Source organism: Monodelphis domestica, chromosome 1, assembly GCF_027887165.1.
Source record: "Monodelphis domestica isolate mMonDom1 chromosome 1, mMonDom1.pri, whole genome shotgun sequence".
NCBI classification, from domain to species: Eukaryota; Metazoa; Chordata; class Mammalia; order Didelphimorphia; family Didelphidae; genus Monodelphis; species Monodelphis domestica.
The window spans coordinates 169,234,105-169,378,283 of NC_077227.1; the positions used below are offsets into that span (position 1 = coordinate 169,234,105).

The 144,179-nt window shown below is 36.8% G+C and overlaps 1 long non-coding RNA gene across 1 annotated transcript; it reads right to left on the bottom strand.

Annotated features, from left to right (window-relative positions):
• Positions 1-51,135: 51,135 nt before the first annotated feature.
• Positions 51,136-108,998, bottom strand: LOC103099395 (uncharacterized). Its single transcript, XR_008914684.1, has 3 exons — positions 108,664-108,998; positions 76,144-76,238; positions 51,136-53,118 (listed from the first exon to the last, which is right to left on the bottom strand). It is a non-coding gene; the product is annotated as an uncharacterized LOC103099395 (long non-coding RNA).
• Between the last annotated feature and the right edge of the window lie 35,181 nt (positions 108,999-144,179).

Sequence of the window (144,179 nt, forward strand, 5' to 3'; positions counted from 1 at the left end):
ATTTTCTTCAGAACAACCCTGTAGTCTTGTGAGGCATAGACACATCATTTAGGGGGTTGATTTTGGAGAAAACGATTCAGTCTTGAAGCACAGAAGAAATTTAGTTCTAAGAGAAAGGACCCAACCTGGAAAAGGACTAGAGGTGGAAGAGTAGGGGAGCACCTCTATTAGAGGGAAAAATTAAGGAACCCTACCTTCTTGGCTAAGGAAAGAATCGCCATGTTAATGAAGTTTCACTATTTGGCACAAGTACATTTTGAAGCTATCCCTACTTCATCGTGACTTTCAATTTTTCTTAAAAGAAACATCCATTTTGGGAAAGTCAGAATAGTTGGTCTCTTGAAAAATACATCTTAAAAGCAATCAACCTAATCTCTGTTTCACTGTAAAACAGAGAAGAAGAAATGACAAGATTAAATGGAATTGTATAACGTTGCTCCTATGATGTCTAAATAAACCTAATTAAAATATTTAGTGGATAGCCTATGTTGTAGCTCATCAAACAATTTCCCGGAATCTACCGAATTAAACAGTCATTTTGTTTAAGGTGAATACTGCCATCTAGCAAGCAGAACAGGTGGTCTCCAAGTCATTCAAGTTTCCAAAGAAGAGGGAAAATTTTTCACAATTCTTGGGATGGATAATGATTTCAAATTTATATTCTATAATCAACTTCTGCTCTATTTTTTAAAATTCCTGTATACTATCACACCAGCTGGTCTTCCCTCCTGGAAACCCACAATTGTCATAATCAGGAAGAGAAAGAGTGAAATTCCCCAAAGGCATACTTCAAAAGTGTCAGGATTCCAAATTCCATTTAGAAATTTGGGGATGGATTAACTCTTTTGTTTCCTCTGCTATCTAAATGCTGCCAAGTGAGCAATCCCCCTCCATAGCACCAAAATGCCACTCAATTCATTTTATTTCAAGAAACATTCATTGAGCATTTACTAGAGAATGACCTTGTAAACTATGAAAGGTCAGAAGATTTTGGGCTTCCAATGGACATCCTGGTTATGTCCCCAGGAAAGGAGTGTCAGATATCATAGTCTACATCAAGAGTCAAGGACACACTAGGCACACTGAGGAAAGGCATCTTCAGGGGGCCCAGCAGAAAGAAATACCATGAGTTAGGGGAAATTCTATAAGGACTCTATGAAGGGGAGAAAATGTCATCTTAGAAACCAGGACTTATGAGACATCCATTTGCCATATAAGTTCTCTAATCTTGGGCCCTCCTTCCCTTAGACTCTATACTTAATGGAAAGTGTGCCTAAAGTTTTTATATCAACTGTTTTTGCTACATCAACTTAATAAAGACTTGTTTCTAAAAACTAATTAGATCTAGCTGGCTAATTTATATCAGCTGATAATCAATGGAGAGAGCCTTCCTTTGAGGACTCCATAGCTCCAGTTCTAGAAAACTTCTCTACTCCTATAGTCCTGAGAAAAGAAAAAAGCAGATACCCTTTGGAGATTCATACTAGTGCCAATGGAGGTTTGGGTTAGTAATCCCAGACACATTGTGCTAGACACTGAAAATAGAAAGACAAAAATAAAAGTCTCTGATCTCAAGGAGATTACATTCTCCTTGGAAGTAGGGGTGGGAGGGAGTGGAACAACATGTAAACAGAATAACAATATTCAAAATAGATAGATATAGAATAGATACAAAGCAATTTCAATGGAAAGAACTAAAAACTGGGAGATCAGGAAAGATTTCCTCTAAGAGTGTAGTGGAACTGTACTTTTTTTATTGTTTGAATTTTTTATTTAATTAGATGATTTAGAATATTTTTCCATGGTTACAAGACTTATGTTCTTTCCCTCCCTTTCCCCCACAAAACCTCTCCCTCCCATATCTGATGTGCAATTCCACTGGATTTTACATGTGTCATTGAACAAGGCCTATTTCTATATTATTGACATTTGCACAGGGTGATCATTTAGAGTCTACTTCCCTAGGGAGCAGTTTGGTAGCTCAGTGGATTGAGAGCCAGGCGTAGAGACGGGAGGTCCTAGGTTCAAATCTGGCCTCAGACACTTCCCAGCTATGTGACCCTGGGCAAGTCACTTAACCCCCATTGCCTAGCCCTTACCACTCTTCTGCCTTGGAGTCAATATTGACTCCAAGATGGAAGGTAAGGGTTTAAAAAAAAAAAAAAGAATCTACTTCCCCTAGTCATATCCCCCTCAATCTATGTGATCAAGCAGTTGTTTTTCTTCTGTGTTTCTACTTCCACAGTTCTTCCTCTGGATGTGGATAGTGTTCTTTCTCATAAATCCCTCCAAATAGTTCTAGATCATTGCATTGCTGCTAGTAGAGAACTCCATTACATTTGATTGTACCACAGTGTATCAGTCTCTGTGTACAATGTTTTCTGGTTCTGCTCCTCTCACTCTGCATCACTTCCTGGAGGTCGTTCCACTCCCCATGGAATTCCTCCACTTTATTATTCCTTTGACCACAATAGTATTTCATCATCAACATATACCACAATTTGTTCAGCCATTCCTGAATTAAAGGGCATCCCCTCACTTTCCAATTTTTTACCACCACAAAGAGCACAGCTATGAATATTCTTGTACATGTCTTTTTCCTTGTTATCTCTTTGGGGTACAAACCCAGCAGTGCTATGGCTGGATCAAAGGGCAGACAGTCTTTTAGTGCCCTTTAGGCATAGGAACTGTACTTTTAAGAATGTTAAAGATTTTATAAAGCAAAGAAAGTAGAATACTAAGCATGGGAAATAGTTATGGGTAAAGATATGGAAAGTAGTATACAGGGTCAAGTTGTCTGGAACAAAGGAGAAAACTGAGGTAGACAGGTTAAAATCAGTTTAGAGAACTAAGTTGAAATTATTATTCATTAAAATAAATTAAAGACCAAATTATGAAGGTCTTTAAATGCCAAAAAGAGAGGAGGTTGTGTTTTATCCTCCAGACCATAGAGAACCTATGAAGTTTCTTGATCAGGACAATGACATGGGCATAACTGTTTGAGGAACTGCATCTGTGAAGTGGTATGAAAGACAGATTGTAGGGAAACTGGAGATGAGACAAATTGGAAGGCTGTTTAAATAATAGTCCATAAGTATTGTGCTAGTAGGAGCTAGGCAATTTATTGAGGATATAAAGAATGGTAAAAGACAATCTCTGTCCTCAAGGAGCTCATAGTCTAATGGGGGAGACATCAAGAAAACAAACAACATACAGGAAATAATTAATAGAGAGAAGGGATAAGAATGAAGAGTGATTAGGAAAGATTCCCTGAAGAAGGTGAGATTTTAGTTGGGACTTGTGGGAAATCAGGAGGCAAAGAAGAGAGAGAGCAATCCAAACAATTAATTTTATGTTCCAAGAAACTTGACCCTGTATTTACTTTACACATGCCTTTGTTGCCCATGCTTAGAATGTTCTACCTCCTTTCCTTTACCTTCTAGAATCTTTAGATATATAGAATGATAGTGACTTCCCAACTGTGTGACCCTGGACAAGTCACTTAACTCCCATTGCCTACCCCTTACCACTCTTCTGCCTTGGAGCCAATACACAGTATTGACTCCAAGATGGAAGGTAAGGGTTTTAAAAAAAAAAAAAAAAGAATGATAGTGAGCAAGAATGGATAGATCAGGTAAGTTTTTGTTTGTTTGTTTTTTGACAATGAGGGAAGAAGCCAGAAGATAAAAAAGAGATTGAAGATAAGTGAGAAAATGTATATGACAGAGTGGAGAATTTATTGGAGGAGATGAGATGGAATGGATTAGTGCAAGAAGAGGGATTTCCCTTGGCAAGACATAGAGCTACTTCTTCCTGTAAGACAAGGGGGAAGGAGGAGATAGTAGCTCTCCTCTGTTCTAGGCAACCCATCTCATTTCCAAAAAGACTTTCTTCCAAGTTAATCTTTCAACCATACCCTTACATCACACACTTACATCAAATTACTTGTTTTATGGTTTAAATGGGTACATTGAGGCCATTCAGTAAGCTTCTTCCATTTATCAAAACTTTTCACCTACTCTTTCCTCTTTCCTTCCTATCTCAAAAGAAGACTTATTCCTGTTCCTTTTTGGTTACATATTCTTTGATCCTGTCATTCATATCTCTAAATAATTGATAAAAAACATATCATCTCCACCAAGCTCTATAAAGGCAAGACATTTATTACATTTTTGAGAAAAACTAAACTTTGGAAACTTACCTGAAGCTTAACAAGTTAGTTATTGAATCAGAATGAAAATTCAAAACTTTAGATTCCACTCTTGGGCTCCCACTTTTTCTATAAGATGTTTTTGTAAATGCCCAGTTAAAAATAATTATCAACAACTTAATAAAGTTAATGAAGCCATTGAAGAGAGGAAGCCTAGTAACAAAACCTCATGTCCATAAAATAGTCAGTAAATGCTTCTGACAAGGTCTATGAGCAACAAAGACATCTTAATATAGAATCAGAATTTTTTCAACATACCATTGATCAAAAATATTTCTTACAAAATGATATGCATATTCTATAGGGAATAATAGAACCACAATATTTGTTTAAGTTAGTCACTTTTGTAAGAGCAGAAATATGCATATTCATTCATTATAATGCTACTCTGTGCCATAAATACCTAAGAAATGTTCATATACATTCAACTCTCAATTATCTTTAGTAGTGCCACACTTAGGGATATGGTGAGTAAGAAGTTTGTGATTTAAGGGACTTCAGAGGTTGCCCCTCAAGATATACTCCCCCAGCTCACCATAGAGCCAAGCATCCCTCTATTACATCTTTTCCTACATATTATTCACCTAGTAGCTAGATGGGTTTGTCACATTTGCTATTCACTTAGCCTGGGAGGACTTGAGAGAATGAAATACATATAAGCTTGTGGGGAAAGAGAATAAAGAAAGGGAAGTAATATATATAGAAAGAAAAATTGGAAAAAGATCTGTCAGGGAAATATAAGCCCAGGACCACATATAATTATTTAGCCTCTTTGAGGAAGGGGAAAGGACATCAAAGACAAAAGGTCTACACAGTTTTGCCAAGGACCTGACTGTCCACATTAATGGAGTATCAGATAAACTAAAAAGGGGCTTATGACTAAAAAATAGCAATAGCTAATAAAGCTAGAATTTATAAATCACTTTAAATACTGCAAAATGCCTTACCAATATTATTTTATCCTAACAGCAACCCTGAGGGGTAGGTGGTATTATTATCCCCATTTTACAGATGAGGAAACTGAGTTTGAGAGAAGTGGCTTGCCCAAGGTCACACAGCTAGTAAATGACTAAGGCCAGAATTGAATTTCCTGACACCAGGTCCCTTAATCTATGTACTTACTATCTAACTATATTTCCATTTGCCTGGGAAATAGACTTTTAAATTTACACAGCATATAGGTATATCTGATGTTCTAGGGATTCATGTTAGATGAAATAACTGTAGAGACCCTAATCCAAAGGATCTAGAAAACTACCTACTCCTCCCTGATTCTTATTGCCATGCAAATCTACTTCATGCTGGGAGATTTATGGTTTTCCCTCAAAATATTATGTGTTTCTCTATTTGATAGCCTCTTTGGAGAACACAGAATTAGTAAAAGTTTGTGTTTCAAAGGGCTACTCAGCAAGGGAGCAAAGCAGAATAAACTTCAATATTAACAAAAATACTTATAAACCCATTAAGTGTTAACTCTGTAGTAAGTGCTCAAGAAGATATCAAAATAAGTAAAAAAAGAGTAGTTGCTATTAGTAAATTTCAAATTAATATTTCCTATTAAAAAGCAAAATTCTGGACAACCCAACCATGGGAAAAAATTTAAGAATTTGATACTTAAAGTATATTTGAGAAAAACTAAGTAAACAAACAAAAAAGCAATAATAAAATATAGATAACATTATTTCAAAAAACTAAATCAATATATAACCCCCAGGGATCTTCATGTTTTGATTCGTAACCACATTTCTATTAAATACTGATAATCTAAATTTCCAATACATCTCATCCTCCCCAGAAGGAGACATCTTAGAGATGATAGAGACAGAAAGTAAGTTTTTCTAAGGAAAATTTTTAAATAAAAAGGGCTATGGAGTAGCATCATATATCAGGAAGGCATATTCTTTGTAACAAAATTTTTAAAGAGGGAGGAAAAAAGAATTCAGAAAAATTAATCAACATATTGAAAATAATCTAACATTTTATACAATATTTCACATTATAGTCCTCCATCTCTGCAAAGAAGCAGAGGAAGGCATGTTTTCATATTTCTTCTTTGGAACCAAGAGTAATCCTTACAATTTTAAAGCATTTTATTTTGATTTTTTTAATTTTTCTTCTTTACTTTTATATAATAGTAGTCATTTTGTATGTTGTTTTCCTAGTTCTACTTACTTCACTTTGCATCAATTCATATAAGTCTTCCAGTGATTCTTTGTATGCATTATAATCATCACTTCTTACAATAAAATATTTTTTGTTGTTGTCCATTGTTTGTCATGCCCGACTCTTTGTGATGTCATTTGGGTTTTTCTTGACAAAGATATTGTAGTGGTTAGCCATTTCCTTCTTCAGCTTATTTTACAGATGAGTAGTTAAGGCAAACAGGGTTAAGTGAATAAGGAATAATGACAGTGGAACTAGCAGGAAAAAATTTGAAAAGGACAGACAGTCTTTATTCCTATTACTTCAGAGAGGACAAACAGTTTCAAACTCTCTTCTGGGAGAGAGCTCTGCAGAGAAAACCAAAAAGAAAAGCTTTAATAACAGATACATATATAGAGAAGCCAACAATTCTGGCTAGGTCCATGACTCCCAGTTTGCCTCCCTAGAGATATGGAGGAATTTCCCCTGAGATCATATTGAGGCTTCTTTCATGGTTGAGCTGAGATGTCTCACTCCCACTGAGATCACTTATTTGCTTGTGTCTTTTCTGGTAAATTCCAATCTGTATAACTTCTCTTGACTTCTGTTTTCTTTTTGCATAGGTAAATGGATTTACTTGCCACACACTATTTCAATAGTCTTTTGTGCAACTAGCATTGGATGGGAAGTAATCAAGCCTGCAGATTTAAATTTAGGAACATTCCTTCCCCTTGAGAAGGTGAAAACCAAGAAAGTGACTTGAACTTAAAAATAATTGTGGCTCTCAACCAGCAATTGGGGGGGGGGGGGGCAGGGAGAGTTGAATATAACTCTTATCTGGTATGCCCTCTCTTAGAGGACAAAAGAGTGGCCAGCCTTATCTTTTGCCTTGTACCAAGCCAGGCAAGAATAAAAATCTCCTTTGGAGAAAGGTGGATAAATTCTAGATATATCTATCCATGTCTCCCCAGGAGCTACATTTAGACAACCCATGTAGACACACATAGAGACTATGTAACCTGCATAGCCCACAAACCCCTAAGTACTGATGAAATTAAGAGGGTATAACTCATGGTTGGAATGTAACTAAACAAAGAAATACCTAATTGAAAAGGAATAGAGGGGCAGCTAGGTACCCCAGTGGATAGAGTGCCACAGACTTGGAATTAGGAGGACCTGGGTTCAAATTTGACCTCAGATACTTCCCAGTTGTGTGACCCTGGACAAGTCAATTAATTCCATTTGCCTAGCCCATGCCACTCTCCTGTCTTAGCGACGATAGAGACAGAAAGTAAGTTTTTTTAAGGGAAATTTTTAAATAAAAAGGGCTATGGAGTAGCATCATATATCAAGAAGACATATTGAAAAGGGAAGTATGATGGAGAACATTTGTTGAAGGAAGGAGGAAGACAGAAGCAATATTGTGATAGGATTCTGCTACATCCAGAAGCAGGAAATAGATAGGTATTTGGAAAAAAGATTACAAACGTGGTACAGAGGTATATTATATCATTAATATAGTAGTGATGAGAAACCTCAATTATTGGGACATTTGTTAAAGCTTTCTCATGTAAGTATAGTATAGTATAAGTAGTATAAGTATATATACTCATATAAGTAGTATAGCTGATAACTTACTAGCTTTAAGGACAATTATATCCTCAAAAAAGTAGAAGGGAAATAAAATGGAATGAAGCTGTTACCTTGGACCTGATTGTGACCAATAACAAGAGGTTGGTTGTTGAAGAATTGGGGACAGCTAGGTGACTCAGTGGGAAGAGAGCCAGGCATGGAATAGGGAGGAGCGGGTTTCAAACTAGCCTCCCATCCTAGGCAAGTCACTTAACCTCAGTTGCCTAGTCCTTATCATTCTTTTGCCTTAGAACCAATACTTAGTATTGATTCTAGGAGGGTAAGAATTTTTAAAAAGAAAAAGAAGTGAAGAAAATGTTGGAAGAAAGTGGCCAGACCACAGAGTATTCCTGGTCCTTGAGGGGAAAGAAAACAGGGCATAGTCTGATGGGAATCTCTAATTTGAAGATAAAGAATTTCAAAGAGTTTATTTGCAGGAAAGATTTCAGTAATCTAAGATTTTTACAGAAGAAATCAGCTTAAGAGGGATAGAATTCTTCTAAGAACAAAATCCTAATAACATAAATATAAATTATCCTGATGAGAAAAAATAAAGGTTAAGTTCTCTAAAATAACTTTGACATGTATAAATATGAGTTTTGATTACTAGGAAAAGAGAACTTACAGACCAACTTAAATTTTTTAAAAGATATATACTGAAGAAGGAAGCAAGGGTAGGAATGTGAAAATGAGCAACAAAAAAAAAGTGGCATTGGCTTTTAAGAAAATAGTCAAGAATGCTGGATCCCAGAGTGAACTAAGGCTAATGATGAATATCAAAAATAATAAAAATATCTGTGTTTGTTTGTTTTTAACTTTGTTGGAGGCAGCAGAAAATCAAAGATAGGATAAGACCATTGCTCAAGTTAATGGAATAAAGACATCAATGATAGAAAGAAGACAGGATGAATTATTCTGTTTCTGCTTTCTCTACCAAAAAGAATCAGAATCAGCCTGGGAAAAAGGACAAAGTATTGAGCTCCAAAGTATAATGATTAATGGACTGGTGTCAGCTTAGATTGAGATCTGGAATAGAACACTCTAGGGCACTGTCCTGGGCCAATTTTGTTCAACATTTTTACCAACATCTTGAATAAAGGCATAGATGGCATGTTTATGAAATATGCTGATGACATGAAGTTGTACAGGATAATGAACATAATGGATGACAGAATTAGGATCCAAAAAGATCTTGATAAACTAGAACAATAAAATATGATGAAACTTAATCAGAATAAATTTAAAATCTTACACTTGGGTTGAAAAATCAATTGTACAAATAAATACAAGATGAGGCAGTCATGCTTCATAAGGAAAAACCCTAAGGGGTTAGTAAACTAAGAGCTCAATATGAATCAATAGTGTAATGTGGCAGACAAAAAAGGTTTAGTGGTTCTAGGATGCATTTACAGAGGCTTTTTGGGGGCCACTAGATGATAATAAATTTGAATTTAGTGTTTCCTTCTAACTGTCCCACATATTAATATAAATAAACCCAAAACCTAAAACAATATTTCTAGGTGTAGCTATCATGAGAGAATTCAGAAGGAACTAGAACATTCCTCCTGCTCTTTCAGGATCCCCTTACTTCCAAAGGAACAGGGACACTTCTAGACTTAATTAATTCCCCTCCCTCATCCTAAATCATGAGCAGTATGACTCAGATAAACTCTGGACATTGTTTTCTGATGATGTGAACTATAAAGACCCATTAATTATGACTGAAAAATTAAGATTAAGATGACATTACAAATAGTAAGGTACTTTTTTTATTCAAAGAGGCAAAATACCTAAAGGAGATGCTTAGGAATATGTAGAGAACATTTTAATGCAAATATAACTTGAGTCAGAGAAGATGGTAGAATGAAGGGTTAAATTTGGGGAAGGACAGTGTCCGTTGTCCTTTGCTGGAATTTCCACTCAGAAACTTGGGGAAAATCTCACAGAATTAGAGAATTCTAAAGGTTAAAGGGTCCTCAGTAGCTCAACTTGGAAAAGCGTTCTAATACAGCATACTTTGAAAATGGTCATCCCTCTCTGCTTGAAATCCACAGATGAATGGGGCAAACTGCATCTAGAGACAGGCTATCCCACTTAAGTTCAGCTCTCAGAGTTGAGTAGTTTTTGCTGATATCAATTCCCTTAATTAGGTAGGCCAGTACACCAAGACCAATTCCATACTTTGTATGCATAGGTGATATGGCATCAAAGAAAGATTTATTATTAGAGAAAGAAAACCCAAGGAATATTTTATATTATCCATATAAATCAAAGTATTCCTTGCTTCCACAAAGCGGTATACTGAGTCCCTGAATCCCAGGCTGAGGAATGATGGTTATTTTTGATCCCATCTAAAGTGATGGATTGTGAAAGATCTTTAATCCCTTTTTAAAAATTACTTTTTAATTCTTCAGCAGCAACTATCTATTGCCCTCTCACCCTTTTCTGATGACTATTTTCATTACATTCTACTCACCATTGTTCTCTTACAGGTGTCCTCTCATTCTAAGCCTTTGGGGGAACTATTAATTCTCAAGGAGTTTTCAAGGAGAAAGGATGAGCCTAAAGAGTTCATCTCCTGGGTTGGCTGTGGTTCCAGTTCTTTGTGGTAGTGCTCATTAATTTGTAAATAGTCAAATCAGAGATTTCCAGGAAGACCAAAAAAGAGGGGCTCAGTATCATATACCAAAGGATCAACTAACTCTCACTCCTGAGAACTTTACCTTAAAACCCTTTTCTCTACTGATGTAGCACAAACTTCATGTTCGGACTGAGTGAAAAAATTCCCTAAAGTTCTTAACCCTTTCTAACAGTAGGGATGAGTATCTTCCATTCAAGGAAAATTTTCTGCTTATTCAGAGATTTTAAAAGCTTCTTATTTGTACCAATTTACCATCCTTAAGCATTTAGGTCTTCCATGCCCACCTTGGTGCTTCACTTCAATATAGAGGTGACCCTGAAGTCTCAAAAGTTATATGACAATGAAGTACATGCTCTGATATGTCTTGTCAAGCTGGAAATTCCTACTAAGCACATCCCTGATGCCCCTAAATCTTTTAATACTCCTAAATACTATCTCCTACTTAGTAGCTTCTCTGCTGTCTTGCAAGGCACTGCACTCCCACGATTCTCTTGCTATCTCTCAGAATCCTCTGCTGACTCCTTATCTTTTTCTCATCTCATCTCTTGAATTGGGGTTTTATCCTCAGACCTCATCTATTTTTCTCTTTATATATCCTCTTTCTTGGTGATCACATTCTCCTCCATGACCTCAACAGCATTTCTACATAGATGGTACCTAAATTTTTGCCTCTTTTCCTAAAATCTACTCCTAATTTCCCTATGTCTGCTGAAGGCATCCTAGTCACCCAGGCTGATACTTGCAAAGTTATGTCTCTTCTCTCTCTCCTTCACTTCTTGCATTTTGCCAAGTCCTGTTGATTTTAACTCTTATTCTGTTTCTACAATACCTTTTGTCTGTCCTTTCTATTGCAACCACCCTTAATCAGCCTCCTGTTACCTCTTAACTGGAATATAGGCTCCAATGACTGAAAGAGCTCTTTAATTGACATTCTTGCTTCAGATGTAGACTCTTTCCAATCCTTCCTTCAAAACATTTCCTGAATATTCTTACTAATGCACCACTTGATCAATTAATCCTCTCCTCAAAAATTTAGTAGCTATTCATTGTATAGTAAATAAAGTATAAGTTGATTCTGGCAAGGGTAAAAAAATGAGGTATGAAAAGATGTAGAGAGAAATACAAAAATAACAAGATTTTAACATTCCACTTTCAGTTTTTGATAAATGTAATAGAAAAAGAAATAAAGGGGTAAATATTGAATTGAACAGATTGTTGTAGAGAGAGCTAAAAGATTTATGGTGTCTTTTAAAGGGAACTGCTAAAAATTGCAGATATTTCTCAGCACCATGTGGAATTTTTACCTGCCCAAAATCATAGAGATTTTAAAAATAAATATAAAAAGGAAGAAATAGTGAACATATCAATACTATATCATAATACTCTCTAGACCATACCCCAATAAAAAATAGTCATCACTTCAGAAAGACACAGACCCAAATGGAGACTTGACAATGAAGCCCTAAATAATAAATGGGCAAGAAAGAAATCATGGAAATGAAAATGATGTGAAAAAATTATAATACTGCAACAACATGCTAAAATTTTCTGAGATACAGATAAAATAGTTTTCAGGAGAAAAATCTAAAAGCATACGTTAACCAAAAAAAGGAGAAGATTAGTGAACTAAATGTGAATTTTAAAAATTAGAAAGGCAACAAACATATGAACTGAAAATAGCACAAAAGAAGAGATATTGAAATTTTTAGGAGAAATGGGAAACCAAAAAGACCATAGAAATTGTTTTTAATCTCAAAAGTTTTTTCTTTGAAAAGACTAACAAAATTGATAAACCTTTAACAATCATGATTAAAAAGGAGTCAGAAAAAACTAAATCAGAAAAATAACAAATGAACAAGGTAAAGTCAGAAAAAAGAAATAAAAATGAATTATTATAAAATTTCTACACAAGTTACATAACAAAACTGCAAAAAAAAAAAGAAATAGAGGAATATCTTCAAAAATATAAAATACTCAAACTAACAGAAGACCAAACATTGCTAGTAATGATATGCTAGTAACAAAATTATTTTACTTGGGGGGAAAATAGAACTAGCCATAATTTGTAATTAAAGAAACTACTAAAACTATAGTGGAACTGATAGATTCACAGGAGACTTCAATCAAACTTTTAAATAACTATGAGAAGAGGAATCTGGCTCAGTGGGTTGAGAAAATTAGTACTATGGAAAGGATAAAATAAAGAAAGAGAATTATAGGCCAATATAACTAAGGAATACAAATTCAAAATTTTTAAATAAAATCCTGTGAAAACAAACTTCAATCTAGCCAAGAAAGCATGAACCAAATCGGATTTATACCAAGATGCATGATTCAACATTAAGAAAACAATCAACCCTTACCTTCCATCTTAGAACTAATTCTGTGTGTTGATTCTAAGGCAGAAGAGTGATAAAGGCTAAGCAATTGTGATTAAGTGACTTTCCCAGAGTCAAGCAGCTAGGAAGTGTCTGAGGCTACATTTGAACCCAGATCCTCCCCATTCCAGGCCTTGCTCTTCAGTCCACTGAGTCACTAACTGTGCTGGGAAAATTTTTTAGAATCACAAAAAATATGTATCTCAAATCAAAAGCATATAATGCAATGGACATACATTAGAAGCTTTCCTAATATATTTTGGGGTAAAGCAAAGATGCCCACTCTCCCATTATTTAATACAGCTTTGGAAATGCACTAGAAATTAAAGGCATAAAGCCAGAAAAAGTGAGATAAAACTATCCCTGTTTGCTTATGTCATGTTTTACTTTTAAAAGCCTAGAGATTTAGCAAAATACAGAGATAATTAATAGCTTCAACAGAATTGCAAGTTACACAATAAGCCCACAAAATCAACAGCATTTTAACATCATCATCATCATCATCATAATACAAGAGGCAATAATAGAATGGGAAGCCATGTTCAAACTAATTACAAAATGCATAAACTATCTGGGGATTTAGTCTACCAAAGCATGCTAAGTAATTGTACAGATTCAATTACAAAATACTCCCTGAAAAAATAAAGAACAATTTAAATAGCTGGAGGAATATTCCATGCCCATGACTAAGACGTGCCAAAATAATACTGCAAAAGTTAATTTATGGCTTTATTTCTAGATAAATCAAGATAATTCAGGAATAGTTTAAAGAACTTGTTAAACTAATGACAAAATTTATTTGGGAAAACAAAATTTCCAGAATATGTAGTGACATATTGAAAAAAGTTAGGAATGATGGAGAAATGGCACTTCCAAACCTCAAAGTGTATTTTACAATAATAGTCATCAAAATAATTTTATATTGGATAAAAAAAAATAGAGAAGTAGATCAATGGAACAGACTAGATAAAGGAGATCCAGAAATGATACAACTCAACAACTCAGTGTTTGATAAATCAGAAAAAAAATTACAGTCAAAAATTCCTCATTAAAAACTGCCGGTGAAGTTGGAAAGCAGTCTGATAGAAATTAGGATTAAACCAATATTTTATGTCACATTTCACAATGAATTAAAATGCTTATGTAATCATATTACTAGGTATCATAACATAATAAATTCAGAAGAAAGGTAAATCAAATGCCACTATGAGTAGGAGATATGTTCTTAAACAAAGCAAGAGGTAATTATAAATGATAAAATATATAATTTTCATCACATGAAACAGAAGAGTTTCTATATAAATCAAATAATGCATCAAAATTAAGAAAGGAAAAGGTCAAATGAGAAAAAAATCTTTGTATCAAATTTCTCAAATAAGGATTTGGTTGGCAAGATCTGTATAGATAAGACACAGGCACATATATCAGATACATTGCATATATGAATGTGTATGTATGTAAGATCTACATGTATGTGCATATATATATATATATGAACAAGAGCATTCAACAAAAGTTTAGTGGTCCAAAGTTATGAATGGTTTTCAAAAGAATTGCAAACTGTCAATAACTATATGAAAGAATGTTCCATCCAACTAATAATAAGAGAAATACAAAGCAAAACAAGCCCAAGGTTCTACTTCATAGCCTCCAGTTTGACAAAGATGACAAAACATGAGAATAATCAATATTGAGGGGTTGTGGAAAGATAGTCATACTACCACATTTGTAGTAGAATTATGAACCAGGACAAATATTTTAGAAAAAAGTTCTTAAACAAAGCGACTAAAATATAAATGCCTCTTGAACTAGATATTCTACTTCTAAGTTTATACCAAGGAATTCATTAATACAAGAAAGTCTCTATATATATCAAAATATTTATGGGAACACTTTTTTAGTAGTGGTGGTGGTGGTGGTAGTGGCAACAGCTACAGCAGCAAAGAACTTAATTCCAATTAGTTGGGGAATTGCTAAATCAATTGTAGTAATATGGATATAATGGAATATTGCTGTGCTTAGAGATTTAAGGACTATGATGAATAACTTGAATGAATAAGAGAAGCTTGGAAAGATTTAGAATGAAGTAAAAAAGAACAAAAAACTGCATAGGATGACCACAACAACATAAGTAGAAAGAACTACAAGATAACATAAATAAATGTATCAAAATTACAAAAAACAAGCATGGACTCAAAGAAAAGATACGAGAAGACATTTTTCTACTCCTTTGTAAAGACAGGACTGCATTTATTTTTACACTTTTTCAGTATATTGATAGGTTTACACTTTTCAGTATTGGTTTTGCTGATTTTTTTTCCTTTTCTTCTTGTTTTTTCCTTTTAAATATATTCTTTGTTATATGAGATGGTCCTCTGAAAGGGATAAGTGAATATATAATTGGAGAAATTTTGACTAGGTAAAGATAAATGATATCAATAAAATTTTTAAATTTTGATTTTGTGATTCAGAACCCTCCACAATCAATTCCTAATCATCACCTCTAACTTTATCTCACTCTACTCCTTTTTACAAATTCTTCATTTCCACACGATTGACTTATTCTCTATCCCCTCTCTTCATTGTGCTTTCTCCTATCTCTGTGCCTTTTTTTAAGATACTGTCTAAACCCAGAATTGACTTCTTTTCCTTTCTTCCTTTCCCCAACCCATTTTGGTTTGCTTAAATTTCTCCCTTCCTTTAAGATACAACTAAGATGGTACCTCCTTCATGAAGCCTTTGCTATCATCCTCAGTTAGTATCATCCTCCTTCCTAAAATTTCTTATAGTAAATGACCTAGAGTTCTCTTTTCTATTCATCTACTCATGTGTATACATGTCATTTCCTTGCATTAGACTGCACACTCATTGAGAGCAGAGTATGTCATAGCTTTCTTTGCACATTATTTTTTTAATCCTTACTTTCTGATTTATTAGAACAGAAAGGCAAAGGCTAGGCAAACAGGGTTAAGTTACTCTTGGTATATTATTTTATCTAGGCTCATGATTACATTAGATAAGGAACTTGCAAGAAGGAAACTCCCTTTACCAATGAAGAGACCAGCTTGTGTTCCATAACTTAGAATCTTGGGCACTGAAAAGTTAAGTGACTTATCCAGAGCTACAGAGGCAGTAGGTAGAAAAAAGTAGGAACTGGACCTAGATTTTCCTCACTTAGAGGTCAGCTCTCTTTACTACTCCCATATGTCCTTGCATTTAGTAAGCATTTCATAAATGTTTTAATGGGGTGTCTCTTTTGCTCTCTGTGTTATATTCACTCTCCTAAACCCTGCTTGAAAGGGAGTAGATGGCAAGGGAGGAACGATCCCAGATTGTACCAACAGCACCTCTTTAGGATATATTTCTTGTAGATATAGAATTTTCTGTTACAAACTAATTCCTTATTTTTAAACATTGGCAGGATTTAGACTGGCTAACCCAATTTAAATTCAACAAGGAGGAATTAGTCTTTGTTCTAATATTTATTTCTTACTTATATAATTTTCTTTGTTAGAAATATATTTATTCATTCTTTCCCTCTCTACTGCCATAGACATACACATGTACAGGCACACACACACACACACACAGATATTTACACACAGACACACATGTACCCTTGTGGGTGCTGTGCTATTAAAAATCTGGTTAGTTAGCAAGTCAAAATGTCAAACTCCTCAGTCAGTGGCAGGTATGAAAAGCGGTATGCCTGTCATCGCTGTGCCAAACCACTTGCCGAATATTCCATATGTCAGGTGCTTAATTTAGGTTGGATCAGGACAGAAAGAAAGTTCAAAAACACATTCCTTTCTCATTGCTCTTTATAGAGTTTCTTTCCTTTACAAGCAGATGCAGCAGTCTCTTGCAAAATACTTCTGATGCTAGAAGCAAGACATCATTTCAATTTATTCACCCAACCACTTAAATAAACAGAGCTATTGGGGAAAGTTTATTGTTCTGCTGAGAATAAGGGTTGTGGCTGGACTTGGATTGATGGAATTTAATGGCATTCCATGGCAGTGCTGACAAATTGGGATAAAATATTTGGCATTTGTACTTTATCCAGGGACAAATGACCAACTTGCTTTATAGCCTTTCTCGGCAGCTAGACAGTGGGTGGCCTGGCCAGGATTTACATCTTTTTTCATTGTTTTCATATAATATTTCAAATGTAGTGCTTCCCGTTTTACAATACATCTGACAAAACCCTGTTTGTCTCATAAAATTTTCAAAACTTCTATGTTCCTAAAATTCCTGATAGTCTGGTATTTGGTACCTCTTTGACCTCTCAATTTGTGTATAAAATTCATTATTTTGACAAGCTAAGGAACAAAATATATGCCAAATAATTTGCCGACCAAAGATCTGTTGATAGTTATATTAGAAGTACTATATCATCTTTAATCAAGTTACCATCCAAATTCCATACTAAATCTTTCCTAGCATTTAGCATTTTTGTCTATCTTAACATATCAGAAATAAGTTGTGTCTGGCAGTGTGGGGTAACACCGATTGCTCCATCTATGGGAGGCAACTAGGTTGTATTGTAGATAGGCTGCTGAGTCTGGGGTCCAGAAGACCCGAGTTCAAATTCATCCCTAGATTCTTACTAGTTGTGTGACCTTGGTCAAGTCACTTAACCTGTTTTTGCCTTGGTTTCCTCAACTGTAAAATGTCACCTACCTTAGAGGGTCATTGTAAAGATCAAATGAGATAACATATATATATATATGTATATTTTTTTTAATGCTTAACACAGTGTCTGGCACATAGTATGCACTAGATAAATGATTAGTTACTTCTTCCTCTTGTGTGTTCCTCCTGACTCCATGCTAACTTCTCATTAGACTTCAGACTCTACTCCTTTCCCCTTTTTTGCCCATTAGATTTGGCATTCCCAGTGAACTTAGTTTGACTTGGCATGCCTTCTGGTTTTATTCTCTCACCATAGTTTGGACCATAATGCTTTTCCTCAGGAGGAGCCCTCCCTTGAGCTCTATGATTGCCCTTAATTATCATTATGTGTCTATCTCCCTTTTCCTGGCCTCCCTACGGAATGGAAACCTGGCAGTCAACTATTATTATTACTCCCAAGAAAATCTGGTGACTAAATAGGCCAAAAGGGAATATAACAATCACTGGTTGCTGTTGAAGTGAAGAAGCCCAATGTCAGGGATAAAGGGGAAAAAAATGACATATAACATACATATAAAAACACAGAACTTGCAGAGCTATCAAACTGAGAGCTGGAAGAAACTAAAGTCACCCAGTCAGACATCACACTTAATGTAGGAATCTCCTCTATATCATTCCTGATGAGTGACTATCCAGCCTCTGCTCAAGCATCTCAGAGAGTGACAGATATCTCACTACTTTTGAAAGCAGGCAGCTGGGTGGCTCAGTGGATTGAGAATCATACCCAGAGATGGGAGGTCCTGGGTTCAAATCTGACCTCAGAAACTTCCCAGCTGTGTGACCCTGGGCAAGTCACTTAACCCTCCTTGCTTAGCCCTTGCCACTCTTCTACCTGGGAACCAATACACAGTATTGATTCTAAGACAGAAGGGAAGAGTTGATTTTTATATAAGTGATCCTGGTTCAAAAGTCTGCTTTTGACAAAAGCAGTTTATGAAATTGTGTCTGCCTTTTCAGTTCACTTGTAAGGGGTATAGTTCTGCTTGCATTACCCTTATATTGAGTTTCCCATAATATATATACCAATAGATATTTCCAGAGAATATTGGATAAACCCCTTCTCCATCACCAAGTCATGTGTAACATTTACCTCCTCTCTATACCCTCAAATCTGGTCCTGTTGGTTGCCTTTAACCTCTTGGTAGTATTCAATTCTCTTTTCCCAGAAAATGGGAATTTCCTGTTTTTCCATATTTTTAAGTCCCTCATATTTATCATTTTAATGGTATTTTGGTACTCCATCACATTAGTAAACCACAGTTGTGGGAGTCACCCACAAACTGTTGTACATTGTGTCGTCTTTGCTGAGCTGCTATTTTAGATTATGCAACTGTAAATATTTGTGTGCAGTCTTTGTATTTCTTTTAGTTTCATCCTTTGATATTTTCCCAGGACAATGGAGAGACTTGCCAGTGGGAGCCCAGTTCTTAGAGCATTGTCAGATATATGCTATTTAGTGCCTGCACAGTATGCATAGATATTCTCTATCTGGTTCCAGTCCAACATACATGAAACTTGAGAAGCTCATTTCTAATCAAATATGACTGAGGCACTGGTACAGTTGATGAAGTCTTTTAATTGATTGCAGCCAGGAAAACTGATGACTCACAAGGTACTGAGCCAGAATTGAGTGTAAATACAAAAGGGACAACCTAATGCTCTCTCGGGTTCTTTTCCTGACATAGCAGTAAGTGAGGTCATGACGTTTGTGAATGGTAAAATAGGGGAAGAGCATATACCTGCCTCCTTGGCACATTTATTATATATCTATGGCACCTTTGTTGTTTTTTTTCTTTTAAAATCTAACATGAATAAGTACTCTGAGAGGAATACTCCTTCCCTGTGTGAGTGCCATCAGATCCATAACAGGTCCTATTGGTTGGGACAGCTACGTGGCTCAGTGGATAGAGTGCCAGGCCTGAATCAGAAAGACCTGGGTTCAAATTTGGCCTCAGTCACTTCCTAGCTGTGTGATCCTGGGCAAGTCACTTACCTTGTTTATCTAGCCCTTGCTCTTCTCTCTTGGAGTTGTTACTAAAACAGAAAGTGAGGTGGTTGTTTTTTTTAAGTCTTACTGGCAACTAGAGTTGGTAAGAGTCCACCAGAGGCAATGCCAGTGGCTCTGGGATGATGGTGGCCAATATCAAAAGATAGATGTGGAAAGACAGATATCCTCAGACAACTGTGGCATCAGGAATCATGAACCTTTATGATAGTAAGAAGTGATAGTGATGGGCTATAGAACAGGGGAACTTATGAGGACTCCACCAAGGGAGAGAGAGCCATCCAGTGGCAGAATTCTCAAGGTATCTCATTGCCATGCATACTATCCATACGTATGGTTCGCTCTTCTACTTTAAGTTTGAGCCCACTCTCCTCAGGAATCTTGTATGCAATGGGGGAGAATACAGCCTAAGTTTGGGGTGGAATATTATATATCAACTCTTCTTGCAATACGCCTTAGTAAATACCATTTCTATAAATTAATCACAATTAATAATAATCATTAATCATTAATTAGCTGACCGATATCAAAAGGAATAACCAGTAAGGGCTCGTGAGTGGCAATACTAGCTTCCCTGGGCTTTGAGATTTACTCCTAGAACCTTGAGAACAGAAGTAGTCAGCGATTCTCTGTAGATCCAGCTCATCAATGCCAACAGGAGCTGGAGTTATCTCACAGAGAATATGTAATCCTAATAAAAAAAATCTTTAGGTAAAAACTTATCATCATTTATGTAATCTTTGTTATATTATTATTCTTCAAAAAGTACATAGATTTATAATTCCATTAGCGATGTAAAGGTATACACCACCCCAATACCTACAACCATACCATCCATTAACCACCAATTACTGAGTTTTGTTAGAATTTTTGCCATTCTATGTGTGGCTGTGAGGTGGTACTTCAAAGTTGAATTAATTTATATTTATTTGATTACCAATGAATGTTTTTAAAAATAATAAACATTTTTGCAAAAGATTTTGCTTAATTTGTATATTGTTTCTTATTAACTTCTGTTCATGTCCTCTGATCATTTATCCCTTCGTATTAGGATATCGCCAGCATAACACATCGGCTATGTATCTGTTATTCCTCACTCCTAATATGTGACCAATTCACCTCTTCTTCAGATTGTATATCTCTCTGATCATATCTTTCACATGGCTTCCATGATTTATAGCCATAGAGCATCACTGGAAGAATATCAGTGTTAAGAAATGTGGAATTTTCCAATGGAATTGCTTGTTGGCTTTGGGAGGGAAGAGGGAAGAGGCGAGGGAAAGAAAATGAATCATGTCAACACAGGAAAAAAATATTTTTAAAGTGAATTAATTAATTGAAAAGGAAAAAAACAAAGGATGAACAACAACATCCTCAAATAGCAAAAAAAAAATGGAGTTTTGTTTCAGGGAGAAGTTTGAATCATTGAATCACTTTCTTTAAAAACAAACAAACAAACAACTGGCCAACATGCTCACTTCCTCCTCTTCAATCTTGGACCCCACTCATTGACCATCTGAAGCTTCTCCCTAAGACATGGGTATTAATGGATTGCTTCTATGTGTTGTCCATCCAAATGCACATCACAGTATGCATGACAAGCGTTCTTCATTCTCTAGCCATGTGTTTGTTCTATGTAGTTAGGCCAAACTCTTGCTCTCACTTAAGAAACTCTGAAATTTCTTACAAGGTTGATGGCTCTAACAAAATTTTATCTCCAGGAGCAGCTGAATGGCTCAGTGGATAGAGTGCCAGGCCTGGAGACAGGTGGTCCTGAGTTCAAATCTGTACTCAAATACTTCCTAGCTATGTGACCCTGGGCAAGTCACTAAACCCCAATTGTTTCTCTTCTGCCTTGGAACAATTACTTGGTATCAATTCTAAGACAGAAGATCTTTAAAAAAAAAGGAATAATCTCCAAATAACTCCCTCCTCAAGAACATCACCATTTTAACTTGAATTCTGCTGAATCTTCTCTGTGACAGCGATGAACTCCTTTGGCAAGCACACAACTCTCCATTTTAGGCCTCATTTACTATTAAATAATGACAGAGATGTGATCAGAGATTAGATCTCTGGTTTTATTGGTACAGGGCACTCCTAGAGAAGGAAACTCCCTCCATTAATAAATATGGATACCATCTCTGCAAACTTATAATCTAGAGCGTTACCTGGACCAAAGGGATTGGGTGAGAGTCATACAACTAGCTGTTGTTAAAGGAAAGACTAAAATCCAGGTATTCTTGGATCTGAGGCCAGCCCTCAATCCACTATATGATCCTGTTCTTTACCCCTTTCACAAATACACATTTTAACAATCGTGGAGTGATCAAAGTTATCCCTATAATAATATCTTTCAGGGCATCTTCCCGAGTTCAAATCTTACCTCAGACACATACTAGCTGTATGACTCTAGGCAATTCACATAACCCTGTTTGCCTCAGTTTCCCCATATGTCAAATGTGCTAGAAAAGGAAAGGGGAAACCATTCCAGTATCTTTGCTAAGTAAACCAGAAATGGGTCACAAAAAGACAGACAAAACTGAACAACAATGATACCAATCTATATCAAGGGATATGTGAACTTGTGGATTTGCTCAAACTAGCCCTTGACCACCCCCTTCCTTCTGAACTTGCTATACTTTGGAAAGCTCTAGTCACAGTATTTTGTCATAAGGGAGATGACCCTCAATACAAACAAACAAACAAGACTGCTGCATGCAGCATTTATCCAGCATAGTGACAATAAATAAAAATGAACAATAAAAAATAATGAGAAAATAATGAATAAAAAAATCTGAAAAACAACTGTGAACTGTGGCAGTGAGGTGGAATAATAAATAGATGGAGTGTCAGATCTGGAATCAGAAGGACCTGGATTCAAATATGACCTTAGCCACATCCTACCTGTGTAGCCCTAGACAAGTCACTTAACCTTTTACCATTCTTCTACCTTGAAACTCATATTGATCTTAAGGCAGCAGGGAAGGGTTTAAAAAGCAAACTGTGAGCCCGCCCACTCCCTCAGACTCCAATAGTATCTAGGAATAGCATTGAAGCCAGGAGTTTTTTTTTTCTCAAATGCATAGTACAGCATCTTAGTACTCCATGCTCATGCCCTATGTAAGTGGGCAAAGGAGGATGTACCTGGTGCTTGATCTATGACTTCAGCAGATCTAGTTATCAGAGAAGACAAATTGGGGAAACTATGAACCTGGACATGGGATCTGAGGAGACTTGAGAAAAAATTAAAGCTCCTATAATAATATAATAATATAATAAAGCTCCTATATACTGTTCTCATTTTCAGCTATCTTATCCCCAGCAAGGACTATCATCTGGGAACAACTAATTAATTGCTTATAGAGCAAGGTGACTGGGTCCAAAAGTTTATCTGAGAGCATTTTCTGACCTTTTCTTGATGCCCCTATACTACAATTGTGTCATCCTACTTTCTCTCTTGTTCCTTACCCCCAAAAGCTTCTGAGATCTAATCAGAAATAGAAAATGGCAGCTAAAGAGAATGGGGAATTGCTTCTGGAAGATATCTTTTTTGGAGATGGGTTATTAAGGTAGATTTCTGCACCAAATCCCCATTTGTGAGTAAATGTCTCTGATCCTTATACTTCAATTGATTGAAAACAGAAGATCATTTAGCTGAGATACATGATATCTATTGTTGCATCTTGAAAGTTTGGATGATAGTAACATGTGTGGGAGACAACATATTGGAGCATTTAGCTCTAACAAATCAGGTTCTTTTTCTAAGGTGAAGGTACTCTATATTCCCTTCCCAAAGCAGATAAATATATTACTTCTGTTTGCATTTTTCAGTGTTCAATATCACATGGGTTCTAAGAGTCAGAAGTAAAGTAATGATCTTCCAGGATGCCCCAAACCTGAACAGTTTCTGCTTACAAACCTCCACAGAATGAGGAACACCTCTACCTACTGAGACAAACCCAGTGACTCTATGAACATAATTATAGCTTTTCACACAAATAAAAGTAGACCTAAACAACTGGAGAAATATTAATTGCTCATAGGTAGGCTAAGCCAATATAATAATAATGACAATCCATAACTGTCAAATGGACAAAACTAAGTTAACTTACTTCTTCAGAGCCAAACCAATCAAACTGCTAAATAATTATTTTATAGAGCCTGAAAAATAATAACAGAATTCATCTGGAAGGAAAAAAGGCCAAGACTGTCAAGTGAATCAATGAAAAAATGAGAAGGAAGGTAGCCTAGCAATATCAGATTTCAAACAAAGCAATGATCATCAAAACAATCTGGTACTGGGTAAGAAACAGAATGGTGGTTCAGTGGAATGGTTTAGGTACACAATTTTTGTTGTTCAATCATGTCTGACTCTTTGAGACCACATTTAGGGTTTTCCTGGCAAAGGCACTGGAGTGGTTTACTATTCCCTTCTCCTGTACATTTTACAGATGAGGAAAATGAGGCAAACAGTTAATTAAGTGACTTGCCCAGAGTCACACAGCTAATATGTGTCTGAAGCCAGATTTGCACTCAGGATGGGTCTTCCTGACTTCATGCCCAGCACTCTATACACTGCATCATCTGGCTTTCTTTAGGTACATAGTACCCAGTGGTAAAGGACCATAACAATCTAATGTTTAGTAAACCAAAAGATTCAAGCTTTGGGGGCAAGAACTCACTATTTGATAATAAACTGGAAATCAGTTTAAGAGAAACTAGGTTTAGGACAACATCTTATACCATATACAAAGAAACGGTCAAAATGGATTCACGATTTAGCCATAAAATATGATACAAGCAAATTGGGGGAACATGGAAACTTTTACCTATCATATCTATGTATAAGGGAATAATTTATGACCAAAGACAAGGTAGAGAATATTATGAAATATAAAATGGATCCTTTTGATTACATTAAATTAAAAAGAGTTTGCACAAATAAAGCCAATACAGTTAAAATGAGAAGAAAATCAGGAAACTGGAGGGAAATTTTTATAGTAAGTTTTCCTAGAAAGACTTCCTTTCTCAAAGATACAGGAAACTAAGTCAAATTTATAAGAATGTAGAAAGGCAGTTTTCAGAAGAAGATATCAAAGCTATTTATAGTCATCTGAAAAATGCTCTAAATTGCTATTGATTAGAGAAATGCAAAAATGAAAACAATTCTGCCATACCACTCCCTACCATGTGCTCAATTAAACATTTGATCCTCACAACTTGGGGAGGTAGATGCTATTATCTCCATTTTATAGCTGGAGAAACTGAGGCAGACAGGAGTTAAGTGCCACAGTTACAAAGCTACTAAGTGTCTAAGGCTTGATTTGAACTCAGGTCTTCTTGACACCAGGTCCAGCCCTCTATCTGTTGCACCACCTAGTCCATTCCACTTAAGGATAAATCTAATTGTTAAGGATTTCTTTACACAGACTTGAAATCAATCTGACTGTGATTTTTTGTTCCTACTTCTATCCTCTGAGGCCAAATGAACAAATTTAATCCCTTGCTAGAGAGGTGGGCTTCCAAGACTTTAGTATCAATAGATACTTCGTAGCTGTTTGACCCTAAGTGAGTCACCTAACTGCCTCAAATCCTGGTTCCTCATTTGTGAAATCAAAGGGGTAGATTTAGTGATCTTTGAAGTCCCTCCCAATTCTAAATCTATGAGTCTAAGATAGACAGAAAATCAGATTAAAGAAATTATTCAGTTATTTCATTGACTATCACAAAAGTCCAACTTTCGGGCAATAATATTCTCTTAATAATGGTATATGACTGAATCATAGAGCTACACATCTTCAAAGAAACAAACCTCCAAATATCCAAAAGCCCATGGAAAGATAATGGATGTAAACATAATGCCAATGATGACTTGTATCATGTGCCATAAAAGGAATTATCAAGGACATATATGACTAGAAAAGGAGACAAATCCATTACATATAAGGAATGATGGATAACAGAGAATGGGCCTGAGCACCAAATATTAAAAGGTTTCCAGTGTTTGGGAGAGATCCTCCAGGTATGGATTTACAAAGAGACATGAACCGTAATTATATATGCTGAGAAGACATGTATCAATGGAGAGAGTAGAGAGTATAAATTCATACCAATGAGGTAAAGAATTTTTCAAAATGCCTAAGAGTGGTACAATATATGATACTTAATTTATTCTTTGCCACATTGTAACATAGTTTCCCCAGTTATATTTTTTGAATAATGACTCCTTTACCCAGTTTTTAATATCCATAAACTGATCAAACACCAAAAAACTTTTCCTGTGCCCATGTCAAGGTGAATTTCCTGGTTAGATGTAATAACATTGATATCTTTGTTATGTTATTAAAATTAAACAAGACCTAGAACAAGGTGATGTCCTCCCCAAGGTGTTTGCTGCTAAAATTAAAGATGCCCAGGTTGGAGTACATCAGAAGAGGGATTCCATACAGACTCTGAGGTCCCCCAAATGCTCTTTTTTGTGAATGATGTTATGCTGATTGCATCAAGTCTGCAGTACTGCCAAAAGCCGTGATCACTTCACAGAGTTTTGTCTTAACTAATCAGGGAGGAAATGAATGAAGACTGTCTATTATCCAGACTATAATATCTGGTTGGATGGACAACCCTTAGACCTTGTCCATGGGTATAAGTATATTGGACAGAGACTACAGATGGATGATCTGTGTCTAGAATTGAACAGATGAAGCAGAGAAGAATAAATTGACTTTGGGAAATTGTAAAGTATTTCAATGACCTCTAAACTTCTCCCAGAAACAAAAGCCCATCTTTCTAACACTAGTATTTGTCCATTGATGGGGTGCAGCTACAAGTAATAGAATATTAAGGTTTCTCAAGAGCTAAAATTGAGTTTTTTGGACATGGCCAAAATGGACATTTGTTTTGCTTCAAATGCATTTTTGTTGGGGTAAATAGGTGATGTGGTGGATAGAGTACTCAACATAAAGTTGGGAAGATTCATCTTCCTGAGTTAAAATCAGGCCTCAGGAATTTACTAGCTGTATGACCCTGGGCAAGTCATTTAACCCTGTTTGTCTCAACTTCTCATCTGTAAAATGAGTTGAAGAAGAAAATGCCAAACAACTCTAGTATCTTTGGCAAGAACACCCCAAATGGGATCCCAGAGACAGCTATGATTGAAAATGCCTGAAAAAAAAATATTTGTTACAAACTGCCAAGAGTCCTACGTTCTAATCTACCTTGTACTACTTTGTGTGTGTGTGTATATATATATACACACACAATCATATATTTATAGGTATACTCGTGTATTTGTGTATACTTATATATTTATTTCTGTGTATGCATATATCTATTAATGATTTATTTATATTTTTATGTAATATATTTATATTTATGTTGATTTATATTTCTGCTGTATGTAATTTTGTATGTAAATGTTCTCTCCCTCATTAGAGTGTTAAGTTAATCAGAAGTGGGATCCTTTGTATTTGTATGCTCAGAGCCTATTGCAGTATATTGTACATCATAGGAGCTTAATATGTTCTTGTTGATTGATTGACTTTTCTCTTCTTTTTCCAATGCGAGTAAAAATTAATACTCATTAATTGAAAATAAATTCAATGTATTTTTAAAAAATGAATCAAAGTCAGGGATCACCCAAAAACTCATGATGGATAATAGCAAACAGCTCCATATAACAACAGAAGGATTGCTGAGGAGGAATAGTTTAAAGGAGAAATATATGACTAGAAGAGGAGAAAAGCCGTCACTGAATGAATCAGGAATAACCAGACTGCAGCCCTTGCATTCCACTGATAGCTACACAATGCCAAAAGAGTGAGAAGGCCCCAACCATATGATTATACTAATCATAATAGATACATTCATAACAGTGCTTTCAGGATTGCAAAGCGCTGTGTAAAATTAATTTGTTTGATTCTTACAATAACCCTGTGAGGTAGGTGCATTATTTGTGCCATTTTGCAGATCAGAAAATAGACAAACAGGGGCAGCTGGGTGGCTCAGTGGATTGAGAGTCAGGCCCAGAGATGGGAGGTCCTGGGTTCAAATCTGGCCTCAGACACTTCCCAGCTGTATGACCCTGGGCAAGTCACTTGACCCCCATTGCTTAGCCCTTACCACTCTTCTGCCTTGGAACCAATACACAGTATTGATTCCAAGACGGAAGGTAAAGGTTTAAAGAAAATAGACAGATAGGAAATGACTTGCTCTGGGTCATATACTGTGTCTGAACAAGATTTAAACTTATTTTTTCCTTACTCAAAGTCCAATATTATATTCTTAGGCCACCAAAGGAATTCCTACACCTATGAATTCACACATCGATTGGAAGACTAAAGTACTTACACTGTAAAAAACACTGCCAATATTTTTCTCACAACAACACTATGAAGTAGGTGATAAAGTATTATCCTTATTTTACAGATGAGGAAACTGAGGCTGGGGGTGGAGTTAAGTGACTTACCCATAGTTGCACAGTTAGTAAATATCAGAGCTGGATATAAAATCTAGGTCTTCTCTCTCTCCACCACAGAGGTGACAGTGGAGGCAGGAAGCAATTAACTCAAGAGTGTGTGTGTGTGTGTGTGTGTGTGTGTGTGTGTGTGTGTGTGTGTGTGTGTACGCATGTGTGTGTGTGTGTGTGTCTGTCTGTCTGTGTTGTGGGGATTGAGGTCAGGTATGGGAAATGTTAGCCTTGGAAAGGAGAGACACTTCCTTCTCTGAGACAGGAAGTAGCCCGGCAAAGATAACAATTGCTCATATTTATTGACTGCTTTCAACTTTGCAAAGCCTATGACTTACAAAATTGCTGTTGAGTTTTGTATTTGCTAATGTTTTTACCCCATATTTTCTAGATGTGGCTCTGCATGGTTAAATAACTTCTTTAGGATTACAGTCCTCCAAGTATTAGAATTAGAATTGGAATCCAGCTCTCCCAACTCTAAGTTCGATATTTTCTACTCTGTTGTGAAACTGCTAGGTGGTCTAGAGGATGACGTAAATACCCTGGAGTCAGCAAGATCCAAGTTTAATTTCAGCCTCAGATACTTACTAGCTGTGTGACCCTGGGCAAGTCACTTAATTTCTGTTTGCTTAGTTTCCTCACCTGCAGAATGGGGATAATAACAGTATCTATCTTCCATAATTATTCTGTGATCATCAAATGAGATGATATTTATAAAGGGGTTATTAGCTCAATGCCTGAGGTTCTATATAAATTCTTCTTTCCACCCCTTGTTGCTTACAAAAATATACAGATATTTTGGATAGTAAGTAGGCAGCGGATTCGAGGGTAGCATAGAAAGCAGCTTTCTAGACTGAGGAAGAGTTTGAATGACTTCTTTTGTTATCCACCATCTTTCACAGATCACTGATAGTGGCTCAGCAATCACATCTGCTGGTTCTTTTAGTATGTGGAATGTAATTTGTCAGGGTCTGGTGACCAGAACTTATCAAGGTCAGCTATACACTCTCTTATCATCATTATACTTACTCTCAGTTTTAACTCCTTGTTATCCATTTTTGTTTTAATTCATGCCATCTCAAGATTTTTTTTCCGGTTAGCAGAAAAAATAGAAGCAAAATAAAAATTGAGAGAGGAAATGGGATAGAAGCTGGGCTGGGAATCAGGAAAATCAGGGTTCATGGCCACCAGATAACTAGGACTAAATTACAGACCAGTATCTGTAGTAGTAGTTCTGTTAAGTTCCCAGAATTTCAAAAATGTACTTGGCAAATTTTCTATTCTAAGAGCTCAACAATAAGCCTCTGAAATCCATGTGACTCTTACCTTAAACTCCTCACTATTTGGTTCCAAAAGTAACTGGAGTCAAGGAGTCTATGAACTCACACAATCTTTCATACCCTGAGCTCCAGGTAACTTTATTTTCCTCACCTACAAACTTCCTCTCTCTCTTCCTGGACTCACTGTATTCCTTCACAAAGACTTTGAGGAACTCATTAATTCATTGATTTGGACAAGTGGTATAAGGTCATATCTAATTAATCTTATCATTACTCCCCATACTAGCATCAGCTCTGTGTGGGTCAATGAGAACACTAGGACCCAACTTCTCCATACCTTCCTAGTCCTTACACCAGTAATAGAGAACCTTTTAGAGACCAAGTGCCCAAACTGCAACTCTCATGCTGCATGTGAGCCCCACCCAGACAAGGGAGGGAGAAAGCACTCCCATTGTGCTGCTGGACAGAGGGGTAGGTGATGAGAGAAATGTCCTCAGGTGCACGTGGAGAGGGGAAGAGGAGCAGCCTCTTCAGGCATGTGTGCCATAGGTTTGCCATTATGGCCTTACACTTAATCCCCTTCCTGGATTCTACAATCCAGCTATAATTGCTTTCTTGCTGTTTCTAAAACACTAGATTCCATCCCCATGAAAGTCATAGGATCGTAGATTTAGGTCAGGAAGAACTTAGAATCCATCAAGTCCAACATCCTCATTTTACAAAGGAGGAAACTGAAGCTGAGAAATATTAAGTGATTTACCTAGGGTAACACTGCTAAGTTAGTGTCTAAAGCAGAATTCAAATTAGGTCTTCCAAAAAATATATATATAATATATATATATATATGCATATATATATATATATATCTTCCTTATTCTAAGTCTAGAGTCCTATTCACTACGTCAGTGACTTGCCCAAGATCCCAGAGGTGGTAAGCATGAGAGATTGGGTTTGAACCCAAGTCCTCTCATTCCAGAGACATCTTCTTTCCACTGTACCATTATACCTCCATTCATATTGTTGTTGTTGAGTTGTTTCCAATTGCATTCAACTCTTTGTGATCCCATTTGGAGTTTTCTTGGCAAAGATACTGGAATGATTTGACATTTTCTTCTATTTTACAGATAAGGAAACTGAGACAAACTTTTAAGTGACTTGTCCAGGGTCACACAGCAAGAGTTTGAGGCCAGATTTGAACTCATAAAATGAGTCTTCCTGATTCCAGGCCTGATATTCTCATTCATGGGAATAGATCAAGTAACAAAACAAGACAGTGTAGAAATGAGAACTTTGGTGAATGTCCACATTCAGGTAGTGAATAGATGATAATGAACTAGCAAAAGAGGCCAAAAAAAAAACCATAAAATGAGATTCATTTGAGAGAAATACTATGTAATCCAAGGAATAAGAGAGCTTTCAAAAAGAGAATGATTAACCTTGCTGAATGCTATAGAAAGGCCAAGGTGAATGAGAATCAAGAAGGATCACTGGACTTCAAATTAAGAGATCCCTGTGGAAACAGCTAAGTGGCTCTGTAAATTGAGAGCCAGGCCTAGAGACAGAAGGTCCTGAGTTCAAATTTGGATTCAGATACGTCCTAGCTGTGTGACCCTGGACAAGTCACTTAACCCCCATTGACTAACCCTTACCCTCTTCTGTCTTGGAACCAATATACAGTATTGATTCTAACATGGAAGGTAAGGGTTTTATAAAAAGAGAGAGATCATTGTTAGCCTTTGAAATTAAGAGAGTGTTGTTGGCTTTTCCAAGTAAGAGATAGTTGTTAGGTTTTGAGTAGTTTCAGTAGAATTGGTAATTAGATTGCAAGGGATTAAAAAAGTAGAAACTTTGAACATAAACTAGTCTTCTAACAATTAGCTGTGAGAGGGAAGAAAGGTAATAGCTTGAGGGAGCAGCAGAATAGTATAGGAGAGGTATGAATATGCTTATAGGCAGTAAGGAAGAAGGCAGTTGAGAAAGTCTGAAGACAGAGAGGAAGAGAGATGGTAGAGACGACTCCAAGAGAAGACAGTAGGGTATGGTATCAAGGATAAGAGTTGAAGGGTTAGTCTTGGCAAGAACCTCTGATACCTGGGCAAAGGACAAGATGGATGAAGAGGTAAAACTAAGGTTCTCAGGTGTGGAGGAGGAGAAATGAAAGAGTTCCTCCCAACTTGGCAGAAGGTCTTCTACCTCTCCCCACCACCCACCACAGCTAGTGTCTTCCCTCAGAGACTACCACCTTTTTCCACAAGATATATCTTGTATGTCTTTAGTGTAAATTCCATATACCTAATTGATTCTCATAGAATGCTGTCACTGATTTTTGCTAAACTCTATGCCAACCTATGGTCCAATTCAATCATGATTTGGCAAATGGGATTGTATCTCAATCTGCTAACTCTTTTCTCAATAAATTTATTGCCATTCAATCTGATGTGATTGACTGTCAAACTATTTCTTACCATCATACAAATTATATTCATTAAACAGAAACTTCTTTCAGCTTCAGCATACCTGATTTCAATAGGATTATAATCTTCTTAGCTTTTGATATAGTCAAGGGATTGGAACATTGTTTGAGTCTACATTATTATCTACAAAACCCTGAAGATCATTCAATTTCATGCTTTAAAATTTCCCTTAAATGATATGATTTTTTTTTACCAGCTTTCCATGGTGAAGCTAGTTCTTCATAAGGATAAATCAAAATAATTTAAAATGCTTTCATCATTGTTTCTGTTCAATAGAAGACATATGTTTCTGTGCTGAATTCTATTTTTTAATAATATATTCATGGGAAGAACATTAGTTTTATTATTTTTATTAAATGGAATAACTTGAAGCTTATCTATTTTAATCAAATCTTCAAATTTAGATGTGTGCATTACCTATACCAATATTTAAGTTTTTTGAAGCTCTTATAGTACATTTGATTAATTTTGGGGCTTTCTGAATGTTAGTTGATCTTAGCTGTAAAGCAATTGAAAATAACAAAAATTCTTCAACAGTTTTAATCATTAAAGCAATCTTGCATGAGAGCAATGCTAGCTGATCTCTTTGCCAAAACAGGATAAGAAGAATGAGAAAAATGCATATATAATTCAGGATGTGCCCACCATAAAGCAGTAACAGCTTGTAAACTACGTGTTGCCCATCTTAGTCCTAGTACTTAACTTAATTGAATAATTTCTATTTCAGATTCTTTAGCTAAAGTCTCTAGCTTGTTTTAATTTTTATTAGATTGCTGATGAATAGAATACATTTTAATCCAGAATTATTTTAAATAATTAAACTGTTTTAGACATTGAGTCTCCAAATGGTAATTGTAATTAATGATTTGTTGTTGTTTGGTCATTTCAGTCATATTCAACTCTTTATATAGAAAACCCTTTTGGGGGTTTTCTGAGCAAGGATACTGGAATGATTTGCCATTTCCTTCTTCAGCTCACTTGACAGATAAGGAAACTGAGGCAAACAGGGTTAAGTGACTTATCCAGGGTCACACAACTAGTAAGTGTTTGAGGCTGGATTTGAACCCAGAAAGATGGGTCTTTCTGATTCCAAGGCCAGAACTCTATCCACTGTGCTATCTAGATGCAAATTAATGATTTAAAGAATGCCAAATAATGATTTTAAGACAGCATTTTAACAACTTTGTAGCAACTCTAGACCTTCTTCACAACATTGTATTAGTATCATCAGAACAAAATTTGATTAAGTTTACTCTGCTGTGGTTGATCACAGTTCTTTTTAAAAGAATGTAACTGGTGCAGGAGTTGATTAAACTGCATGCTGGATATGTTTAATAACCAACTTGAAAATTCCTGAAATTTTAACCATCAGCTCTAATAATGATATATTATATGATATATCTAAAACCACATAATATATATATTATATACCTAATAGGAGCCAGCTCCAGCACAGCACTATCTGTAATATTAAAATATAGTAATATGAAGAAAGCTGAAAGAAACCAAGCCATGGTGTGTTACTGGGGGACAGAAAGTAGGGAAAAGTTCATAGCTTGTTGTGCCTTTTCTAGATAGCATAGTCACTTTTATTTGCATAGAACAGAGTATGATGGATGAAGGTAGGATAGGATGTTAGGTTAGGAGTCAGGAAGACCTGAGATCAAATTCAGCACCAGACACTTAGTAGCTATATGCCCCTGAGCATGATTTTGACCAATAATCTCAAGTTTCTCAGCTGTAAAATGGGTATAATTATAGCACCTGCCTCGTTGGATTGCTCTGAGAATCAAATGAATTACCATTCTAGTAGATTGCAAGCTCTTTGAGGGCAGGGACTGTCTTTTGCCTCACTTTGCTTCCCTACTGCTTAATAACTCCTTACGGATTGAAGGTTAAAATTTTTCCCCATTATGGGATCACTTGGCTTCATTTCTGCTTAAGGAAGCAGGATCCTGGAAGTAATTGCCAGCCAGGGGGAAACACTACTACCTGAGAACTAAAATGGTTATCTACCATAAGGTGAAGCCAATTTAATGCAGAAAGAGGACTCATGAGAGGCAGTAAAGGAAAAAAAGGGTCAAAGTTTAGAGTTCAGTATAGAGAAAAGCCAAACAGTAGGTCAAAGAAGAGTTTAAAGAGCACACCTGCTCCGAGAGGGCTTCTATCACTATTTTTTTTAAAAATCTTTACTTTCTGTCCTAGTAAAAACACTAAGGCAGAAGGGCAGATGCTAGACGAATGGGGTGAAGTGATTTTCCCAAGGTCACACAGCAAGGAAGTATCTGAGGCTAGTGTCCACTAGGTTATCTAGCTGACTCTCCTATCATGTGTTAGTACAACCTAGCTGGACTTCACAGATCCTGGTTGAAAAGACTTCATAATCTTGTCTGAGAGGGTTGCCCAAGGGGAGTCATAGACTTCCTCTTCAAGAGAAGAGCTTCCTGATCGCAGCATCTCTAGTAGCCAGAGGAAAAAGCAATCAGTTGCCCCTAAGGCAGCACTTAGATGGAGATTAGAGCTGAGTCACAGTAATGGGCTAACAGGGAGCAGCTAGGTGGCTTAATGGCTAGAGCACTGGACCCAGAGTCAGAACGACCTGACTTCAAATCGAGCCTCAGATACTCACTAGCTGTGTGACCCTAGGCAAGTCACTTAACTTATGTTTGCCTTAATCTACTGCAGAAGGAAGTGGCAAATTACTACATTATCTTTGCCAAGAGAACCTTGTTGGGCAGTATGGTCCATGGAGGCAAAAAGAGTTGGACCCAACACTGTTGTTCAGTAACAGAAACACTGGCAAAAAGGGCAGACTGATACAGCTGTAGCCCTTTCATTAAGGAGGAAAGGCTTATCACCTGTGTCACTCCCTAGCAGAGAAGACCCAAAGAACTGGTAAGGGGGCAGCTGGGTAGCTCAGTGGATTGAGAGCCAGGCTTAGAGGCAGGGAGGTCCTAGGTTCAAATCTGACCTCAGACTCTTCCTAGCTGTGTGACTCTGGGCAAGTCAATTAACCCCCATTGCCCAGCTCTTACCACTCTTCTGCCTTGTGACCAATAGATAATATTGACTCCAAGACAGAAAGTAAGGGTTTTTTTAAAAATCACATCTCTGAATCAGAGAAAGCAGTTTTGGGGCAGCTAAGTGGATCAGTGGATTGAAAACCCAACCCAGAGATGGGAAGTCCTGGGTTCAAATATGGCCCAGACATTTCCTAGCAGTGTGACCCTGTGCAAGTCACTTATAGCCCTTACTACTCTCCTGCCTAAGAACCAATCAGTACTGATTCTAAGATGAAAGGTAAGGATTTTTAAAAACACCATTTTTAATAACAGCTGATTTTGTTGCATCTGTACGTAAGCAATCTTTAACTTGAGTCAATATATCTTTTGTTCCTGAAGGTAAGATACTTCAGCTAGTTTTTCCTTTGACGAGAGGAAAAATGGTTCTCTGATGAACTACTTCAAGAAATAGTCTTTGAGTCTGGAGTACCATGACGGTTTTATTCTGTACAATTTGTGGCCATTAATAGAGTGAGAAACTACATGCAGGTGGTGCTGGATTTCTGGGTTCCTTGCCACTCTTTAAATATCACAGATGTTTCATTTACCCGTGCAGTGTAATGAAATCCTCCCGCAGTTCATGCGCATGGAAGGAAGGAAAAGTGCCCCCAAAGGTCGCCCTACCAGGAGGGAGAAGGAGAAGCTGGGATTGTTCCTGGAATCCTTGAGAACTTGATGTATTTCTGCTCAAAATGTGCTTAGCCCGTGAACTCGTGAATTTGTAACCCCAAAACACAACCCAAATTTCGTTACTTTTAAACAAGACTTGGACAAACTGGGTTGTTTGTCTTTGTGGCCCCTTTGAGTGTCTGCTACAAAACGTCCCGTGAACGAGGAATTAAACTCTGCCGTGGCACTCTCCCCGTTCACGGTTTGCACTCTCCCCGTTCACGGTTTGCGCTCGCGCTCTCCTGTGGCTCTTGTGGCCGGCGTGATTCACTTTGGCACTCAAATGCTGCCTTTTCGCTGTTGCTTAACCATTTCAAGTGTGTTAAGTTGTTGCCTTCCCAGATGACTTCTAGTACCTGGGGGTCGCTGCTGCTTGTATGTCTCTGTGGCCTCCACCGTGCCTTGCAGGCAAATAATAAGCGATGTGCTGTATTGACTTCTTATGCTCTAGCAAGCACTGAGTACATTTTGAATGAGTGAATGAATGAATATCACTCTGAGCAAGAACTAAGATCTGCCAGGAGGCAACTAGGTAGTGCAATGGAGAGAATGCTCAATCTGGAGTCAAGAAGACCTGAATTCAAATCCAGGCAGCCTCAGATATGCTGGCTATATAGCTCTCAGCAATCACTTCACTGCTTCCTGACTCAGTTTTCTCATCTGTAAAATGGAGCGAATAATAGTACTCTCAGTGTTGTTTCCAGGAACAAATGAGTCAATGTTTATAAAATGTTTTGAGGGGCAGCTGGGTAGCACAGTGGATAGAGTGCCAGGCCTGGAGTCAAGGGGTCCTGGATTAAAATCTGGCCTTAGACACTTCCTAGCTGTGTGATCTTGGTCAAGCCACTTAACCCTGCTTGCCTAGCTGTTGCCACTCTTCTGTCTGAGAATTGAAACTCAGGCCAAATGTACGGGTTTTTGAAAAAATATTTTGCAAACCTTAAAGTATATGAATATTAGCTATTATGTAGATGCTAGCTATTATTAACCATTTGGGGTTCAAATCTGATTGATGCCAGTTGGAAATGAGAGTGGATAACCGCTCTCTGGGCAAATATCTTTCTCTTATTCCTTAATACAGTCATCTATAAGGTGCTTTTTTGCCAACCATATATTCAAGTGAAAGACAGAAATGTGGTTAGACAGGAAAAAGATGTGACCTTGCTCATCCCCCACCCTGGCTTACTTTTGTTCCTGTGATTTGGCCCCCTCCTATTATTATTTTTTATAACCTTTACCTTCTGTCTTGGAATCAATACTGTGTATTGGCTCCAAGGCAGAAGAGCGGTAAGGGCTAGGCAATGGGGGTCAAGTGACTTGCCCAGGGTCACACAGCTGGGAAGTGTCTGAGGTCACATTTGAACCCAGGACCTCACATCTCTAGGCCTGGCTCTCAATTCACTGAGGTACCCAGCTACTCCCCCCAATCCCATTATTTAAATTAAAGACTCCAAAGAATTTGGGGGCTGAGAAAAGTAAAGGACCCGGAACTTAGAGAGCACTTAGTAGCTTTAGCTTGTTAGAAGCTGGTATTGATGGTGTACATTTGAATATATGGAGATTAAGCAGGAAGACATGAGAAATGTCTAACCCCAAGTCAGAATGAGGCTTCTGCCCTTACTGACCAAGAAGTTGAGGTTTAAAAATGGACTTTTCTGTGGGCACTAGTTAGCCAGGAACAATTCTGTATTCCAGTGAGTTTGGAGTCTAGGGGTAAGAAATTCCCTTCTGAATAGGATCATGCCCCTTTCTGCCATGACTATTAGAATAAGCATCCTCTCCTTTGGGCGAAAAAAATGACTGATGGCTTTCCCTAAGTTTAAGTGCCTGAGCCTGGGGGTACCCTACTTCTGTAAAACTGCCTTGGCTGAAAACCTCTGAGGTTTAAATTAAAATCTTTCAAAGATAAGATAAGCCACTCTTCTTTTTGTTGGAAAGAGGTTTCCACCAGCTGTGGACTCCAGTTGAAGTTAGAAACTGGAAATTTAGAGGCATTCTTCATGGTCGGCAGTGAAGAGTAGGGATTTTCCATCTAAAAGAGTACCTTCAAGTGTCAAGCACCCACTAAGTGGTGCAGGGGCCAGAGTTAAATTTATTCAGAGTTAGGAAGACCTGAGGTCAAATCCTGTCTCAGATATTTAATGACAGATGACTATGAGGTTCAGTTTCTTCATCTGTAAAATGGAGCCAATAATAGCATCTACTTCCAAGGTTGAGATAATACATGTATTATCTTTGTATACTTTAAAGTGCTGTGTAAATGCTAGCAATAATTATTACTAATCTGAAGGTTTGTATTAAATTCTTTATAGAATTTCTCTATCTCTTCAAGCTCATTAGGTGCGACAATCTTTATGTCATTCTTTTTGCAAATACTGATGGTCACTGACAGCCATCCTGCTACTTGGCTGGAACTTCTTTCCTCTGATTTCATTTATAACAAGAATGTCAAGATAGAGATGTTTTAGCTCCTCTAACAGGATGTTAGCTCATTGCTAATGAGAGAAGAGTCTAGCATTATAGACGTTCTACAAATGGTCTTAATACCTTTTGGTCCCTTCTTACTCTCCTACCATGGATATGTGGGTGGGAGTAGGTAATATTGAGGACTGTTTTGTATTGTTCTTTGTTTTATGGGTTGTGATGGCAGAAGAATTTATCATCAAGTGGTCGGTCTACTGGTGATTAGCCTCTCCATAGTAATCTAAGCTGGTCCCTACAAATTAGACACCATCTGTTGTTGGAACCATACTTGAAGTCTTTCCAGTATAACCCAGCAGATATCAATTACTGTGGAGGGAAGTTTGGCCAAGGATCACATTTTCTCTCCCCTTTTCAGAGAAAGAGAAAGTAGAGTTGATTCTCCTTGATTTGTCTGTTTCCTTCCACTGTAGTGGGCTTGGATCAAGACATGACCTCTGGAAGTCTCCACTCTACTCCTTTTCCTTCTTTCCCTTCGTTGTTTATCTGCCTCAGTGGATTAAGCCCAAAGGCTCCTAGTGTAGAGATTACCAAATTAGTTTGGGAGGTTTCTAACCCAGGGGGAAGGGTTCCTAGTTAGCTTCTTTTTTTCTTCAAAGTTAGAAAGCTTAAAAATATAAATGATTAATAAAATTTATAAAAGTTCTAAGTCCTCAATAAATCTTTTAATCACAAGGCTAGAAATTAGGTCTTCCAGTCAATCAAATTTTGGATAATTATCTACTGTCCTTCCCCTTCATCTACACACACACCATAGCAAAACACTAATTCAGGATGCAATAAAAATTATCTTTATCTAGAAAGAAACATCAAAAATAAAAACAAGTAAGCAAATTTAAAAGATCAGAGAAGTATTTGGCAGTAAGTAATGATGATCATGTGTAAACATGGGGAAAAGTGGGGAAAGGGAAGAGAGAGAGAAGTAAATTCACTGTTGTCCCAGCAGTGTCTTGAGGGTAAACACCATTTAATCTCTCTCATACAAATTCTTTCCTAATGAAAAAATTAGATCCCTCTATTGAGTATATCAACATGAAAAGAAAAGACTCCAGCCACTTCAATACTATCAAACAAAAAAGGATTGATACAAATATTTTACTCCACTGTTTCTTAGGCTCATGTCTGCCAGAAACAGTTTTATTTAATTTAGCATTAATCAATATCTAAGTCACTTCTAACTTGGAGAAAGAGAAAGATGTCCAAATTGCTATAGTCTCCCATTCCCTCCAACATTACTCTGTCCCAATATCAATTTGAGTAACATTTATAGTATTCCCCGGGGAAGAAAAAAATCATATCAATTATAGTTAGAATTCCAGAATTATTGAGTAACTATCTCTTTCCTCCTGGACTATTGTTCCTGAGGAATCAAAAGTGGCCCTTCCAAAGATTTATATAAGAATATAAACTTCCTTAAAAGGAAATGGGACTACTCTAGGTTATGATGGTAGGGAAGATAATTATCTTATCTAAATAAAAGTTCAGTTTGATTACCCACCATTAATCCATTTCCCTAAGAAAGACTTTTTTGTCTTCACCACCTTTCTTAGTTGTTTGTTTTTTTTCCTCTCAGTAGTATGGAAAATGCTTTGGATAAAAATATTATTTCTTAATATTTCTAGAGAATCTTAAAAGGAAGTTTTTAATGTATTTCCATGATGCTTTGGATCAATAATGCTACATAGCATTCTCCCATTGCTGCTATCCTGCTATTATAGCTGTTATTCTTCTTTCCTCTCTCCTCCTCATAGACTACTTTAAAAACTTCCTAAATTGGTGTGATCTCAGTTTAATAGTTCTTTCTCTTTTCATTTTCTAGGAAAATGCCATGAATCACCAGTTTGATCCTTGTCTCAATGTTATAATAGCATGATAAAACCTGATTCCACCAGCACATAGCCTTCTAGGACCCAGGGTCACCTCTGTGCTACAATTAACTTAAGATGAGTAGCTCCATTTTGCTTTAAGTGTCCATCTGGTGACTAGGTAGTTATGTAAGCTTTTTTTCTGCAGCAAAATAAACAGTTGAGTGGTATAGTTTGGCAATGAAGTATATATATGCTCTCCAAATTTGGTAAACAACTACTAATAGTGTGTATGTATCCCTCTTCCCAAAAAATCTGGTAGACAACTGATAAATACTTGCTAATGGTATTAGTTCTGATTGGTAGCTTTCTTTTGTCATAAGCTTAAGTAATCAATCACCAGTCAGATCCCATTGGGGACCCTCTTCCAAGTGACGATTAGGATAGAAATCCTAGGTTCTTTGTATCTGAAAATGTGAAATATCCTATGTTCACTCAAGAGCAGTGCTAATTGACAGAGACTTGCCAGAATGCCACCTTGGAAGGGATTGGGTAGAGAGGATATCTGGTCCTGAGTACCAGTATGAGACATGCTTACAGAGCTTTGAGGAGTCAGGGTGTTGATTTATTCCTGGAAGATTTGTATTATTGAAAATTCCATTAAGTTATAATGCATGCATTCATGAGTATACATCTTAATAATATACTCTCAGTCCTAATAAGCAAACACTATAGCAAATTGGTTTTACAAATATATATTATACATACACAATTTGTGCATTACACATGGGAGTAGAATAAGGCGGAAAGGCTATAGATTGAAAAAAAATACTTAAGTTGTTATTGGCCCAATAGAATTCTGCCAACATAATTCCAAAAAGGCTAACCAGGGAAGCACATGAACTATCTAGATTCTCCTTAGAGCATTATATCTTAGAACACTGCTTAGAAATAATCTAAGTGACAAGGACTAGTGGAGAGTGATAATTTGGTTCTTATACACTACACAATCTTAAAGAATATATGATTTTATTGGTATAGATTCTGTCTCAATATAATTTGCAATTATTCGGTCCTAATTGCTCTTTAGGAGTTGCTATAACTAAAAAAGATTCATTATTTATTGGCCAATCTTCTCTAACGATGTCTCTCTAAACTTATTGAAGCTGTTCTTTACAAATCACAGACATATGATCTACATCTAGTTCTATAACTGAAGTCTAAAAAACTGGAAGGATATTGCAGAACATGTGTGCACTGGTGACACTTTGAACCTCCATGGTCACCTCTATTCTATTATGAGACTTTGGAGTAGGCCCTTGATGAAGGCAGCTCCTTTTATATTTAATTTCATTCCTTTACTACCTTACCTTGACCACAAACTACAGTAGAATGTGTTTTCCTATTTTCTCCTTTCCCCCACCTTCTTTTATTTCATGTGTTCCTCTCGCCTTTTCCTCCTCTGCTACCCTCTTCAAAGCTTGAGACTGAGAGGATATAATAAAAAAAATATATGTCATAGGGATGGAGAACCAGACAGGGGAAGAATGAGACAGTAGTTCTCCAGACCCTACCTTAAGCTTTGATTGTAACAGAACAACTTCTGTATCATGTAACTAATGAGATAGAAGACTAGACATTTCCTCTGATCTTATGACCTCTTACATTTCTCTTTAATGAGAATTTTTAGTATGAGATTAAGCAATTTTTAGCTATCTCCAGAGTTTGGGACCTCAAGAACCCTAACAAAGAAACAATTTAGTAAATTAACAAGAAGAGAAGGCTAATCATTAATTCCTAACATAGACACTCAATACCTCTTCCCTCATCACCTAACATGTTAGAACATAAAGGGCTGCACAGGAGGTAGCTAGCTGGCACAGAGGATAGAGCACTATCCCTGAAGTCAGGAAGACCTGAATCTGAACCTGGTCTCAGATAATTACTAGTTATGTGACCATAAGCAAGTCACTTAACTTCTGTCTGGCTTAGTTTCCTCATGTGTAAAATATGGATAATAATAGTAGTACCTCATAAGAATACTGTGAAGATCAAATGAGATAATATTTGTAGAACACTTAACTCTACAAATGTGCCTACTCTATTCCTGACACATAATAGATGCCATGTATATATATTCTTATTCCTTTCCCTCCCTAAGAACTGGTAGGAGAACTAAACCCTACCTGTTTCCCCCTCCCTAGAAGCAGAAACTTTCTTGAGCTAGAATAGCATCCTAGCAGCTCTATGCTACAGGAAAGCTGAGCCAGAGAACTAAAGAACAGAAAACTGGGGCAGGGTTCATTTATGTGGCTTTGCAGGGACTGACACCTGTGAAACATGAATTGATAATCATGGGAAGAGGCTGAGAAACTTTTGAGGTTTAGCCTCCAAAGAAACTACCATCAAAGGGGAAGGAGTCAGAAAGTGATCAATAGAATACAGCATGAGAGCATAAGAGATAAGAGACTGAAATTATCAAAGTTCTCAGAAGGAAGAAAACTTAAAGATCTTGAGCATAATCAGATAAAATCAATAAGGAAGATACTAATGGCAGAAGGGGAAATAACCTTCAGATTAGCTAAACAAATGTTGTAAAGCATAAATAAATAAATATTGCAAAACAAAGGAAAATTAATTAACACCTGATAAGGCAAAGGACTCTGAATCTCAAGAGGGATCAAATCAATGAAGAATGTTCCTAAATAGTTTAAAAGAGAAATAATGATTGCAAAAGCAAAATTTATGACCATTACAGCAGAAATATTAGGCAGAATTGAAAAACTTGGATCCATGATGGCAAATTTCTCCAAAGAAATAAAAGAGAGGGTAAAAAATTGGGAATATAAATATGAAGAAGTAAAAGACAATCTGGAAGAAGAGAAACAAAGGTCAAAAAGAGCATGATCTCTATACAGGTAATACATATTGCTCTCAAATACAGGATGCATAGAGACAACTTCAGGATTATAAAATTCCTAAAAGAACACAATTCAAAAAATGTGAACACCATAAAAAACAGTATAAGACTTCTGAATATAGACAATAAAGTATCAATCACCAAGATAAGTTCAAAAATGGATGCTTAATCAAATAAAGGGGGGATACTATAAACAAATTAGGGGAACATGGAAAAGTTTACCTGTCAGACTTATGGATAAGGGAAGAATTTATGATAAGACATAAAGAACATTATGAAAAATGTAATGGATAATTTTTACTATGTTAAATTAGAAAGTTCTGTACAAACAAAACCAATGTGATTAGAAGGGAAACAATAAATTGTCGGAGGTGGGGATTTTTATAGCAAACATCTCTGACAAAGGCATCATTAAAAATACAAAGCATTCCTCAATTCTTAGATATTCAAAAGATATGAACAGGGGGAGTAGCTGGGTGGCTCAGTGGATTGAGAGCCAGGCCTAGAGACAGGTTCAAATCTGACCTCAGACACTTCCTAGCTTTGTGACCCTGGGCAAGTCACTTAACCCCCATTGCCTAGCCCTTACCGTTCTTCTGCCTTGGAACCAATACACAGTATTGATTCCAAGATGAAAGGTCAGGGTTTAAAAAAAAGATATGAACAAGTAGTTCTCAGATGAAGAAATTGTAAATATAATCATATGAGGAAATAGTCTAAATCACAAGCAATTAGAGAAATGTAAATTAAAACAATTCTGAGATATTACTTCACAACTATCAATTTTAACATGACCAAAAAGAAAATAATAAATGTTGGAGGGGATGTGGGAAAATTGGGACACTAATGCACTGCTGGTAGAACTGTGAACTGATACAACCAATCTGGAGAACTATATGGAACCATGCCCAAAGGTTCAGAAAACTATGCCTTTGACCCAGTGATACCACTGCAGGGTCTGTATCCCAAAGAGATCAGAGATGGGGGGAAAGACCTACCTGCACCAAAAAATATCTTCAGCAGTTCTCTTTGGCATGGCAAAGAACTGAAAACTAAAAGGATGTCCATCAATTAGGGAATGGCTGAACAAGTAAGTGTTGTATATGGTTGTAATAAAAAACTATCATGCCATAAGAAATGATAAACAAGATAAATTCAGAAAAACCTGGAAAGACTTCTATGAAGTGATGCAAAGTGAAGTGAGTATAACCAGGAGAGTAGCATATACAGTAACAGAAACATTGTAAAATGATCAACTGTTAAGTACTAACCTATTATAAGCAAAACAAAGTGCTAAGAACACCCCAAGGGACTCATGATAAAAAGAAGTGATATCCTCAGTCAAATATAGAACTGCTGGAATCTGTTTACCAATCAAAGCATAAAATCCTTCACATTATTTCCTTCATGAGTTTTTTATTGTATATGTGATAGGTGTCTTCAGTCACTCATGGAGAATATGGAAATATGTATTGCAGGAAAGCACTAATGTAACCTATATCAGACTATTTACCGTTTCAGGGAGGGGTGGGGTGAGAGAGGGAGGGAGAGAAACTGAATCATAAAATGTCAGAAAACAATGGTCAAAAATTGTTTCTACATGTAATTGAAAAAAATTCCATAAAAAATAAAGTATCAATCAAAAGAACACACAGATCACCTCCAGGAAAAACATGGTTAAATTAAAAGCTTAAAATGGTTAAATTTAACAACTCAAAAGAAAAAACATCAAATTCTTCAAGTGACTAGGAGAAAAACCTTCAAATATAAGATAAAAGGAAATTCAAATAACACAAGACTATTCTGTACTTACCAGAAACTGCAGGAAGGATTGGAATAATGTGTTTTGAAAAGCAAATGAGCCTGGGGGCAGTAAGGGATTCAGTGGATTAAGGGATTAAGACAGCAGGTCCTGAGTCCAAATCTGACCTCAGGCATTTCCTAGCTGAGTGACCCTGGGCAAGTCACTTACCCCCCTATTACCTAGCTCTTACCACTCTTCTGCCTTGGAACCAATACAAAGTATTAATTCTAAGCTGGAAGGCAAAGGTTGAAAAAAAGAGAAAAAAGCAAAGAAAAGGTGCCGAAAATGCAACCCAAGGAGATATTCCTGTAAAGCTGAGTCTAAACATTAATTTTAAAAGATGGATATTCAACCAAAAAAAAAAAAAGATTAGAGGCATTCCTAGAAAGAAAACAGGACCTGAAGAAACAATTTGCTTTTCAAATACCCCAGACAACAGAAATAGAAGAAAAGTAAACAAATACAGCAGCCAAAAAAATAAAATAATAACAGAGAGACCATTAATAGATTTCTTTCTAAAAGTGCACAAGGAAATAAGGTCAAGCACTCAAGTCAAATAGAAGTGATGATAAGCAGACCTAAAACATCATGGATTATACCTCATACTACCTCAGCTAGGTAAAACAAGATAAATTGTATATATAATAAAGAATGATATCCCAAAACAAGAAGATGAGGAATAGAAACTTAATGTGACATCAAGAATATGGGGAAGTCCTAAAGAGACTTTTCTTGCTACTCATCTAGGATAGACCCAAAATTCATATTGTAGCTGTCTCATTTCATCATACCATAATTTATTTTACTTTAAAACTAACAGATTATCTCTAAGTCCCCTACACAGGAGTACTACATAGCTGCTTTCTTTTCCTCTCAGTGAGAGAATTTATAAGGATTCATTGTTCAGAATTCACAATCAATCTCCAACTCCATCACACAGGCGATTGGGAGCCAGGGGCAGAACAAAGATGGAAGGGGTCATCTAGTTTATGCCACTATATCCAGGCAAGTCTCCACAGAAAATGTCCCAGACAGATGATATCTTTATGGGTCTTATCTTCATGGAAGGAGAGCTTAAAATATTCCTCAGAAAGAGTTTTGAAAGCTCCAGGGGAACATTTTTTGACAATTTTGGTACTCATAATTTACATAAACCATTGTGAAAAGAATGAGCTATTCAGCTAAGATCAGGCATAGGAAACTAATCACCAAAATCAGGCTTTCACAGTACATCTCTGAGCATTGAACAGATGACTTAGTTTTTAGTGCTAAAAATCTCCCTGTGTTAGGAATTAATCACACTTGTATCGAGAGGCTCCAGATGTACTGGCTTGGACCAGTGCACTTGTTGAGGAAGGAATTCAAAATCAAAATATTGTGGTAAGGAATGCAGATGTAGAAAATTACCTCAATATTAAGGTTCTGTTGCCTGATCTCCGTGTTTAGGAGTGGAAAGTCTCTGGATTGTTAGGGTTGGTGGGGTTTTTTTTTCCCCCATAAAGCATTCTGGTTAAATAATTTCCTTCCTCAGTATAATGGAGGCAAAACAAGAGATGACTATCTTTTGGAGCTGAAGGCACAGCATAACCCTGTATGATATATTTAATCTGCCATCAGTTTTTTTATTTATTATACACTGCAGTTTCCAAAATGGCCCTGATAGCATTTTACAGAGCATCTACATTAGGACCTTTTCAAGAACTTACCATGTGACTAATTATACCCCAGACCAGTTCCCAGGTAGATTTTCCTGCTTCTTGACTAGTTTTTCAAGAAGTAAGAGCTAAAATGTCAAGGGATCAAGGGCTTTTCCTCCCAAGACTTTCCCCCTGGGATCCTAGATCTCCCTCTCCTACTGTATCACTCTAGCTACCAGGACCACTCTAGCGTAGCACAGGCAGCCATCCATTTAAAGTGCCCAGAATATTTTACTATACAGCAAAGGAAGGAGTTTATAGCCTATACAGACAGCATCTGAATCCCAGACCCGTGATCTCTATGTCCTCCATACAAAGCAATATACTCTGCCTCCCCTTCTGTTCTCCTCCTCACCCCCATTCCCCATTCCCACTCCCAGGCAACTTGTTCCAGACAGGAACCAAGCTGATTTAACAAATTTTCTTCCCTAACCAATTTATTCCCCAAGGGAGATTTTGCAAGTTCCATACATTCCCCTTCCAGCCGTCTTTCAATGTTCCCAGCTCAGGTAATTCCCACCCCAGACAGTCTCCTTCTTACATGTTATGTATGGTGGTGAGGTTCCTAGACTAGCCCTCAAGATCTGATTTAGCCCATAACGTGACTGAAATTTGGGTCAGCTACAGTCAATAGGAATACATGAAGGATCTGAGACTTTGTCTGTGTAAAGAACTCAGGCAGGGGAAATTCTTCTATCAACACATATCATAGCCTGTCTTTGAGAGAAAATAATAACAACAGCTGATATATACCAAATAAGAAGCAGTGGGCTGTGCTGGATGGAAAATAGACCTCAGAGCCACGGTTTATCACCTCTGATTTCCTTGGCTTCATGACCCTGGGCAAGTCACTTAAACCTTTTAGGCAGCTCTCTAGGCCTGCAAATTGCAGAGTTGATACTGATTCCCTTTGACAGAGGGACTTTCCTCATGTGTCAATTCCCCAAATCAAAGAAATCATAGGTTCATTCCCTTTCCTTATTTAACTAGACCTTTCAGGTTAGCAAAAGCACTTTATACACATTTTCTCATCTGATTCTCACTACAACTCCAGGAAGCAAGTAGCTATTTTTATCCCTATTTTTACTGATGCGGAAACTAAGGTTTAGAGAGTTTAAATGAGAAAGTGTCAATCTGGACAAGACCCTCCACATTCTTGATTCTAAACCTAGCATTCCATCAAAAATGCCAGTCTGCTTCAGCCACTGCAAAGAGAAAAATAACAGAAAACAATGCTTTTTCAGTATTCATCTGGGACTGGACTTTGGGATTCCACTGATACAAAGAATTTTTTGTGAACATTTCTTCTACACCTATCAGATTTGCTAAAATGATAAAAGGACAAAATGGCAAATGTTGGAGGGGATATGGAAAAATGGGGACGCTAATACACTGTTGGTGGAACTGTGAACTGATTCAACCATTTTGGAGAACAATCTGAAATTGTGCCCAGAGAGTTATAAAACTGTGTGAACCCTTTGACTTAACAATGCCACATTTAGTTCTGTTTCCCATAGTGATCAGGAAAGAAGGAAAAGAACCTATATGCTCTAAAATATGCATAGCAGCTTGCTTTGTGGTAGCCCAAAACTGGAAACTGGAGGAAACCTCATCAATTGGGGAATGACTAAACAAGTTCTGGCATATGATAGTGATGAAATACTACTGAACTATAGAAATGATGAACAGGTTAATTTAAAAAAAATGGAAAGGGGCAGCTAGGTAGCACAGTAAATAGATCCAGGCATGTAGTCAGGAGAACCTGGGTTCAAATCTCACCTCAGATACTTTCTAGCTATGTGACCTTGGGTATGTCACTTAATCCCAATTCCCTAGCCCTTGCTGCTCTTCCTTCTTAGAAATGATACTAAGATGGAAGATAAGAGTTAAAAAAAAAAACAACAACCTGGAAAGACCTATGTGGAATTATGCAAAGTGAAATGACCAGAACCAAGAGAATATTACAAACATACAGCTACAGAATCAATGTTTGAAGAATAACTTGTGAATATCCACCTCCAGAGAAATAACTGATAAATATAAACATGAAAGGCAGTTTATTTATACTGTTTTGTTATTGTTGCTCAAATGATGCCTTCTCTAGTGAGAGGAGGGAGAGAGAAAGAAATATACCTGGAAATTTTAGTGTAAGCAACAAATGAATACATATAAAAATTTTTTTTAAATAAATCCCTTTTACTAATGAAGATTTCACTGATTGTGTTAATGGCAGCAATGAGAAGTTAAATGACTGGTACATAATCTCATAGCTTAGTGGGTGTCAGAAGTAGAACCCAGAATTTCCTAAATCCGAGGCTGACCCTGCTGTCTTTGCTGCAACACTAACTTTATGAGATATAGCACACATATTATGAATGTTACTTGGTGTTTGTGGAAAAACATGTTTAATTGGAGATCGATTAAGAGGTGGAGGTTCAGAAGTGATTTTGACACACTTTTAGGGTGTCAAAGTTTGATAGTACTGATTCCAATTTGAAACTTCTCTTTTCCTCAGTGGAGTTTATTTACTGGTGCTATAATTATGTTTATTCATGTTGAAGGTCACCCACAAATGAAAAATAAAAATAATAACTGACATTTATAGACTTCTTCTCCTATATCTCATGTGAGTCTCAAAGAGACAAAAGGTATTATACTATTATTGTTATTATTATTATTGTTCTCCTCCTTTTACAGGTTTTTTTTAAACCCTTACCTTCTGTCATAGTTACAATACTGACACAGAAGAGTGTTAAGAGCTAGGAAGTCAGGGTTAAGTGACTTGCCCAGGATCACGTGGCTAGAATATACCTTTAAATCCAGGTCCTCCCATCCTCCAGGTCTGGCTCTGGGGTATCCACTGAGGCACCTAGCTGTTCCAATTCTATAGGATTACAGAGGAAACCAATTATATTGAAATGCAGTTACCAAAGCATATTTTTTAAAAAAAGAAGAAACCAAGTTCATAGGCCCCAAGTTAAGGACCTCTGCTCTAGTCTGGGACAGTCCTGAAAGATTTATAATGGGGAATGCTATCCACCTCCAGAGAAAGAACTGCTGGAGTAATCTTCCACATCAGTGCATTTCTGGTTTTATTTGGGGGGTTTGGTTATGTCTGAGTGTGCTCGTAAAACAGTGACCAATGTGGAAATTGTTTTGCTTGAGAAAGAAAAGAAAAGAAAAGAAAAGAAAAGAAAAGAAAAGAAAAGAAAAGAAAAGAAAAGAAAAGAAAAGAAAAGAAAAGAAAAGAAAAGAAAAGAAAGGGGGGGAGAGAAGAGAAGAGAAGAGAAGAGAAGAGAAGAGAAGAGAAGAGAAGAGAAGAGAAGAGAAGAGAAGAGAAGAGAAGAGAAGAGAAGAGAAGAGAAGAGAAGAGAAGAGAAGAGTCTTTGCTCTTAATGAATATAGTACCACTAATTCCCAGTCTCATACTAAGCATTTTCCATATCACTTAGAGTCCTAATGGGGGTTCCACTCTCACCTTTCAGATGACCTCAGTGGCAGCTCTTTTCTGCCCCCAGCTGGTGTGTCCTCTTATTGCAGCTTCTTACCAAGGTCTTTCCATGGGTGTCCTCTCACATCTGCCTTCTGATAATGATTAGGGGTCCATTATTCTCCCTGAGTGCCCTTGGCACTATCCAAAATCAGCCTGAGAAGGTGGTATCTTAGTCTGGCTAAAGGTACAGGTCTCCCTGGAAGAGAACATAGGTCTAGCAAAAGGACATCAGAACAGAGATTTCCACATACCTTAGAACTCTCCCTTGGAATTCTTATATCGCCTAATCTGGCTATATGAATATCCTCAGCAAAGTACAAAGTAAAGGCAGAACAACCTAAAACCATGCTATATCTCCAGGAGCCTCATATCCTTTATGGATACCAGAGATGGTTCTTGTCCATACAGGTAATATAACATTATCAAGGATGTGTTGGCAAATGGTCAACAACCAGCTCTCCAGGATTAAAAAAAAAAAAAAATATATATATATATATATATATGCCCATGACATACTTTTAAATTTAATCTACATCAATAACATATTCCCTATCACTTTGTTAAACCTAAAGGATCAACAAAATAAATGAATCAAGCTCTGCTTTGTAGCCTTTGTTGATTTCAGGTGTATAAATACACTAAAAATATAATCATTGGTTCTGCTAGTTGAGTTTACTTTTCTAGGAATTGATCAGGAATCAGGATTGATTCTTCTTAAATTCTTAGGTAGTTTTATTCAAATCATCAATGTCTGATAACTAGGGAAACTAGCTGTAGTCCCTATCCCACATAATGCATTAGCAATTCCTAAAGCATGTAGACATGGCTTCAAAGAAAGAAAGATTCTGTCTCAGATTAAGTTAATATCTCTTAAATGGATCTATAATCTCCTTGTTGTGGGTATTGAGTCAACAAGCTTTAGAAAGATATTTCCTACAATACCTGCAATCCATATAAGATTATAGAACTAGAAGGGACCTCAGAGGCCATTTTGTCCCATACCTACATTTTACAAATGAATAAACTGAAGCCCAAGAAAGTAAAATGACTTAAAATAAGATTATTGTTCGGTCATATCTTACTCTTCATGACCCTATTTGGGGTTTCTTGGCAAAGAATGGTTTGCCATTTCATCTCCATTTTATAGATGAGAAAACTGAGGCAAAGAAGGTTAAGGTTACCCATAGTTACACAGCTAGGGAGCATCTTGGGCCAGATTTGAACTCAAAAAGATCAGTCTTTCTGATTTCAGGTTCAACTCTCTATCCATTGTGCTTCCTAGCTGCCCTAAAAATACAATCATAGGTAGCAAATACCAGAAGTGAGATTTGAACTTGGGTGATCCTCTGACTCCAGAGTTGGAACTCTTTCCACTGTACAATGCTTGTCAGTGTCTACAAGCAGTTTACTACATGGGGTCACTGAATTTGTGAGAGGACTTCTTTGATTTCTCTTGACACTGAAAATACCATTCCCTCTCTCTATGTGACTAACCTATATTATTTTTCAATCACACATTCCTTTGATAACATGCTTTATTCTAATTCCTCATGGTTCTCTATTTAGTATTTAGGGCAGCTTGCTGTCAGTTATCATATGTCCATACCCTCTGAATAAAAATTATTTTTAATTTTAGGAAACTCTGGTATCTGATGACTTACAACTAACTCTTCAACAATTCTGGTAAAATGTCAGTATTAGAAATATGGATCTTTGTTTTAGGGAGAAGCCTATGATCATGAAAAGAGTGTTGCAGTCTTGTAAGGAAATCTAGACTTCTCTTGTATTTTAAAATTTATTTTCCATTTTCAATGTCTTTCCCAAAAAGATAGATAGATAGATAGATAGATAGATAGATAGATAGATAGATAGATAGATTGATTGATAGATAGATAGATAGTGGATAGATGCTGGACCTGAAGTCAGGAAGACTCATCTTCCTGAGTTCAAATCTTGCCTATATATACAGTATTGATTCTAAGATGGAAGGTAAGAGTGTTTAAAAAAAGGGAAAAAAATTAGTAGAAATTGTTTCTTTGCTAGGAAGACCTCCATGAACTGATGCAGAGTGAAATAAGCAGAACCAAGAGAACATTCTACACAGTAACAATATTGTGGAATGATCAAATGTGATACATTTTGCTACTAACAGCAATACAATGAACCAGAACAATTCTGAGGGACTTATGAAGAAGAATGTTATACACCTCCAGAGAAAGAACTGTGGGAGTAGGAATACAGAGGAAACCATATGATCACCTGTTTATTTGAGTATATGATTTTGGGTTTTTAAGATAATTCACTTATAAAAATGAACAATATGGAAATGTAGTTTTTTTAATTTTTTAATTTTTTTTTTATTTTTAAACCCTTACCTTCCATCTTGGAATCAATACTGGGTATTGGTTCTAAGAGAAGAGCAGTAAGTGTTAAGTGACTTGCTCAGGGTCACACAGCTAGGAAGTGTCTGGGGTCAAATTTGAACCCAGGACCTCCCATCTCTGGGCCTGACTCTCAATCCACTGAGCCACCCAGATGCCCCCTGTAAATGTATTTTGCATGATAATACATGTATAACCCAGATTAAATTGCTTGCCAGCTCTGGAAGAGGGGAGGGAAGAAGGGAAGGAGACAATTTGGACCATATAATTTCAAAGAACTTATGTGGAAATTTGTTGTTAAAATAAAAATAATTCTTTAAAAGTTTTTTAAAAGAAAGTTGCCTTTTTGCCTATTAAGTCAACCTTGTCATTTTGGACCAAGAAAAATTGAAAAGTGGGTGTTGATGCCACATAGTGCTCTACTGCAGAGTAGAAAATAAGTATTTGTGATTTTGGATTAATACTTCAATGAATCTGAGAGTTCATCCATGTTGGCTCTCCCTCTAGTGGTGTAGAAAGCAGCCTATTCACATCTTCTCACAATATTCAAATTTTGTCCTCATTCTCCAATAAAGCTTCTACTGTGAGATCCATCCAAAGTCTTGGAAGTCTTGTTCTAGAACCCTGGATATTACTGGTTACCAGTACAGCCCACAGACTTCTTTTGTTAGCCTTCATTCTTATTGCACAACAAGGCAACTTCCATTTCTGGTCATGAATTTCTTTGCTGATATCTTCTATGTAATTTTTGAGGCAGCTAGGTAACTGAGTGGATAGAAAGCCAGGCCTGGAGACGAAGGTCCTAGCTGTGTGACCCTAGGCAAGCCACTTAACATCAATCGCCCACTCTTCTGCCTTGGAACTAATACTCATCATCAACTATAAAACAAAAGGAAAGAGGTTTTTAAAAAGCCATTCATTTTTGACAATATCTGTAGCCCTATTTACATATGCCACTACATTCCATCCAACCAGTCAGTCTATCAACAAATATTTATTAAGCATTTCCAGGCACTGTGCTAGGTAGTGGAGATACAAAAATAAAACAAAACAAAAAAACAACAACAGTGCCTGCCCTCTAGGAACTTAAATTTTATTGGGAGAAAATGGCCTGTGTATATATGTAGTAGAGGAGTATAAGAAAATCTCTGACTTGCTGGACTGAGCCATCTCTCATGGAAGTGGACATGCTTTTGCTGGACCTGTGCTCTGGCCCATTGGTAAAGGTCATGGACCTTACTGGATCCCATAGAAAGGAGTTAGAGGGCATGTCTAGCTCCATGAGAGATGCCCCAATCCAACAAATCAGGGACTCGCCTGAACACTTATCCAACATAAGTAAGTAAATACAGGATTCTGTAAGATAAAAACAGAATCCACAAGAGCAACTTCTAAGATAATTATTAGAGTTCAGAGTGTTGATCTGGCTTCTCAGAATCCTTTTACAACAAATTATCTTGTACAATAAATGCTTTCTCCTGCCTATGTAACACTTTATAAGGAAACATTGGCTGATGTTTGTAATGCACATTTCATTTGCAAATTCCCAGTGAAAATTAAACAGTCTGAGAGGAGTGGAAGGCTCTTTTGTTCTAGAAAAAAAAAATCCCTTCCAAATCCTCTTATTTCTCCCCAGTTTAAACATTTCAAACACCCACTAAAAACCAAATGGTACACATGAGAAGATCTGGGAACTGAGATAAGGAAAAAAGTGGGAGGCTCGTCAGAGTGCTTCTTTTTCATTGCTAAGGTATTGTCATTTCAGAGACCAGAAGACTATCTTTGATTCACTTTGGCCTCACTAACAGGGGAAAACCAAAAAGTGCTTTCTTCCAGTATTCTTATTTACATGCGGTTGTATGTGTATACATATATGGGAAAGAAAGGAAGGGAGAGAAGAAGAAGGAAGGAATAATTGTTGTTGTTTTGTCATTTAATCATTTTTAGTCACATTCAACTCGTTGTGACCCCTTTTGGGCTTTTCTTGGTAAAGAATCTGGAATGGTTTGCCATTTCCTTCTCCAGCTCATTTTACAGATGAGGAAACCAAGGGAGAAAAGGTTAAGTAATTGCCCAGGGTCACATAGCTAGTATGGGTGTCTGAGGCCATATTTAAGATTAGGTCTTCCTGACACCAGTCCTGGTACACAGTACTGCCTAACTGTCATTGCTAACATTTATATAGCATTTACTATGTACCAGGCACTGGGCTAAGCACTTTACAATTATTATCTCATTTGATCCTTACAACAACTCTGGGACATAATTGTTATTACTATCCTCATTCTACAGATGAAGAATTTGAGGTAACTAGAAGTGAAATGACTTGCCCAGAATCTCACATCTAGTAAGAGTCTAAGAAAAAATTTGAACTCTGGTATTCCTGGCCATTCTTTGGGTCCCACAGCTTAGAAGTGTTTGAGGCCATATTTGAACTCAGGACCTCCTGTCTCTAGGCTTGGCTTTCAATCTACTGAGCTGCCCAGCTGCCCCTTCGATGAGTCTTTCTAACTGTGTGTCCAGCCTTCTATCCATTGCACCACCTAGCTGCCCCCCAAACAGCGAGCTACAATGTAGATATTTTAAATTTCTGCATATATAGTATAAAAAATTATTCTATATTTTTTGTTATATTTGTACATGACAATTGCAATCTTGATGGTTTTTTAATGAAAAAAATCTATTTTTCTATATTGTATGTAAAGTATTTTGTTTATTCCTACATACTTGTACCAGAGCAATCTTCACATTTTCATCATCACATTTTCAAGTTATTGCCTTCCTACTCAAGAATCTATAATGGTTTCCTACTGGCTGCTGTGTCAACTGAAAGCATAAAGTCTAAAAAACAGAGAATCCTATTTAACTTCCAAATTCTAGTCATAAGCAATCTCTAACAATTAGGTTTCTTTCATGAAATACCATAGAAATTATACCATAGATGACATTGCCTTTGAAAATCTATGTATAAATATGTTTTGCATGATTTCACATGTATAATTGATAAAGAATTTCTTGCATTCTCAATAGGTTGGGGAGGAGTGGAGGGAGAAAGAAAATTTATAACTCAACTTTTAAAAAAATAAATGTCTAAACAAAGTCAAGGTGTGGCTTTTTTCCTTTCACAATGTCTCCTTAAAAAAAAATCAGATCATATTTTGGAGACTGGTCAGATTGGAAGGTGGAGAAAGGTCTGCAAGATTCTAATGTGTTCCTACCCCCCACCCCCATAGGTGAAGGGGAAGAATATATGAATATACATGTCATCTCCAGAGAAAAGGCATTTATTCAAATAAGTAAATTCAGTTCAGTTCAAGAAACATTCATTGAGAGCTTGCTATGTGCAAGGTGATGAACCAGAACATGATATAAAGACAAAGAAGAAATAGTTCCTGCCCTAAACAAGCTTACATTCTTTTGAAAGAAGAGATACAACTTAAATTTTGATCACTAATATAAAATAATGTCAACAGTGAAGTATTAACTAGGGAAAACCAAGAAGGGCCTTTATGAAAGAAGTAGTACCATGGCCATGCTTTGAAGGCAGCAAGATGGTGCAGTGGATAGAGTGCTGAGCCTGAAGTTAGGAAGAGTCATCTTTTTTCATTCAAATCTGACCTCAGACACTTGCTAGCTGGGTGACCTTGGGAAAGTCACTTAACCCTGTTTGCCTCAGTTTCCTCATCTATAAAATGAACTGGGGAAGAAAATGGCAAACTATTCCAGTATTTTTGCCAAGAAAACTCTAAAAGGAGACATAAAGAGTGGAATATGACTGAAATGACTGAATAGCAGCAAAATATTCTAAAAGACAGAGGTGAGGAGGGGATACTTTCCAGACCTGGAAGATAGCCTGTACAAAAATATGGAGGGGGGTAGTGAAATATTATATAGAAAGAGCTGGCAGACCAGTCTAATTGGAATGGAAAGTACATGAAAGAAAGTAAAATTTTATAAAATGGAGAGGCAGATGGGAGCCATATAGTAGAGGGTTTTGAAAACCTATTCTCTGCAATATTTACCAAAAAAATTGTTTTTTATAGTAAGTCTAAAAATATGTCATTATTGGTCTTCTGAAAATAAGCTCTGAACTAGAATTGTATGAATCCCAAAGATGTTCTTCAAAAGCAATCATCTCTTTCACAAGTTGTAGTTCACAAATGTCATTGTTAGGATACTCATCCATGCTGAGGGGTCATTTATAAATGTCCGGTTATAATAAGAATACTTTGCTTTTCACTAGATTGCTCTAAGTCTCTAATAGATCCATTTTACTTCTACTGTGCCTTTCGAAAACTCAGTCATATTTTGATTTATATCAGTTGATTTGGGATTAAAAACAAGAACCTTTCCCAAATGAGTGCAATATTTTCCCTAAAATCAATCAATCACTACATATTTGTGCACCCACTATGTGCCTAGCACTGTATTCAGCAGAAAGAGAATCCAGTTGAGAGAGTGGTTATGTGCTAAGCAGTTGAGAGAAATAAAGTTACATAAGAACAGGTATGACTGGCCCCAAAAGCCAAGTAGAGGAGCAATAAGCATAAGGAGTCGGTTTAGGATTGTGAGCAAGGCCATGGCATGATGGAAGAGGTATAGTGACTGAACCTCAGTTCAAATCCTACCACTGCCACTTGTGTGATCTGGGATGAGATGTTTATCTTCTCTGGTCTCAATTTCCTCACCCATAATACGAGGAAGATAAACTGGATGATCTCTAAGGTTCCTTCTGACTCTGTGTTAAATAACTCTCTCTCTATATATATATATATATATCCTGCGATGTATGGCTTATTCAGTTAGAACTATCACCCCTGTTGTGAGGACTTGCTTAGCCTTTCTCAGAGCTGCTCTTCCACCTTTGGTTTCTACCTTTTACCCAACTCACACCTGTGGCTCCAAGAATCGGTAGCAAGTTCAGTGGCCACATCCCAGGAAACCATCTCAGCAGGTAGGCTAAACCAGGTTGATACTAACAAACATGCCACAAACCCATTGTGGAGTTAGGGGGTATCTATCCCAAGTATGTGAAGATTTCGCCTCATAAAAAGGATGGTTGAGAACAATTTGTTCCGAAGCCCATGAAGATGGCTCGAGAAAGCATTGTGAAACACTTAAGAGTTTGGTCAGACATCAAAGATGCCAAGATTGTCCCCAGCCATCAGCAGTCATTCTACTTTTGTCTTTCCACTGAAGTTTGAAGACTGGAAAAGAGGGGGAAACCAAAGACTTTGTGCAATTCAGCTTCACTTAAATCTAAGTCATGCTAGAGTCAAGACATTAGCCCGTGATACCATTGGTCCTCTGTGATAGAGACATGAAAAGAGAGAGGTTTTGAAGGACAAACCAAGATGCAAGAACCAAGGCTGGGGACCTGTCTGTCAATCAAGAAGAAGGTTCCAAACGAAATGTTCCCAGGAGGAAAGGCAGTTGAACCTGGTTGAAGGTCCCTTGTGGGGCTGGTTTGGCTTTGGGCTCTCTGACCAAAGGAGAAACCTCTGCTCTCTCCCTGGTGTGGACTGACCAAGAAAGGACAGAGAAACCTCCGCTCTGACCAAAGGAGGCAAGCCTAGCTGTAGGAGGAAGAAACTGAACTGATATTTGTAGCTTTTGTCCCAGTTGAAGGACCCTTGGGGGGGGGGGGGGGCTTCTGAAATTAGGCTGAGAGACCTTGGTGGCTTTGTGAAGAAGAAAGAAGATTTTAAACAGTTGTCCTCCATCTCTCTAACTATCCCTCTGAGTCACAATTGTGACAAGACTGACAATTTCCATAATCTTCATAACCCTTCCTTGTAGGACTAGGGGCACCCTCATCCCATTCATCACCCCAATTCCCCATCCTGTTTGTTTCCAATAAACCCCTTACCTGAGAAAGGGGGTGGGGAGGAGCCAAAGGCTTCAAGAAGTGGGTGGTTAAGAGAGGGAGTGAGGGAGGAGGAGGTTAGGAAATAGATTGATCCATTAGCCTCACATAGGGACCAGTAGGCAGACCCCAGAGCATTCCCCTGTGGCAGCATCTTTCAGCACCTCTCTATCTCTATAGTACTATCTCCATTGCAAATAGGCAGGTGTGTCCCCATCATTGCAAATAGGCAGGTGTGTCCCCATACTTGTAGCAGCTCTCTCTAGTCTCAAGCTATATACCAGTCACAACAGCAAGAAATAGTGTCACAGATTAACATTTCCATTTCACCTCTTCAAAAACAGAAAACAAATAATAGCATTTATTATCCTATGATTCTATAAAGTGGTACTTTGGCAGGTTTAGCCTGGTAGGAGTATACAGAAATCATCAAGGACTTCCGGTTAAGATGGCGGCTTAGAGAAAGCTAAAGCTCAGATCTCCTGAAAACCCTTCCCGACCGATCTCAAACGATAAGCTCCTAAGGCGCCGAAATTCAAAACGATCAACAGCACAGACCCTGGGAACCCTCCTCCTGGACCTGGACCCGGATCAAAAGGTACGGCTCCCCTTAAAAGCCAGAACCCGAGATCCCTCGGACCTCAGGGGTAGGAGCGCAGAGTCCAAGGCTCCCGGAAGCCGCAGCCCAGCCGGGCTCAGAGAGCAGAACCCTCAGGGCCTTCTACAGTCCCGGTGAAAGTTACTGCCTGGGGCTTCCGCTGCAGAGAGCTGGGCGAAACAACAGCAACCCTCAGGGCGGGCAAGACAGCCTCACGGGCTGGATCCTGCTATCCAAGTCTCAGTGAAAGTCCTCGCCCTCGGAGCTTGGGCTAGCTGCAGCCCATCCCCCCGCAGGCCGACGAAACAGCCTCACGGCCAGCGATTCTGAAGGCAACTTCCGGAAAGCGAGCCGGGGGGAGAGTGTGGCCTCGTGGTCCGACCCTTCCATTCCAGTTCCAGTGAGGCATATTCAGTTTAACCCAGGGAAAGCTCATAGAACCATCTGCCCAGGACTAAAGCCTCTGAACACCAGACAGAGACAAGAAAAACTAATCCTCCACATTCAGAAATGGCAAACTCCACAGAACCACAGAAGCCCCAAAATACCAAGAAAAATAAGAAGAAAGGGGCGACTTTGGACACATTCTATGGAGCCAAAATACAAAATACAGAGCAGACAGAAGATAATATAAAAGAAAATGCTCCAAAACCTTCCAAAGGAAATGGAAACTCTCCACAAACCTATGAAGAATTTGAATCAGAAATGACCAAAAAGATGGAAGCCTTCTGGGAGGAAAAGTTGGAAATAATGCAAAAGAAATTCACGCATCTACAAAACCAGTTTGACCAAACTGTAAAAGAAAACCAGGCTTTAAAGGCCAGAATCAGGCAGCTGGAAGACAACGATCGTGTAAAAGAGCAAGAATCAATAAAGCAAAGCCAAAATACCAAGAAATTAGAAGAGAACATAAAATATCTCACCGACAAGGTGATAGACCTGGAAAATAGGGGGAGAAGGGATAATTTAAGAATAATTGGACTCCCAGAAAAGCCAGAAATAAACACCAAACTGGACATGGTGATACAAGATATAATCAAAGAAAATTGCCCAGAGATTCTAGAACAAGGGGGCAATACAGCCACTGACAGAGCTCACAGAACACCTTCTACACTAAACCCCCAAAAGACAACTCCCAGGAATGTAATTGCCAAATTCCAAAGCTATCAAACAAAAGAAAAAATCCTACAGGAAGCCAGAAAAAGACAATTTAGATATAAAGGAATGCCAATCAGGGTCACCCAAGACCTTGCAAGTTCTACTCTGAATGATCGTAAGGCATGGAACATGATCTTCAGAAAGGCAAGAGAGCTGGGTCTCCAACCAAGAATCAGCTACCCAGCAAAACTGACTATATACTTCCAAGGGAAAGTATGGGCATTCAACAAAATAGAAGACTTCCAACTTTTTGCAAAGAAAAGACCAGAGCTCTGTGGAAAGTTTGATACCGAAAATCAAAGAGCAAGGAATACCTGAAAAGGTAAATATTAAGGAAAGGGGAAAATGTTATCTTCTTCTTTTACTCAAACTCTCTTCTATAAGGACTACATTTATATCAACCTATGTATACTAACATGTGGGGAAAATGTAATGTATAAATAGGGGGTAAAGAAAGACCAAATAGAATAATCATTCTCACACAAAGATTCACATGGGAAGGGGAGGGGAAGAAAACTCCTATAAGAAGGAGAGGAAGAGAGGGGGGGGGGGTACTTAAACCTCAATCTCAGGGAAATCAGCTCTGAGAGGGAAAAACATCCAGATCCATTGGGATCTTGAATTCTATCTTACCCAACAAGGGTAAGGAGAAGGGAAAACCAAGGGGGGGAGGGGGAGAGGGAGAACAAAAAGGGAGGGAAAGAGAGGGGGGAGGGGGAGGGAACAAAAAGGGAGGGACTAAAAAGGGAAACATCAAGGGAGGGGACAAGGGGGACTGTTTCAAAGTAAATCACTGGACTAAAAGGTAGAGCCGAAGAAGAAAAGGTTAGAATTAGGGAAGGCAATCAAAATGCCAGGGAGTCCACAAATGACAATCATAACTTTGAACGTGAATGGGATGAACTCACCCATAAAACGTAGACGAATAGCAGAATGGATTAGAATCCAAAACCCTACCATATGTTGTCTTCAAGAAACACACATGAGGCGGGTTGACACCCACAAGGTCAGAATTAAAGGATGGAGTAAGACCTTCTGGGCTTCAACTGATAGAAAGAAGGCAGGAGTGGTAATCATGATATCTGATAAAGCCAATGCAAAAATAGACCTGATCAAAAGGGATAGGGAAGGTAATTATATTTTGTTAAAAGGGACTATAGACAATGAGGAAATATCATTAATCAATATGTATGCACCAAATAATATAGCACCCAAATTTCTAATGGAGAAACTAGGAGAATTGAAGGAAGAAATAGACAATAAAACCATACTAGTGGGAGACTTAAACCAACCATTATCAAATTTAGATAAATCAAATCAAAAAATAAATAAGAAAGAGGTAAAAGAAGTGAATGAAATCTTAGAAAAATTAGAATTAATAGACATATGGAGAAAAATAAATAGGGATAAAAAGGAATACACCTTCTTCTCAGCACCACATGGCACATTCACAAAAATTGACCATACATTAGGTCACAGAAACATAGCACACAAATGCAGAAAAGCAGAAATAATGAATGCAGCCTTCTCAGATCACAAGGCAATAAAAATAATGATTAGTAATGGTACATGGAAAACCAAATCTAAAACCAATTGGAAATTAAACAATATGATACTCCAAAACCGTTTAGTTAAAGAAGAAATCATAGAAACAATTAATAATTTCATCGAGGAAAATGACAATGGCGAAACATCCTTTCAAACCTTTTGGGATGCAGCCAAAGCGGTAATCAGAGGTAAATTCATATCCCTGAATGCTTATATTAACAAACAAGGGAGAGCAGAGATCAATCAATTGGAAATGCAAATGAAAAAACTGGAAAGCGATCAAATTAAAAACCCCCAGCAGAAAACCAAATTAGAAATCCTAAAAATTAAGGGAGAAATTAATAAAATCGAAAGTGATAGAACTATTGATTTAATAAATGAGACAAGAAGCTGGTACTTTGAAAAAACAAACAAAATAGACAAGGTACTGGTCAATCTAGTTAAAAAAAGGAAGGAAGAAAAGCAAATTCACAGCATTAAAGATGAAAAGGGGGACAGCACCTCCAATGAGGAGGAAATTAAGGCAATCATTAGAAATTACTTTGCCCAATTATATGGCAATAAATACACCAATTTAGGAGAAATGGATGAATATATACAAAAATACAAACTGCCTAGACTAACAGAAGAGGAAATAGAATTCCTAAATAATCCCATATCAGAAATTGAAATCCAACAAGCCATCAAAGAACTTCCTAAGAAAAAGTCCCCAGGGCCTGATGGATTCACCTGTGAAATTTATCAAACATTCAGAGAACAGTTAATCCCAATACTATACAAACTATTTGACATAATAAGCAAAGAGGGAGTTCTACCAAACTCCTTTTACGACACAAACATGGTACTGATTCCAAAACCAGGCAGGTCAAAAACAGAGAAAGAAAACTATAGGCCAATCTCCCTAATGAATATAGATGCAAAAATCTTAAATAGGATACTAGCAAAAAGACTCCAGCAAGTGATCAGAAGGATCATTCACCATGATCAAGTAGGATTCATACCAGGGATGCAGGGCTGGTTCAACATTAGGAAAACCATCCACATAATTGACCACATCAACAAGCAAACTAGCAAGAATCACATGATTATTTCAATAGATGCAGAAAAAGCCTTTGATAAAATACAACACCCATTCCTATTAAAAACACTAGAAAGCATAGGAATAGAAGGGTCATTCCTAAAAATGATAAACAGTATATATCTAAAACCAACAGCTAATATCATCTGCAATGGGGATAAACTAGATGCATTCCCAATAAGATCAGGAGTGAAACAAGGATGCCCATTATCACCTCTACTATTTGACATTGTACTAGAAACACTAGCAGTAGCAATTAGAGAAGATAAAGGAATTGAAGGCATCAAAATAGGCAAGGAGGAGACCAAGTTATCACTCTTTGCGGATGACATGATGGTCTACTTAAAGAATCCTAGAGATTCAACCAAAAAGCTAATTGAAATAATCAACAACTTTAGCAAAGTTGCAGGATACAAAATAAACCCACATAAATCATCAGCTTTTCTATATATCTCCAACACAGCTCAGCAGCAAGAACTAGAAAGAGAAATCCCATTCAAAATCACCTTAGACAAAATAAAATACCTAGGAATCTACCTCCCAAGACAAACACAGGAACTATATGAACACAACTACAAAACACTCGCCACACAACTAAAACTAGACTTGAACAAATGGAAAAACATTAACTGCTCATGGATAGGACGAGCCAATATAATAAAAATGACCATCCTACCCAAACTTATTTATCTATTTAGTGCCATACCCACTGAACTACCAAAATACTTCTTCACTGATTTAGAAAAAACCATAACAAAGTTCATTTGGAAGAACAAAAGATCAAGGATATCCAGGGAAATAATGAAAAAAAACACATATGATGGGGGCCTTGCAGTCCCTGACCTAAAACTATATTACAAAGCAGCAGTCATCAAAACAATTTGGTACTGGCTAAGAAACAGAAAGGAAGATCAGTGGAATAGACTGGGGGAAAGCGACCTCAGCAAGACAGTATACGATAAACCCAAAGATCCCAGCTTTTGGGACAAAAATCCACTATTCGATAAAAACTGCTGGGAAAATTGGAAGACAGTGTGGGAGAGACTAGGAATAGATCAACACCTCACACCCTACACCAAGATAAATTCAAAATGGGTGAGTGACTTAAACATAAAGAAGGAAACCATAAGTAAATTGGGTAAACACAGAATAGTATACATGTCAGACCTTTGGGAGGGGAAAGGCTTTAAAACCAAGCAAGATATAGAAAGAATCACAAAATGTAAAATAAATAATTTTGACTACATCAAACTAAAAAGCTTTTGTACAAACAAAACCAATATAACTAAAATCAGAAGGGAAACAACAAATTGGGAAAAAATCTTCATAGAAACCTCTGACAAAGGTTTAATTACTCATATTTATAATGAGCTAAATCAATTGTACAAAAAATCAAGCCATTCTCCAATTGATAAATGGGCAAGGGAAATGGATAGGCAGTTCTCAGATAAAGAAATCAAAACTATTAACAAGCACATGAAGAAGTGTTCTACATCTCTTATAATCAGAGAGATGCAAATCAAAACAACTCTGAGGTATCACCTCACACCTAGCAGATTGGCTAACATAACAGCAAAGGAAAGTAATGAATGCTGGAGGGGGTGTGGCAAAATAGGGACATTAATTCATTGCTGGTGGAGCTGTGAACTGATCCAACCATTCTGGAGGGCAATTTGGAACTATGCCCAAAGGGTGCTAAAAGAATATCTACCCTTTGACCCAGCCATAGCACTGCTGGGTCTGTACCCCAAAGAGATAATGGACACAAAGACTTGTACAAAAATATTCATAGCTGCGCTCTTTGTGGTGGCCCAAAACTGGAAAATGAGGGGATGCCCATCAATTGGGGAATGGCTGAACAAACTGTGGTATATGTTGGTGATGGAGTACTATTGTGCTAAAAGGAATAATAAAGTGGAGAAGTTCCATGGAGACTGGAACAACCTCCAGGAAGTGATGCAGAGCGAGAGGAGCAGAACCAGGAGAACATTGTACACAGAGACTAATACACTGTGGTATAATCGAACGTAATGGACTTCTCCATTAGTGGCGGTGTAATGTCCCTGAACAACTTACAGGGATCCAGGAGGAAAAAACACCATTCATAAGCAAAGGACAAACTATGGGAGTGGAAACACTGAGAAAAAGCAACTGCCTGAATACAGAGGTTGAGGGGACATGACAGAGGATAGACTCTAAATGAACACTCTAATGCAAATACTATCAACAAAGCAATGGGTTCAAATCAAGAAAACATCTAATGCCCAGTGGACTTACGCGTTGGCTATGGGGGGTGGGGGGGGGAGGAAAAGAAAATGATCTATGTCTTTAACGAATAATGCTTGGAAATGATCAAATAAAATATATTTTAAAAAAAAAATAAAAAAAAAAGAAATCATCAAAACAAGTCCTTCTGAGAATGTAAAGCTCTCTCTAGGAGACCACAAACATTGTGTCCAAAGAACACAAGATAAATGTAACACTTGGAGAAAAGTAATGAGATTCACAATGGTGAGGTAAGTACATGGACATATGCTAGTCTGTGATGAAAGAGATACGGATTGTTAGATGAGGAACAACTTTCCTGAAAACCTGTACAAACAGATATAATCCGAAGTTATCGTTTTTAGTTAGATAGAAAAATAAAATTTTAGTCTATGTTCCAAATCTCTTATTACTAAAAAATCTCAAAAGCAAAGATTTTATATATTCTAATATTTATCCCAAGGCCACTGCTCTCTGAGATACCTGCTGGCACCCAGTTTAAAACATTTATTGGTTAGTTAGCTTTTTTTCTACATGAAATTTGGATCTTAAAATGGTAACCTTGAATCTTTATCTTATGTCTCATCTCTATTCTGATAAATATTCATTTTAAGTTTTGGAACATCATTATCAACATCATGACTAGAATTTATATACCTCTAAGGTTTGCAGAATGTTTTACAAATTTTCTCTCAATTGATCCTTACAACAGTTTTGGAAAGTAAATGCTATTATGCACATTTTACAAGTGAGGAAACTGAGGCAAATAGAGGTTAAGTGCATTGTCCAGGGTTAAAACAGCTAGTAAGTAGCTGAGGCTGAATTTGAATTCAGGTCCTCCTGACTTTAAGTTCAATATACCAACTACCTGCTATCATATCAATGATCTAATTGATAAAAGAATACTTAAAATTATATATAGACATATAAATGTCATTATGTGCATGACACTGTGTGATTGATTCATTACTGGAAATACAAAGAAGCATAAGACTTAATTCTCTCTGGATTCAAGGAGCTTACAGTCTACTTGGGAAGACTGGACATAGATGATAAAGTTAGCATTTTCCTTGATGCAGTTTTCTTCTTCCCATCCATAACATGAAGAAGCTTTGTCTAACTGAAGACAAAGCTGCCCCAAAGACTTGACTGAGCCCTGGTTCCCTGACATAGACTCCTAGTTATCTAAGGGCATAAAAAATCCTAATCATCAATTCTGAGGGACTTATAACAAAGGATGCTATCCACTTCCAGAGAAAGAACTGTTGGGATCGGAACACCCATGAAACATGCTATTTTTCACAGTTTATTTCGGTTTAGCTTTGGGGGTTTTGGTTTTATTATATGTGATTATTCACTTACAAAAATGAAAAATATGGAAATGTGTTTTACATGATAATACATAGGACAGATTGAATTTGCTTGCTGGGAGGGGGAAGGGAAGGAAGGGAGAGAGAATTTGGATCATATAACTTCAGAAAACGTATGTGGAAATTTTTTATGTTATTATTATTATTATTATGTTATTATATTATATTATAATTTGTAATTGATAGATTAAGTAAATTAAAAAAAATAAGTCCTGATCATAAGAAGTCAAGGTCTCTAAGACTTGATGGATTTCTAAAGACCATGCAAGTCACAATATCATTGACCCTATCCTGCCCCAGTGGCCTAAGTGCCACTGTCTCCTTGTTGCTATTAAGATAAATCAAGCCCCTTTTATTTACTGTTTAATGACTCATTTTTGTTCTATCATAGAACCTAAACTAAGAGATTGCTGGTATTAAAACTGCCTCTAGCAACACGTAGATATAAGGAGATAGAAAGTGAATCAATCATGTGGCAAGAGAAAGGTCTACCTGAGGGATGGTCCACATGCCATGTCGTTACCCATGTAGTGTCGTCGAACTGAAGGCCCTCATGAAAAATTACAATGATAAGAATTCTATAGAATAAAGAATGGATGAAAACTTTGAAGGAAAGGAAGGAATTGGGGAAGGATTTTTGGAATAGTTATAGGAATCCACTGAAGTGACAATAGGATAAATGTCAAATGAGTATAGAATTGGAGCTATAGAAGTTCAGAGTGAATACATGGGGATTGAGGTAGTCAGGAAAAGAAAAGGTGGACCATGTGTAGAATTGAGGTCATCTGTGACAGGAGAGGGGGCACATTCCAGACGAAGTAAGTAGCATAAACAAACGTAAAAATTGTTCAGAGGAAATTAGATTATTGTGGCTAGGGTAGAGGTTTTGAATAAGGAAAAATTGGCAAGAAACCTAGAAAGGTAGGTAGGGGGCAGATTATGGAGGATTACAAATGCAAGTTTACATTGAAGTAAAAACAGCATCCTTGAAGGTTTTGGAGTGTTTGGGAGGGATATGATCACTGTGTTTCTGGAAATTCAAATTCTTTTCCCGTGGTTTAAAAGTTTTACCATTGAACATTAATATAACATATTAAACTTGCTCAGTAATCATTCACATTTAAATGAATTTTTTCAGTGCATAGCTATCTTAGTGATTTTTTAGTTATTTCATCTAGGTTCTCATCATATGTCCTCTGTCGACTTTTAAAAAATAACCCTTACCTTCTGACTTAAAATCAATACTAAATATTGTTCTGAGGCAAGTGATAAGGCTAGGCAATTGGAATTGTGACTTGCCTAAAGTATCTGAGACCAGATGCAAACCCAGGACCTCTTGTCTCCAAGCTTGGTTCTCTATCCACTGAACTACACATCTGCTTCTGTCCATTATTTCTTACTCACTTTTCCTCTTTTGCGAAAACTATAGCACATTATTCTGGTTCCCTTTTTATCATTTTGAATTTTTTCATGTCTTTATAGATTTCTTTGCTTTTCTTATAACTTTGTATTAGTGGTGTTATTTTCTTACATTAGTGCACTACAATTTATTTAACTATTCTCCTATTGTTATATATTTAGGTTGTTTTCAGATTTCTTTTGATGATTATCTATAATTTGTCACTGACAATCTTTTAACAGATAAATCTAACAGCTTTCTGTTTGGTTGGCTTTTTTATAGGATCTTTAGGATGTAATCCAAAAATGGATTCTGGGTCAAAGGATATGGTTACATATAATGAAATTCTGGAAACTTTACAAAACCATTTCCTTAAAAATAAAATAATTCTGCCCACCCAAACAAACTTTTACTCTTGCTTATAGCTCTTAGTAACTTTGACTGAAGCAAAAGTGAGACAGCTTTCAACTGAAGTTTTTATGTGGCCATAATTAAAGAAGAAAAAAGGGAAAAAGAAGGAAGGAAGGAAGGAAGGAAGGAAGGAAGGAAGGAAGGAAGGAAGGAAGGAAGGAAGGAAGGAAGGAAGGAAGGAAGGAAGGAAGGAAGGAAGGAAGGAAGGAAGGAAGGAAGGAAGGAAGGAAGGAAGGAAGGAAGGAAGGAAGAAAGGAAGAAAGGAAGGGAGGGAGGGAGGGAGGGAGAGAGGAAAGAAAGAAAGAAAGAAAGAAAGAAAGAAAGAAAGAAAGAAAGAAAGAAAGAAAGAAAGAAAGAAAGAAAGAAAGAAAGAAAGAAAGAAAGAAAGAAAGAAAGAAAGAAAGAAAGAAAGAAAGAAAGAAAGAAAGAAAGAGAAAGAAAGAAAAAGAAAGAGAGAGAGAGAGAGAGAGAGAGAGAGAGAGAGAGAGAGAGAGAGAGAGAGAGAGAGAGAGAGAGAGAGAGAGAGAGAGAGAGAGAGAGAAGGGAGGGTTGGAGGGAGGGAAGGAAGAAATTCCAACATGTACTTGTCAAAACTGTGTTCTATCCAATTATGGAATTTCAAGGACTAGGCTTAGAGTTACAATAAGAATCTTCATAGAATCATAGCCATAGAACTTAGTCCAACTCTCTCATTTTACAGTTGAAGAAACTAGGGCCCAGAGAAATGAAATGACTTGCCCAAGGTCACATAGGTAGTGAATGATTGATATGGGATTAGAATCCAAGAAATAAGATTCTTGGTCCAGGTCTCTTTTCTATTCTGCCTCTCTTCAACATTTCATTGCCATAGATACTAAAATCAGTTCTTAAGCAGGTACTAAACTTCATGACTAGTTCCCTACTCAGAATTTTTTCTCAGATACTCTGATTCAATTTCTCCAAGAGGTAGAGAATAACCAACTCTAATAAGAATAATTCCTTTTCCTTGGCCCACTTTACCCTTCCTAATAAAAGAGAGGTATCAGTGATACTTCATTGCCAAACTAGGCTATTTCTCACTGTCTTCACTAAAAGTGAACTGGACAATTGGCCTAGTCACTCTGTGCTGGTGGAGATTCTACTATTATTTTTTTCATTTTATTCTTTGTATTTGGAACCATACTTGAAGTTTTGGGGGAAGCAATTCTGACCATTGAATATTCATGAACAGTTCAGGAGAACAGGCCATCTTTGCTCAAAATAGGTAAATTTTGTTTGGGAGAAAATAATAATTGAATGTTTAAAAAATGAAAAGAAAATACTACTTAATATGTGTTATTCATTATCTACTTGAGAGATGTTGTTTGATCACTTTTTTCCTAAACAAATTCTACTTTGTAAACCATAAAGTATCATAAGAATATTAATTATTATTCTAGTGATATGCAAGACAGGCTCCATTTCATTAGCTCTTATGGTTCTTTTTGTACTTGCTCAAAAATCAGAATAAAACTAATTTTAGGCAAAAAAGTGAAAAGGACATTATCCGATGATTCCTTATATGAAATCAACTGGATTAATTGTCATATCCATGCCTGGGAACTCAACCTAACCTATTGCTTATTTCTTAATGAATTAACTCTAATATTTTATTCTTGTTGAATAAGGTGAATAGGGGGCAAATTATGAAGGATTCCAAATGTCAGGCTACATTTAAGTAACCATATGTAATGGGGAGACCATGAAAATTTTGGAGTATGGGAGGAATGTGCTCATTGTGTTTGGGGAAATTCAAATATTTTTTAGGTTTTGTTAAAAGCTTAACCTTTGGTGGCAGCTAGGTAGCTCAGTGGATTGAGAGCCACGCCTAGAGATGGGAGGTCCTAGGTTCAAAAATCTGGCCTCAGACACTTCCCAGCTGTGTGACCCTGGGAAAGTCACTTAACCTCCATTTCCCAGCCCTTACTGCTCTTCTGCCTTAGAACCAATACACAGTATTGATTCCAAGATGGAAGGTAAGAGTTTTTATAAGAAAAAAAAAAGAAGACGCTTAACCTTGTCTATTAATATTACTGATTAAATCTGCTTACTAACTATTGTAACTTGTCTTTGGGTTAAATGTTTTAGAATGACTTTTACTGGAAAAATCTCTGGCCTGGGCCTATTTTTAGGAAAGGTAATCGAGTAGCAGAGCATAGGGTAGGTTAGAAGGAGAGTGTTGTTTTTGTTTACATTATTGTACTTGTATATTTTTTTGGTTCTTCTTACTTTGACCTACAAAAACCCATATGGTTCTTTCCATGTTTCTCTGAATTCCTCGTATTTGTTGTTTCTCAATGGTGCAATAATGACATATTATGGTTAATTGTGGTAATGTTCCATTAACCATTTCCTAACCAACATGGAGCCACTTTAAAATGACCTTTAAAGCAACTGCTTGACTACAGGAGTGGAGGGGATATGACTGAGGAGAGACTCTAAATGAACACTCTAATGCAAATACCAACAACACGGAAATGGGTTCGAGTCAAGAACACATGTGATACCCAGTGGAATCATGCGTGGGCTATGGGAGAGGTGGGGGGGGGGGGAGGGAAGAAAAGAAAATGATCTTTGTTTCCAATGAATAATGTTTGGAAATGACCAAATAAAAATTAAAAATAGAAATAAAAATAAAAAATAGAAAAAATAAACAAAAAAATAAAAAATAAAATAAAATGACCTTTAACTGGACTACAACATTCAATTAGAAAACCAGTTTCTTGACTGAGCAAATATATCTTGGATAAACACTGGTAATAGACAAGGTGAAGAACAAGCTGGTTTGCTTTTGGGAAATTATGCAATGGTTCCAATAATCCCAAATTGTTCCCTGACGCCTCACAAAATCTTATTTTTTAAAACACTAATATTTTCCAGATGATACTGTATAGTTCTGAATTAAGAACCAACATTGCTAGTGACTGAAAGTATTGAGATGCATAATGGGCATAAGTAGACTACAACAGGTTAGCAACAATGGCTATAACAAATGGGACATCATCTTATGTAAGATTGGAAAAGTAGGTGGTTTACTCATATAGTTAGAGCTAGTGAAAGTGTATGAATAGCCCACATGCTAAACTGAGATTCACAAAGTACTTTTAAAAAAATCTAGAAGAAAGTCTCCAATGCTTTGGGTAGATCATCTATGAGGAATTTAGGGGAGGACATAGATAATAATAACAAAGAGTAAGAGTAAATGGATATAGAGCAATTAGGTGGCTCAATGGAAAGAGAGAGAAAGGAAGTCCTGGATCCAAATCTGACCTCAGACACTTTCTAACTGTGTGACCCTGGGCAAGTCACTTAACCCCAACTACCTAGCCTTTACCACTCTTCTGCCTTGGAACCAGTACAAAGTATTCATTCTAAGATGAAAGGTAAGGATTTTTTTTTAAAGGAGAGAGGGGGTGGAGAGAGAGAGAAAGAGAGAAGGAGAGGGGTGGGGGGAGGGAAATGGATGGTCTGTTCTGCACCATTGTGAATATCCACACTGATGGAATCAAAGATTGATGGAATTACTGAAATATGAAATATTTGTCTTCATTGCTAATTTGTTGGTGTTTCTTGTGAATATTACATTTAAAATATTTTTATGTAAGAATTCTTACTCATACTTCAAGACCCAAATCAAATCCTACATGATCCCATAAGACCTTCTCTAACAATTCCAGTCCACAGTGATCTCTCCCTTTCCTGATCTTCTATAGCACTTTCATTTCATGGGAAAGTGGAATGACATTCATTGGAAATGTTCTGCTCCCTTGTGTTGAATGTGCTTTTCTAGTCTGCAACTGGCATTGGTTGGCAATAGTCCATTAACCACATTGGTGAAAAGGAGCCTTTTTGATGGGCTTTGGAGTTAAAACTAGAGTACATACAAAAGGAAATAGGAACAAGATCTTCTGAGCTTTCTGACTCAAGCTAGTCCCTTGGTTAGCTTAGGTTCAATATTGGAACAAGATGCTCAGAGGTCACTCAAATGTTCACAAAAGGAGATTTGTTTAGCTATTGCAGGGGAAGAATATTGAACAAGGATGGGCACTGAGGACACCTTGAGTTGATTCAGCTGTGTAAAGCTCCCATGCCTGAGCTGCCTATTGTGATCTCCCAGTCAAGCCTCAGAACATACACGGAGCTCCTAGGGGTCATTTTGTACTCAAGGAAAGAAGAAGGGATATTGACCGCCTGAACATTTAGTCCCCTGAGCTCACCAAATCTCCAGGATGTTCTCAAAGCCTTTAAAGGAAAAACAAAACTAACTTCATGAGGCCAAGATTTCGAATATTGTTGCTCCTACTTTGGGCTAGTCTCTTGTCCCTGGCTCTTTCCAGTCTAACTGGCTTTGCCTTTTGAATGTGCCCCAATGCTGACTTCAAAGCCAATCAGAAAGGCTCCTCTTCGCCATATGGTCTGAGGAACAGAAACAGTCATAGAAAATCGTTGCCTGTCCCAAACTAGGGATTGGATGACTTCTCTTCTATATCTTCATGCCTTTCTGGAAGCAGTCTCAACAGTCTCTTCCACATGAGGATTTCCCTTCATTACATATGTATAGAATTCTTATCTACCCATTTAAAGAACAAACACTTTGAAGAAAGGGACTGTCACATGTTTTCTGCATTACAGTAAGACAAAATAACTGCTTCTAGAATTGAATTATATAATTTAATGTTCCAAAAGCTGGAAGAGACAATATATGATAGTGCAACTCCAAGGCTAAAACTTACTATTGTGTAGCAGAGCAGTGACCTCTCTCACAATTCTTTATCCATTTGAAACCATTTTAAGAAAATTTGATCTGTGAAGGTCCTCTCAGATTGCACGCTGGTCCAAAAGGCAAGAGAAGGTGGTGCTGGCATCTGGGGACATTCCCAGCCAGCACTAGGAGAAAATAAAGAAGATGGAAAACTGTTTACTCTGAGTAATTTTAGTTTTGGAAATATACCAATGACAGCTTGAGAACATTGGGCAGATTTACCGCATTGCTGCCGCCAGCTCTGCCAATTTGGAGATTAAGCAATGCTGTTCAACTGTCTCTTGGCTCTGAAATGAAGCAAGGGAGGACACCTGCAGGCACAGTGAGAGAGGAAGTTCAAGAAGGAAAGGTGTAGAAAATGGCTCATATCTAACACTTTGGGCTGATTATTTATCCCTGCCGAGGCCCTAGGTTTTGCCCTCTGCCTCTCTCAATTAATTCAATCCAATCCATGATGGGAACACACTAAGCTCAACTCTCCACTAGATACTTTAATGTTTAGTCATTTTTCATTTGTGTCTGACTTTTTGTGACCTCATTTGGGGTTTTCTTGGCAAAGATGTTGAAGTAGCTTGTCATTTCTTTCTGTAGCTCATTTGACAGATGAGGAAACTGAGGCCAATGACTGTAAGGGCTAGGCAATTGGGGTTAAGTGACTTGTCCGGGGTAATACAACTAATGAGAAAAGTGAGTTACTGCCTCCATGTAGATATGAAATGACCATAGTCAGGTAGCTAAAAGTCATCTACAGCAAAATGTATTGCCTCTGAGTAAAGTTAATTTGGATAACAATGAAAAGTGAATGGAGGAAGGGTGAGATAGCTAGGTGGCTCAGTGGATTGAGAGCCAGGTTTAGAGACAGAAAGTCCTTAATTCAAATCTGGCCACAGACACTTCCTAGATATGTGACCCTGAGCAAGTCACTTAACATCCACTGCCTAGCCTTACCATTCTTCTACCTTAGAACCAAAACACAGTATTGCTTCTAAGATAGAAGGTAAGGGTTTTAAGTTTTTTTTTAAGTAGATAAAGTGACAGTTAGCACAGTAGATAAAGCACCAGCTCTGGAATTGGGAGGTCCTGGGTTTAAATCTAGCCTCAGACACTTCCTAGTTATATGGCCCTGGGCAAGTCATTTAACCCCAATTGCCTAGTCCTTACAGTTCTTCTGGCTTAGAGTCAATATTTAGTGTCTGAAGACAGAAGGTAGGGTTTAAAAAAGGAAAAGCGTATGGAGCAAATGGACCTGAAGTAATTTTTGTTTCTTGAAATGGTCCTTGATCTCCAAAACTTTGAGGAGATAAGTAGTCTGTTGTTACTCATATACTTTTAAAAAATTATTGGCAGGTTTTGCTTTTATATTACAAACATTTATAGATTACTTTGACTTAGTGACAGACCCCATGTAACAAAGTAATACAATTAATTAAGACTATTAATTCAGTATTGAAATAAAATAGATAATCTGTGTGACACTATTTCTTGTTGCTGCATGTATGTACTCTGGCTGACTAGAGAGAGCTGCTAGTATGGGGGCACACCTGAGGGTACCTAGTTACAATGGGGATAGGTGTACTTTGAGTGACACTGAGAGATACTGCTGCAGATATAGGGATGCTACCACAGAGGAATGCTCTGGGGTTTGCCTATTGATCCCTATTTGATGACTAATGGATCAATCTATTTCCTAATCTCCTCCTACCCTCTTCCTCCCTCACTCCCTCCCTTAACCACCTGCTTCTTGAAGCCTTTTGGCTTCCTTCCTCTCCCCTGAGTGGACTATAAAATACTCTTGTATTTCTCAGGTAAGCAGTTTATTGGGATAACAGGATAAGGAAACTAAGGAAAGAGAGATGAGGGTTTCCCTAATCTAGAATAAGAATTTAGGAAGGTTATGGAAATATTCAATCTTGTCACAATTGTGACTCAGAGGGACAGTTAGAGAGATGGAGGACAACAGTTAAAATCTTCTTTCTTCTTCACAAAGCCACCAAGGTCTTTCAGCCTAATTTCAGAAGCCCCCCCCTCAAGGGTCCTTCAGCTTGGGACAGAAGCTAGTAAGATCAGTTCTGCTTCTTCTCTCTACAGCTAGGCTTGCCTCCTGTCTTGGTCAGTCACCCCCCCAGAAAGAGAGAGAGAATCAGATGTCCCACTTTCTCCCCTGGTCAGCTTCAACTCCCAGAACCAGAGAATCAGTTCCTCCATTGGTCAGAGCCAAAAAGCCCAGTCAGCCCCCCAAGGGTCCTTCAGCCAGGTTCAACTGCCTCTCCTCCTGGGAACATTCTGTTTGGAACCTTCTTCTTAATTGACAGACAGGTCCCCAGCCTTGTTTCTTGCATCTTGACTTGTCCTGCAGAACCTCTCTCTCTTCAAGTCTCTATCACAATACCTCATTTGAAAATACATGCAATGCTTCATATCTATAGCATCTCCATTCTATTTAAAAATGAAACTAAACTAAAAGAAATCTAACTTCTGTCCCTCCCACCCTCCACTCTGGGAAAAAAATTAAAAAGCAAAACTATTTTTTCTTGTAATATGCAAAATTGGGGCATCTAGGTGACTGGTAGATAGAGAGACAGGCTTAGAGACAGGACATCCTGACTTCAAATAAGGCCTTAGATACTTCCTCACTATGTGACCCTGGGCAAGTTACTTAACCCCCATTGTCCAGCCCTTACCAATTGTCTGCCTTAGAACCAATACTAAGATATTAAAAGTTTAAAATAAAAACCAAAACAAACAAATAGGAAAAGTCAAACAAAAAGTATTTCCTCTATGAAAGTATACAAGAATATATTTTTCATTCTGTATCTATCCTCAGTCCATCATCTGTTACAGATTGCTATTGTTCAGTACTGTCTGATTTTTCATGCCCCATTTGGAGTTTTCTTGGCAAAAATATTGGACTGGTTTGCATTTCCTTCTCTAGTTCATTTACAAATGAGGAAACTGAGGCAAACAGGATTAAATGAGTTATCCAGGGTCACATAGCTAATAAGTGTCTGAGGCCAGATTTGAACTCAGGAAGATGTCTTCCTGACTCCATGCCTGGCATTCTATCCACTGTACATCTAGCTACCCTTCAGATAGTGTTTTTCATTATATCAATCCTTTGGAATCATGAATGATTACCATATTGATCATAGTTCTGAGAAATAACAGAGAAAAGATCCAAGTAGGATAGTCTTAGAACCAATAGCATGACAGCAATCCTATTAATTAATGTTTCTCATTGACAATAGGTCTGAACTAAGGACTAATCTGTTTGTTCCTTTTTAATACATTGATGGGTCTTGGACAGGTAGATCCATTCACTCTATTGCTCTTTTTAAAAAAAATCCTTACTTTCTTTCTTAGAATCAATTCTAAATATCAGTTCCAAGCTAGAAAAGCGGTAAGAGTTAGGCAATGAGGGTTAAGGGACTCACCCAAGGTCACACAATTGGGAAGTATTCAGTGTCACATTTGAACCCAAGACCTCCCATCTCATTCTGTGGTTCTTAAATCACAATCAGACTCCATCCTAAAGAAAAAATGAGAAGGCATTAATAGAATAGAAATAGGAAAAGAGGAAGCATACCTCCTTTTCTAGCATGATATAAAAGAATTCATAGGATAAATTTACTTCACAGCAAATGAATTTAACTTGATATTGGGGGAAATGTAGAAATAATGTATGTGTCATCAACAATTTTTTTTCAGCACTTAGTTTATTAGCAGGGGGAAATGGTGAGATTTCCTAGGGAATGAAACTGTTATAAATAGATATTCAGTTCAAGTAGATACAGAGAGTAACTTAGTTTCATAATAGTACATATTTAGAGTATACAATTTTGCATAATTTATCAGAGAGAACTTTTAAGAATCCTGGATAAATAGATTCTCTTTGTGACAAATTATGCAAAATTGTATACACTAAAGGCATTTATTGAAGTTATTCCTCTACAATGAAAAAATAGAGAGAGGTAGACTAAATGATGAAAGGCAGTTAGGTGAATTTTACAAAGGCAGAATGATGAGACCCTAAGTGTTTATTAATGGTTCCATGTCAACTCAAAGGAGATCTGGGAAGGACATTAGAGATCATTGGAAATCCAACTATTTTATAGATGAGGACCCTGAGACCCAAAGAAGCCAAATTGCACCTCCAAGGTCACATAAAGATGACTCAATCAGTATTTACCAAACATTTACTAATGGCCAGCATCCTACTAGGCGCTTAGGACACAAAACCAACACTAGTCCCTGCCCTAGTGGACAGCATGACAGGGAAGGAGGGGAAGAGAAATACAAATAATAGAGACAAAGATATCTCTAGTGGATTGCCAAAGAAATCTATAATAAGCTTTATTCTATTCAACGTTTTATCAACGCTTTAGGTAAGAGCATAGATGGCATGCTTGTCAAATTTTCCAGTAGTACAAACTTGGGAAGGATAGCTAACTCATTGGATATAATAATGAATTCAAAAATATTTCAAAAAGGACTCAATAATTGGAAAGATATTTAATGCTTATACTTGGGCTGACCTAATATTATAATGATTTCTGTACTTTCCCAATTAATCTATAGGCCTAACTATATGCTAATCAAAATGCCAATGATATAAATAATATAATTAGACCAAAAAATTACAAAACACATAGAAAGAACAAAAGATCAAGAATATCAAGGAAAATTATGAAAAATAAAAATGAGGGAAGAAGACTTGAGTGACTAGATTTAAAATTATTTGCAACATATAGATTATCAAAACTCTCTGGTATTGCATTAAAAAAAGATTAGTGCAGTAATTCAGACAGTAATGAGGGCTAGTATTTATGGAGTAATTTAATGTCCAATAAACCTAAAAATCGCAAAAGGCTGGGCAAAGTATTAGTACCTGAAAATTGTTGTGACACCAAATCTACATGGGGAGACTTTCTTCCTTATACGAATTCATATCTTATTAGAGTTGGAAGGGACCTGAGAAATCATTTATTCTGATTCACTTTATTTTATAAGTGAGGAAAATGTGATCCAGAGAATTGGTCCAGCTAGTTGGTGGTACAGTCGGAATTGAAGAGGTCCCCTGACTTCTCATCCAATGCTCTTTTCCAGAGTGGTACAACTATTGCTTCTCAGCCTTTTGGCTAAGATCAAGTGTAGTGTCCAGTGTGGTACTGCTACCCCTGGAAGAAGTCATTCTATAGGAAAATTGCTCTCTCCAACTTCCCCCTGTCTTAATCCCTTATTTCCCCTTCCCCAACAGACGCACCTTTCTCAAAATTTTTCCTGGACTCAGTCTTGCAAGATCATAGACTTGGGAACTCAGAGGTCCTCTTATCCACCTCTCTCTTAGATGAGGAAAATGATGCCCAGGGTGTTTAAGTGACCTAAGGTCAAAGAGGTTTAAGTAGCAGCTCTGGTATGTGAATACTAACATTCTTTCTGCTTCTGCCTTCCTCCTGGTATAGAATAAAGAATTCTCCTATACCTAATAAGAAAAATAGCTAGCATTTATATAGTGCTTTAGAAATATTGTCTCATCTGATCCTTACAACAACCTGCGGGGAAGATCCTTTTATTATCCCCATTTTATAGATGAGGAAACTGATACTCAGAGAGATTAAATAATTTGTTCATTGATCCATAGCTAAGAAATATAAAAAGTGGAATTCAAACTCGTCTCGACTTCAAGTTCAATGTTTTTTCCACTATATTTCACTACATCCCTCATTTCTTTTTTTTAAATATTTTTTCTAAACCTTCTCCCATTGTATTCTTCTTTGTAAGAGAGAAAACCATTGACCACAAACCACTGATACACTGACTGCATCCTTGACAATACATACCAATTTCCATACCCACAGCTCCCCACAAAGAGCAAGGAGATACATTTTAGTATCAGTTCTCCCAGTATAATCATTGCACTGCCTTACTCTTGAAGGAACATCATTTATCATCATCACCATCATTAAGTCTGGCAAAGAACTTCACAACTATAATCTCATTTGATCCTCACAACAATCCTGGAAGGTAGGTACTACTGTTATCCCCATTTTATAGATGAAGAAACTAAGGTAAGCAGAGGTTTAAGTGACTTACTCAGGAATCACACAGCTAAAAAGGGTCTGAGGCTGGATTTTAACTCAGGTCTCCAAATACAGCCTAAGATATTTCCCATCTGTGTGACTTAACCTCTGATTGCCTGATGAAAGGATCCACTGGAGAAGACAATGGCAAACCACTACAGTATTCTTGCCAAGAAAATACCATGAATAGCTATAGTCCATAGGGTCATGAAGAATCAGACACAACTGAGCGACTAAACAACTTCCTGACTCTAGGCCAAGTGCTCTATCTACTGCGCCACAGAGATAAAATTGTGCTTTAGGACAGATAATAGGGAAAAAGAGATTTCTATTCTGGAAGATCTTTTTTCCCCCCACTCCTAGCTTTTTGGTTACTCTACTCAGTGACTGAATTGCTGGAACACAATGTAATTCAGAGGAATGAATCAGGGCATTATGTTGCCAACAAAATCTATTTATCTTAGAATACGGAATTTGGAAATAAGATATGACTAAGGTAAATTAATATGAAAAGAAAAACACACTGGAAGGTATATAAATGCTTTAATTTGATTTAAAAAAAAAAAAAAAGAACTTCCTTGGCCTGAACTTTGGGGAGTATTTAGTTCTCAGATTTGAAATACATTATTCTAAACATATGCCTTCAAGTTAAATAGGAATTCATTTTCTAGAGCATTCCAAAGAATTTGTTTTCCTAAGTAAGGTGTGACTGTAAAGTAATGAGACTGGGAAAGGGTACCATTTTTGTGGTCCTGCTTTTGGGAAAGTCCATACAAAAAGCTATAAGCAAGAATTGTTTGGAATGAGAAGGCAAAGGCATTGATGGGTTGAGATTTCCAGCCACGGAGAATATTCACATTGATTCAGTCACACAAATCCATAGAAATCCTGAATTACTCATCCAAACCAATCCAAACTAATTCAACCCAACAAGCATCTATTAAAAGTCTGCTAGCGGAAAGAGGGGTCAGCAGGGTGGCTCACTGGACTGAAAGTAGGCCCAGAGATGGGAGGTCCTGGGTTCAAATGTGGCCTCAGATGCTTCCTAACTGTGTGACTCTGGGCAAGTCACTTAACCCCCACTGCCTAGCCCTTATTGCTTTTCTTCCTTGGAACTAATACACAATATTGATTCTAAGATGGGTAGTAAGGATTTTTTCAAGTCTCCTAGATGTAAGGCAATTATTGGGCTTAGGGAACACATTGCAAAAGAAAAAACAATCTCTGTCCTTAAGGAGCATGTATTCTCCTGGGAGGGGTAGAATACTTAACAGAAAAGTATATCCTAATCATTTGAAGAGTAAGCACTAACAACTGCCTGGATCAGGGAAGACTTCCCATGGCATAAGAAATGCCACAAGATCACAACCTTGAAGGAAGATAGAGATTTTAAAAGGTAGAAGTAAGGATCTCACCTCTGATCAGGCATGAGGACCATTTTGTGTGAAGGCACAGAGGCAGGAGATGGGTTGACAAATTTGGGGAACAACAAGGAAGTTAGAATATGGAGTACAATAATGGGAATGATAAGCAAAAGTAGGATGGAGATAAAATTGTGAAGGACTTTAAATGATAAGGTAAAGATTTTGTACTTTATTCTAGAGATAATAGGGAGTCACTAAATTTTCTTGACAGGAAATGTCCTGGTTAAATTTATGTTTTAAGGAAATAATGTTGGCAGATATGGAGGATGGATTACAGAAGGAAGAGAGTGGAAGTCTAAAGTCCAATTATGAACCTTTATACCTTCATCAACAATGTTGTCATTGGTTGAAATGTTTTTGGAATATTTTGTGTGTTATTATACTGAGTTTATGAGCCACATAAGAAAACAAGGCTTATTGCTTTATAGTCAAACCTCATTTTGTTCCCCAAACAGTAATAACCTGCTTGATCAACCACTTTTTTTTCATAAGACTTGGCTCCAAATTACTTTCATCTATGTCCAAAAATCCATTCTCAAAGTATTTTTGGTTCTCCTTTTATGTAACTGCCTTCGGTGACAGTTTGCAAGTCACAGAAGAAAATTAGTCTTATTACTTTCCAGGCTCAAGTGATTACTACTTTCATATTTTCCTTCTTTTTGGTCAAGGTTTTTGGCCATGCTTTTATTGCCATTGGTGATATTAGATGGAATGTGCTACAAGAACTGAAGACTAATCCAGAATACATCCCCCAAAAGACTCTTTCCTTCCCCACTCTTGGCTTTTAAGAACTGATAGTTAAGTCACTGTAAAAGATTTAGAGCCAACAGGAAAATGGGTACCATGACAGTATAAGAAAGATAACAGTAAGCAAGAGAGCATCCAGAACGGAACAACAAGGATAATTGATTATAGTATTTACAATGATGAGAATAATGACTTTGATGATGATGGTAGCTAGAATTTAGAGAGCTTTAAGGTCTGCAAAGTGCCATACATCTGTTATCTCATTTAATCCTCATAAACAACCAGATGAGGTAGGTGCTATTAATATGATGAAAGACCTCAAATTCATGTCATATGAGGAAAGGATGAAAGAATTCCAGATTACTTTGCATTCATTCTCCATGTAAGATGTGAATACTTATCTCAGTGTATATTATTTTCCTCCAGTAGTATTAATCAGTATGCATTTAAGCACCTACTATAGAATGGAGGTTCCCTAGGAGAGGAAGTGGTTCTTTTTGGTGAAATGGGAGGGCAAGGTTGTACCCCCAGTGCCTAACACAGTGTCTAGAACATGGTTGTTGTTTGTTGTCTTTTTATAAAGAGGACCAATGACATCACAGGGTGGTACCTTGACTTGCTCATGAAATAGATATGTGAGGCAGAGTTGCACTAAGTCATCCGCCTTTCTCTCTCTTCCAGAGTGATCAAAATCCAATGACAAAAGTCAGGATGACTTGTGATGGCCTAGGATACAATGGATGACCTTGGCATCTTCAATGCCTGGCCAAGCTCTAAGCGCTCCACGGGACCTATTTTGGCTACCTTCGTAGTTGTTGGAATGAATTGTTCTCATCTGCCCATTCTGTTGTCATGCTTGGTGTCGACAGCCCCTTAACTCACATGGGAGTTGGACTAGATAGTCCCAAGGTTCCTTTTAGTCAGGAACATACTGGAGCCAGTTCTTATGAAAGTTAATTGTTGGAATTTCAGGGTGAGTATTTATACCTTGAAAATAAGCAAACCCTACAAATATATGCTTGATTCATTGTTTTGTTGACTGTCTAGACTTAAGAAAAAATGCTAATAACATAAATTAAACTTAAAAGTATGTCATATATACATTTTGAGAGCAGGTTACTAAACATTTACCAACATATTCCTGCTTTCAACTAAATCTTTGATACTATATACTAAAAGCAGAAGATGGAAGCTTCAGAGAGGCAAAATGGAGTTTAATGCAAGGGTTAATTTTGTAATAATTAGAGCTATCCCCCAAATGAATGAACCACCTCAAAAAGTGATGGGTTCTCCCTCATGGGATGACTTTAAGCAGAGGCTGGATAGTCATTTATTAGCCACTTAAAGAGATTCTTTTGGGGGATATGTGCTTGACCAGATGGTCCTTTCTAATTCTGAAACTCTGAGTCTGTGAAGGACTCATTACTTTATCAGTCAATGGACCACAGAAGTTAGACCCATAGATTCTTGGTGTTGGGAAGGTCCTTAGAGGTCATTTAGTCCAACCTCCTACCCAACACAGCAACTCAGGGCTGAGGGTTTAATCCTGCCCTTTTTGCTGGTTAACCTATTTTATGGTTAATTGTTTATTCATCATATGAAACTGAATAAGAACCATTTAATATGATTATCTTCTCCATTAAAGCTGTCATCATAATTAGAGCCCAGAGTGAACTGTTTGCCAGGAATCACAGCTTCTGCCAAGAAAAACTTGGGTGTCATTTTAGAAAAATTCCTAGGTGGGGGAGGAAAAGATCAAGACCATCTGTGTAAGGATCCAAAGCTACAGAATGATGAAGCACTAGTCCTTCCCTAGTTGCCTGCCAACCCCTGGACAACCCTCCAGCTAGAAGTTGCCAAGGACTTGGGTGTGAACCAGCTTTCAAGGTAATCCAAAGAACACACCCCTTCCCAAGGGAAGAAGGCCTTTGGAGAATGACCAATTTAGGAAGAGAAAGAGACTACAGCAAGGAAAAACTCAGCTCCCTAGAAGTTCTTCCAAATGATTTTGTTTGCCACCCTTCTGTTTCCAGGGCAACCACCTAAGCCAGGGCAGAAGTACTGAGAGACATGAGGCTGGAATGGGACCACCCACTACAATCCTTGTTTTATCCCAACAGCAATAATCTCCGGCATTTACCAGAAGTTAGTGTCAGGACAGGGAGGGGCTGTTCAACTTTACCCCCAAAACAGAAAACACTTAGAATGACCTGATTGAAATGTCACAGATTCAGCCCCAAAACATTAAGGTGCTCTAGAAATGGGACAAATGGATAGAGTTTGCACTCTACTGCTAAGAGAGACTTGGTTACATCTTTCTGGAATCAAATGATGGAAATGAACAATGGATAAAATACTTTGGACTTCTAAGGCAACTTTTCTCAGTACATCACTGAGAAAGACAGGAGGTAATTAACAGCTTTCTTAGGCAAAAGTCAAGGTACAAAGAAAGATAAACGTATGTTTAGGATACAGCTTAGATTAATGTCTCAAAAGATTACTGCGCAGACTGACACTTTTTAATTAGCACAACATATGAGTTTGCCTTAGAGATGCAGTTTAGTGGGAAAATCAGAGGACCTGGATCTGAATCCTAGTTTTGTGACCTTAGGCAAATCATTTCAACCTTTTCAAAGCAATTTCTTCCTCTGTAAAATGAGGAAGTTGAACCAATGTTCTTTAAGGCCTATTCTACCTTTAAATCAAAGCTCTAATGTGGAATTAAATAAAATAGAAACAAATGTGAGTCCTAGAGATACTCAGTTTTCTTTAATGGAATTTCTTAAACAACTTTCAAATATTAAAAAAATATTATAAAACATTAAACATTTCTAATACCTATTCTATCTAATGTGATCTGATCTGATCTGATCTCCCACTCTAACCCTCTGGTAGTCAAGACCTGAGATCAAATCCTGGTTGCAATTACTAAATTTTATGAATATAGGCAGGTCATTTAATCTCTCTAGGTCTCCATTTTCTTACCTGTAAAAGGAGAAATCAAGATTACTAGGTCATCTCTAAGTTTCCTTACAGTTCTAAATCTATTATCTGTAGTTATTTTATTTTTCACTTAAAAAATTAATATTTTACTTTTCCAGGTTACATGTCAATTCAATTTTAATCATCATTTTCTGATATTTTGTAATAGATGTTCTTTCCCTCCCATCTGAGGCACCCCTCCCTCCCCAAGAGGACAGGTAGTATTATATAGGTTGTACATATGTTATCATATAATACATATTTTCATGTTCCTCCTATTGTGAAATGACATATTGCTTATGATAGAGAAAAATTCATTGAGGAAATAAAGTGAAGAATGGTATGCTCTAATAGGCATGTGGACTCCATCTGTTCCTCATATGGCAATAAATACTTTTTAATCATGAGTCCCTTGGAATTGTCCTGGTTCCTTGTCTTGCTGATATTACTTATAATTGTTAAGTTATAATAGTTATGTCATTCACAGTTGATCATCATACACATTTGTTGTTACTGTGTACAACATTCTCCTGGTTCTGCTCAGGTTGTTTTGCATCACTTCATGTAAATCTTTCCATTTTTTTGTGATCATCTTATTTGTCATTTCTTATGGCACAATAGAATTCCACTACAGCCATACCACAATTTGTTCAGCCATTCCCCAATTGATGGACATTCTTTCAGTTTCCAATTATTTACCACCACAAAAAGAGATGCTATAAATATTTTTGTACAAGTAGGTCCTTTCCCCCTATCTTTCATCTCTTTGGGATACAGACCTAGGAGTGGTATTGCTAAGTCAAAGGGTATGTACAGTTTTAAGGCCCTTTGGTTCAAGATAGCTCTCCAGAATAGTTATCAGTTGACAGCTCCACCAACAATTCACACATCCCCTCTAACATTTGTCATTTTCCTTTCTTGTTATATGAGCAGTCTAATAGGTATAAAGTGGTACCTCAGAACTGTTTTAACTTGCATTTCTCTAATTAATAGTGATACTCCATTTTGCCTGAAACAAAAGGTGGGAGTACACCCAAAATAAACCTCTTCCAAGTCACTGAAAGCTGACTCAGAAAACCTCAGTCACGAAGAGAGCTTGGTAGATTCTTCGATTTGTGAAATGGAGTATTAAATATTTGTGTCTATTTTCCCAGACACCTTCTCTTACACCAAGAGTTTTAAACCTGGAATGTTTAAAAGATATAAATCCCCATGTTAAAATTCCTTAAGTAAAACAACTCCATACAAATCATCAGTATGTCTATATATTACCAACAAAGTCCAGCAGGAAGAGAAAAAAAGAGAAATTCTACTTAAAATAACTGCAAACAAAATAAGATTTGGGGGAATCTACCTGCCTAGACAAATCCAGGAACTATATGAACACAATTGCAAAACACTTTTCATACAAATCCCACTGGGGAAATATTAATTGTTTATGGGTAGACTAAGCCAATATGATAAAAATTACAAATTTTCCCAAAATAATTTACTTATTCAGTGTCATGCCAATAAAATTACCCAAAAAAATTTGATTTTTAGAGCTAGGTGGCACAGTGGATAGAGTTCTGGACCTACAGAGGGTAATATCTCATTTCAAATCCAGTCTCAGACACTTAATACCTATGTGATTCTGGGCAAGTAACTTAACCCTGTTGGCCTCAGTTTCCTCATCCGTAAAATAAGCTATGGAAGGAAATGGAAAACCAATCCAATAACTGCCAAAAAAGAACTCCAAAGGGTCATGAAGAGTTGCACATGACAAAAAAACAAGAAGAAATAATAGCAAAATTCATGTGGAAGAACAAAACGTTAAGAATGCTAAGCTAATCAATGGGGGAGAAATGCGAAGGTGGGTCACATAGCAGTACCAAATCTCAAATTAGATTATAAAGAAGTAATCATAAAATATCTGGTATTGACTAAGAAATAGACTGCTGGATTAGTGGAACAGATTAGGTATAGGACACAATACACATTAATGAATGACAAAAGAAATTTAATGTTTGATAAACCCAAAGATCCAAGATTTTGAGACAAGAACTCACTATTTGACAAAAATTGCTGGGAAAACTAAACAGCAACTTGGCAAAAACTAACCAATATCTCACAATATATACCAATATGAGGCCAAAATGGATTCATGATTCAGATATAAAGTGTGATATCATAAGCAAATTAGGGGATCAGGAAAAATTTTACCTGCCATATCTACGGACAAGGAAAGAATTTATAGAAAACAAAGGACAGGCAGTTTTCAGAAGAAAAAATCAAAGCTACCTATAGTCATATAAAAAATGTCCTAAATCACTATTGATTAGAAAAATACAAATTAAAACAACTTTGAGATATCATCATCTCATACCTATCAGATTGGCTAATATGAAAAAAAAGAAAAATGACAAATGTTGGAGGGGGTTTGGGGAAATGGGGACACTAAAATGCTGTTGATGGAGTTGTGAACTGATCCAACTATTCTAGAGAATAATTTGAAACTATGCCCAAAGACCTATAAAACTGTGCACATACCCTTTGATTCAGCAATATCATAACGAGGTCTGTATCTCAAAGTGATCAAAGAAAAACAAAAAGGACCTACTTATACAAACATATTTATAGCAACTCTTTTTTTATGGTGGCAAAATATTGGAAATTGAAGGGATGCCCATCAATTTGGAACTGGCTGAACAAGTTGTAGAATATAATTGTGATGGAATACATAAGAAACAATAAGAAATAATGCCATAAGGAATAATGAGCAGGACAGTTTCAGAAAAACCTGAGAAGACTTATATGAACTTATGTAAAGTGAAGTGGGCAGAATCAGGAGAACAATAACAATATTATTATGATGATCACCTGTGAATAACTTAGTTATTCTGAGCAATACAATGATTCAAGACAATTCCAAAGGATTTATGTTGAAAAATGTTATCTACTTCCAGAAAAAGAACTGATGGATCTGAGTGCACATAGAAGTGAGCTTCTTTTACTTTATTTCTGTTGTGGGATTGGGTTTTTGTGTGTTTTCTCTTATAGTCCGGCTAATATGGAAACATTTATTGCATGGTTTTATATGTATAATCTATATAAAATTTCTTGCCTTCTTGAGGAGTGGAATGGGAAAAAAGGGAGGGAATCTTAAACTCAAAATTTTTTTAAACAAATGTTAAAAAATTTACATGTAATTAAGAACAATAAAATTAGAAAGACTTTAAAACATTTAACAACCATATCTCTAGGAAATAAAACATATGTATAACATACTTTTAAGTTTAATCTAAAGTATTACCATTTTCTCCAAAACTATCTTGAATCCAGAAAATCAATAAAACAATAAAAACTTTAAAACTAAAAGGACTTGGATTTATGAGACATATTCATATCCTGACTGAACTTTTTATTTGTGAGATTCTAGGCAGTCTCCTTAGTTTATTTACCTGTGAAATAAGGACTATTATACTTTGTATAAGGTCCTACAAGTCTGAAAAATGCTCCCTCCTCACCTCTAACTTTATAATCCCCAGTCCTTCAAAGCAAGTGCCACCTCCTACATGGTGTAAATCTTAAAATTTCTCAGACTTGTGAATGTTAAAAATTTCCACATTTGAGGAATCCTCCATTGGAACAAATTCCCTACTGGAAACATTCCCCATTTTGATGTGAGAACTCGCCAGGATCAGAAATGGGAGGACCTCTACTCCACCCGTACTTAAGTCGGCTTGGCTTCTGACCCAACACAATCAACTCTAAGTTCACACCCTACCCATACTTCTGATCTTAATCCCTCTACTTCATACCTTACTGATTCCTCCAATCCAAACACCTCTGTATCCTTTCACACTTCTTCCTTGGCTCCTCCTTCTCATCCTACACAATCTACTTTAAGTTCACATTCCAACCTAAATTCACATCCTACCTCTGAATTTTCTGGCACAATGGGACAACAAATCCTTCCTTTTAATGTGCCCAACTCTTCTATTTCTCAGACTTACCCAATTGAAAATGGAGCAAAACCAAATAACTTAGATAGCTTATTTCCTTTAAGGGAAATACTCACTTTTAATAAGAATGAAAACTTGGTATCTGTAAGACATCATACACTTTTTACCTCTGAGGATTTAAAAAAATTAAAGGAAGATATGCCATCATTTGAGGACAAACCAATATCTAATTATAAAAAACTTAGAGAACATATTCAGAACTTTTGACCCCACTTGGTTGGATGTTGAGAATATATTAGAAGCATTATTGACAAAGAGAGAGAAAAATAATATCTTCTCTCTGGCTAATGAAAAGCAAGGTAGAAGAGGACATTATTGGCCAACTGAAGATCCACATTGGAACCCCAATGTTGAACTAGATTACACAAAACTAAACCAGGCCAGAGAAGCATTATTGACAGCCATGAGAGCTTTCTCTGATAGACCTGAAAAATGGTCAAAATTTGAAAAAAAACGACAACATATTGATGAAACACCCTCCCAGTTTATGGACAGACTTATTGATGTAGGGAATACATATATGGACCTTCATTTATCCAGAGAAAGAGACATAAGACAAATACGTAGTCAATTTGTTAAGAATTGTTGTTCAGTGGTAAAAGACCACTTTAGAACTAGCTGTCCTAATTGGGACTCTATGGACCTCAATGAACTAAGGAGAGTAGCAACCTATGTTTATAAAGGTCATGTAAAAAGACCTGAGGAAGACGATACATCAGTGGAAGATTTAAAGAAAGAAATTGAAATGTTAAAGAGACAATTGAAAAATAAGGGAGAGACTATGGCCCCTTTGCGGGAATTCACAAATAAATCAGTAACTTGCCACTTCTGTGAGAAGAAGGGCCACAAAATGATGGAATGTAGAACCTTTCTTAAGGTGATTGGAAGAAATACACAGTTTAATAATAATTTTAGAAATAATAACTATAGAAATGATGATGATGGTCATAGAAACCAGAACAACTATAGAGATGATAATGGTCATAGAAACCAGAATTTTAGAAATTTTAGAAATTATAATAATGATTATGGAAATAACTATAATGAATATAGAAATAAGAACTTTAGAAACCAGAATTATAGAAATAGGAACTGGGAAAATAATGACAATGCTCCAAATGAAGAAAATGATAATGACCAACAACAAAATATAAGAAATGGAGCTTGTCCAAAAAATAGTCGAGGTGCCCTTTCGGGGGGTGCCCAAGGAATATCCCAAACACAATGATGGTGTCGGGGGGTGGGGGGGCTGGGGCACAGGAATCAGAGGATACAACCTTTGATTTTCCGGACCCTGATGTCTTACTACCTGTTGTCCCTATCCACTGCCCTCCCCATACTAATGAACCCCATGTTACTTTAAAGGTGGGTAACACTTATTATGATTGTCTATTAGACACTGGAGCTACCAGGTCTGTATTGAAGAATGTACCAGATTTAAATTGTTATTCCATTGATTCACAAAGTGTAGTGGGAGTATCAGGAATACCCCAAAGAGTTGAAAAACTTGCCCCTAGAATGGTGTCTGTAGGACCCCTAGAGGTACAACATTCCTTTCTTTTGATGCCTGACTCTCATTTTAAATTTGCTGGGGAGAGACCTTCTATGCAAACTCAGAGCCACAATAACTTGTTCACCAGATGGTTCTTTATCATTGGAAGTACCAGAGGAATCTTTAAATTTACTCCCTGTACTTCTCTCGGAAAACCAGGAGGCAAAAGAGCCTTTCACTTTTGAAATACCTAAAGATATACCGGAGTCTCTTTGGGCCACATCTTCTTCCGATGTAGGCTTACTTAAATCTGCTGTTCCTGTGCAGATAAAAACTAAATCTAGCCCACCTCCTTCCATCCCTCAGTATCCCCTCAAAGGAGGCAATTGAGGGTATTACACCAGTTATTAACTCATTAATAGAACAGGGAATAATAATCCCTTGCAAATCTGAATACAACACACCCATCCTCCAGTTAAAAAACCAAAAAGAGGGCCCAATGGCAAGCACCTCTATAGATTCGTGCAGGATCTGAGGGCAGTGAATAATCACGTTATAAAAAGACACTCCGTAGTTTCTAACATAAATACTATTATTTCCTCTATTCCTAGCACAGCTACATACTTTACAGTAGTATACTTGTGTTCAGATTTCTTTTCCATACCTATACATGAGAACTTCAGGCATATTTTTGCTTTCACCTGGAAGGGCTCACAATATACATGGAGTCGGCTGCCACATGGTTATGTGGAAAGTCCGATTTTATTTGAGCAAATTTTGAGCCAAGACACAGACAATATAACATTTAAAAATACCAAATTAATAAAATATGTAGATGATCTACTCTTGGCTTCAACAGATGCAGAAACATGTCAAGATGATAGCAAACACCTTCTTTTGGAATTGCACAAAAGAGGACATAAAATCTCAAAGGATAAAGTTCAGTGGTGTCTCCCTAAAGTAGAATATTTGGGATTCATCCTGACTGTGGGTGCTCGTTATATTTCTCCAAAATGAATTGAGAATATTCAAAATTTAAGCACTCCTACTACTAAGAAACAGTTGAGAGCAATTTTAGGAGCAACAGGGTTTTGCAGACAATGGATTCCTTGCTATGGGAAAATTACTAAACCCCTTATAGCATTAACAAAGGATTTGGTTCCTGAACCCCTCAAATTAGAGCCTGAACACTTGTCAGCTCTATCAGATCTAAAAAAGGCTATCATGTCTGCCCCTGCTCTAGGCATCCCAGATTACAACAAGCCATTTACTTTGTATGTGCATGAGCGAAGAGGAGTAGCTTCTGGTGTGTTAACTCAGACTTTGGGACCTTCTAAGCACCCAATTGCTTATTATTCTGCTCAACTGGACCCAGTAGCAGCAGGAGCACCACCATGTCTTAGAGGAATAGTTGCTACAGCCTTACTAGTAACAAAAACCGTTGATTTAGTATTGAGATGTCCATTAACAATAATGTGCCCACATGAGGTAGAAGCATTGTTGATAAAACATAGAACACAGACATTCTCGGATCAGAGAATTACAAGATATGAAATAACCTTATTAAATAGTGAAAACATTACTTTAAAACGTTGTACTACTCTTAACCCTGCCACCTTGCTTCCAGATTTACCAACTTCAGGAGAACCATTACACAATTGTGAAACATTAGTGTCCATGGCAGAAAAGCCTCGAGATAATCTCTTGGACACTCCCGTAGACAATGCAGATCTGATTTTATTTACCCATGGTTCCTCTTTTATGAGGGATGACATACATTATACTGGAGCTGCCTTAGTCTCAGAATTTGCCACTGAATGGTCAGCTTCACTACCTTCTAACATTAGCGCTCAAGGAGCAGAACTCATAGCTCTGAAGCAAGCTTGTATAATTGCCAAGGATAAAAAGGCAATAATTTATACGGATTCTAGATATGCTTTTGGCATTTGTCACTCAGTCGGAATGTTATGACTCCAGAGAGGATTCTTAACCTCAGCTGGAAAATCTATAGCTAATGCAGAAATTATTCATGAAGTTCTTTCTGCTCTCCAGCTTCCTGAAGCCCTAGCTGTAGTTCATTGATCTGCCCATACAGGTAGCACTGACCCTGTCTCTAGAGGAAATGATCGAGCAGATGCCGCTGCAAAGCTAGCAGCCATAGAAGGACCGGAATTAATTTTAACATTAACAACCACTAATGATTTAAATCTACCACTTTCCTATAATGAAAAGGAAGTGGGAAAATGGAAACAAAAATTCAAAGCAAAACAGATTAATGGAGTATGGGTGTCATCTGAAGGAAAACCCCTGCTCCCTAGAAGTTTCTATAACCAAATTTGCCAATCTATTCATAAAAATGGTCATTTTGGCACCTAGGGCATCGTGGACTCTGTCAAGACAGTATGGATAGCCCCTGGTATAACTACTATAGCCTCTAAAGTATGTTCAGCCTGCTCTACCTGCCAGGCATATAACCAACATGCATTTCATGGAAAAGCCTTTGGTGGACATCCTCTGGCTTACACACCTTTTGAACATCTACAGATAGATTTCGTAACAATGCCAAAGGCTGGACATTATAAATTTTGTCTAGTAATTGTAGATCAACTAACCAGATGGCTGGAAGCATTTCCTGCGACCCGAGCCACAGCGGATTTTGTTGCAAAGGTACTTTTAAAAGAAATTATTCCTTGTTTTGGCCTGCCAGCACATATTGACTCCGATAGAGGAAGTCATTTTACCAATTCTGTCTTAAACCAAATATATTCTTGCTTGGGGATAACTCCCAAATTCCATGTTCCATATCATCCCCAGAGCTCAGGCCAAGTTGAGAGGATGAATAAAGAACTTAAAACTATGATTGGCAAATTATGCACTGAGACCCATTTAAAATGGCCTGAAATTCTCCCTCTGGCCCTATTTTATCTTAGAAGCAGGCCTAGAGGAGACTTACATATTTCATCATTTGAGATGCTTTTTGGACATCCACCTATACAGGCTAAACCTTTTTCCCCTGCATATACCTCACTATTAGGGGGAGATACTACTATTGCTTCCTATATATACAGGAATTACAGCACAAACTACATGAACTTCATGAATCTGGAGCTGCAGTATAAGCCGGACCACTAGACTTTTCTCTGCATGACCTGAACCCAGAAGACAAAGTTTATATTAAGAATTTCAAGCGTACTGGAGCAACTCAGCCTTCGTGGGAAGGACCATTCCAAATATTGTTAACTACTCCAACATCTATAAAGATTGGAGAAAAGGACTCTTGGATTCACTGCTCACATGTGAAGAAAGCATCTTCTGCTGAGACTAATTGACTCTATCCTATCATATGAATTGGAGATAATAATCCATAGACAAATGGATGCTGTTTTTTGAGAACACATTGAATTACTGATTTTTTCCTTATTTTTATTATTGCTTTTCTTTTATTTTTTATTAGAATATTTTATTTTTTCTCATTTCTTGTACTAAAGGTACACATAAATAATATTTTTCCTGCAGTAATAGAAGTTTAATATATATATATACACATATATATATATTCTTGATATAATATCAATGTCAATGCAAAAGCTTTAAACTATGGGAACCTGCCATTTATTGATAAAATATTATAGGACTGTGATTAATGTTTTTATCTGATTCTAAAGAAAATGCGATAAAAACAAGGAGCACAGACTTAACCTGAAAAGTGCCAAAAAGAGCACACAAGAAATACTAATGTGAGACTCAAGGTTGCGACACTTGACATATGTTAAGTCGTAGGACTTCCTTGTATCTACACTCTTTACGAAGTACTCATACAAGTACAAAATTTGACTATCATGCTGGCTCCCTATATCCCTGAGAATGACAAAAAAATCAGACGAGAGAATGACGCTTCCCTATCAAAATAGAATTCTAATTCTTCTCTTCTTATATTATGGCAACTTCCTGTAGTCTTGGCTACAAATGACTAAGTGAAATATTACTGCATTCTGTCCTACATACTTGTGGGATAGAAATTACTTTAAATTGGACCTATACAAGGACCTATTTTGAATTTTTCCTTATGTTTTTGATTATTTTTCTCTTCTTTTGATAATTGACTCATATAACCCCATAACTGAACATTGCATTCTGAGCTAAACTTGATATTTTTTAACACCTACTTCAGGGGGGATTGTATTTTATTTTAAAATCTAAGAATTTTTGAATTTTTTTTGTTTGAGATTGTATTTTTATAAAAATCCAAGAATTGTGATTTTTTATTTGATTGTACTTTTATAAAAATTCAAGATTTTGATTTTGTTCAAGAAAAGATCTTCAAGAAAGAAGCTTGAAACTTTTATATCCAGAGAATGAACTGTTGCAGAAAGATGCCAGAAAACCTACACTTCATCAAGAAGATCAAGAATGAACTTTGGATATGATTGATTGAATTGAACTTTGATTGAACATTTATTGTAAATGTACACATTTATGCCAAAAGGGACTGCCCCTAATTTGGCTTTCTGTCAATGCGCCTAGCAAAACATTGGTTTTGCTTTCTTTTCTTTTCTATTTCCTCCCTCACTATTCTAATTCCTCTTAGAAATTTGAATATCGTGTATATCTATAGTTAGAAGTGCATTTAGGATTAGAAATTGATTATGTTAAATGATCAATGGGAAGACTAGTCTCCCAATGATCATCAGGGGGAATTGTAAATCTTGAAATTTCTCAGACTTGTGAATGTTAAAAATTTCCACATTTGAGGAATCCTCCATTGGAACAAATTCCCTACTGGAAACATTCCCCATTTTGATGTGAGAACTCGCCAGGATCAGAAATGGGAGGACCTCTACTCCACCCATACTTAAGACTGCTTTAGGGGAGAAAACTCCTTGCTATGGGAGGACCTCTACTCCACCCATACTTAAGTCTGCTTTAGGGGAGAAAACTCCTTGCTAAACAATGAAAGTACTTGGACCCATGCTTATGATGAGGCAGGGAGATCTTTGAGCCATGCCTGTTTTTAGAATTGATACAATGGGATGCTAGGTACCTCTAAAGGTAGGTTTGGGCAGGTTTTCTCTTGATGGGATTAGTCAACTCAGCTGTGTTTTCTCTAGTTCAGACTTACTGAGGGGATTAGTAGACTTAGCTGGAATTCAGATGGGCTGTCTTTTAGAAAACATCTATGGTGATTGGTAGATGGAAGAACTTAGGGGAGGTGACATAGGAAAAAAAACCCCTATATAAGAAAAGGAATCTCTTGAGCAAGGGAGGCTTGGAGATAGGATCCTTGGAGATAGATCCTTTTGGAGGAGGCCCTTTGAAGATCTCTTGAGAAGAAGTCCCTTGGGAGGCTGACTCTGGCTGGAACTCCCTCTGGGGAGACTCTGTTCCCCAGACATCCTTGCTTAAGACAAATTTTGTGGTGAGTGATAACTGACTGGTTTCTCTCTTAAGGCTTAGGCCTGGGTTGGCCAGGCCTGCCCTGGGCCGACCTATTCTTTTCTCATTAATTCCTTTTCTCTCTCCTTCTCCTTTTCTTTAATTCCACATTTGTATTATTAATTAAATTCTCTATAAAACCCAGCTGACTTGGGCATATTCATAATTTGGGAATATATTCCCTGGCGACCACCTTATATTTGATTTAAAAACCAAGACACTGTAGTGAAACATATTTTCAGCAGTCAAATTTACTCACCCTCTCTTATATCTATCATAATTTATATCTTCCACCATTTTATCTATCACAATTTAAGGCTCCCACTCTTTTAACTATAACAATGGTCTTCCCTTATCTCCACAATTATTAGCACTCTCCTTCTGAAAATTATTTTGTTTATAGTTTGTATTGTGTACATGCTTTATTCCTTTAGGAGAATAGAAGCTTCTTGAAGGAGAGAATCATTGTTTTTATCTTTATATCCTTGGTATTGTCTTGAACATAGGTTGTTCAATGAATAGGGCTTAGGGCATAGAGTATGGAAGACCTGAGTTCAAATCTACCTTCAGACTCTTACTAGCTGTGTAACTCTGGGCAAGTCACTTACTGCTGTCTACTTCAATTTCCTCATTTGTTAAATAGGAATTATCACAGTACCTACCTCTAGGATTGTTATAAAGATCAAATGAGATAATATTTGTAAAGTACTTTCTAAAACTTAAAGTATTGAAAAATTCTATTATTGTTAATAATAAATATTTATTGAGTTTAATTGAAACTTTTACTACCTATCTTATAGAGATGCTATGAACAAAGCACTTTGTGAAAACCATTGAATTGTCATAATTGAGAGATGGCAGTAGTGGTAGTAGTAGTAGTAACAACAGTAGACACCTAATTCTGGTGGTAGTGATAGTATAACAAAGATAGTGCCAGCAAGAACCTAAGTATAAAAGCAGAGACTATCTGGATTTGTAAATTTTGGGGTAGGGGAGGAGTGTGGAAAATGGATAAACAGTCTTTCTTATTACTCTAACACTTAACCATAGAGAAGTTTAGTCAAAGACTGTCAATTTCTTATAATTCCCAGTGATAAAGGTAATAATTTCACTCTCCAGTTATATTTAAGTTACTTCAAGAAGAACTGAAAATTGCCTCTTGACTGAGGTTCCAGTGTCTCATCCTTGTTTTTGGAAAGGCTAATGTTATAGTACAGTAAGTGTATTACCTATTATTGGAAAATCCATGATTAACAAGGACACACAGGATACAGATAAAAAACTGTTTGCTAAAATTTACTCCCTTTCCAATCCCCTTTTGAATCTTTTCCCTTGAAAAGCAGGAAATAGGATTTTCCCCAAACCCATCTCATTTATCAAAATCCAACCTCAAGCTACCAATGTATAGCATAGAGACTGGATCTGTGATTTTGTTGCTAGAGAATTGATGAATGAGGAAATTGCTTCTACCAATACATCAATACTCTACAACTTCTGGTCTTAAAAGAGATGCATTGAAGTAATGTTAAATGCTTTGCCCAGGATCCTACAACTAATACATTTAAGCAGTGCGACCTGAAATTTAGATTTTTGGGTTTCAGTCAGCTCTCTCTCCAATATGTAACATTGACTCTTTCATTCTGGAGGATAGAGATGAAACCAAAGAACTATCAAGAGTTAGTTTTGGAAGCAGCTAGGTGACTCATTGGATAGAATGTCAAGCCTGGAATTAGCAGAATCTAGCTTCAAATTTTACCTCAGACACTTCATATCTGTGTGACTCTGAGCAAGTCATTTAACCTCAGTTGCTTACCCCTCGCCCTTCTGTCTTAAGCTGTTAAAAAGACAAAAACAAAGAGTTTAAAAAATCGTTTGGGTGGAATGAAGGGAAGAATCAGTTTGGGAAGCTAGGGGCTTTTCTGACAGCAAAGACTTTCATCTTATTTTGCCAGGGGAAAATTCTTCAAGAAATACATAGTTATCAAGCTTCTATCTTCCCATAGTCTTAGCAAAACTAAACAGAAGGTGTTAGGTTTGTTTTTCTAGAAGACAAACCACTGTAAAGAGTAGCATGGTATCTATTTCTTTCAGTTACATTTACCCCACTATTTAAAATATTTGGCTCCTTGAATTTGTTTTCTCATTTTCTTCTTTTTTTTTCTGGCATCCTGTTGATTTCCTGTCTGCAAACAGTGCATGACACAGTTGCAGTATTTTAAAAGAGAAATGACCACACAAGAACAACCTGGGAGATTATAATGAATATAGTGAATCATATTCATTAGCTTTTTCCCTTTGGTGATTTATTTCCCTATACCACAATCTCATTTTGCAAGAGTCACTCCTTATGACCTCATTGAAAATATGAAAGGGAATTTTTAAACTCCCTTTGTTTATTTTAAATTAATCAATCAAGAACTTGGAGTGCCCTTTCTTTCATATTTAGTCAATTAGGCACTTGAAGAACTTTTTACTAGAAAAGGAAGTTCACACCCTCAAAGATATGAAGTGGATCCCACAAGCACTGCTCCCCCCCACTAGATAAATTAAGGAACTATGATTGGTTCCTGAGATGTGAAGTGGGAGAAGTGGTAGAGAAAAGTGCTTATAAGGTGAGACCCAGCAATAAGTCAGGGATTCTTATTTTGGATTCTCATTTTGGATTCAGCTTCTGATTTTGACTTCCTGATTCAGACTTTGGATTCTGATGAACATTCAGTTTCAGATTCCTGAGTTGGTGACTCGGTCTGAAGAGAAATGCTTACTCTGGTGAGACTCTTGCCTCCTTGGCATTAGAGACTGCCTTTTCTGGCTCATCCTCTTTGGCATCAGGCTTTTGGTTGGTGAAACACTTGGCTGGAGACACTCTTGTGGGCTGGTGAGATTTGCATTTCAATTTGCAATCATGTTCTGGAGGCACTTGGATCTGAACTTAGGGTATTTAGCGAGGCTATATTTTCTACTTCCTTCCTATATTTACCTCTCTTTACTATCTCTACCTTGCTGCAATAAAGCTACTAAAGCTACTAACAGCCTCATGACTTAAGAGTTAATTTTTATAAACGGTGACCACAACAACTTTTTGTAACTCTTAATTTGACCAAAACCAATTTTAATTCTTACAAAAGAAAATATGGGGGATGTAAGGACAATTTTTAAAAGAACTAGACAATTTATGTCAAAGGAAGTCAGTTTAGTTGATTGAAACTGACTTGCTCTGAACATTTTTGAAAACTCAACTCTTGGTTTTAAAGCCAATGTCAATGCCTATGTTGGAGGCAGAGGTAAGCTGGTAAATGTTTAACCATCAACTCTGAAAATATACAACACGATTTTAAGTTTAATGTGTATTATTGACATTTTCCCATCATCTTTATGAATCCATGCAATAAGTAAAATGAAGAAACAGTCCTGATTTGTAATGTTGGTCAATTTCTAAAGTATAAATGTGCACACTGAAAATTTAATGGTCTGTTTTCTTAAATTAGTAGGAGCCAACTCAAGTATGTCCCTGGTTGATGGCTTCTCCTTTAAAATTGATCCTAGCTCCTAGGAAATGTAGGGTCCTGTAAAAAAAGAAGGGAGTGAGGAAGAGAAATTGGAGGTTCCCTCTGAGCCAGAAAAAGGGACTTTATATGCCTATTTGTACACAGATGATTGTATTAGAATTATAATACAATCTGGGCTAAGGAACATTGCCTATGATATTGGAGAACCAGATTATAAGTTCTATATAAAAGGCTCAGTTCATTAAGGCCAAATAGATTTACCTTAGGTTCAGAAAGTTAAATAATGCCAATAAGGCCAATAACAATGCCAATAATATATTTTTATAACACTTTAAAGATTGATCTTCACAATAACCTTAGAAAGAAAGTGCTAAATGAGGAATCTGAGCTTCAAAAAAACTAAAGGAATATCTCCGGGTCCCAAAGCTAGTTACTGAGGGGGAATTCAAACCTAAGTCTTCCTGACTCTATGTCCAGTATCCTAGCCTCCACACTAAATAGCCAATAGATCAAATGTGCATTTGCTCCAGATTGGTGATAGAATACGTCTATTTCAGATTCATCTGTAAAGCTATTCTTTGGCAGGGCTGGCAAAAGCCTGCCTAAAGCTTCCTAGTTCATAGTGTAGGTTCCTGTAGTTTTGGTTCTCATCTTCCCATATCAATTATGGACAGTATTTGAATTGATCATGTTTGCAGGATAAGCCCTATCAATCCTATTCTGCCCAGACCACATCTGAAGTATTTTATTCAGAGTCATATTTGTAGAAGGACATAAACAAGTTAAAGGACTACAAGAAGACAGTGTCCAGACCGGTAAGAGAACTAGAGACCATGCCATGGAAGTATTTGTGAAAGGAACTGGGGACTTCAACCTAGAGAAGAGAAGACTTAGGACAAGATATGACCATCAGTCTTCAAGGATTACATTTTTTTCTATTCATCACTAGAGGGCAGAGCTACAATAAAAGAAGTTAAACGAGAAAGATTTTTATTTGATAGAAAGACGTTACCAGCAATCCAAAAGTAGATAGATTAAGAGGTAGAGGGAGTTTCCTCATTGATGGTCTTCAAATAATGGTTATAGGAACACTGGTAAGTGTGTTGTAGAAAATTCCCTTGTAAAAGGGATTTGGGGTTCTGTTTCGGGTAGGGTAGTGGACCTCTAAGTTTCCTTTCAGCTCCAAACTCCTCTGATTCCTTAATGACCATGATTTGAACTAGTCCCAATGCTTATATCCAGATAGTGCCCCAGCCACGACCCCGCTTGTCATCTCAACTCTGCAGTGTAACCCTAAAAAAAATAGGCCATCTAGCAAATATATAATACTTAACACAAGAATTATTGGGTGGGGGAAACAAAGAATTATTGAGTAAGGAAGTGTGACTATCTCAGGTCAGATCTATACCCACTACTAGAAAAGTGACAAAGCACATATCCTACAGGTAGACAATTTGTGCCATCAACCAGCTCAGGACTGGGACCATTGATATTTATGAAGTATCTATATCTGCCTCATAGAATAGATTCTCTCTTCCTTTAATATCTTAATAGTTTAAGCTAAATAGCTTAAGCATCATCTTTGGTATGAAAGCTTTTCCTGCTTCTGACCTGGAATTGCTAGTGACTTCCCTCCCAAAATTCCTCATCATTAATTACTTTACAAATATTTGTGTTTATTCACTTCATTCATGTCCCAAAAGTCTTAGTGAAGTTTTGTTGCTGATCCTTCAGTTTCAGAGGGTATCAGTGACATCACAGGGTGATGTCTTGAGTTGCATGTGAATTGGCTTTAAGTAAGGCAGTGCTGTGCAAAGTCATCGACCTCACTCAAATTTTTTAAAGCTTACCTGTGTCTGTTATATGCTTAAAATATGTAGTTATAGATGTCCCATGTAATTTGTAGGAGCCTCCAATTTTCAGTGGGGGATAAAGAATGTCTATGGATGTCTTCCAGAGTAAGAATACTCTATAAACACCATTATTTGTTTGTTCTTGGAAATTTTGAGAACAGTAGATGCTATGGTCATTTTCATTCACACGCTTCCTTATCACTGGGGTACTGCTGTTATTAGATCAAAAAGAGTGCTCTGAGTTAATGCACATGTCCAGAATGTTTTCTTGTTTATAAAATGAAGGTATTGAACTCGATACTCTCTGAAGTCTCTTTCAGCTTTAAAATCTATGACGCTGAGCCTTATTATTCAGTATCTGGGGGATCAAAGGTATTAGCTAGTAAGAAAGGTCTATATAGCTAGATCTAGTCATATTAAATTTAATTAGTTTCTCTCCTAAAAAACTATATAAAATTTAGTCATAATCTATATAAACAAAATACTATTTGTTAGTTAGAATCAACCACTCAGGAGATAAAAATGGTAAATAACAACTTGGAAGTATAAAGCATTATGTAAAATATCAGACTTTTTGGACTTGTTGGTTGGTTTTACCTACCTTTTTTTCCTTCTTTTTTTCTTCTTTATTATAAAAGATGGTCCTTTAGAAGGAATTGGAGGAGGAACACAATGGGATATAGAGGTGATATGAAAATATTTTCTGCATATCCTTTGATCCAGTAATATCACTACTAGGTTTGTACCTCAAAGAGATAATAAGGAAAAATACATGTACAAAAATATTCATAGCTGCACTCTTTGTGGTGGCAAAAAATTGGAAAATGGGTCCCTCGATTGTGGAATGGCTGAACAAATTGTGGTATCTGATAGTGATGGAACACTATTGTGTTGTGAGGAATGATGACCTGAGGATTTCTATATGAACTGAGAGAACCTCAATGAACTGATACAGAGTGAAATGAGCAGAACCAGGAGAACATTGTACACAGAAAGAGAAACATTGTAGAACAATCTAATATAGGTATCAAGTGATAACATTTGTACAATACAGTGGAATTGCTTGTCAGCTCTGGGAAGGGGAGGGAAGTGGGAAAGGAAAAAAAATGAATCGTGTAAACATGGAAAAATATTTAAAAATAAAAATATTGTATATTACATTGTTAAAAAATAAACATTCTCAATAAAAGTTTATTTTTTTAAAAAGACTGAAGTTTACCTAGCTAATAGTCTGCCCTTATCATCCGATGTTCTACTAGAATTTAAGTTTATATTGAGAAATATAAAAATATTGGTTCTAAGAACCTTCCAGATGGTGAAATACTTGATAATGCAACTCTTACTACAATAATATTTTTTACCACTGATGGATTATCCTGCTTAAAAATCTAGGGCATGAACTCCTAGAAGATTTAGAAAACAGAAAACACACAACTGAAATCCAAAGAGATTGATGATATTCAGCTTGGATTATGAGTAACAATTAGAAATAGAATTTCAAACAATTCAATTAAACAAACATTTATTATGCACTTATTTTGTACAAAATAATATATAAAGTGCTAGAGACAACAAAACAATTTATATAATCCCTTCCTTCAAAGGCCTTAAATCCTCCTGGAAAGACTAAGAATTCAGAAATTGAGTCATATCCATAGTATATGTCAGAGAGCAAGAAACTTTCTTGTATAATCATCAATCATTTACATTTAGATCTTAAAAGACAAAATAAGAGGCAAGATTGAGTAGGAGGGGCCCTACTGGAGTTCAGAGCCTTGTTGAATAAATGCCAAGGACTAGTCTTTTCATAGGCTCATGCATGTAAAATACAAATAATTCATATTTGTGTAGCATTTCAAGGTTTATAAAGTGTTTTGCTGGGTTTCCTCTACAGTTTGTTCACCCAAAAATCATTAACATTACTAAATATTACCAACAAAACTCAGGAGAAAGAGGTGGTAAAAGAATTTTCATTTAAAATAACTATGGATCCGTACAACATATTTGGGGATCTACCTGCTAAGACACATAGAAACTATATAAACACAATTATGAAACACCTCACAGACACATCTAAATAACTGGATTAATAATTGCTCATGAAAAGGCTGAACCAATATAATAAAAATGACAATATTATTTAAATTATTAGTCAGTGCCATGCAAATAGAACTACAAAGAATTATTTTACAGAACAAGAAAAATATAATAAAATTCATCTAGAGGACATTTTAGAAAATAATTTGAAACTATGCTTCAATTATTAAATTGTCCCAGCATTATGGCTAGTAGGTAGATCAAGAAAGGAGGAAAGGGAGCCATAAGTACAATAATATTTATAGCAGCTCTTTTTGTTATGGCAAAGAATTAGAAACTTAGGGGATACTAATCAATTAGGGAATGGCAGAAAAGTTATGGTATATGAGTATTACAGAATGCTATTGTGCAATAAGAAATGATAAAGAAGATGGTTTCAGAAAAACTTGGGAAGATTCTACAGTGATACAAAGTGAGTGAGCAGAACCAGGAGAATAACTTATATAATAATAGTAATATTGCAAAAGTAATCAACTTTGAAAGAGTTGGTAAATCTGATCAAGACAATTACCAACCACAATTCCAGTGGACTCATGACGAAACATGATATCCACTTTACAGAGAGGTGAGGGAGTCAAAGTACAAATTGAAGCCAATTGTCTTCTCTTTATTCCTTTTTCTTTCTTTTTTAAGTTTGTCATGACTAATGTGAGAATTCAATTTTTAAAAAAACCTTACTTTCTGTCTTAGAATCAATATTGTAAGAATTAGGAAATGGGGGTTAAGTGACTTGCCCAGGGTCACATAACTAGGAAGTGTCTGAGGTCAGATTTGATCCTAGAGCCTCTTACCCTCAATGCCCTGGAACTCAATTTTTTTTTAAATAATGTTTTAAAATTAAATTAATTTATTAAAATAGTATTATCCTTAAAGACACAGCCAACAGTAACTATAGTCTCTCTAAAGGAAGCTATTAAAGTTGATGTTACATGTAAATTAAGTTTCTGTGAGAAATAGCAAAAAATTGTATTTATGTTTTTATACCTTTCTCCTTGTCTCATTTTTCAATTGCTTATTTGCATGTTGGGTTCAATCTCTTGTTATTGCATACAATGTCTTCTTATCTTTGTCCCTTTGTCTAATCTAGTTTTTGTTTTGATATTTTCCCTAAGTATTTGATCATTTGAATACACACAAATCATTATTCAAAAATAGGTCCCATATCAGTAACTAGTCTATTAAAAACTAGAAAGGGAGCAGCTGGGTGGCTCAGTGGGTTGAGAGCCAGTCCTAGAGATGGGAGGCCTTGGGTTGAAATTTGGCCTCAGACACTTCCCAGCTGTGTGACCCTGGACAAATCACTTAACCCCCATTGCCTAGCTCTTACTGCTCTTCTGCCTTGGAAACAATATACGGTATTGATTCTAAGACAGAAGGTAAGGGTTTAAAAAAAAAACAACAACTAGAAAGACAAGGTAAATAAATTGATGGGAAATTTTTATTCTGAAATAAAATTTTTCATCTTACTATCTCTATTTTCTTTGCTTTATGGATTTTAAAAAATGCTTGCATCAAATGGTCCTTTGAGATAGTCTCAAGTTCTAGCCCTTTTATGTTAAGATATACTTTTGATTTTATTTTTTGTTGTATACATAGGATCACGGTTTAATTAAATGCAGGCTTTTGCAAGCTAGAAAGGTTTTAAACACAGCCCTGAAAATATACTATGTCTATTTTTTGTTTCTAGCAAAGGATTATCAGGCTCATCACTGGTAAGTTGGCAAATTGATGATGTGATTTTTGGTCCTAGCAAGTATTATAGGAAAACAAATGGAGGGACTGTAGGAATTTGACTCCATCATTTTACATATGAGGTAAAAGATGAAGTCTTGAGTGATTAAGAGACTTGCCCAAGGTTTGATAGCTAATAGATTTCAATGACACTCTAAATCCAGATCTCTTTCCACCATATTTTTTTTCCCATTCCAATGCTCATCATATCTGGGACTCTCCAACTCTCTTCTTGAGTTCTAGTTATATACAAAGTGCAACAGGGGACTGGCCATGGAACCCAATTATTATAAGCACACATGGAGTACCACTAATTCAATTGTCCATAGGGAAGAGACTTGAGAGCCTCCTTCCTAAAAAAGTCATGGATTGCCTTGAAGAGTCTTTGGAACACACATGGGCATTCTGTTCTGACCTGTTAACCAAATGGTATATGGGAGTCTCTTTGATTAGCAGAGGTAGTTACTAATGTACTCACAACTGAGAGTGCATTCAAAAAACAAAAAGCAATCTCAACTTCTCTTTGTGTCATTTATTTCTCTGTGTCAAAGTTGCAATGAGAAAAGAGAAACCAAAATGATAATGGAAGCCTTGAATGTCCCTATCCAAGGATGTCATGGATGGTGAGCCCAGCCCTTAATTCTTTGCTTTGTTATTTGATCTTTTATTTGAACTAAAGGAGATTAGAGCCTTTGATCTTGTGAGTTTCTGAAGTTCAGGAGAGTGCATCAAAAGGAGGTCCAGGAGTAGAATCTGTGCAGGCAGCCAACCTTGCCTTGGGGCCCCAAAGAACAGCTTTTAGAGCCCGACCCAGTTGGAGTCAAGACATAGGCTCATATAGCAGTGATGTCACATTTACATGAGAACTTGGTGGGACCAAAACTATATAGAAATTATGTTGTCAGAGTCCAATTCCAGGGCTTAAAGTGGTAGAGGGGAAGAGTATGCCCTGAAGTGTTGGGAAGAGGGAAATATTTTGTACTTTTCTTCTTTCTATATCTTTAAGGTAAATGTTCCTTTGTAAAAGTTAAATAATGTTAATTGGGTAGAGGGCATTTGGGTTAATAATAACGATTCCACACCTGAATAGACTTGAGCCAAAAACACTAGAGAAGAGACACCTAACCCCTCAAGGGTACACAGAAAGTACAAGCTCAGTGAGAGTCTATTGTAGAACTGTTTCTATATATGACCAAGAATACAAATGAAGAGATTGCCCAAAACATTAGGCCACAACTTTCAAATTTTCCAATCTGCATTAAACATTGAATTGTCATTAACCTTGAATTTCTTAATTAATCTCTTCCCTTTGTCCTTTCTTATTTTAATGACCTGGAGAAAATCAATCATACATTTACATTTCAGTAATTCATATTTCAAAAAGAGAAATTATGAAAGTCACTATGGTCAGAACTTTGAAGACCATAAGATTTAGAAATGGAAGAAATCTTTGAGATCATACAACCCAGCCTCCCCATTTTACAGATAGGATAATGAGAGTTAAGTGACTTGTTCAAGGTAACATAAATAATAAATATCAGAGCAGGATCTGAACATATATCCTAGATCACCAAATCCTTTATAATAGTGCTGTCTCTCATCAGAAGGCCTATTGAATTGTGGAATGATCAACTGTGTTGGTTACTCTTAGCAATACAATGATTCAGGACAATTTTGAGGGATTTATAACAAAGAATGCTATCCAACTCCAGAAAAAGGAACTGTTGGAGTCCGAAGCAAATCAAAGTATATGATTTTTCACTTTGGTTTATTTGGGTTTTTATTTGGGGATTTGGGTTTTACATGAATATTCTCTTTATAAAAATGAATAATACAGAAATATGTTTTGCCTGATAATACATGTACAACCCAGATTAAATTGTTTACCATCTTTTGGAAGGGGGAGGGAAGAGAGGTAGGAAGAAAATTTGGATCATATAATTTCAGAAAACAAGTAGAAGATTGTTATTCTATGTAATTGATCAAATAAAGTATCTTTACCAAAAAGAGGTCCATTTAATATGAACTAATAAATACGCCAGCCAAATTGTACTCTGTGAACTATCTAGGCACTGACTGCGTCATTCCCACGGCATTCTGCCTTGCAGTATTAGCTATTGTCAATGTATACACATCTTGTCTTCTCAAATAGATTACAAACTACTTTAGAGTATAACTTATAATTCTGCATGGCTCCTGCAACTTTTAAATGTTTAAATGTTATAATAAAATTAATAGCAAAATTTAAAAAATGAAAGTTCAAGTTTTAAACTTTTAAATATAGCTGTGCCAACAGCAAGCAGTCAATATATACTCATGTAAAACCCAATAAATTGTCGTCTTGTTGATTCTGTTCTCATATCCACCTCTCATCTAGACTAGTGCAATAGCCTCTTCTGTCTTCCTGCTTCTCATCTTTTCCCTCTATAATTCATCTTCCACACAAAGAGCAAATTGACATTCCAGAAACACAGATCAGACTATGTCACTCCCCTGCCCAAGAAGTTTTGTGGCTCCCAATTTCTCCTAAGACAAAATACAAATTCCTCTGTTACACATTGAAAACCTTAACAATCTAGCCCCTAAATATCTTTTCAAATTAATTTCACATTGTTTCCCCCCATAAACTTTACATTCCAACTATTGTAAGAAATAAAGAAATAGGGGGCAGCTGGGTAGCTCAGTGGATTGAGAGCCAAGCCTAGAGACGGGGAGTTCCTAGGTTCTAATCTGGCCTCAGACACTTCCCAGCTGTGTGACCCTGGGCAAGTCACTTAACCCCCATTGCCTAACCCTTACCACTCTTCTTCCTTGGAACCAATACACAGTATTGACTCCAAGATGGAAGGTAAGGGTTTTAAAAGAAATAAAGAAATCTCTGGACCATCATTCTGAGCTTAAGGTCCATCTTTAATTGTGGGAAATTTAAAGCTGGTGGTCTCACCATGCCAAGACTGTGGCAAAGACCTCATCTAGATAGATGTTCAACAATGTGTTTGATAGATTTTTGACCCTAAATTGTCCTATTTGCTGTTGCCTGTCCAGGACATCTTATCTTCCACTGATCTGCCTTTTCACAGGCCTGGAGTGCTCCCTTATCTTTGCTTCTTGGTATGTCTAGCTCCCTTAAGTCTTCAGCTCAGGCTCTATATCCTATGAGTCCTTGCTTAATCAACTCAATTATTAGTGCCTCAGAATTACTTAGTAATTTTTTGGTAAGTCTATTCAGACTTGGAAGTGTTTTCCTGCCTCCCCACACTCTAGGTCAGTGATAGTGAACCTAAGGTATGGGTGCCAAAGATGGCACACAGAGCACTCTCTGAGGGCACATGGCACCTCCCCCCAAGTTTGTTACTAGAAAGGCAGAGGAACTTGGGGGGAGCTTTTCCCCTCCCCCTCTCTACACTCACTTAGGAAATCCCTCACTTTACCCACCCCTCTGCTCAGCAACCCAATGGAAGCACTTTCTCCCTACCCTGTGTGGGGTAAGGAGTGGGGATAGGGGAGGTAGGTTGGCATTCTGTCTCTAAAAGGTTCACCATCACTGCTCTAGATCAAGTCCCCAGAGCTCAGCTGACTTAAGTTCCTTTCCAGGAACTTAAACCCTAAGGGGTTTAAGGAGTGACTTTTTAATGCTATCAGCTCACCCACTCATTCTCATTTGTTCTTCCCACTCTCTTCTCTATATCATTCACCTTCCAGACCCAATGATTTGCATGCTAAGGTTAAGATTTAACCACTTGGCATCAAGTAGCTTCTATTCGGGCATGTCGAAGGGTGGGACCAAGATGGCAGAGAAGGTACACATACCCACCTGATCTCTACCAAACTACCCTCCAAACAAATATGATATTATGCCTCAAAACAAATTCTGGTGCAACAGAATACACAAAAAGACAGGGGATATAATTTTTAAGCCCAAAACAACTGAGAAGGCCAATGTGAGAGATCAATTGCACCAGAGTAATTGTGGAGCTCAAAGCAGCTGAATCAGCAGCAAAGACTTCCTGAGCGCTCAGCTGCAGCTGGTAAGAGGAGGTGGGGGGTGGGGGGTTGGACAACTTCTCAGAAGGAGATTAAATGGGTGTCTTTGTTGGCTCTGGGTCTAAAACTGTTGTCCCATTGCCCATATTCAGATCCAGGTCACAGTACTGGGTTGTAGTCTCTGGGTGAGGAGGAGCACCAGCACACACCAGGGCTTGCAGCCACAGGGGAGCAAGGGACTCTGGTCAGAGTTCCAAGATATAAAAGAGTGATTATGGTGGCTCACAGACCAGAGCACAGGCTAGAAGAGTATTGAACACACCTCTCCTTTGATCATACCACCTTAGAACTGAAAACTTAAAAAATCCCCCTAGCTAGCTCTGAAGGCAGCTAGCTGCACAAAGAACCAGAAACTTGGAACAATGCTCCCTTCACCACAGGAACAGAGCCCAACTTTAATAATTGTTTAAGTTAAAAGAAGAGGAAAAGGCTGGGAAATGAGCAAACAGCAACAAAATTCAGCATATAAAGACATATTGATTGAAAAGAAATGAGAGGAAAAGTTATAAAGCATTTCCCACTCCCCAATATCAGTGGGCACATTCTCCCCTGCCCTACCTCAGTCCCTTCGGTGAGGGGGCTCAGACCCCACTGAGTTCTATTCTGAATGTAGCATCACCACAGGACAGAATCACTCTGTTGTTAATAGGATACACCTCTATTGATCCTCTGCTGACCTGGGTATCAGAGGTAGCTCCTCAGGGCCCTGCTCCTCATTAGGCTGGGTTTCTGGGATGTTCTGGAATCTATTCCAATTCTAGGACCTCTGCCAGCTCATTCTTTCAGCCTTTTGAAGCTCCCAAGGTCATAGCTATGTCCCATGATCCTTTATGAGCAAGAGAGAAGTGGCGCTTGTGACAGACACAATAGCAAGCTCACATGCTGATGAGGCCCAGATCTGGAGGAGTTCTCAGATGCTCTCTCTACTTAGAGGCTTACAGTAGTTACTGCTTTGCTTGTCATTAGAGAATAAATCAGTTGGCCAAACAGTGCCTTTTCTATGTATACCCATTTCTAGTTTAGTCATCAATGAACATGTTTGTCTTTACCACATAGTAAACAGAAAGAAACTAGTCAAAGAAAACTTGCCCATGCTCTGAAATGGAGAGCTGAACCCTCCAATACACACACCCAGAAGCAGGTTAACCTAGTCTCCAGGGCAATGTTAGAGCAAGAAAACACTGTGCATGATTGAAGAATGGGTCTTCTATTAGCTAATTTTGTTGCATTTCTATCTTGTAGCTCTTTATCTGTTGTCATGTTGTTTTGGTCAATAAATAAATATTTATTAAGTGCCTACTATGTGCACTGTAATAAATGCTAGGGATGAAAAAAAAATACAGTCCCTGCTCCCAAAGAACTCACAGTCTGAGGTTGTTGTTCAGTTGTTTTTCAGTCTTAACACTTCACGTCCCCATTTGGGGTTGTTTGGGGTTTTTTTGGCAAAGATATTAGAATGGTTTACCATTTCCTTCTCTAGCCCATTTTACAGGTGAGGAAACTGAGGTAAGTAGTGTTAAGTAATATGCTCAGAGTCACAAAGCTAGTATCTGAGGTTAGTTTCGAACTCAGAAAGATGAGTCTTCCTAACTCTAGGCTCAACATACTATCCACTGCACCATCTAGCTGCCCTATCTAATGGGAAGAATATATAAAAGCAGCCAAGTACAAACAAGATATATACAAAGAATAATCAATGGAGGGAGATCAGTAAAGGTTTTCTGTGAAAGTCTTTTTTTAGCAATTTTAGCAGAGGCTTGAAGGAAATCAAGGAAACCAGAAGGGAGAGATGGAAAGGGGAAAGAATTTCAGGCATAAGGGACAGCCAATGAAAGTATACAGTTCAGGATATGAGGTGTCTTGTAATTCTTTGGTGGAAAACAACTCAAACAAAAAAAATTAAGAACAAAAGTGAAAAAAGTTTGCTTTGGTCTAGATTCAGACTCCATCAGTTCATTCTCTAAGAAACAGATGACATTTTTTATCATGAGTCCTTTGGGGTTGTCTTGAATCATTGTGCTGTTGAGAATAGCTAAGTTATTCACAGCTGTTCATCGTACAATACTGCTGGCACTGTGTATAATATTCTCCTAGTTCTACTTACTTCACTCTGCCTCAGTTGGTATAAATCTTTCCAGGTTTTTCTGAGCTCCTCCTGCTCATCATTTGTTATAGCACAATGGTATTCCATCACAATCATATATTATAATGTAACCATTCCCCAACTGATGAACATCCTCCCACTTTCCAATTCTTTGCTACCACAAAAATATACTTTAAATATTTTTATGCCCATAGCTCCTTTTCCTTTTTGTTTTATAACTCTCTGGGATACAAATCTAGTAATGGTATTGCTGGGTCAAAGGGTATGTAATGTCTTATAACCCTTTAGGCATAAATCTAAATTGCTCTCCAGAATGGTTGAATCCATTTACAACACCCATAATGGGGCATTAGAGTCTCAATTTTCAAACATCCCCTGTAAGTTTTGTCATTTTCCTTCCCTATCATAGTAGTCAATCTGAAAGGTGTGGAGTGGTACCTAAGAGTTGTTTTAATTTGCATTTCTCTAATTAATAGTGATTTGGCATTTTTCACATGACAATAGATAGCTTTAATTACTTTGTCTGAGAACCAATTGATCATAACCTTTGACCATTTTCAATTTGATAAACATTTTTAAGGACCTTATCATTTCCAACTCATTTTTATAAGCACTGGGAATACAAAGATTCACAATATATACAGTCCCTACCCTTCGGGCATGAGTATGGGACAAGAGAATATGACAAAGCTAGGGCATTCTAATACACAAAGAGGTCATGATGAGGCAAAGGTGAGACCCAGACCAAAAAAGCTCTGGAAGAATTTTAGAAGAACAAAAAATTTAAAACTTTTAGCTAGTTTGGGGGCTGGGAAAAAGGTTGTTTAAGGAAGGCTTGAGACAGTTCCTGCCCTGAGCCTTACAAGGAAAAGGATTCTGAAAGTTGAAGATAAGGCAGGAATTCAGGTCAGGATGGGGGGTAGGAGATGGCTTGTCAAGGTTTGGGGACAGCATTAGGCCATTGTGAAAGAAATGAGAACATGCAAAGGAGAATAATGAGAAAGAAGGCAGTATCTTTTAGGATCGATATCTGTTGCCTGCCTCCAGATTAGCCTGTCTGCTCTTTCTCCTGTTATTGATATGTTTCTTTTTCAAGCCCTGACAAAAGTGAAAGCTTTAATTTAAAATTCCAGAATGAGAAAGATGCAATTAGAACCTTTATTTTTATTAATTGCTCTGAGTATCTCTTGTCACCACACACCAGCAGAAATAATCCTTTGTATTCTTTATATCCCCACTTCCCATTTTATGGACATATGACAGTCTATTTAATAACAAATATTTATCAAATGCTTATTAAGTGCTTAACATTATACTAGTCACTATGATGAATTAAAAGGATATGCAATACATGGAAAGACTCAAGGTTAGTTTAAGTAGCTTTTAGCCTATTCTGAAAGATGACTGGAATGCAGCAAAGGATGAAAAAACATCTTCTAAGACATATAGGACTAGAAAAGGAGATGATCCTGTCATGAACAGATGATGGAAAGTCCAATTGCTACCTCGGTAGCCCCAAAATGTTAGATGGACTAGAGTAAGACCTGTTGTTCCTTGGCTATTTACTACGTGTACAAGAATCAAATAGGACAGGAAGGACTGGAGGGCTGGCAATATTTACTCATAGATGGAGGACTCAAAGCAAGGAGACCATGAATTTCTCTATATAGAGATCTGAGCATTAAGAGGCAAAATAGTCTAGTTGATAAGAGTGCTATATTTGTAGCCAGGAAGATCGGGGTTCAAATACCCCCCACCCCCACCCAGGGCAAGTCTCTTAACTTCTTTTTGGACTACTGCCTCATCTGTGAAATGATGAGATTGGACTCAATGACTTTACATGTGCCAGCTTGAAGTCTATGATGCCATCCATCGTCCTACAGAACAATTTTATATAATACAATACATACACCTTACCTTCATAAAGCCTGCAACCTCATTGGGGCAATAGACATGTAGGAAGGAGGGAAATAAGGCTGTATGAGTTGTCTATTATATATCAAACACTATATTAAATGCTTTACAGATATTACATTTGATCCTTACAATAAATGTAGGAGGTTAATATTATTGTTATCCCCATTTTATAGTTGCAGAAACTGAGGCAAACAGAGTGACATTGACTGGGGTCACTTAAAAGAGTTAAGTGTCTTGATGCTAGATTTGAACTCAGGCCTTCTAGATGCTAAGCCCAGCACTCTCTCCTCTGTATTATTTAATAAGGGCAACCAAGTGGAAGAGACACTATTTGAAAGCAAAAGGCTTGAGTTTGAGTCCTTGATTTACTATGTAATAATTACATAGTCATTTCTGGGGTAATTTCACTTACATTTTCTGAACCTGTACTTTCTCACCAGTAAAAGAAGAGCACCATTTATACTGCCTGTTACACTGAGTGCCAGTGACTCATAATTGTAATCCTAGAATATTAGCTTCTTTGAGGGCAAGGACCATTTTATTTTTATATTTATAATCTCCAACATAGGGGCAGTTAGGTTGTTCATTGGATAAAGTGTTGGGTCTGGATTCAAGAAGACTCATCTTTTCATCAATCTGACCTCATACATTAACTAATTGCATAACAATGGACAAGTCATTTAATTTTGTTGGCCTCAGTTTCCTCATCTGTAAAGTGAGCTAAAGAAGGAAATGGAGAACCATTCCTGTATTTCTGCCAAAAAAAAAAAAAAAAACCTAACTGGGGTTCACAAAGAGTCAGGCACAATTGAAACAACTGAATGACAACCTCTAGCATATGGCACAGACCCATCACTGAGAAGGAACTAAGGAATTTAATAAATGCTTGTTGGTACTTCTTCCGCTAAATTTAGCAGTGGGGGACTATGAAAGTGGAATGTTGCATATAATGTCAAATATAATCAATGAATTGGTCCATTTTTTTCAACTTTTCTTTTTCTCTTTCTTATAAAAATTTTGACATATGAAATGGAGGAATGATATATTCAGAAAATAAAGTGATATAAAAAATTCAGTGCATCAATAAAAACCAGGAAAATAATTAAGAAACATGCAATGCATTGAATTGAATACATTGAAAAAGGGATGTCATTTCTTGTTATGACCATTTTATAAGGGGACTTAAAAATCAAAAGCTACTAATAGTTTCATCAGCTATCATTTATATTTACTATCTGTAAAATTTTAATAACTTTTATACATAAAAGCAAAACAATTTTAATAGTTTTGCCAACTCATCCTACCCAAAGCCAGATCTTCTTTCTAAGAAAAGGTCATTGGATGGATGCTAGGGTTGAGAAAGAACCTTAGAGATCATTCCATTCAATTTCCTCATTTCATATGAGAGAACTGAGGTGCAGAAAGTGACTCCCCCAAAGTCACATAGCTAGTAAATAAATAGAGCCTGCCAACACCAAAGCCCAGAGTGCTCTTCCCATCACAAAACGTTCAGGGTAGGAAGGAAGTGTTTAATACTAAAATCCACCTAAAAATATTTGACAGTGATGGAGAAGGAAGCCATTTGGGTTGTCATGAAGTAATCAAACCTCATTCTTTACAACTGAGAGATCAGAGCTCCGTATTTATATTCCAGGATGGACCCAATCTGGAAATAGAGGTTTACTCATTTTAATATTTTCTTTAGGTCACTCCTGAAGACTGGAGCAGCACCCCTGGCCAGTAACCAGATGTTTTCAAAGCCCTTTTATTCCCTAAATCAAAATGAGCATAATTTGCACCCAGTTGATAATTTTTGTAAAGGTCAGATTCTACTTTTTACTTGTCGCCTTTTAAAAGGATGTTACTTCTGCCATATGAGTATGCCCTCTAAATAAAGAGCAGGTGGTACTGATAGGTCCATTTAAACAATTTCCTATTCTTACAAATTTCCTGGACAGCTGCTCTGCTATTGTTCCTGGAAGAGGGACGTCAATCTATTCCACTTTGGTCCCACACTCCAACCTGGGACTATGTGGCCAAAGGACTTCCCCTTTGCCTGTTGCCTCTCTCTATTACGAGGTAAGATCCTATTCTCCTGAAAAAGGGGAGAGAGACATAAGTTGTAGAATAAGACATGCATTATTGGACACAGACAATATGGCGATGAGTTTTGTTTGAGTAGGCCTATTGGTTACAAAGATTGTGTTTTTCATATTTTCTTTTAAATAGAGAAGTAGGAGGAAAAGAAAATAAATTCTTGATAATTGAAAAGTAAAAAAGAATGTTAGCTCTCAGAGAATATGGCCTATCTTTGCTTTTTATTTGCATCCTCAGTTTTACCCAGTGCTTGCCACATAATAAGCATTTAATAAATGTTTTTGGGGGGCAGCTGGATATCTCAGTGGATTGCGAGCCAGGAGGTCCTAGGTTCAAATCTGACCTCAGACACTTCCCAGCTGTGTGGCCCTGGGCAAGTCGCTTAACCCCCATTGCCTAGCCCTTACCGCTCTTCTGCCTTGGAACGAATACACAGTATTGATTCCAAGACAGAAGGTAAGGGTTGAAAAATATAATATGATATAATATCATATAATATCATATCATATCATATCATATCATATTATATTATATTATATTATATAAATGTTTTTTCATTTATATATGTTTAAGTTGGATCTTGAGAGTTGGGTCACCCCTCTTTGGATGTACTTCATTTTATCAATGTCTTTCCAGACATGGCCTAAGCCTCCCCTGTTCTGGACTACACACTTCTATCAATATAGCAGATATTAAATGAAACATTATTTTAGCCACCACTGTTAAACATTAAACTTTCAGTCCTTTAAAATTGCTTGTGGATTTTTTTTGTCATAGATTACTGTTATATCAAGTTCCTCCCTTCCTCCTCCATTTTATTCTTTTGCAATTGATATTTGAACCTACATAGGACTTTATATTCCCTTTTGTTTGATTCAAATTATGGAAATCTTTTAGATTTCTGATTCTTTTCTCCATGAACTATCCTCAGTTAGGTTTGATCCAGCTTTGGTGAGAATGTCTCCTTGATTCATTGCTAAAAATATTGAACCAAATAAGGTCCTTCTGTTATGCTTTTCTTTTTTTTCCTTCATAAATTGCCTCCCTCTCCGTATTCCTTATACTTCTTACTCTTAGTTTATGTTTCCTCTCCTATTGAAAGAATCTCCTGGCTCCAGAAACTACCATGGTGATCCCCTTAGAATTCCACATAGAGACCTCTGGGATACACAAAACACAGGAGACCATCCTCTACCTCAAGAACATGGCAAGGGATTAAGTGTGATTTCAGCATGTGCCATTTCGAGGTTCAGAAGGGAAAGATTTTATGGGAGAAAGAGGAGAAGCCTTGAACTGAAGGAGCTCAATAAGGGCCAGTGTGCTGGAACAGCCAAAAATTTTTAATTTGGTATTAAGTTACAGTAATAGAGTCACAGGGTTCAAGATGTGATAATTCTGCTTGTTGGACCACATCTGGAATGTCACATTCAGTTTGGAGTACTACATTTTAAAATGGAGAGTATCCAAAGGAGGGAAACCAAGATAATGAAAGGCCTCAAGTTCATGCTAAATAGGAATGGTTAAAGGAACTAGGGATATTTAACCTAGAGAAGAGAAGTTTCAGAGAGGTCATGATAGCTGACTTTAAGTATTTGTGTCTTGTCTCTTGGAAGAATTAAACTTGTCCTTAATCCCTAAAGACAGAACTAGAATTGGTAGAAGTAACAAAGAGGCAAATTTAGGTTTGAGATCAAGAAAAAACTTACTCAGGTCTAGAGTTATCACAAATAGGAATATTGAACAAAAGTCTGCTAAATTGAAATGGGCCACTTTATAGATATTAATCATCAAGCAAAGTCTGAAGTTGACTTTTTGAACCTGAGGACAAGATTTTACATTTATCCTTAATAATTTCATTTTAATCCATTCTTCCCTCACATTGAAGTATGAAAATAATGTCAGTTCAGGAATGGGTGGACTAAAGACCCTCCAAGGAACCTTCCAACTGAGACTCAGTGATTCTTTGAATGTGGAATTTTAAGACATGAAATCTTATATTTTCCTAGCTGAACCTCTTTGTTGGAAATGTTTGATCATTGAGGAAATAAGAAAACATTCTTGTGCTCATTGTTAAATGAATAACATTAAAGTAATTTTATTTGATCTGTACAGATAGACATCTACTTGTAATGAAAACACACCTAAATTTGGTGTCCATTTGAATCCTGGGTTTTACTTACTATATATTTAACCAAACAAACCTGTTCTCCTGAGTCTCATTTTTCTTCTGTAAAATAGTGATAATAATACTTGAATTGACAAACTCACCAAGAAGTTTTAAGACTCAAATGGGATGTATATAAAGTATACTGCAGAATAACTTGTGAATGTCACTTCCAGAGAATGAACAGAAAAATGGAAACACGAAAGACATAATTTATATATACATATCTGTCCCCTGATGATGCCTTCTCTGATCTAGGGAGGGACTGAGACACTTGTAAATAAATTCTTATTAATTAATATGTATATATATATATTGCCTCAGTCAACCCATGAGCAATTTTTAAAGTACTCTTTTATATAAAATCTATATAACAGATATTAGTTGTTATTATTATCATCATTATTTGCTCAGAAAGAGCAAAGACACTCAGAAATACTTTACAATTATCATCTCATTTGATCCTTACAACAACTCTATAAAATAGGTGCTATTATTATCCCCAATTTACAGATGAGTAAACTGTGGCAAACAGATAAGTGACTTGCCAGGGTCATGTAGCTACTTAGTATCTGAGGTCATATTTGAACTCAGGTCCTCCTGATTCTAAGCCCAGTGTTCTATCTACATGGTGGTGGTAGAGTTGTGGTAGTAGTAATAATAGTAATAATGGTGGTAGTGGTGATGGTGGTGATGGTAGTGGTGGTAAAGTGCTTTGTAAACCCAAATGCCATCTACATAAAACAGTGTTCTGGGATCACAGAACATAAAATAGTGTGGAGATACAAAAGAAGAAATATGCTGAAGGAAATATCCTAGAAATTGGTAGGATCCTGTTTTGAAGGTGAGTTTGCTCTCTTTGAGCCATGTGAACAGGCAAGCCATGGGATGATAATTAATTTCTATAATTTCATGTATGCACATTTGTGACCTGTGAAAGCATTTAACTTTATCTAGACCAACAACTGTTTTCCTATGGCTAACAATGTCATTTTTGCAAATAGAATATGTTAATTCCACAAGACACAATATATTCTTTCTAGATACAACATACTTTGTGAATTTAATAACCAGATAAAATCCAGTGTGGAACTTTTTTCCTCTTAGAAAAATGTTTCATTTAAAAATTATTCACGCTAAAGTGATTTTAACTTGAGGTTGAAAATGAGTCTCAGTCCTGCCTGAAAGTCTTCCAAAGTGTAATAATTCACAGCAGAAGGCAACCTCCACCAAGTATATTACTGCTACATATATGCAACTTTCCCCCTGATATTTTGTTCTTATCTTTTTTTAGAAAAGTAAAATATTAGCCTGTCTTAAACCTTCAAAGAGATGAGCTGGTTTTTTCTGACTTGTACAAGGCATTTTAAAAAACTAATTTTAGGGATTGGCAGATCTACTGAGTAATCCAGGCTTGTAGTAAAGTGTCTGAATAGCTTTTCATATAAGCTGAGAAAATATGAATAAATATTGTGTTTAAAAACACTGTCAAGCTCAGATTCGTATCTGGGTCCTGTTGAAGTTGACTATCTCTACTTCCCTGGCTAAATGAATGCACAATCAGTTAATGGTTATTAAGTGTTACTATTTCTCAAACAGACCAGATGCTGAAACAAAACTGAAGGTACTGAGAGTGTATCCCGTTTTTCATTGGTAACAAGGTACAGAGGCGCAGGAAATGAGCAGCAAAGGATTCATGTTTGTGGTCAAGATTTCTTAGGACAAGTTTTTAAACATAACAAATGGGAAAAGACTGAATATAAAGTCAGGATGAAATTGGGAATTTGAACGGCCAAGGATACATGAACATTGTTCAGAGAGGTTGGCCATTGCCTAGAATCCGAAAATTCATTTGAATGTTTAATTTTTAAAAATTCTGTCATTATAGTCAAAGTCATGTCTATGTGAAACTGTAATTCGAGCTGAATGCTAGGATTTTGCCCTGGGGCCACAGGTAACTATTATTGTCCCCTAGACCATTAACTCTTTCCACCCAGTCCCATCTCATAGGTCAGCCTAGTTCTTGGAATTGTCTCTCCCTTTTCAGCAGCTCAGAAACCCTCCTAAGCTCTGGGGCATTTTAAACTCAAACATACTCTCCAAAGGAGCTGAACAGGTCCCCTTCTACTCTCTACCACTGTAACTTACTTTTCTATGCACAGAAATTGCTCATGATGACTCAGTGACCACCCAATTATTAAGCTTAACACACATTATGGCACATGATTATATCCAGCTCTTCACTGCATAGTCTTGTTGTGTTCTCTAATTTGTATAAATCACAATGGATGAGTTTGAGAGAATGCATTATATATTTTGCTTGTCTCATCCTCCATTTCTCCACACCAGTACCTTGGTCAGTGCTTAGCATACAGTAGACGGTCAGTAAATTCTCAATTGAAGTCATGCTCTTCCATGTCAATTTTCAGTCAAAGGCAAAGTCATCTCTTTAGCAATGATGTAATGGAATTGACTATACACTAATTAAATTTTCAGATTATAGAAAGTTGGGCAAGAAGACTAGTACCTCCAAAGACAGGAATAAAATGCAAAGTGATCTCAAAAATTAGCAAAATTATAAGTCTAGTTCAATAGGGAAGGAAGTAAAGGTAGCATAGTTAATGACCACAAACACAGAATGCTTAGATACCAACACAAGTAGGGCAGAAAATGATCTTTTAAATATCTTTAAGCTTTCTTAACCTCAGAAATGGAAGAGACTATAGGAATTTAGAACTAGAAGAGACTGGAAACACATTCTTTGTATTGCTAATCTGAGGTGGAAATGACTTGTCCAAGGTCACAGAAATTCATAAGTGCCAGCAATTGAAGCCAAGAATTTTTATTGCGAATCCTGTCTTTTTTCCACTATACAATATGTCCTTAAAGTTCAGTTAATTTGACTTCCCAGAAGAAGTAGGAATACACTTTATACTCTCTTTACCTAATGATTTCCATCCTCTTTTAAATGCTTGAAGTGATGGTGTGCTCACAAGGCTGCCTATTTCATTTTAGCTATGATGTCTAGAGTAGATTACTTTACAAGACAAACTCAGGAACTATATGAACACAACTACAAAACACCTCACACAAATAAGATCAGATCTAAACAATTGGAATGGACTACTTTATGCTAAGGTGGAATGACTGCTAACTTTTCACCCATTTGTCATAGATCTGTACTTCAGAGCCACACGAGTAAGTCTAATCTATTTGCCACGCGACTGTCCTTTGTGAATTTAAACACAATTATGCTGGTTTCCCCCAAGAATATTTTTTCCAGGCCAAACACCTTTAGTTCTTTTCATTTATTTGAACTACTCTTCAAATAAAGCAGCTCTCTAAAATATCATCTTGTTCACGTCTGAACAAGTTCCAGCTTGTAAATGTTTTTTTTAAACTTATTCAGCCAACTAGCATTTAGTAGTAACCTACAATTTGTTAGGCACTGTGAAGATCTGAGTATACAGAGAAAAGCAAAAAACAGTACCTACTCTGCAGGAGCTTACAATCTAATGAGATGATAGACAACATGCAAATAACTATATGCAAACACTAGAGGCAGTTTCAGATTGTTGTGGTTCCATTATTTCAGTTCTGTCCAGTTCTTTGTGGCCCCATTTGGGATATTCTTGGCAAAGATACTATAATGGTTTGCCATTTCCTTCTCCATTTCACTTTATATATAAGGAAACTGAGGCAAATAAGATTAAGTGACTTGGTCACAGTCACATAGCTAGTAAGCATCTGAAGCAAAATTTGAACTCTAAGATAGTTTTTCTATTTGAACCTATCGTCTCACATTTTAATTATCCCTCTTCATTTTGGACAAATTTATAAGTTTTAGGTAGCCGAGACCTCAACTAAGAACGAATAAGTATATAATGCTGTTATTTTAAAAGCTAGCATGATACTAGATTCTATTAATAGGACTGTGACATGCAAAAACTGGGAAGTAATCCCTGTACTATATTTAGAACTGGTCACACCCTTATTAAGGTATTGTGTTCACTTTGAGTTTTTGCATTTTAAAACATATAGGGAAGCAAGCAGAAAGTTCAGAGTAAAGTAGCTAAAATTAGGGCAAAGAACAAGAAAAAAATTTTAAAGCTTAGATCATTTATCCCGAAAAGGCAAATCATTTAAGAATACACCAGGTTGTTGTGAAAAAGATACCAACAAATTGTTCTCCTTCTTCCCCAGAGGACAAAACCAAAGGACATGAAGGAGCTTAAACAGCATCAAGAAAAACTTTGGTTAGACATTAAAAATGAAATTTGAGAGGTGATTAAACACTGGAACAGGCCTGTGGCTATGTAAGAGATGCCTAGTGGGGAGAAGGTAATATCAGGCCGGGGAGAAGAGAGTGGTGAGAGAGCCCCTGCAGCAGCTGAGGAAGGTGACTCCTGAGAAGGAGAAGGGTAATAGTAACAGTAGTGAGTGATCTGAGGTGATGGAAATTTGAAAGAGCAGATGGGAAAACTGCAGGACCATCAGAAACCATAACAATTTCTGAGACAGAGAGCTCAGAATTGTACACTTCTGGCTTTTAGCCAAAAGCATAGGAAGTTGCTGGCAATAACGGGCAGTAAGAGGAAATCCAAAAGTTTGGGAAGAATGATGCAAGGCAAAAACAAAATCAGGAAGTTAAAAGTGTGTAGTTGATGTGCAAGGCCAGGGGAAGAGGAGAATTTCCTAAGTAAGGGGAACCAAGAAAAAAAAATTTTTTATGATTTTTTTTATCAAAATTGATTGATGATCAAAACATTTTTTGATGATTCTTATCTTCCCTATCCAGAATTTTATAATTATACATATATGTAATATACACATATATATAGGGTGGGACAATCAAGGCTTTGCCACTGGGAATGAGTTTTGTGGTCCCTTTATTAAAAGAAACAATATAAAATGAAACACACACCTGGTCCACTAACTTTGCCTCCCAAAGAACACCAGGGTCAGGCCAATTCTTCCCACCCTGTTCTCTTCAGTAGTGGCTCTTGTGAATTTGACAGGTATGTGGTACATTGCCTATTGGTAGCTAGGTTGGTGCAATGGATAGAATGCTGGACCTGACATCAGGAAGACAAATCTTCCTGAGTTCAAATCTGGTCTTGGATTTTTACTAAATGTATCACCCCAAGCAAGGTCCTTAATTCTGTTTGCCCCAGTTTCCCCATCCATAAAATGAGCTGGAGAAGGAAATGGAAAAGTACTTCATTATCTCTAGCAAGAAAATACCAAACAAGGTTAAAAAAAAAAGGCAGAAAAAGCTGAAATGAAATCTTGGGCATAGTTTATGCATAAAAATTGCAAGTTATAGCTCCATTTATACACATACACACACCTTATACCTTTTAAACTTATAGCACTTTGTACCTCTATTATACAGTTCAAATTTTACTTTGTGGCATTCTGATTTGAGTGGAACCACATCTTATTTATCTCTGTAGCACAGTGCTTTACAGATGGAAGGCATACAATGGTATTTCCATTGAATTAAAATGAAATGTAGTAAATACTATTGCTATAGTTATGCTCCATGCTTTACAGGACAGGAAAAGGAAATAAAGTGAGACTAATGCAGTCTCAGTAAATCAATCAATAAAACTCTATCTGGGTGCCTATATGCTGAGCAATGTACTAGTCAACAATAATAAGGCAAGGTCTGTACAGTCAAAAAAAGTTTTTTAAAAGTTCTTAAACTTTAAAAAAGTTAAAGAAAGACAAGATGAACGCTTATGAAACAATGTAAACAAGACAAGGCAGTATGTAATCAAAAGCTAAATTATATGATACAAAATATGTTTTTTATTTAATTTTCATTTTGCTTTATTTTTCTTTTTAAATTTTCAGAAGAAAGGGAGATCAGTAATAGCTGGAGTACTTTGAAAAACTCCCATGGAGGGAGTTGGGATTTGATTTGTTCTTTACAGTGGTGTAGAATTTGGATAGAAAAAGGTGAGGAAGGATCTTTTGGGATGACAATTTTGAGGATTCTGGTCTTCAAAACAATGGAAACAAACATGGATAATCTCTGAAATTAATTAAGTGAGCTCTTAAATAACAGCTAATCACTGGTCTGGTACTCAAAGTCTTGTCTTGTCTTTTTTTTTTTTTGAAAATTTTATTTAATTAGGTAATTTAGAATATTTTTCCATGGTTACAAGATTCATGTTCTTTCCCTCCCCTTCCTCAATCCCCCTCCCATAGCTGACGCACAATTCCACTGGGTTTTACATATGACCAAGACTTATTTCTATATTATTGATATTTGCACTAGAGAGATCTCTTAGAGTCTATATTCCAAATCATATCTCCATTGTCCCATGTGATCAAGCAGTTGTTTTTCTTCTGTTTCTATTCCCACAGTTCTTTCTCTGGATGTGGATAGAGTTCTTTCTTATAAGTCCCTCCGAATTGTCCTAGATCATTGCCTTGCTGCTAGTAGAGAAGTCCATTACATTCAATTGTACCACAGTGTATCAGTCCCTATGTACAATGTTCTCCTGGTTCTGCTCCTTTCATTCTGCATCAGTTCCTGGAGGTTGTTCCAGTTCACATGGAATTTCTCCAGTACATTATTCCTTTGAGCACAATAGTATTCCATCACCAACATATACCACAATTTGTTTAGTCATTCCCCAATCGGAGGGCATCCCCTCATTTTCCAATTTTTGGCCACCACAAAGAGCTCAGATATGAATATTCTTGTACAAGTCTTTTTCAAAGTCTTTTCTATTTGGTGGAACCTGTCAGAATTCATACTTTGCTAGGTAAAGTCTTTGAGAATCCAAGGTGACCTCTATAGCATTATGAGTCATTAGAACAGTGCTTTGGTAAAATGCTTCTGTACAGCAAATATATATTATAAAAATCTGACATCCAAATCTCTATTTCTAAATATCAATTTATGAACCAATATCAATTTATAAATATAAATACATATTCTCCAATGGAAAAATATTGAGATAATATGGGCAATTTTTGAAGAAGCAAATAAAAATTGTTAATAATCATTAAAAAATATAAATAACCTATGTAAGAACACCCTATTTTAAAAGTGGTGCTGGGAAAACTGAAAAGTACCCTGACACAAATTAGGTTTAGGTCATCTCACACCAAATAACACAATAAATTCCAAATGGATATGTAAGCTAAATATTAATGATTATACTATCAAAAATTAGAAGAGAATCAGATCATATAATAGCCATAGCTATTGTGAGGGAATAAATTCTCAATCAAAGAGATAATTGATTCCAAAAGATAAAAGAGATAATTTTGATTATATAAGCAAAGAATGTCAAGAGGGGAAGAAAAGAAGCAGTTACCTGGAAAAAAAATTTTTGTATCAAATATCCAATAAGGTTCTTATATCCAAATTACAGACAAATATGGCAAAAAGGCCAAGGAAGGGGAATAATCAGTATTGGAGAGGGTGTGGAAAGATTAGTAGAGTTGTGAATTGTTCTAACAATTCTGGAAAGAAATTTCAAACTATATATATATATATATATATACACATATATATACATATATATGTATGTATGTATGTATGTATTGACCTGTAGCTTCATGTATAATATTTTTTACTTATTTTTTATAATCTTTTTTAAATTTCAAATTCCAAATTTTCTCTCTTCTTCCCACATCTGCCCTACCTACTAAGAAGGCAAGCAATATGATATCAATTACACATGTGAAATCACGCAAAATATATTTCCATATAAGTTATATCACAGAAGAAAGAAAACTATATTTCAATTTTGCACTCAGTTCATCAATTATTTATCTGGAGATAGGTAACATTTTTCATCATGAGTTCTTTGGAATTTTCTTGAATTATTACAACAATAAGAATAACTAAGGCTTTTATTGTTAATCATCACCACAATATTGCTGTTACTAATGCACATTGATCTCCTTGTTTTGTTCACTACACTTTGTATCAGTTCATATAGGTCTTCCCATGTTTTTCTGAAACTATCATCCATATTATATTTATAGCACAATAGTACTCCATCACAATCATGTGCTACAACTTATTCAGTCATTCCCCAATTGTCAAGCATCCTCCCAATTTCTAAGTCTGCAACCACAAAAAGAATTGCTATAAATATGTTTGCATATTTTCCTTTTTCTTTTTTTCCTTTGGAGCACAGACCTAGTGGTGGTATTGCTGGGTGAAAGGTCATATATATAGTTTCATAACCTTTTGGACATAGTTCAACATTGTTCTCCAGAATGGCTGGATCACTTAAAAACTTCATTAGTGCACATATTTTTCCTTATCCCTTAGAGCATTTGTTATTTCTGGTAGATATGAAGTAGTACCTCAGAATTGTTTTCATTTTAATTTCTCCAATCAATAGTTATTTAGAGCATTTTATATGACTATTAATAGCTTTGATTTCTTCTAACAACTGTTTGTTTATATGCCTTGACAATTTGTCAAATGGGGAATGGATTTTATTTTTTATAAATTTGACTCAATTCCTTAAATATATGAGAAAATAGTCCTTAATCAGAGACACTTGTAAAAAAATGTTATATTGCTTTAATTACCTATTGTATCTTTTTGCAAAATGAGATTATCATGATTATCTCTTTTAACTACGTCTATTTTTGCTTTTGTCTTGTCCAAGTTCATAATTGCTACTCCTCTCTTTTTTACTTTAGCAGAAGTATAATAGATTCTTCTCCAGTGAGGGCAGCCAGATGGATCAGTGGATGGAGAGCCAGACCTGGAGATGAGAGGTCCCAGGTTCAAATCTGGCCTCAGACGCTTCCTAGCTATGCTACCCTGGGCAAGTCATTTAACCCTCATTGCCTAGTCCTTACCACTCTAGCCTTGGAACCAATAAACAGCATTGATTCTAAGATAGAAGGTACAAGTTGTTTTTTTCAAAATAATAAGAAATGGGACAAGAAGAGAGATTTAGTAAGAAATGCGAATGATATAAAAAAGTAATAATAAATTTATTTTTAAAAGATAATCACTCAAAAACTGTTTCAATTCTAATAAGATCAATGAAAAGTAAACACTATGACATCATCTTATGTTCCCTAAAGTAAGACAAATCATTTAAAATTAATAAATTTAATATAGTTAGATGTAAGGAATCAAGCACTATGTTATAATATTATTGTTTTAAATTTTTTAATTTATACAACTTAACAATTCCCAATAAAAATTACAAAATTAACCAGAACCCTTTGACCTAATTATACAAATAATAGAAAAGTAATCCTAATCATGGGACAGACTATACAAAAATATTCATAATTGCTTTATTTTCTATACTGAAAATCTATATACTTGATGTGCCATGATTGTAGTATAGACTTTTTTTAACATGGTATATTGATGAAATGGAATATTACTGAGCAATTAAAGATGTCTTATCCTATATTTCATTTTTATTTTTCAAATATTCTTCTCCAGTCCCTTATTTTAATTCTTTGTGTGTGTGTGTCTTCTGTTTCAAATATATCTCTTATAAATAATATATTATTGGATTTTGGTTTCTAATCCATTCTGCTAACTACTTCCATTTTATTGAGTTCATCCCATTCACATTCATGACTACAATTGATCAAAATGATGATGTTCTGTTATTTTACTCAGGTATGACTTTTCTTGATCACAGTTGAGGTTTTCATGGCAAAGACAGTAGAGTCTTCACCAGTTCATTTATAGATGAGGAAACTAAGGTAAACAAGGTTAATCAATTTGACCAGGGTCACATAGCTAGTAAATCTGAGACTAGATTGGAACTCAGAAAGATGAGTCTTCTGATTCCAGTCTTGGCACAATTATGATCACTAACTCTGTTTTCCTTTCTCTCCTATTTTCTACATCTCCTTTATCCTTTCTCCCAGTGCATTCTGTTTTGAGATCATCCCAACATAATATACTCACATCCATATCCTTTGTCTATATACAGTTTCTAACTGCCCTGATAACAATATAGATCTTAGAGATTATACATATCATCTTTCCACATAGAAATATAAACAATTTATCAGGTTTGCTAGATAGGTCATTCCCAGTTGTAATCCTAGCTCCTTTGCATTCTGTAATATAATAGTCTAAGGTCCTTACTCCTTTATTATGGAAACTGCTAAATTGTGTGTGATCCTGGCTACAACTCTACAATATTTGAATGATTTATTTCTGGCTCCTTGTAATATTTTCTACTGAATTACTACTATTTTTTCTGGAATTTGGCTATAATATTCCTGGTGATTTTCACTTTGAGATCTCTTTTGGGAGGTGATTAGTGGATTGTTTTTGGTTTTGCTTTTTATTTTTCACCTTTCCCTTCTCTCTTAGAATTGATACATATTGGTTACAAGAAGTAAGGGTTGAACAATTGGCGTTAGGTGACTTGCTCATGACCACATAGCAGGAAGTATCTGAGATTCATTGCCGGTGGAGTTGTGAACTGATCCAACCATTCTGGAGGGCAATTTGGAGCTATGCCCAAAGGGCACTAAAAGACTGTCTGCCCTTTGATCCAGCCATAGCACTGCTGGGTTTGTACCCCAAAGAGATAATAAGGAAAAAGACTTGTACAGGAAGTATCTGAGACCATATTTGAACCCAGGATCTCCTGCCTCCAGGCTTGACTCTCAATCCACTGAATCACCCAGCTATCCCAGATCAGTGGATTTTTTCAATTTTCTATTTTGCCCTCTAGGTCTAAGATAATGGGAAAGTTTTCCTTTCTAATTTCTTGAAAGATGATATAGAAACTCCTTTTTTCTTTAAGTATGGTTTTCAGTTAGTCCAATAATTCTTAAATTATCTCCCCTTTATCTATTTTCCAGGTCAATTGTTTTCCCAATCAAATATTTCACCTTTTCTTCTATATTTTTAAAAATTCTTTTGACTTTGGTTTATAATTTCTTAATGTTTCATGTAGTAATTAGCTTCCAATTTTTAAGAAATTTTCAGTGAGCCTTTGTACCTTTTTTCCATCTAGATAATTATATTTTTTAAGGAGTTCTTCAATGAGTTTTGGGGTCTTTTAATTTTTTATTCCAAATTTGTTTAAGGTATTTTTCCTTCCATTTTTGACCTCTTTTACCAAGCTGTTAATATTCTTTTCATAATATTAATGCATCAGTCTCATTTCCCCCAATTTTTTCTCTACCTTGTTTATCTCTTTTTTTAACTCATGTACAAATAAATATTGTGTACAGTTAGCTTTTTTCTTTGAAACTATGGTTGTGGCTATTTTCATATTGCTTTGTTTTTGTCTTCCTGTCAGCATTGGAGATTTCTATGGTCAAGTTCTTGTGTGTGTGTGTGTGTGTGTGTATGCTCATTTTACCAGGCTATTTCTTGACTTTAAACTTTTTTTTAAGAGCCAAGGTCAGTTCAAGCTCAAATGATAATACATAGCTGAATCTTTAGCAATTGCCAATTTAAAATGCTAATGGTCCTTTACATTATTATTAAGTAATAATGGTGTAGAAATTTAAGTAATCTGCTTTAACTCCAATCTCAGTCATCAATATCTAAACTGGATGAAGGTAAGCTTTAGATAATGTACAAAGAGGAAATGCTCTTCAGATGCACTATCACTGAAGAGTTTGCCACATGCCATATAGCACAATGAAGAGCACTGTTGTTTGCTATTTGCTGTTCAAAGTTTGACTCTTCATGACCCCATGAACCATGTCCATGTGGTTTTCTTGACAAAGATACTAGAGTGAATTGTCATTTCATTTTCTAGTCCATTTTACAGATGAGGAATGAGGCAATTAAGGATTAAGTGACTTGCTCAAGTCACTTGAGCTAGGAAGTGAATGAGGCTGGATTTGAACTCAGATCTTCCTAATTCTAAGTCCTGTGCTCTAACCACTTGGCCACCTAACTGCTCCACGGAAGAGCATACTATGCTACAAACATGGTTCTCATCCTATGCTACTACTTTTCTATGTGCTTGTGTTGAGAAGAGTAGGCTTGGTATGGAAAAAATGTTAAGTGAAACTAGATATGTAGCATCATTTTTCCAAAACTGTTTCATGTTTAAGCCCAAATCCCTAATATAAGAAAGTCCCTTTCTCACCCACTCAAAACTGACATTGTATTCAAAACCTAACATCTATCCATTGTTGCCTCAAACATTTTCTTTCCAAGACATAGATAATCCTTTCCTCACTTCCAGACTAGGTGGCTTTAGTTTCATCTTTCTTTTAACATCATTCTACCAATATTAGCTCTATAAATTGATGCTAATCATCCATTTAGTGTCCACTGTTGAAACAAGATCTTCTTTCTTTGACAAAAACTGTTAGGAGAGCAAGTCATCTTTTTGGCAAGACATAGATCAGCATTTCCATAGCAAACTCCAAATTAATACTTCACTTACATATAAAAGTAGCCACATAAAACAAATCAGGAGAATGGAAGGAAGCATCTTTTACATTTTAATTAGGAAGAGAATACTTGCCAAAGGAGAGAGATGTCCATAAAAAGACATAAAAGATGAAAGAAATCATTTGAATTATATAAGATTAAAAAACTCAAACAAGACCAATAGAAAACAGATGAAATTGGGTAAAAATAGCTGAATCAAATATCTAGAAAAAGTATGTTCTATAAGGAATTAATACAATAATTTGAGTCTAAGAACCATTTCCTAATGGGCAAGTGGTCAAAAGATATGAACATATGGTCTTTGGAATGAAGAACACAAAATAATCAACAATCATAGAAAATATTTCCTCAAATCACTAATAAAAGAATGCAAGTTAGAACAATACTAGTTTTACTTCAGATACATTAATTTGGCAAAGATGATAAAACACAAATAAATTATTTTGAATGCACTATGAGAAGAAAAGAAAATGAATACATTGTTGGTGTGTGTGTGTGTGTGTGTGTGTGTGTGTGCATGCGTGTGCGTGCAATGAATGGTTCAACCATCCCAACAATTTGGAATTTTTCAATAAAAGTCTTTAAATTGTCCAACTCTTAGACTCATTCCATCCACCTACTACTAGGCATAAAACTAACTGATGTAAAAGATGGAGAGGAAAAACCCCATGTTTACTAAAATGCTCATAGCAGGGGGCAAGTGGGTGACTCAGTGGATTGAGAGTCAGACCCAGAGATGGGAGACCCTGGGTTCAAATCTGGCCTCAGACACTTCCTAGCTATGTGACCCTGGGCAAGTCACTTGACCCCCATTGCCTAGCCCTTACCACTCTTCTGCCTTAGAACCAATACATAGCATTGATTTTAAGGTGGAAGGTGAGGGTTTTCAAAAAAAATGCTCATTGCAGAACCTTTTTTTGTGGTAGCAAAAAAACTGGAGACAAAGTTTGTCCATCAGCCAGGAGTATAACTGAACAAACTTATATGTGAATAGAATGGATGATCACTATACTACAAGAAGCACAAATATGAGAAATTTAGCAAAGCTTGGAGAAAAAATGTAGGAACTTCTGTAGAATCAAGAGATGTGTGCATGTTCATAGTGGGAGGGAAACTCTAAAAGAAATCAAACTTCAGTTTATGGGAATAACTAATCTTGATTCCAGAACTGTTCACCATAAAACAGATAAAAAAAACAAGTTTTCTTCCAAAAATAGAGGGTTGAGGGATTATAGATATGGAGTCAGCACTCCATAGTTGATGCTAAAGTTAGCACTATAAAGTCAATATGTCAGTTTTATTGTTCAATGGATTTTGTTATAAAGAAAGGTTGAGAGATGAATATTTTCATATTCATGAAATGGGAAAATGGTATAAAAAATCTATTACATAAATATATATACATATATCTATATGTAAGTATTTTAAAATACAGCCCAAAAAGCTACATTGGGTAACCAGGCATACTTACACTGTGCTTTGTATCATTGAAGAAAGGGCTCGTATCAATTATGTCACAGATCTATTTGAATATTTGAGATGTTGAGTATAAATTAACTTTAATTATGTAAAAATAGCAACAAAATGCTAAATACACAAAAAGCAAACAGATCAGAAGAGAAGGGAGCAAATAAGATATTTTGATGTAGTCAGTACTAGGATAATTCCTAGAAAAATAACATCAAAAGTGATCAATTTCTTTTGGAGTTAGATGCAGATCAGAGCATACTATCTTTCACATTAGTCCATTTATAGTTTTATTTGGGGGGTTTGTTTCTATATGAGTATTCTCTTACAACAATGGCCAATATGGAAGTATATTTTGCATGATAATCTGCCCTAATTCTTTTGTGAAAGTAGAGAGTTCACAGGTGTGGGTGTATATTATATTTTTGTTGTTGTTGGTTTGGATGTTTTGCTGATTTTTTCTTTTTTCTTTTTCCCTAAAAAATATTACCTATTATATGCAATGGCCCTCTGGAAGGGAGATACAGGGGAAATTTTGGCAGACAGAAAAACAAAAGATAGTCATAAAAACATTTTAAGAGAGATAATTGGTAACTTTGAAGAGAGCAGTTTTAATTGAATGAAGACAAAAGTCAGATTGTAGGGGTCAAGAAGTCAAGCCTAGGTTCAAATATGGCCTCAGATAATTCCTGGTTGTGTGACCCTGGGCAAGTCACTTAACACCAATTGTCTAACCCTTACGAATATTCTGCCTCGGAACAAATACTTAGTATTGATTCTAAGACAGAAGCTAAGGGTTATTTTAAATATACATATGTATTTTTTTCCATAGCTCTTGATTATGGAAATGGAGCCCTTGTGGGTAATGGCAAAAATATTAGCACATATGTGGTAGTCCCTTAGGACAAGAGTTAGGGTGGAAAGGAAGACTGTGAGTCAGGCATTGAATTCAATGAGAAAGAAGAGGAATATCCTAGGGTTTGATAGATATCATCCACAAGGACCTGGATTGGGTGATAAATTTGGATGGAGTGATATCCCTAGGGAAAGCAGTTGCTGACTAATGGTGGGAGAGAGAGAGTCTCGAAGTGGAAATGAGAGGCAAGGGACCTAATAGGACCAGATGGAGAGATATGAGAGAATGTACAAGTACTAGGAAGAATAACTAGGAATGTAAAGTCTTCTGGGAACAGCTCAAAGGTAGAATATGAGTTATTATTATCATCATAATGATCAGTGCGAATGAAGAATTAATAACACCTAGATTTCTGGCTTGGAAGTAACGGTGCTCTCTCCAAATAAAACAAAGTTAGAGAAGTTGATCTCGGGAGTGAGGTACGTGAAGTGATGTATTTTGTTTGACATATTGAGTTACTGGTGACAGTAATGAGGCATCCAAGTAATAATGTGTAATAGTTAGAGATATGGGACTAGAATCCAGATAGGAGAACAAAATCTGAGATAGACACTTGGAAAACAGTGATAGAAAGGAAAGAATTAAAGCTGAAGCAAGAGCAGCTAAGACAAATGAAGTTTCCCTCAGCATGACAAGAGCTTCTTGGGTTGGATTATATTCTCCCCTGCATGAATCTCTGATCCCTGAGGTTTACCTCTGTTCCTGAACCCTTGACTTGTTCTCATGACTGGAAGCCCGTTTGACAGAAGGTTAAGAAGTATCATCCTAAGGCAGTGTATGTGTTCTCATTGCTACAAATTGAGAGGTTGAGAACCACTGTCCTAAGGCAAAGGACCCTAGGAAAAATCCGAGGATGTGTATTGCACAGAACTGGCCTCAAATCTCAGCGGAGTGAGGGGATGCCTGGTCACATGTTAGCAGGATGGGAATACTCCAGTCAGGGAAGGAATGTGGTAGATTGCATATGGACCAGAACAGGCTAGGCCAGCATTTATCATGGGAGCATCATATAAGAATGGATGGAAATATGGCAGCTGGTAGTTCAGCTGATAAGAGTCATGTCTGGAGGGTTCAAATTTTACCTCTGACACTTCCTAGCTGTGTGACCCTGGGCAAGTCACTTAATCCCAATTGTCTAGCCCTTGTTGATCTTCTGCCTTAGAACCAATATCAGTTCTAAGACAGAAGGTAAGGGTTTAAAAAGGGGGGGGGGGGCGGTGAATAGAAGCTATGAAAGCTAAAGCACAGGGTTAGTGAACCTTTTCCCAGTTCAAGTGCCCAGAGGGCAAATTCAAGCTGTCTGTGAGCCCCCATTACCAAAGAGAGTTCAGGGAGAAATCCCAATTGGGATTCAGTGACTTGTCCAGGATCATACAGATAGGAAGTTGAACCCAGGACCTCCTATCTCCAGGCCTGGCTCTTTATCCACTAAGTCACCTGGCTGCCCCAAAGAATACCATTCTTCACTTTACTTCCTCTGTGAATTTTTTTTCTCTAGTGTAAGCTATATATGTCTTCTCTCACAACATGATGAACATGAAAACATGTATCATATGATAACACATGCGCATATTGTCATACATTACTTGCCAACCTGGGAGGGGAGATGTATGGATGGGAGTGAGGTAGTAAACATAGATCTATGATCTCAAAATGTCAGAAAAGATCTATTTAAAATTGTACTGACATGTAAAAAATTTTAAAAAACCAAAGAACTGTTACATACCTCACTGATTTCTTCCTTTTCCAAACTTTCATACTACTTATTATGCTCAAAACAGGGATCTATATACTATACTGTGTAAGATTTAAATTAATATCCAATAACTCCAAGTATTATATTTTATAAGATTTATTAATAATCATATTTTATCATTTATATTTCATAAGTATTATATATTTTTTATATTAAATTTTTTATCTTAAATAATAAAATATTTTTATTTTATTTATTTCTTTATATTTAAAACAAAATAAATTAAATAAAATAAATAAAAAATGTATATTAAAAATCATATATATTTTATCATTTATATTTCATAAATATATATTTATAGTCATTTATATTGAATTATAATCACTTGAAGTAGAAGAAATAAAAGGACAAAAGAAAAAGTCTGAGTAAAGAAAAGTTTTCCCAGCCACGTTCATGGGAAAAGAGCCAGGGGCAGGGTCACACACAAACTTTATCTACAAAATGTAAGGACTTAATGTGAGAATGAAAGGGGGATACTGAGATTTAGAGTCCTGGGGAGCAGATTCTAATTATACAACTACGATGTGTAGCATATACTATATATGCTATAAAAACCTGTAGCATCTATTAATGCATATGTCTCATTGTTTCATCTAAAAGATAAGCACATGGAGAGCAAGAACCATACTTTACCTTTCTCTTTAATCTCCCTTAGTGCCCAGCTCTGTGCTGTAAAAGAATGTCCATCATTAGCAGCCAATAAATATTTCTTTTCTACAATGTGCAAAGCACTGATAAACTCTGAAGATACAAAGATAAAAGAAAGATAGCATCTACCATGAAGAAGCTCACAATATAATGGGGGAAGACAATACATAAAAGGAAACAACAGTGGTAGAGGAAGGAAGAAAGAATAGATCATAAGAAAGCTAAAAAGAAGGTGGAGGATTTGATGGGAGGAAGGGAACTTGGTGGAAAAGCCCCAAAGTGGTATAGTCAGATAGGAAAAAAGGAAAAAGAGGAAATGGCTATGTTGAGGCACTTCTTTAAATAGAGGTTTTATGGAGCAAATTAGGTGCCACAATAGATAGATAAGAGTACTGGATTTGGAATCAGGAAGACCTCAGTTCAAATGCAGCCTCAGCCATTTACTGGCTGTATGATCCTGGGCAAATCAATTAACCCTATTTGCCTAAATAAATAAATAGAGGTTTTAGAGTTCCAAAACTCCAATCAGAGAAGTAGAGGGAACTGATAAGGTGTGAATGAATGCTAAGGCTAACTGGATCAGGCAGAGATGTGGACCATCATTGATAGGAATTTCCTCATCAAAGAGTTCTCTCTGTCAACCTAATTATAGGTCCTGTTCCTATTCTTATCCCTAATAATTACCATTATTAGTAATAGTGTATGAAAGAAAGCATGGAACTGCAATGTAGGAAATTTACTAGATAATCAGCAGGAACCTTTACTTTCAAAAATGCACTATTCTCTTATAATCTGAGAGAGGCAAATCAAAACAACTCTGAGGTAACATCTCACACCTAGCAGACTGGCTAACATGACAGCAATGGAAAGTAATGAATGCTGGAGGGGATGTGGCAAAGTTGGGGCATTAATGCATTGCTGGTGGAGTTGTGAATTAATCCAACCATTCTGGAAGGCAATTTGGAACTATGCCCAAAGGGCGCTAAAAGACGGTCTGCCCTTTGATCCAGCCAGAGCACTGCTGGATTTGTACCCCAAAGAGATAAAAAGGAAAAACACCTGTACAAGAATATTCATAGCTGAGCTCTTTGTGGTGGCAAAAAAAAAAATTGGAAAATGAGGGGATGCCCTTCAATTGGGGAATGGCTGAACAAATAGTATGTAGTATGTGTTAGTGATGGAATAATATTGTACTCAAAGGAATAATAAAGTGGAGGAATTCCATGGGAACTGGAATGACCTCCAGGAAGTGATGCAGAGTGAGTGGAGCAGAACCAGGAAACATTGTACACAAAGACTGATACACTGTGGTACAATGGAACATAATAGACTTCTTCATTAGTGGCAATGCAGTGATCCTGAACAACTGGGAGGGATCTATGAGAAAGAACACTATCCACATTCAGAGAAAAAACTGTGGGAGTAAAAACACCAAAGAAAAACAACTGCTTGAATACATGGGTCGAGGGGGATATGATTGGGGATGTAGACTCTAAATGAACATCCTAATGCAAACACCAACAACATGGAAATGGGTTCTGATCAAGGACACATGTAATACACAACGGAATTGTGTGTCAGCAACAGGAAGGGCGGGGGGAGGGAAGAGAGGAATAGAATATAATTTTTGTAACCAAGGAATAATGTTTGAAACTGACCAAATAAAATTTTTAAATGCACTATTAATTTTTTTAAATAGTAAAGATAAAAATAAAATAATGGAACTTGTTTTCACTGACTTATTTGTTATCCTGCACATGGCCTCTAAGTCTCTCTCTCTCTTGACTCCTATAGGAAGTGACAGGTTGTGTCTCCAGGAAACATCTACTTCTCCCTCTCAGGGTTCTAGGAGTAATCCTTAAAGGTTGTACATGGCTTTCTAATACTATAACTCACAAGCCCCTAGCTGTATTTACCTCATTGATTATTAGTTAATATCAGTTAGCCAGTCAGACAATTAGATTTCAGAAACAAGTATTTATTAGGGTCACAGAATAAGAACAGCTGGTAAAAAGCATCTCCCACAAAATCACAAATGCACACTCCCATAAGTAGAGATAGTCCCAGGAAAAGTGGACTCAAGCTTAGGGAGTGCCAGAGACTCCAGGGTTCCCGACAGGTGGTGAAAGATCAGTCAAAATAAATAAAATAAAATAAATAACAAACAGAAGACAGCTTAATCATAATGGCCATGGGATTGCTTTGCATCTCAGCTGCTCCGACATTCCCAGGTCTGGGATTTATTTTTATATCCATATTCTTGGCATGCAGATACACAAAATCAAAGAGAGATAATTGGAAAAGTGATACATTGACTTTTAACAAATTGCTTGATTAACATTCTATATTTTTATATTGTGATTACAGAGAGAATACAAGATAAATTATTTCATCACAGGTGGCTTACTAGGGAGTTTGAGTTACTGATTTGTGTAATTGAGTCACTTAAGCATATTGAAGCTTAGTGCACCTGTACTGTACCTGTATGTATTGTATGGGCCTCTATGATTGATTTGTGTGCTGGCTTCATGAGAAAGTTTTGGGCTTGGCCTGTAGCTGTGGTTTTGCTGGGAATTATGTACCTAAGTAAAAGTTAACCCATGATAGTCTTTTGGGATTGGGTTTAAGGGTCTGATCTTTTGATGATGTTTTAGGGAATTAGGGTACATGTGTTTTGCTCTTGCATTATTTCTTTTGAGACTAGGGGGAATACTAATCATGTCAATTCATAGGTAAGGGGCATTGATGAAAGAAGTCATGCAAGGGGGATAGAGTGGGCAGTCACATCTCACCAAGGACCACTCTGTGGTCTCCCCAGCTACCACACGTGACTCTGTCAAGACGTCGTGGACTGATAACCCCCAGCAAGGGAGCAAAAGTGGGAAAGGGATAACTCATGGCACCTGGTTCCATGGAAATCTATTTCTACTTCAGAGGAGCTCTCATGATGTACCCCTTAGGTATGATGTGCTTTATGTAAGATTAAAATTTCAGGGAAACTGAGGCAGGTAAAAATTAGTTTCTCTCTGCAAGGAGTATTATATTTTTAGAGTTTTATTTAAGATAAGGAAATTAAGAATATACAAGTAAGAAAAGCATGTGCTAGATGGGCCAAGAGGCCCATTCAAATTTCACTCACATCATGAGACACATCTGCTCCGAAGCAGAAGTAGGAAAAGAGGCCTCAGTTGGCGGAGAACTCCTTTAAATAATAATTTGTGATCTCACCCAGGTGAGAGTTCAGTGCAATTACAAAGCATTCTGGGAAGTGAGCAAGGACTTCTGGGGACTGGAGTCCTGGATTCAAGTCTCCATTTTTACACTTAGGTGTTGATCTTTTCTTGGGATCCCTAGTTTGTCCTTGGCTCTGAATACACATACACACACACACACACACACACACACACACACACACACACACACACTGTTGTCACTCACTGCAATTCTGGAGACACTGATAGCATGTCTATATGAAGTAAAAAATCTTCTGATTTTTTGAAGTTCATATGGTCAAGGGGCAAGGGAAAAGGAGAGAAAGGAAAGTAGTAGAGACTCTTCTCCCCGTATCCCAAATAATTCCCTTTCAGGGACTTGGCTGGAATTACCTTCACCACTGAGTTGGCCCATCATTCAAATACTATCCAAACTGACTTACTCTTTTATCCAAAACCCATAGGGCATGACTGAGTCTCCTCAACCAATCCTAACACACTTCCTATATGATTTAATTTCATTTTCATGAAGAACTTTCCTCCTTTTCCAAAGTTATTAATGAGATTGTTCCCCTTTGATGGACTGATTCAAAGGATGTTCAATCAGGACTTAACATCATGTTAATCATTTCAACTAGAATGAGGGAGTGAATCATTCATTTTTACATAATTCATACTTGTATTTGCTTACATATTGATTTCTTTTTGTTTTTCGCATTGCCAATTCTAAATTAAATTTTGTTGATAGGTGAAAGAAAAGAGAGAAAATGGGGGGAAAAGGAGGGACTATAGCAGTTTAACTTATTCAGTGGTGATTTACATGGTTTAAATAAGTTTGGATCAGCAAATTCAATATTGGTCTTTCCTCCCCAACTATTCCAAATCCTTAGCTTTCCCAGTAGGGTTGCTATAAGTGAGCTATTATAAACCCTGGGTAAAGTACATGTTATGAACATTTTTAATCCACACAACCCACATAGTCCCCTCATAGTCTCATTAGCTCCAGCAAACACTTTCATTCATGCTTACAGGAAACAAACATGTGCATGGCTCTTGATAGGCGTGAATCACCGAAATACAAAGATAAATAAAGCTAATAACCTGCCATCGAGGAGCTATCTGTGGACCAACATAGGCTATAGGCTCTGTGAAATCACCTATGATCACTATAGTAATGATCACAGTGGTTGCAGGATTGAATTAAGAGGTATTTCCCATAATGTAAATATTTAATACTACACTGAATACAAATCAAATATGTCTTATATAATAGGTGTATTATAGGGTTATCCAGGGAGGACTAGCACCTCTCACATGAAGGCTTGCCAAGTCCTTTTCAGAGTTACTTATCATCTACCTTTGCAATCCACCTGGTACCCAACTCTTCCATGGCCCCAAGAAGCTGCAGCATGTGTATTGGACAGACCTCCCTAAAACCATCTCTGCAGACAGAGTAACTGGCGGGACTCATCACAGCAGGGACTTAGAAGGATGTCTACCCAAAGCATGAAAAGACTTCCCTGGCAGAATGGGTGAATTTAAACAATTTGTTCCAAGGGCCAGGAAGGTAGCCAAAACAGGTACTGTGGAGCACCTAGAACTTGGTCAGACACTGAGGATACCAAGGTCATCTGCTACATCTTAGATTTATCATCATCCTGACTTTTGTCTTGCCACTGGGCTTAGATTCCTCTGGAAGAAAGAGTGAAGCTGATGATGCCTTTGTGCAACTCTGCCTCACTTAAATCCAATTCACAAACAAGTCAAGAGACCACCCTGTTATGTCATTGGTCCAATTCCAAACATGCAATATGTCTTATTAGAATAATTTAAATTGGAGGAGTTTTTTTAGTCCAAGTATATGAATGAATAATAACTCAACTTTAACTTTTTAAAAAGCTTTCTTCATAACAGCCTCAAGCTACAGAAAAGAAAATGAAGGCTCAGAAGGTTTAGGTGTTTTCTGGAAAATTAAGCAATTAAGAAGTGGTAGGATCAAGGACATAAGTGATACCCAATGAAATTGCGCATCGGCAGCAGGAAGGGTAGTTGGAGGGGAGGGAGGGAAATAATGTAATTATTGTAACCAAGGAATAATGTTCTAAGTTGACTTAATAAATTAATTAAAAAAAAAAGAAGTGGTAGCCCTGAAGCTCAGATTTAGCAATCCTAACACCTAATCCAGTGACCTGTCTACTTTATTGAACTGAATGGGATGAGGGTAAGAGAAAAGGAGCATTAAAAAAGAAGAATGGAAGTTCCTTGAAGGCAGCAACTGTTTCATTTCTGTCTTTGGATCACCAGTGCCTAGCACAGTGCCTATTATTTATTTATAGGTGCTTAATTAAATGTTTGTGGATTGAGTTCATAGAAGAAATAAAAGTCACAGAGAAAAAAATCAGCTGGGGAAGGAGCCAGGGAGAGAGGAAGGCTTTAGAAATGAGATGAAATATAAGCCAGAAAAATTAAAAAAAAATTTTTTTAAAGAAATATAAGCCAGGTTTTGAAGAACAGATAGACTTTTAAACTATATTTGATAGAATGACTATAAACCAGAGACAAAGGATTTAAACTAAAAGAGGCCTTAGAGATCATCTAAAATAGCCAGAACCCAGTGAATATAGCCCAACCAGTGAATATAGCAAAGCCAGGGTTTAAACCCAGATCCTATGACTTTAAGATCAGTGATCTTTTCACATGTCACAAATAGCTTTCTATGATTCTCTAGCCTTGTACACTAGCTAATATCTGCCTTTTAAGGACCATACCAAGTCAAAGTCATGGTGTTTACATTTACTGCCTCAATCATTTTGATTGAGTTGGGCATTAGCTCAGGGGGTTTCTCCAAAGAAGGTGCTGAACGCTCATTATGTGTTTGTGTAGGCATCTTCTGTCAGTGCCAGCTGAGGCTCGTCAGACCTGTACTGGTGAGGTGGTCTTTAATAACAGATGGTTCCCAGCAGTCCTTGAGCAAACAAAGCATAACTCTGCAGCTTGCACACTCCACAGAATCAATCCTTTCCCCACTGAATTTTCTGTATTTCCTGGGTTCCTCTTGGTTAATTGATTCTCCCGTGTATTGGGATGGCCAATAAAGGCGCAAAAGGTTATTGTAAAATCAGCCTTGAGTCACAAAGGATGTCAATAACTCACCTGTAACTCCAGGTGAACATCCCTGCTCAAGAATGCTCCTTTAGGATTCCTATAAACATTTGCTTAGATAAATGGTACAAATTTTCTTGAAATGTAAAGAAGTTTTTATGTGTTCAATACCACCACAAAAGCAAGATTTCCATTTGAGAGATTCCTCTCACCTCTGAAGGAAATTTGTGTAGGTGAAATGCATCTGCTTTTACTTGAATGGCAACATTCCTGACATTCCTGAAAAGGTCCCCTCCTATGTAAAATAACAAAGGTTACCAGGGCAGTATAAGCCTAGGCAATTTGCCAGGGAACCATCCCACAAACAAGGCACTGATTGATTAAAGAACCAAAAATCTCAAAGCAAAGACCTTGAAGTGGGAAATGGAGGTAACATTTGGTCTCCCCGTAAATTTAAATTCTGGGAAGCGCTAAGTGGATGTTTATTGATAACAAGTCAGAAGGAATATAAAACAACAAAGAGAACAGCACTGCCTCCATTTAGGAATATGGTACCATCATGCAACCAGACAGGCTTGGGAGATGTCCCCACTGGAGAACTGAACTGGTATATATTGGTCCCAAACAGCCACAACTCATGCTTACTATGATGGGCCAATTATGGATCACATATCCTTGGGGTCATCATAGAATAAAAGTGAACTAAAGGCATATTAGAATATATAAGAGGGTGCAGTTTAGAGACAAAAGGTACTGGGTTCAGATAAAACCTCAGGTACTTCCTAGCTGTGTGATCCTGGGCAAGTCACTTAACCCTGACTGCCTAGCCTCTTCTGCCTTGGTACCAATATTTAGTATTGATTCTAAGAGGTAGGGTAAAGGTTTAAAAAAATTTTCAAATCATAAATATGAGAAGACCTAGCATTAATCAAAGATGTATGAAAATAGAGATATAGGTTGACATTATAGGGGGAAAAACCCACTGGATTTGGAATCAGAGACCTGAGTTTGAATGCCATTTTATCTCAGTGACCCTGGACAAGTCACAATCTCTCTTGTTTTTATTTCAGAACTAAAGGGTCATAGGATTGCACTCCAGGTCCAGTCTTGAAGGTATAAGGGACTGATCATCCAGGTCTCTTTGGTAGAGTCTGACAGCAATGGGAAAGGACAGACTGCTGGGCTTAAATTTAAATCACACTTTTAACAGTAGCTGTGTGGTCCTGAGCAAGTCATTTAACCTCTCTGAGCTTTAAGCATCACTCCAAGACTACATAGGAGTTCCCACACTAATAAAATCCTCAGTCATTCACGCATTCATGAATATAACCGGGTGCAAGGGAGGATGACAGAGAATACATGTGTAGACATCCTAGAAGCAGAAAGCATCAGTTGTCCCCAAGGGGCGAGTTATCAATTTGCCAAGAGCGGCTGGACCTGACCGCAATGCATCCTGGGTACGTAGCCCATTGAATAAAGTGGCCTTAATTATGTATCACGAGATGTATGTAAAGCGAAGAAGCGCACTGTTTCTCTCCGCAGGAGTACTTGCTTTTACATTGCCAGAAAACATGCCAATGCGCTCTTTCACATCGTGGTAAAAAGGCAGGTCACGGGAGAAGGAAACGGCAAACCCCTCCTTTATCATCACTGAGAAAACCCCATGGCTGTATTGGCGTGCTGTGTATGGTCTCCGGAGTAAGGAAGAACCAGATCCGACTGAACATATGAAAGCAACAAGAACAAATAAGGCAGGTAGGGAATAACTGAAGCAGGCACGCATGTTCAACCAGAAGGGAAATCATTGCTTCCTGAGACGCCTTCTGTGAAGAGGAGGGCCATACCTAATCCGCGTGTCACCTCTGTGTTGACCACCAGATGGCGTGCCAAGCTCAAGTTGCTCCAGCTCCCTCTCTGCACCCTGCAAGAACAAAGGCTCATTGTTCCCTGGCCCAAGTCCCTTCACAACGCCTCTTGCACATGCTCAGACACAACTTGCCTTAGAGGCTCGGCTTCCAGCCTTTCATTTTAGTGCCTCCACCCTGGTTCGTTCTAGTCTGTTCTAACCTTCCCATTCCTCATGCCTAGAATAGATTGCCTCCTCACATCGATTTCGTAGATTATGTCTTTCTCTCCAGGATCCAGCTCAATTGGTAGCTTCTACAGGAAGGCTTTCCTGATCCATCCCTTCCTCCCTACCATCTACCCTGTATTAAACAACCTCGTATTTATTTATATTTATCCTCTTAATAGTTATCTAATACCCTGTTATATTGATTAGATCATTTTAAGCCTAGAAGCAATAGAGCACCACTTCAGAGTCATGCACTTCCCTTCTCTATTGCTTTATGGAATTTTTATTTGATAAAATTTAGCAATACACTCATAAATGCTCTAAATCCACAATTGGAAAAAGTCCTAACATTTGGGTAGAGAGTTGGCTCTTTGCCTTAATTTGCATTTATATTTATTTCTGGTTAACCCCTCATCTTTTGGTGGTTGATGCAAAATTCATGTTACCAGAAATGTATGGGTTAAAAGAAATGTAGCATAAAAAAAAAATGTAGCATCACAATGTCTGTGGTTAGACACCCACTAGGAGAGGAAGTTGGGGGAGATCTGACCTTTTCTTAAAATTCCCCTCAATTCTTGAGGAGGTGAGTGTAAGTAAGTTTCAAACTGAGTATTTGGCTCTGAGATACAAGATTGCATAGGACCAACAGCAAAGCTCCTTTCTCTGCCACAGCTCAGTCCTACCTTCTCTTTCTCCATCTCAGAAATGAAGCTTCCTGTCCTCTCCAGTTCAGCTCTGCATATCCCCATCTCTGCTGCCAGCCTTGAAAATCTTTCAAGTTCTAAACTCCTTCTTTCTAGTTCTAGTTCCCATTCAGTTCTGATTGATTGATTTAGCCAAGTACTACGGGCAAGTGTGGTGAGGCAGTCAGCAATCAATTGGCACACACACACAAAGACTGGTTTCCCCTTCTCCCCACTCTAAATAGGATCATTGAGAAAAGGGATTATTTCAGTGTATTTGTATCACCAGCTTCTAGCACAGTCCTGCCAGGCAACAAAGCAGGCAGATAATAAAAGCTTATTAATTGATTCATTATTATGAAGCTCAATGACCAGGCACTCCAAACACTTCTAATATCATGACCAGGAAGATATAAACTTTCTCCAGATGCAATTGCTGTATACTTTCATACTCTGTTTTCCAAAGTCAACATCATCAGAAGATGATAAAGTGAATATCCTGGGTATATGCTAATTCAAGCAATGTGGATAAATGGACTTTGAAATATCTTCTTAGAAACCAATATCATGTAGAAAACTAATAATGAATTTATAAATATTCCACAAAGGACCCACATTTTCTAAGTTGGTGCTCCAAAGACTAGTCCTTAAAATGAAATCAACCTTCATCTTCTATGCTGAGTTCACTCAAAATTTTATAAATATATTGTTTTTAAACCCTTACCTTCCATCTTAGAATCAATACTGTGTAAGGACAAGGCAATGGGGGTTAAGTGACTTGCCCAGGGTCACACAGCTAGGTAGTGTCTAAGGTCAAATTTGAACCCAGGACCTCCTGTCTCTGGGCCTGCCTCTCATTCCACTGAGCCCCCCAGCTGCCCCTTAACTACAAAATTATATTACATAACTTCAACTGGGCCCTCATTATGTCAAGGAAATTTTTTATGCATTCCTTCTTAACTTACTATATTATAATAATACTATAATCATGATGGAATACTATTGTGCTATAGGAAATGATGAACAGGATGATGTCACATGAACTTCTGTAGAGTGAAATAAGAAGAACCAGAAGGACATTGTACACAGTAATGTACACAGAAATGATTGATTCTGATAGAATTAGCTACTCTCAGCAATTCAATGATGCAGGACGATTCTGAGGGACTCATGACAAAGAATGCTCTCCACTTCCAGAGAAAGAACCATTGGAGTCAGAATGAAGTTCAAAGCATATATCATTTTTCACTGTAGTTTATTTGGGTTTTTATGTTGGGTCCTTGGTTTTATATGATTATAAATATTACATATATTTAAGACATATATTACATATATATCTTACAAAAATGAACAATGTGGAAAAATGTTTTGTGTGACAATACATGTACAACCCAGAGTGAATTGCTTGCCAACTCCAGGAAGGGGGAGGGAAGAGAGTGAGGAAAACAATTTGGATCATCTAACTTTGGAAAATGTATATGAAAATGTATTAAATGAAATTGATAAAATAATATATCTTTCTAATAAATTATCTTCC